Below are 121,896 nucleotides of genomic sequence, written 5' to 3' on the forward strand. Positions count from 1 at the left end.
CATTATGTCATTTGTTTTACATACCAAGTATAGTTTAAAACTAACCTGTAAAGTACTTGTCCCTTTGGGAAAAAAAAAAAAAAATCTCTTTCAAAAATTCATTAACATTTATAGTTCTTCTCTATTTCAACTCCAAATCTCATAATGAAAGAAGCTAATCCTGTCTCACATTATCTCCGTGTGATACAGCACATTCCTCAGTTTAATAAAATAATATTGTTAAGTACTGAGATGGTATGCCTAAGGCTTTGTTCCATTTTAGTCAGATAAACTGTGTTATACTAACATGCTTAAACCAATAGAGCCTGTTTACATTTTCAAGCTGTAGAGGAGAAAAAAAAATTAAAACTTTAGTAGTGCAGAGCACTTTTTTATAATGGCAGTCATACTACACCTGAAGACACACACAGCACGCTCGAACTAACGCAGAAACCTGTGTAGAGGTGACCCAAGTAATCTCCACTGCACAAATTTTTACACCCACGTTGCTTTATGTGATAGGAATGACAGGTCCCTCTCTTTGATCATCGTGTAGTCCACAATGAGAAAAGAAGATGCACTCATCAACCCATTATATCGCAAAAGCTACACAGGAAAATAAAAATTGGAATTCCAACATTTGGAGTAACTCTAAATGCTGCTCTGAGTTAGTAACATGATGTGCATATTTTTATTTCTCTCTCTTCATCTTATTGCCTCTTTCCCTATCATGTGCTTAACATCAGGCCTTCTTCTATAGGAGCTTTATTTATCATATTACCCAAGAGGTAATAAGAGAGGAAAAGAGAAATAAAAGAAAAAAAAAAGTTGCCCATATAGTCTATAGCTTACCTTTACAAAGAGGAATGGTATATAATTGTACGCTATATCCTTCCCAGGAGATAATCCCATGCCAAGGGCAAAGCTAAAGGCTGCAGAACACCACACCCACCTCTATTTCCCTGCAGAACAACCACATGTACTAGCACTGTTCAAAAGGGGGATTCCTGATAAATGCGTTTCTGACCAATGCACCACTTCTACTTCTTTATAGTAGAATTTCCAAATACCAATTTCTGCTAAAGACTCTGTCAGTAGCTACTTCACCTGGATGTAGGCATTCATTTAGAAGGTGCTTAGCACACTTTTGGGTCACAGTGTCCTTCTGACAATGGATTTTATTCAATTTTTTCACAGGCTGCCTCATCAAAACCAATGGAAGAAAAAAAAATATCGTCCACAAAAGACAATGGGTCAGGTCAACACCCCAGAAGAAAATTCAGCTTTCTTTTTCTGGGAGCACTCAGCTCAAAGAGGTGAAATGTACTGCAGGGGCAATTGTGAAGGAAGAATAAATCTGGCAGCCACTGCTTGCAGTCCTTCTCCACAGGCAAAGAGATGTCTGCCCTTCAAAGGAGGGAGTTGTTTGTAAGGAACCCTGCTAGTGACACCTAAGATAATGGAGCAGTGCAAACAGGTCTTTCTGCTTCTGGGCTCGATGCCATCCGCTCTTTCAGAGGTCTGGTAGCTGAAGGCAACAGCACTCGAGGGTTCTGCTGCTGCAGGAGGTTCAGGTGGGAATACACCTCAGGGGTGGGAGGGTTTATGCTTAGGGAGAGTGCGTGGAGCTCTCCTTTGAAAAGCGTGAATTCAGCAAACCTGGACTCTTTGTGGTACTGTGCTTCAGTTAATGACTGGCTCCAACCCCAGATTTCTCAGGAAATTTCCACTTGGACCTGGCTCAATGAGATCTTGCCTGCGTGATAATGAAGTGACAACCAGCTGATGCTTCCCTTCTGCTGAGTTTGTAAAGGCACAGCCATCGACCTGCTGGATTGCCATTTCCACAATATATGTCCCTAAAAGCAGAGCTAGGTGTTACACAGATGAGCCACCATGCTCTCAGCAGTACATCTGTGTCTCCTCGGGCAGTGTGGCAAACCCACGTCCAGAGCCACGGGCTGCTGGCTCCAGTCACTTCACTGCCACTCACCAGGATTCCTGCTACATGGGGTATCTGTGCTCCAGAGTTCGAGCACGACTGCCTGCCTCACGTCAAAAAACTGCTTTGGGGCACCTACAAAAAAAAAAAGACAGACTAGGGACACTGGTTGTGAGATACCCGAGATACCCGAGCCATTGATTTCAGGCTCTGAAGGTTGAGGAACTTTGTTTTCAGAGTCAGGAAAGCATCTTGGAGCACACTGGGCATGTAGCAAATTCCCCATAACAGAGTATAAAGCATCCAAGAAACAGTGATACCAAGAAAGACAAAAGAATATCTCTTAGGATCTGTTTTTTTAGGACTGAATACCAAAATCCTTAAGGAAAAAAAAAAAAAAAAAAAAAAAAAGCAGCTCTTTGGAACTTCTGGAAGTGTTTTACTGGCGAGAGCAATTCCAGACTCTGGGCTACATCAGAAAATCCTGGCCCTTTAACTCAGCTAATTGACTTAGTATTTTGGCAACGTGTTTACTCCCCCCTTCCCCTCTTTTATGGCCTTTTCTATTTTAATGGTGTAAAACTCAACAAACTTCTAAAAAAAAAAAAAAAATCACCTTTTTTTTTTTCCAGTGTTTGTTAGACCTTCTCCACCTAGTTAATGACTGGCTGGAGCGAGGTAAGGCCAGAAACGCTTCACGCTCTGGGCACTGGCTAATTAGGTTGTTAGTGGGCTAGAGAGACCAGGACGAGATGGGGAAACACGCTGCTGTTATAAGCCAGGGAGTGTAAAGGAAAAGAAAGCAAAATAAATATAGAACTGTTATGTTAGGGAAATTACGGTTCTTAACGCTCTATTTTTCTTTAAAAAAACAGCTCCCTCGGGACTTCTTGCAAGCGCTAAAAACAAAATAGACCAGAAATATAGCTGGCTTGTTTTTTATATAACAAACTCAGGGAGAAGATACGTTTCCTCTTATAACACAAATCATTGGCCCCGACCCTCTGTCCGCTTCTTGCTGGCTGAAGCTTTGAGGAGACACTCCGGGCTTGGCTTGGGTGAATGGGGAGCGCTGATCATGGACAGAGAGCAACGCTGGGCTGTCTGCACACTTGCAGTTTTGGAGGCTGAGCCACAAGATGCTCCATTGCTGCTCCTGCGCTCCTAAGGGTCAGCATCCCTCGCAGGTGGCGCAGGGACCCGGCGTGATGGGCATTGCTCTGAGTGAAGGCTGAAAGCCCAGGAAGTGGTGGTGAAGGCACACCAGCCCCAAGCAGGTGCCGTGGGCTGGCCGCTGGCACGGGGACGCTGGGGGCCAGGAGGGCAGCGGAGGTCGGGACTCCGCGGGCCCCAGCCTCCCCGCGGGAGGCTGTGCCTCCATGCGCCCGCATTTATTGGCAGCCCTCCCCGGCCCCCTCTACGAGGTGTGAATTTCACCTCAGGTGAATTATTTCTCTGGGGATTACATAACAAAGTGATTGTGAAAATACCATAGTCTGTGTTATAGAAACTTAACAGAGCCCCTGGAGTCTTTAAATTAAAACGCTGCACTAAAGTGCTTTTTGCCGTGTATCTCCTCCTACACACAGCTCGTTCTAGTCTGAAAAATAAAAAGGCAGGACAGCTTCCTACAGGCTTTCAAAGAGAAGATCCTACCCTAATTAACTATAATCTTGTTCAGACGGCGTTTTCCTTCATGATTCAAAGACTAGCAGGGGGCTGGGGCTAGGCAGAAAAGGAGATTATTAAAACTTTAATAACATGAGCCTTTGAACCTTCCCAAATTCTTTACAATTTTCTCACATCTCTAACCCAGATGTCTGCATTTAAAAACTGTGCCAACAAACATGAACTTTTTGTTTACACTTTTATATCTTTCAATGTACAGTCTTTTTTAAAATGATACGAAACATCACACTTACAGCTCGCAAAGCAGGATGACAAGGCTAAAGATTAAAAAAAAAAAAAAAAAGGAGAAAAAAAGAAAAGAAAAAAAAAAGAAGAAGACAAAGAGGGTTTTGCAGGCACGCTCTCCAGAAGGTGAGGCCGTTCCAAGAGGCACAGGCAATGCCTCCGCAGCGCTCCAGGCGGAGTTGGAACTGGGTAAGAAATGGTTTTCCTGTTCGGTAAACAATTTCAGGAGTTCAGAAATGTTCTCATGCAGCATCAGAGCATAGCTGAGACTTTGGGATTTTTATTTTTTTTGTTGTTGTTATGATTACTCTTATTTGAAAGAAAATAAAAAAAAACTCTACGCATGCCTGTAAAAAAGTATTGGTAGAAGTTAGCACAGTGCAATGAGTGTTCATGTGACTGAGACGTTCCAGCAGTCATGGTAAGCCCTGAGATGTGATACAGGCAGGCTTCCTTCTCTGTGAAATTTTTACTGCTTATTGAGGAACAGCTTCAACAGCAGCACTGGAGGGAGACACCTCCGGCAGCCTCGGCACGAAGACACAGCCCATCCCACCAGGGAGCATTGCTGCAGAATGACTTCTGTCCGGGCCTGATCTGAGATATTTCCCTGAGCACAGTTCAGTCAAAACTGGCACATTGCCATCGAAAAGCTTCTGATACAACACATAAAAAAGCCCTTCTTTCCAAATGTGCCCCAGCAGCTCAGGTTGCAGCTCAATGCAAGGATGAGGCTCTCACTCCAAGGTCCCAAACCTGAAACAACACAGCAAGATCTCTGCCAAGCCTTGTAGTAGAAGAATAGCAGTGGCAGCTCTCTTGGCAGACGTTGTACATCCAGTGTTTCCAGAAGCCTAGGAGGGGAAAAAACTTTCCTTTCTGCAAGGATTGCCCTGGGATCCACTAGCCAACAAGACAAGTTCAAGTCATCATAATCACTTTAGCTTTTGAAAACAAGTAGTTGTTCAAACACAAGTATTTGTTATGACTTGCTTCCCGATCCCACAGTAAGAGCAAGGGAATGGAGCTATTCAACAGCCAAAAATTCAAGGAAGTCTCTCGGCAGCGTTAGGGCTGTGCTGTTGGTGCTACCTGCTGATCCGGCTCCAGGGGGCCAGGGTCTGCAGGGCTTTGCTGAGAACATAGCCAACGCTGTCAGACCTGGAAAGTGCCTTCTTTTAAGGCCAGAGGTAGAAAGTTGGAGAGACGAGCCTGAGAAAGGCTCTAAGAACATATCAGGCTGTAAATCCTGTTTCCCCATGACCGCAGTGGGGTGAGCACTGGCAGGCATTGTCCAAACCAGTTGCCATGCTGCTTCTGGCAAAACCATTTATTGCTTCACCTTTGCCTCTTGATTCTTTTTTTTTTTTTGCAGTGACAATGCTTTTAAAGCCCAAAGGTCCCCAAAGAAAGGGTTCCTTGGCAGAACAAATAGCCTGCAGTCACAGCTTGCCACCCTTTTTGGCAGAGAGCTGGAATTGTCAGAACTCACTGATGTTCCTGAGAACACGGACTTCAAATGGGCTTTGAAAGGACTTTCCCAAACCCAGATAAGCTATATCTTCAAATATCTCCAGTTTGATGGAATTTAGTCCTTCCTCCCTAACGATCATTTCTGAGTTTTCTCTAAAATTAAACAAAAAATTGAACTTTTGTTTCCTTCAGGATACAATCGGTACAGTATATCCCCCAGTAACCTGGAAAAAGACACTTTTGTGGTTTTTAGTGCCAGATAAACCAAACACACTCTGGCAAATCAATGCTTTTGAGCAGGATCAAGGTGGGGGAAAAAGGCCACAGGAGTTAATGGTGTCCTTTCTGTACAAGCATTTATTACTGAATCGCACATATACCAGCAACTACCACTGCGGCAGCAGGGTCTGAAAAAAAAAAGGTCTTGTGACTCACGTCTCTTCTATGTTTGGACCATGCCGGGTTCAAATCCCAACGTGCAATGCAATAACTCATGGGTGCCAGCCCTAATGTGGAAACACATTTACTAAAACAGCGTCAGCTACGCTCAGGATCCCCAAACCTGCAGCTCGGCTCCGTGTGACTTGGCTTTGCGGTCCCCAAACTCTCTTCCTCAAAGGAGGGATAATTGTACTTCTCTCCTTAGGACAGGTCTACAGGGATAAGCAAGTTCAAGATCCTGGTGAAACGCTATGTTGCCATGGTGATGGGGGCTGTGTACGTCCCCAGGAGATCAGTCTTTCTTTGATGTTCAAGACAAAATATGTGAAGAACCGCAGAGCTGCCCAGGAGGCCACAGTTGATGCAATGATGCTCTGCTGTCCTCTCACCGCGGGGCTGCCTGCGGCCAGGTAGCTGCTGCCCACAGGGTCCTCACAGCTCATGGGGGCTGCTGAGGTCCGTGGTGGGGGCAGCACGAAGGGGACCCAGATGATGGCGGAGCTGGAGCCAGCCTGTGAGTCAGAGTGCCTGTGAGCGCAGCGGGGACGTCAGCTTTTGCTCCTGCCTCAGCTCCCTTCCCTTTTCAGTCCCTGAAGCATCTCTGAGTCAGAAGGAGGGAGAAAATGTCTGCGTCCATCACAGGGATGCCAGGCAGGAGCAGGAGCACAGCACTGCAGCAGCCCCTTGAGAAGCCCCTCTGGAGGCATGTGGCTGCCCCAGCACCCTGGAGCCTAGCAGCACCCTGGGACCCTCGCCCCACAGGGCAGGAAAGGAGCAGTGTGACCTACAGCACACTTCCATGCACACCACCAGTAGCACCGACAGGCTTGATGGCATGTGGATTTTGTTTCAGGCTGTCTGAAGGTAAGCGACTGCCCAAGCAGCATCACTGGAAAGATGTCACTTGGCTCCCATGGCTCTGAGGACATTGTGTCTGCTTAAACAGAGTTGTGGCTGGCAGAGAAAGTTTTTTTTTCTTTCTTTCTTTTTTTTTTTTTTTTCATGTTGCTACTGGATATTACACAACTCGGTGCTAAATTCCTTACCTCTGGCTTTCACTTCAAGTGACTCTTCCAGGCAACCTCCCAGAAAAAGGAAAGCTCATTTCTCAGATAAAATGCATGACCTGCTCAAGCCAGCCTGCCCCATTTCATACCGTATCCCCCTTAGTGCGAGACCTTAAGGCAGGGACAGGCAATCCAGTCCAAGATTTATTCTGCTTTAATCAGCCCAGGCTTTGAGAATCTCCTTGTGGATTTGAGTCTCTGTTCAGTAGCTCATTGACTGCTGTTTTAATACCGAATCCTTTCCAACCCAGCTGCAGTAATTACCCCCACGGAGCATGAGGAATCTCAGTTATAAACTAGCTGGCAATCTTGCAAGAATATGTCTCCTAGAGGACTTTAGGATATTTCTTTCTGCAGTTAACCTTGTTAAATCATTTCTAAGCTGTCTTCAAATAAAGAATGGACCGTCAGCGTAACCCTTGCTTTGGTTTTAAATACTCTCTTTTCCATGTAAAAGTCTGCTGATCTTTGAAACCTCCAAATCTCTCAAAGCTGTCCCGGTTAAGTAATCTCCAATGTTCTCCTGAAATGATGCAAACATTCAACAGTAAAGCTTAGGAGAGACATTAAAAGCTATGTTGGACTGTAAGCCAAAGCTTAACACAGCTTGAGCAGAGAATATCTCTCATTATACTCAGCCAGGCAGGACACGCTCACTCAGTTTATATCAGAGAAGCATTATTGTACAGTAAACATTACCTCAAAACCTTGGCCAGCAGATCCTAACTCGGCTCTCAGAATTCTTGTTAGGCCAAAACTGGTGCAGGTCTACCCCTGGGCAGAAATGGTAATGAGCTGTGGAGCCTCTGTGTCAGCTGCATAAGTCCAGCCTGGCTCAGATGTGACCATGACCTATTCGATGACAACTCAGAAGTAGCTGTGGAAAGGCATGATGCCTGAAGGGCAAGCAGCCAAGCAACAAAAGCCATGGCATAGCTGATACCCTTGTCACTCAAAGGGGACAAGGGATGGGTGGGGAACGCGAACTTCCACATGGCCCTGGAGGCAATTCCCTCCAGCTATGCACTGAAACCCCCCTGGCAAGCAAGATGCCACCCAAACCTGTGTTGATCCTTCCCTGCAGAAACAGAGAGCTCCTGGGGGCAAACACTACTTATAAACATGCATCAAAGGCCAGCCGCTGAGAAGCTTCAGGATGTAAAGGTAACTAGCAGAGGGATTCATACCCTACGTGCTCAGCTATTGGGACGCCAGCTGAATGTGCATTATCTGGCTCACCAACAAAATTTTTCTCCGCTATGGAGTAGTTTCAACGGGACAGGAGAAATGTGTCCCTTCCTCAAAATCGCCGTGTGAGGGCCCCCTTGGAGAAGACAGTCATGGTGGGTTTAAAATTCCCTGAGAAGAGGAAAATCAATTGTCATGCCCTGTAAAAGTGCTCTAACCATTAGGCCAATGTAAAACAGAGGTACTAATAAAGGCTTCTTTTAAGCCCTTTCCATTCTGAACAAGTAACTAAAAGCTAACGGGACACCACCTACGCCCGCTGCTGAGTCTGGTCCCTGCAAGTATAAATTCGGCTAGAGTAGGAGAGACTCCAGGTGCTCTGGGCAGACAGGCAGGTGCCTTCAAGCAGCTGGCAGGGGACAGTGGGGGCTCCAGGGATGTCCATGGAGGGAGAAGCTGCACAGCAGAGGCCTTCAATAGCACTCATGCTCTTAGAAATGAGCTAGAGAGAAAATGGCTTTCTTCCTAGTCAGGTTGCTTTTATTCCAGTTGTATTGAGTTTATCCATTTGTGTTTTCAGATTATCATAAACAGAAATGGAAGCAATTTAAAATTGCTGTTTTCATATTTCTCCAAGTGAAAAAAAAAATCAATATTTCTCAAAATATAGCAGTTATTGACCATTAGATTAAGTTCACCCTTATCAATGCTAGCATATTTACATGGGGAGTCTTTCCCAGCACACTTTCTTAAGCTGAGTCCTGCAGCATCCTCCATGAGCAGTTGCCCTCCCTGAGTATAAGCATACTCTACACAGATCTGTGCATCTTTCCCATCAGTAGACTTTGCAAAAAACACAAATTCCTGTGCTTCTCCAAGGGCAGAATCAGACCCGTTAAGAACAAGTTGTAGATTTTTTTCCAAAGCAACACCACCTGTCAAACAACAGATAAAAAGGATGTAACACTGCAGTCTGAGCAGTTTCATATCAGCTTCCTTCCAGAGGATGGTTGTACTTTGGGCCCATGCAGCTCTCATCTGTTTACTGCAGGCTAACAATACTGAAAGACTAAGAACAATGTGCAAAACCTGCACATTGACTGTAGATGCCATTTCTTTTCCTACCACATTTAAAAACAAGCGGTAGCTTACTCAGAAAATTGAATCAAAATAAGATAAAAACCAGTAGTAAACTGACAAAATCTAGACAGAGGACTGCAAAATTCATACTCCATCCTAAATTACTTACCTTGTGTTCAGAGCCTGTTTCTGTCACATCTGTAAGTGGCATTAAGCCTAATAAACCCACACTAGAAATAGCATAATTGCATTTATCCTAAATCAGCTGGGCTGGCCAAATCAGGGTCTGTCCTGCCACTGCCAGAAGGTCCCAGCCTTCGCTCTGTACCAAGCATGTGAGGCCAGAGGAGCTTTTGTCCACCCTGGAGGACTCCAGCTAGAGGAGGACAAGCCAAGGCGGCCTTGAGGGTTCTCACCCCTTGGCTGCCCCACCAGAGGTGCTGGTGCTCATGTTGCTGGGCCAGCCTGTCCTTGGCTCTCAGCAGGGAGAAATGAGCCCTTCTGCTCAGTGAGAGACCCATGGCCACCACGAGATGGGGATTGGAGGGGGTGCAGGGATGGTAGGAGCACCCAGAGCTCCTGCTCCAGGACACCCTCCCAGGCCCCAGCAATCTGCCACAGCTGGAAGCAATGCCCTTTTATGCCCAGGGATTTCTCTCCCACAGGCATGTTTAGTCACCACGTGAGCTCATGCAATCATTACTGTCCCTGTGGCCAGGAGCTCCACAGCTCATCTATGTACCTCATGGAGAACCAGCTCCTTGGCCTACCTTGCGCCTGCAGTTCGCTAACACCGGTGCTAGGAGAGACAGGCAGCGCTTAGCCCCTATGGTTTCTCTCACGAAAATAAGAGAAACCTATGCAAGCCAAAACTTGGGTGCATTGAAGAACCTGAGTGTCAGATGAAGAATGCCAAGAGGAACACAAGTCAAAACGCAGAATTCAGGCTGCTGCTCATGCTGACCTTCTTAGACTGTCAGTCCAGGTTCCACCGATGATCATCTCCACTGGCAGAGGAAAAATACAAAGCTGTTGCTAGAAGGAAAGAAAAAAAAAAAGTATGCTTGATAGAAAATGTCCTGAAAGGTGACTAAACTCTTTTTTTATGGGGCATTCAGCAGTCGGTATCAAAGCTCTGTAGCAGGCATTGCTGCTGAGGCTGAACAAGGAGGTAAGTCACCAGATCAGCCCAGTTAATTATCTTGGCCCTACAGCGTCTTTTAGTCAAAGTCAGGAACATTTAATTCAACATGCCAAAAAAACTTTTTAATGTCAAAGAACTTCTATCCTGACCTGGAGGGATGATAAAAAGGGGAAAGATATTTTTAAATTTAAAATATATATATATATCATATATACAATTTAATATACCTTCTGTGTGAATTGAGCAGTTCCTAAGAGACATCTTGGAGCTGCAAGAGAGCTTGGTAATCTTTAATAAGGGAATTCTTCAGAGGCTGGAGCTTTGCTTTGGTTGCTGGCTGCCTCCTGGGGAGAGAAAACACTACGGAAATGAAATATGACCTTGCACTGTTGTGGCTGAGTATTTCCAGTCCTTTCCCTTGCCTGTGTGTGTAACCCTTCCTTGTGTAAGGAGCCCCATTTAAAGGTGACCTGCAGATTGCATGACCTGCTTGGTCACTTCCCAGTGCTTGGTCACAGGTTTGCAGGTGACATTGCTGCACTCTTTTACCTAACATACACAGGCCTGTAAGCTCTACGAAAACTATTCTTTTTTTCCCCAGTATCTGAAGGGTGTAACTGACCCATAACATTTGCATATGGCATCAGGAATCTCTGCGAGCCAGACATCTCGCCTCATTATATTTCATCTGGGCCTGTAGGTTGTGTGATGGTGTGATGGCTAACACACTGTCCTGCCGTGACTGAGCTCATCAGGGGCAGCTGCTGGAACAGCAACGTTGTGGGAATGATGAAAGGGTTTTGCTGGGAATGAAGGGGATGACTGTGAAGAGACTGGGGGGAATTACGGTACCGAGCCCCAAAACCCACCTGTGCCTGAACAGAAAGCCCCCACCAGCACACCTCCCCTTCCCTCCAGGCACAGCCATTCCCAGCAATCCCATTCCTTTCTTTTTATATTATTTTTTTTCTTAATCATCTTGTCTGAAATAATTAAAGGGGAAAAGCATTGCCCAAATAAAAATATCAACAACATCTGAGCTTCCCCACTTTAATCTGCACCCCTCCGTCAGCCGAGACCCTCCCATCAGCACTGTGCCGGTGTGTGATTTCGTTAAATGAATAGCCGATTGTACAGTAATTACAACCTTCCCCAGGCTGCTGCTTTTTTTTTTTTTTTTTTTTTTTTTCCCCCTGTTGGCTTTAATTTCAATCTCCACAGATGGCGGGAAGTCATCCCCCCCCCCCCCCTTTTTTTTCCTGTCTTGCTCAGCCACAGCCTGCTTGCTCCGCATCAGACTTCGCCCTGGTGAAAGCAGGGCTGGATGGTGCTTGAGTGCAACTCCTGCCCCAGCCACATGCAATTTGGTACCGGACGAGCAATTGAGCCTGTAATTCAGTCTTCCCTGCCGTGCAGCCTGTTGTCTGGTCGGCGACACGGTGGCCCCATTACCAGTTGCTCTCCCGGAGGTACCAGCACTGCTGGCAAACCCCCGCCGACCGCTGTTGATGAGCAAGGAGTTAACATCACAGCAGCGCGGTGCCCCTTGGTAAAATGATAATTAGGCAACGGTTTTATTTCACAGTTCACGAGCACTCCCTGACAGCACAGCCACTGGGTGCTTTCCAAACAGCTGTCGTTTCAGGCCCCAACCTGAAATCCTCGTTCAGAGGAGGACGTTTACTGCTCCAAACCCACAAGTCCACTTTCAAAGCCCTGGCTTGCACCAGGCAAAGGCAGGGGATGCAGCCGGGCTGTGATGGGGCTGGCGAAGGCTCTGGGGAGTTGTTTGAAACCACATTATTTGTGGGCAGCCCTTCTGGCTCCCAGCTCCGTCTGAGGTGAAGAAAATGCTGGAGGGCAGCACACGAGGGCTATCCTGGAGGAGGGCAAGGGCAGTCGGTCTGTGCACAGGACCAAAAATCACACTTACATTTGCTCATTTGAGAATAAGGGAATGAACATCTCCAGGACTTCTCTAGCTACCCTGGAGCTCCTGTTATTTAGGCATTTATTTGGGATGCTATGGCCACACCAGGCATCATGGGACATGCATGTTGTAGTCCGACCTCGCAGCAAATTAATTCCCAGCTTTAAAGAGCCTGACAGATTTCATTCTCTTTGAGCCTTCACTCATAGTAGTGACTTACAACTCTGGCATATGGGCAACATGCCTGACTCCTGATAAAATGTGCCTGTCCCTTCCCATCTTCAGCGGAGACCAAAGGCATTTGCAGTGTAAGGCAGAGCTGCAGCAACTTCTGCCTAAACTAACATTTCATTTCCTTGCTACAGCTCACTTCTATTGTCATCACTTTCATGCCTCTAATTAACTTGCATCTGTTTTGTGTTTGAAGTTTATAACACTTGCCCACTTTGGCTACAGTAGTTTATAACCCAACACTAAACATATGTTTATGTTTACTGCACACTAGCTCTGAGTCCTGTGACTTAAGAGTTGTATCAGTTCATTATGCCATTAATGGAGAACCTCTGAGACAGAGCTGAATCCTTTAGTGGCAATAAATTGGGGAATCATTTGGAGGTGGTTGAAGAGAGGCAACCAGCAAGGACATGACTGGCCTGACCTTCAGAGGTGCTGAGAACCTGCCACCCACCCTGCAACCACCAGGATTTTCAGCACCTCCAAACATCACACCACAAAAGCTTTCAGCACAACTGTCACGTGGATCTCAAAGAAGAGGCTTAAAGCCTGTGCCATCTTAGCTCAGGAGACCCTCAGTGCATCCTACCTACCTTTAAACTAAGTGCCCCTTCCCTTTGCATTAGGGCTAATGAGATCTTCAAAAGAGTTATAGATGGCCGGGAGGGAGGGGGGTTGTATAACAGATCGTATTACATACTGAATGCATAGCATATTGCTCAGTAATACTGAGCACCTTCCACAGCTGTTAGGTAGCAGGCTGGCATCCCGGCACCAGACGAGGTGCCTGTGAGGGTCTGCTTGGCCACTCAGACCAGTTTTACATTCATTAGTATCAGTGGAGCTACCTCTGGTTTCCACCAGACAGGATACATCAGGCCAGCATCTGGGTGAAGTCAGCACACCGCCTCTTCATATCCTGAGCCATTAAGGTGATGCCTAGATAAATGTGTTTATTTTTCATACAGATAACAGGATGCTCCTTAGAGCTAATAAGTATTTACTTTCTCTTGCATTGCTATTATCTCCCTCGTTGAGAACTGTAATTAGCATCATTAATGGTTTGTGTAGCTTGCCTTCTAATTTTTTTGTCCTATGGTTGGCTGAAACTGCAATGTGCATTATGTCCCTACAGGAAAAGTTATGTTTGATCTCTGCCTTGACGCTGTTTGGACTGATCTACCTGGGAGCTGTGCTTAAGCAGTTGTCTGTGACGCACCACAATAATTTACACTTTATATCCAATTTAAAAGGGACAATCATCTGTTTTCCATCCGACAAAAATAACCCTCTTTCTAATATCATCACCAACCACTTGAATTAGCTGCTCCCACTTCTCTCATGGTTTCTCGATGGGAGTAGACAACCAAATCCTGAGGCTGTTGCTGGGGCAAGTTTCTATCACCACAGCAAAGTCTGGGTGCATGCAGATCCCACCTGGGCACCCAGAGACGAAGGAACCTTCCCCTCGCTCTCCCTCCACACAGGCACTGCTCTCAAGAAGTGGTTTCACACAGAGTATTTTCTGCAAGCATGTGAGCTCTTGTTGCCAATTAAAAATGTCACAAGAGTTTACCTGTTATTGACTATGTACACGGAGGATTAAATAAAACCGCAGCCATGATGCGTAAGGAAATGCCCACTTGTAGAGTATCAGAGATGAGATCAGTGCTGTCTTGCTGAAGTCAGTGCCACAAAGTTGTTTTGCAGCAACAGATATCTGATCGAGCATCCCCAGGACAGCTGTTCTTCCTGTTCTGGAGAAAGCAGCATTCTGCATCCATCTACAGTCGATCAGACTTTTTTATTATTTTTTTTTTCAGATAGCAAGAGCTATACAAATAATAGATTTACAATAATAAAATCACTACAAGACTCTGCCTGGAAAGTAAAAATCCTTCATACAGTTTTTGTTTGTTTTCTTTTTCTGGCTTCCATAGACCCACACAGGCATGAGCACACATGGACAGAGGCTCTGCTTTCCAAAGGACCGTGATGGGACACTCCTTCCCCAGCACAAGAGCCTTTGCAGAAGGACCTCAGCACCTTCAGGGTGTAACTGGGAGGGTTGTCAGCTCGTTCAGCTTCCCATGCAGAAAGGGCCACCACTAACAACGAGCCAGGTCAGGCACAGCATCAGCTCCCCAAGGGCAATCCAGCCCCACACAATGATGCATTGCTTCCTTTCTGCAGCAGGCTCTTGGTGCCTTACACCCAGGCTGCTTTGTAGTAAGCGGCAAGCGAGAAGAGTCACCCCAATTTTTGCCACTTCTGCCTGAATTGCTACTTACCCAATTAGGAAGCTGGAATAGGCAAAGTCTCCTTATTTCTTTTGTTTGGTTTTCTCTCAGCTTTTGGATAGGAAATGCCCATACTTTTCCCTAATTTGGCAGGAATTCAGTTCGCCCAATCCGAAACATTTGGAGCAGAGAAGAATCCATTAAGCTCATTTCCATCTGTCTGTCCAAGCAGCAAATGAGTACATGGAGAGATGAACAAAATCATCTTGAATTATTTTTTCCATTATCTAGTTCTCACTTGCTGCTACTTCCCTCTTGCCTTGCCTCACCTCTTTATTCTCCTTGTGTCCGGCCCAGAGCAATTATCTAGATATCTAGGATAAAGCATTAGATTTCAAGATTTCAGGCTCCATTTTGACAAAGGCTTTGCAATGCAGAGATGCTGAGGGTAGAGGATTAAGCTTCCATCTGTTTGCCTTGAGGGGTGCAAGCAGAGAAAAAAAATCAGAGAGGTGATTCAAAAAATACCCGCTTGGTAATGTCAGTAATATAAAGGCAGCAAAGCCTCAGACAGGGTGTATCTGCTTGGGAGTCATGACAGTCCACAGCCTAAATGTGTTCTTAAAAATTCACTTTATTCAAAGCTGGAAAGACTCCTTCAAATCCATCCCTCGGCAAGGTGAGGGGTGCCGGTTTGGGACCCTGTGTCCCAAAGGTGGCTGCGTTTTCAAGGGAAGTGACTCCTCCTTTATTGCTACTCCTTGCACTCAGGTGTGGATCCACACAGCACACACCCTGGTGGTGGGGCCACCATCCGGCCCCCCTCCTGTGGCCACTCTCCGTCCCCAAGCAGAGGGACAAGGAGCCGCCATGGCCTAGGCTCCGCGCCGGGCCGGGCAGGCCTTCCCGGGGCAGAGCTGAGCAGGCCGTGACTCAGCGGCCTCCTCGCTGCCACCAGCCGCTGGTGACTAATTGTATTTACTCACAGGGTTTTTAAAGTCTTCGTGTTTTGGGGAGAACAAACATAAACAGGCTTAGCAGTAGTTGTTGCTATGTCTCTACTGTTTCCTCTTCTGACCAAGCAGGGGGTTTCCCCCCACACGCATAGTTTTAGAGCAGAACTTTAAGTTTTTTTTCCTTATTTTTAAGATATAGAGTTAACATTTTATTGGCCAGAGGGAGAGAAGGAAGAAAACTCCAAGGAGACATTCCTGATGTGCTGTAGGCTTTGGGGAAATGTTTCTGTAGCTTGTCTGTAGAAAGGGGCTGGTTTGCTCCGGGCAGCAGGCACAGCCACAGCCCGCAGGAGATTGCTTCCCGCTGCCCTGGAGAAGTCCCTGCCAGCTACAGGCACGTCAGCAGTGAGGACGGTGTCTAAGAGCATGGCCCAGAAACACAGCACCCTTGGAAGCACATCTCCTGGCAGGACCATCAAGCATCTCAAAGGCTTTTCTGGAAAATCACCTGCCTTTCCATGGGAAACACTTATATATGTGTGTACACAGACACACGCAAGGATATTGTCACTTGCACACACTTGTACATCTGCAGGTATCGTCGCACATATCTGGTGGGAATCTGCAGCTCATGTCTGCAAAATCCTTGGGAGGTGAACTCTTTGCCTGGAGGACATGAAAATCAGCCAGAGGAAACAGAGCGAGGGAGGAGCATTCAGTTTTCTGGACAGGACACTTGATTACTCAGGATCTACTGAATGTGTTGTTACTTAAATAAAAACATCACGCAAGTATAAAATGAATTATATATTACCTACATATAAATAAATCACATAATTATGGCCTCAGCCAGAAGGTTCAGGCTCAGAAGATTTAAAATATATTTATAAATTTTATAAATGTATATTTTTATATCTCTTAGAATACACACAATCCAAAGCCCAGCAGGTAACACCTGCCTAAGAGACAGGAGACCTTTGGTCAAGCTTTCACTTACACAAAATCCTGAGGACTGTTTGGGAACAGTGACAGCAGGGACAGTGCCACTGCCCTAGCAAGGCAACCTGACCCAGGCTGGCCCGGAGCAAAGGCTGCCAGCCTCTGCAGCTGCAGTTAAATATGCAATCCCACGTTTAATCTCACCTCCGTGCTTTCTGCAAGGTTAGCAGCTGGTCGGTTTGGAGAGCTGAAATCTTGCTGCTTGATTTTCCCCATGCATTACTCACAGGACCTTTGCATCTGTTGGTAAATGTTAAACAGCACATTGCAGCGAGGCGACAGGCACGAAACCATCGAGCCTTGCTCCACCCAGCAAACCTGGCCTTCAACTCCTCACCATGGCCAGCTCAGAGCCTGCTGGCAGTGCTGCTACCTGCGAGCCAGAGGCACTTGTCCCTGCATGGAAACCCAGCATCTCCCACTGCCCACTCAGCGAAGGGTGGCCCAGCCAAAGAGGACTTTCCACCGAAAAAGCTGCACATCCACTGTGAGCTTGGGGGACAATGCCTGTTCCGTGCCCATAAAGCACCAAGTGCAGTGAGGACCAAACTTGGTCAGTTAGCAGACATTGCATGTCACACAGCCATCACCGAAGAGCTGTGATTGAGTCAAACCAAGTGCATGTCCTAATGCTCGCTGCAGCCAGCTCATCTTGCCCAGCTGTGATCGAAGCTGGTCCTTCATCCTCCATGCAGGAGGTAAAGGCTGGAAGCCAACTCATCCATGCAGTAATTCAGTGCTGGCATGGCTTCATTTGTTGTTTTTTTTCCATTAAATTTGTAGAGCATCCTGCTAATCCTGACAATTGTATCACCCTCTTTACACGTTACATCTTAAGGGGGCTCATTTACGACTACAACTGCAGTTGCTATTTTTGGGGAAGAAATTAGATTTCATATACTCTGATCTTCCTTTTGTGCCAAACCCTTCCACTTTGGCTCAGGCGAAAGCACCCTGTGACTTTCTCTGGCAGGCCTCCACTGTCCTGGTCTGAAATCTTGTGTTTCATGGCAATTACTGTGCAATTTCTGCTATTTAATGGTTCCAGCTTTTTAGAAAAATGTTGAGAAAAATTAAGAAAAACAGAGTTTTAGCATTTCTGGACCTAGGTGGGTAACTTTTACTGAAAGGAGGAAAACGGCTTGTTGTGGAAGAAATCAGCACATCAGGTAGTTGCATAAAGACTAGAAAAATATAGCAGTATGTTGCATTTCTGATCCATTTTCACCGAGTCATACAGGTAGCAGATCCCCTCCTATCTTGCTGTGGTGGAGGTTTCTATCAAATGGTGCTGGCACAGAAACATCCCCAGCTGTGATCATGCGGACACCAGTAGCCTGCCCCGCATCTGTGCTTTCCTGAAGTGTAGACGACTCGGGAATGCCAATACTGGCAAGGACTTGCTTACAAATACGTAATATGTAATGAAATACTCTGGAAAGTATTTGCGAGCAAGCAGTTCCCAGGGTATTTCTTTCCTCATTACAAATTTGCAAATTGTCCACGAACTATCAAATATTAATATGCAGATACAGTGCGCTATCAGAAGAGATCCACTGCTTTGATAAGAGCTTCGCTGTGTTTGGTGGGCAATTACCTGCTGCTGCACTCAGGACTGCTACGTCACGCCCACTGATTGCCATTTAAAAACAGGAAATGTCATTGAGGATTTGGCCACATGTTGCCGATGACTGGGCCATTATAACTTGCTTGCTAAGGCAGGAGAAAGTCTGGTGCCTGCCGCATGCGAGGAGACGCTCTGCGAGTACAAAGAGCTGCTGAGCGCCTCGGGGCGATGCCCGGCGCGCTGGCTCCAGCGAGCTTGCAGCCCTGAGGTGGAGCAGACCACTTCTGTGATAGCATACACACCGCTCCACCCAGGCCTCCCTGTGCAAATAGAAAATATAGTCAAATTATGGCAGTAAAGAGTGGATTACACTGGTCACTGGGAGTGCTTCTGTGTGTTTGGTCATAATCTGCGATAAGGTGCTTGCCACGAAATGCCTCCCTTTGGGGAGCTGCAGGATGCCAGCAGGACGTGGGGGAGCTCATTTGGCTGCATGGGTACAGCAAGGAGGGGACTGGGGACAGGAACCGAGCTGCTCGGGAGTGTGGGGGGCCCCAGGGGCTGCAGGGAGCCTCTCGCTCTTGCTGGAGACAGAAAGGAGTGTCGATGGCTGCCAGCAGATATGAGGGGACGAAGTTCATTTCAAAGAGGTAAAGGGTAGCAACCTTTCTACAGACAAGGCTGTCCTGCCATCAGAACAGCACAGCGGTAATCAGACCACAGATAACAGCGTATAATGAAGACAGAGATTACAGAACCTCCCAACCAATCCATCCTGCAGCAAGAAGCTGTTGCAGACCGGTTTTAATGCTAGCCTCTGAACACAAATAGAAATGCAACCCTTTGGTATACGATGTTTTTGAGAAAAAAGCTTTCAACAAATATCATCGGAGTTATTGTAAATGAAAACAGCATGGATGTCTGAACAGGTCCCAGATTTGATGAGTTTCTAACAAACAAAAAGAAGAATTTATTTCTATTGTCTATTAATGCAGAAAAAAGTGTTGTCAGCTTCCACTATAGAAGCTACGGGAACATGAAAAGTCACTTCCAAGAGAGCTGGAATTCCACTCCTTATTTATGAAGTCCCCGGCGTTTAGACCATGCCATGCCATGGCGATGCTGCAAGAGGGAAGAGCAGGCTGGCAGAGTGGGCTGGCATAGCCCCAGGGAGGGAACTATGCACTCTCCTTCCCACCCACGGATGGAATTTGAAGAAACACCATTGCACGCTGGTCAAACCTATGGTTCCACTGGGGGAAAAAAAATACCAAGGGAAAGGTTATTGCAGACTGATAACAGCCAAGGAGGCTGGGAGCGGTACCTGTTGCCTGGGTGAGTTTGCTCCAGCCCCCCCAAAGGGGGCTTTGGAAACAGCCCAGGGTGGCTGTAGGGACGGACGTGCATTATCATTAGCCCACCAGCTGGAAATCAGTCACCAAAAGGCACTGCTTGGACGGGGCTCACATGCCAAGGAGGTGCCGTAGGCAGAGGACAGGGTTGGTGTGGGTTTTGCCAGGGAAAGGTCCTGCTGCAGCTGCAGGTGCTCAGCAAAAGCCCTGGCAGCCTCCATGGCGAAACACCACCCCTGGGACCCGGAGGGAGTTATGCACCTCCTTAAGCATGTGTAGGATAGAGGCCTTAGTTCATTGGGTTAAAATACCAGAACAATATAAAACACCTCTGCCTCTGTAACCCACGGCACTCCATAAAAATGCTAGGGACCCTGCTGGAGCTAAGCCATTGTTGATAGCCATAAAAAATTGGTTAATAAATCTTCTTCCACTGATGAAATAGCTACTTCACAGCCAGAACTAAACAAATTGAGCATTTCAAAGCAACCTGTTTGACACCAGCCCCGATTTGCACACAAACACAAGCATCCCAGCGCCTGGGCAGCAGCGCTGAGCCGCCTGGCCTGTCCTGTTCCCCCCTCCCCGGTGTCACAACCAAGTGCCAGCAGGAGATTTACTGCACAAATATTTTCCTTCCAAGTGACAGGAAGGGGATTTGCCTCTGCAATCTGCAGGCCGCTCCTGCGAAACGATCCCAAAAGCTAACAGCGGGGACCAGCCTCACGCGCCGCGTCTGCCGGCACTGCCCTGCTAATGGTCCCCCAGGGCCCGGGGCCTCGGTCGCACAGAGATGCTAGAAACTCGTGATTGGGCCGATTTTACCTTTTTTGGTTGCCCTCGTTTTAAAAATGGAAGTGTCACTGAAAGAAAGGCAGCAGCTCGTCCTCCTGCTGCTTCGCTGAAACTGTCCTGAAAGACTGCTTAATCTGAGAGAAAGCAATTAAAGCAGCGGCCCCATTTTTAAAAGCTGTCTCAAGTCACTGTTTTTTAAAGCAGCCGATAGTCAAGGTGAGGGAAATAACACACATCGCTAGCTTTGCTCAACTGCATGACCACCGATGTGTTATAATAAAAAGTGCGAAACTACAGGGAAAAATGCTCTAGCATTCCTGTTTTAGTGACAGTTTCTTAAAAATGAAACTCTCGCCCTAAATTCGTGCCAGTATCTCTGCTTACCAGGTCGGTACTGACTTGTTCACTTCTTTCCTGCTGACAGGGAGGGAGGCAGGGGCTGGGCTGTGGGATAGGGCCTGATCCAGGCAGAAACATGCAGTGAAAAGTTGCATCCAAACACTGCTACTTCAGCAGAACTCACTGTTAGCTGGATGGTATAAATATGCTGAGAGAGCCACACTGGAAAAAAAAAAAAAAAAAAAGGAAAAAAAAAGTTGTTTTTTTTAAGGCCCTTTTAAAAATAATGAATGACACGGAAATAGTGCTGAGCGAAGCCTAGATTTTACAAAGCCGTTTGAATTTGGGCTCAGACTTCCCGATAATTTGTTAGGATTTGGGTTTCCGAGACAGGTGTTTGGCGTTTCTTGCTCCCTGCTCCCTTTAGGAGACATCAAACTGAGCATTAAACTCTTACAGCCTTGAAAGTTCAAGTCAAGGTGGTTTTTGTTTTGTTTTTCCCCTTGAAGGTCAGCGCAGGATTGAATCCTTTTGTCAAGGTTGTCTGGAGAGCACAAAGCTTTGTTAATTTGCAGGCGCTGCAGCTCCCTCCTGGCTTCCTTCCCTTGCAGTTTGTTTTAGTTCAGGATTCACCCACTGGGATTATAAAGGCTGCAGACAAGGGTTAGAGGTGAAACAAAGAAAACAAGGATGTTTGTTTATTTAGAGGGAGCCAGAATTCATAACGCTGGAGACACTGGGCTCCTCCCAAAAGATAACCATAATTTTACAGCACCCCTCTACAAGCCTTTCTCCAGAAATAAACCCGTGACAGATCCAAAATACCATTTCCCTGAGTAGCTCCAAGAACCAAAACAAGAACGAGCATTTTCCCTGCAAAGTGACCAGCCACTGGAACAAAACAAACACGCTTCTATTGATCTTCACGTGGGAAAACAGCAAAAAAAAAAAAAAAAAAAAAAAAAGACTTAAAGACAACTTTGCCTACTTCAGAGGCCTTTTTTATTCACTCATCTTGTGCCTTATTACAGAGGGGTTTTTTTGGTCATGGATCTTTTTTTTTTTTTTTTTTTCCCCCTCAGGAGATAATCTTCTTATTTCCCCCTCCACAGCCCTCTCCTTCAATAGGACGGCCAAAATTTGCTTCATTTACTGGCTGCGGACCCCCGCTGGTCAGTGGCTAGCGGGCACATCCCATCCTGCACACCGCCAGGCAGCCTGGCAATACATTTTCCCTTCTTTTAGCAATTACGACAGCTGCAGAGGAAGGTGAAGCTGTATCCATTGCTCCTAAGGAAAACCCTGCTCTTTCCCCAGGCACTCCAAGCCCTCCAGGGCAGCACCCACTTGTAGTAAGACCGCTGGATTTATAACGCAGCTAGGGGTTGTACAGCAACAGAAAAAAAAAAAATGATCCCAAGGTCCTGATAAGCAAAGGTGAGCTGTCCTGGGACCAGAGGCTGGTCGGTCACCCCACTGCTAATCCGGGGGGGATCTGTTGGCGTCAGTGGCTTTGCTCGGAGCACACACAGGGGTAACCCCGAGGACAGCCCGGCCCCAGCACCGCTACCAGCAGCGGCTGCTTACTTTCAAGCTCTCCGCGCAGCCTGTAATCACCCAATATTGGAACCAGATTTACAAGCTCTTTAGAGGAGGAGAAGTTTGTGATTTCCAAAGCAGACACATTTGGTATTTCAGAAAAAGGTCAAGCCCCCTGTGGAGTAAGGGGATTTTAATAGGAGCAGTTCAGCAGGAGTTAAGAGGAGAAATACCAGCCCAATGGCTCCCAACGCCAGGAGAAGCAGAGACATAAGACAAGCCACAATCATTATTGTTTTGAGGGAAAAAAAGTCAGGGAAATAGAGAAGCACGGGGGGAAGCTAAATTGCATCTGGAATGTTTGATTTCATTTATCCCTATCCGAGAGACTTTGCAGTTAGAAACAGAGAGGGCTGTCCTGCCTCTGCTCCGGGGCTTGCAGCAGCTTCACAGAAAGGCGTGTTTGTTATTGTCTGCAGGGGAAATCTGAGAGCGCAGCACCACGACAAACCCAGGCTCCCAAGTCAAATGCATTTTAAAGGATAGCCATCAGTTACTGTCTCACCTCTCTGGCCTCCAGCCTCTGGCCAGGATCTGCGGCTGTTGACGTTGTTTGTCCCCTGCACGCAGCCGGTGGCCGATGCTGCTTTCGGGAAGCCCGTGCAATATCACAAAAAGCTCTCCTTATTACAGAAATAGTGGGTTTGGTTTGTTTGCTTTTTCAGAGCAATGAAAAACGTGCATTGGTGAGGCCTGCAGAGAGGAGGAGCAGGCACTAAAACACCTCGCAGCGATGCCGACAGCTCCCGCCTGCTCCGACACCCGGGGATGCTGCAGTCAGTGATTTCAGCACAAAGATCTGGGGCTCGTCCCATAACCCACGTAGCTGCTGCCAGACGCACACCAGAGCTCATAACGCAGCTTCCTGAATATACGGGCTCTAAAATAAATGGAAAATCCAGATTTCATCTTTAGAGGACTCCGGGCCTAGAAACTTCCAGGCCACATCAGCTACGCCAGGTCAACTGCGCGGAGGGGATCAGGCAGCTGGTGCCCCTGTGCTGTCACGAGCCTCCCGAGGCTGCAGGGGAAGGCAAGCAATCTCTGTTCCTCTTTAAAACATCTCCACAGCGAGGGGCCAATTAGAGGCTCCCGGTCTTATTAGCCTTTCAATGGCAAGCATAACTAGGCCCTTCTGTATTCAAATCAGCAGCAAATGAGAGCTGAAGGTCAGAGGATGCTTAAATGACCGCACAACTTGCTCCTCAGGGCCCCGGGAGAAAGTACTCGAAAGATCGAGCCATCAGGTCTGATAACTCACCTAGCCATCGAAACTACTGCTGCAGCTGCGCTCGGCAGGCACTATTTCAGGTTCATCTCTTTCAGCTCCAAGTTCCCAGCCAATCATTCCCAAAAATATGCGGCAGAGCAGACAGCTGCCCTAGAGCCTGGTATCAGTGCAAAGAAAGAGCTCTTACGGGAAAGCAGCGCTTTGAAAGGTCAGACAGACGACCACAGGCCAGACTCCTACAGCAGATGCAGCCACATGACTTACATTTTTGCAGCTGAAAAAGGCAAAAAATCAGATAACTTAATGCACGGCGTTAAAAGCAATTTTTCAGGCACTTCGAGGAAATAAGGCAGCAACTTGACATACGCAGATGAAGCCAGCTCTCCCAAGTTATATTTTAATATTGTAAACATGGGCATGGTGGGACCTTGGCAGGCCCAAGGCTCTCGTTGCACTTGGCTGATAGAAGTGTTTAACTCTGGGCAAATTTGCAATATCAATACCTCTGTTTGCACAGCCAAGTGACCAACTTATCTCCAACAAGGCTACCGCATAGTTTAAGTGTACTTTCAGGAACACAAACTTGTGACACAGAGGGGCAGGTTTCCCTGGCTTATATCCTTTTGTATTTCAGGCCACATATCCCCAAGCAGTTTATCATAGTAACCAGAATACAAGATCCAAGCATTGCTGCAAAGTTTTTGTAACCTTGTTTGTGCCACCTCCTTCTCAGCAGCGATAACAATATGGGCCTGACCGTACAGCCAGAACAGGAGGCGGCAGAAGCATTCCTAAAGTGATTTAAACATAGATAAAAACGAGGCTTCCCAAATTCTGTCTCCAGCAGCATTTACTTTTCTTTCACCATGATGCAGTAGCTCCTTTTAAGCAAGTCTACTTTGGCTTAATCAAACAAGAAAAATACTGTAAGGTCCAGAAGACTTGTCTGATTGTACCAACTATGCCCTGAATAAATGAAATAATCCAAGTGAATCCAACTTGTTGAAGGAGGAAGAAAAAAAAAAAAAAATCAATTGCATAAACACAGGCTGGGAAGAAGAGCTACCTATGCAAGAATAGCATAGAGAGCCAGTGATTAAAGCAAGCACACGATTTTTCAGTCCCACACAGGAGTTAGCAGCATGTGACAGTAAATTACACTATAAAAGAGAGGCAGATGTTGTTTTCCACAGAGCCCAGAGGGATTATCAGCAGGAGAAAAAAAAAAAAAAATACACTGAGTAGGCTTCAGGGGTTTTGGGTTCCTTCCTACCTCCTCCTCACCCCCAAGTACAAGGCAAGAGTAGAAGGCACAAAAAAAAATGTTACAGAAAACAAGAATTGTGAAAAAAGGCAAAAAAAAAAATCAGCTACAAAGAATTAGGAGATATTTTCTGACATTTTGTATGGAGAGAGGAAGAAAAAGCAATCATGTAGCTGCAGAAGAATTAACTTGATTATGAGTAAAGTGCAATAGCCAAGAATTGAGGACACGGGTTGAATAGTATTGAATAAGAAGAGCTGCCATTCTTGTTCAGTAACAATTACCCAGTTTCCCTCAGCAAGTAAGAAAATAGATGACTTTTTCAGGATCTGTTAATGCACAGCATTACCACACATAGCACCCTGATTTATTCCCACAACACACTCCCCCACCCAAAATCCATCCCAACTGCTTCCCAAAACAAGAAGTCACAAGCAAGTTTCAGACAAAATATATATATTTAAAAAAATCTTTACAATAAGTCAGGAAACATAGGAGCTTGCATACAGTTTATTATAACTCAATTCTCAGCTCCCTACAGTTCAGATAACCCTGGTGACAGTGTTTACAACTTCTAATTTTTGCTTTCATAACGTTAAAGCAAACAATACATTTGAGTGTATTTTACTCTGTGCAAATAAGACAACTTTTGGAATCCTTCAGAAGAAATATCCAAGATTCTGTTTGCAGAGGTCCTTTGTTTCTCAGATGATCTGTGAGTTTTTGTTTCAAGATAAAGTGCTCCTGTCCAGCAGAACCCAAAGGCCTTCAAGAGTTCAGAGAGTAAGTTTAGCTCAGATTAAAAAATAATTGGTCATACAAATTCCAGCTTCCCATGTCCGCTGTACATTCCCCAGTGGACTAGCGAAAGAATCTTATCATTGCTGAGGTCTGAATGTCTCATTTTATCACAGGTCATGCAGCAGTTCTCATGACCAGTTACAGGCACCATGCATTCCAAGTCCAATTTTGCCACCTGCCCTTTTTTCGAATGATGTCCATGAAAACTATAGTGCAAACGGGAGAGCATTTGCTGCCGTTGGTCCTGCAGTCTCTTATTTTCACTCCTGAGCATCCGCAAGGCCAGCATGATAAGGAGCACCAAGATCAGCCCACCGGCTATAGGAACAGCAATCACAGCTGCCCTGAACCATAATTCTTTTGAAGAGGTCAGTTCCTGCACCTTGGTGATGAGATTCTTGCTGTCATGTTGATATCTGCTCCCTTGTCCTGCAAAGGGAGAAAGAAGTGAGGTTTATTTCAGTATCAACAGTTAGCTTATGCATCAACAACTCCCCCCCGGAAGTCCACGTTGACAAGCAGACACATTCACAGCTACACACTTAAGCATGTACTGAAAATACTCCTATAAATTGAAAGAAGTTTCCAAGGGTGTTTATGGCATGGAATTTCTTACCCTGAGAGCTGATTTAAGAAGGAATGACGCAGACAGGCAAGACAGCCCTCTAATATTAATGCAGGCATAAGAGCTACTCAGCTGAGATGCTCCCCTGCACCCAGCCACCCGCTTCTCCCTCTGCTGGCTCTACTTACATTAACAACAAAATCAATAGCAGACCTTGAAGGTCTCAACCAGCACCAGCCTGAAGGGCACAAGAGAGATTTCACTGTAGCTTCTTCGCCCTACCTGAAGTCTCACCCCTGGGAGGAGACAAAACATCATGTAGTCCTCTGTAATTGCACATATCTTCATGGCAGCATTCCAATGTGGACATGGTGGTGCCAGAGTGGTTTTGTGCCTGTTTAGCTTGGCAGATATCAGCTGTGCTTGCAATAGAGTCCAAGCAGCCGTGAGTAAGTGGGGAATGTGTATTCTGAGGATCAAGCAGTCTGGAAAAGCAGGCGCTAAGCTCAGATTTGCACATATAGCCAGTTGCAACACAGTGTGCAGCATCACAGTAGCATCTGATTTCACCTAAAAAATAAAAATTGTGCAAGATAAAGGTAAGAACTTGGTCCTTTAGGAACACCTCGCCAGGCACTCTATCAGCCACAAGCAGAACACAGCCAATCAAACTCAGTGCCAGTTTGGGGGTACTCCTCTAGACTGTAAATCCAGAGGAGCAGGGGGTTGTTTCCTTTCCACCACTGTACAGTGCCTACCTCCTTGTAACCTTAATCCCAGCAAAAGCCTTGGGGCACTTGTTTTAATTACTACTGCTATAGTCCTTTGAATTAAAGCAAGTACATTTCACTGAGCCAGGGGCCGGGGGAGGGGGGTCGGGAAGGTCAAAGTGGCATTTTTTCCCGAGGTAAATAACTAACAAGACCGTTTTATAGCTACTTCCACTCACTGTCACCAATTGCATTAAGCTACATTTAAAGTAAAATCCCAGTTTTAAAAGAAAGCACACCTACAGTCCTCCAAGAAAGTCACATCTATCTTTTAAACTGTTACTACAGGAACAGCATTCTATTTTTATAAAGGGAATGCTTCTTCTAATCGGCCATAAACACACAACAAAAACTCTAGGTTTAAATATTTGTGTGACAAAAAAAAAAAAATCGGAACTGCTGAATTGTTTATTACCTCTCAGTACTGTGCCAAAATTTAAAAGGTTTAACTAACACCTTATAAAGCTATTAGCTAGAAACCATTACCATCTAAAATCTCTCAGTCAGGAAGGTTTTTACTGTGTGAAACTGGGCAACTATTTGTAACTTCTCCAGAAAGAGAGAAATTCTTTTTTTTTTTTAAAAAGTAATCATTCATGCAAAACTGCACTTTTTTTTTAAAATCAGTATTAAAAAATGGAGACAGTGCAGCTTACAATTAATTAGTTTGCCAGAGTCTGTGTCTTTCAACCCTGATCGTGAAGTTACTAAATGGAGTGAAATTACGAGGCAAGAAGTCGGACACCCTCCGCAGCCCCCCTCTGCAATTTCGCATGAAATCCAACATGCGGTCAAAAAGGGAAACACTTAGACTGAAAATCCTCTACTGGCTCTATGAAAAATCTCTCAGGAAACCTCAAAAATTTCTGAAGGAAGCGATAAAAAGTTCCCTTCATAAAACTCTTCATTTTGTGCTCTCCAAACCGCTCTGGTACGAATTATGCACGTCCCGTGCTGTAGGGAAAACTTACTCTTTCTAGGCAAATTGCAACTCAAACCTACTTGAGTGTGCCGTCAACCCAAGGTCTAGGAGGAAGGCGGATTTTTGGAGTTATCCTTAAAAAGACGGGACTCAAACTACTGATGTGCTGGCGTACTTGCCATCAGAATGGCACTAAGGCTTTAAAAGTCAACTGGATTGTCAAAGCTTTCTTCTACAAGACAGAGCGTCTTCTACGTTGATTTTTTTTTGGGGGGGGATTGCAAAAATAAATCTACAGGCTTTCCCCGTGCCACCCCTTCTTGCGACGCCCTCCAAGAGGCACCCTGCAGGACGCTAGGAAGCCCCCAGCCAGGTTGGGGTGCCCTCCTGGGCCACCCCAACACCTCCCCCAAACGCCACCGCAGGCTCCAGGCCTTGAAGTTCCCGCTGCTCTTTAATAACTGCGCTTAATAGAAGCCAAATGATGGAGTGGCTCACTGTCTCCAGTCTGCGCTAATTCCCTCGGGCTTTTGCAGAGCAAGTAACCTAATTTTTCTCGAATTCACACACATTCCCCATCCAGCGCGCTATGGAAAAGCCTCTTTGTGTTTGTGGTTGGCAACAGCCATTCTCGGAGCATTTCATGCGCGGCTCCACACGCCCCCCGCGCTCTCTGAAAAAGCGATTTTTTTGGGTCATTTTTCTCACTGTGAGGGAGTTAAAAATAAGATGCAGACGAGGAACCCCGCCAGAGCTGACAGCCTGGGCACAGCACGGGAGGGAAGGGAAACAATACGCGCACTTCCACGCTCGCTGTTTAAACAGCCCTGCTCAAAATCCTGCGCTTTATGGACCCAAGACAGTCTTACAAACAAAATCTGACAGGCTCGTCATCAGGTTATTGCAACCGCTTTTTAATTAAAGCCACGTTTTCGGCCAAACAGAACGGACTCTGTACGACTGTATTGCTGTCAATTCATAAAGTTTCTGCCTGCGCTACGCGAAAAGGCCAGGAAGGGTATTTAGGATTTTGAAACCGCGAACAATGCCCTTCTGTTCCCTCCTCTTTCTTGTTACTGTATGTAGCTATTAAAGAAAAATGTCTGCTTTTAGTCAAGATGGCTACAGGAGAGACTGCAGGCTTCTCTCGGAGCCTTTTGAAGTCGACGGCAGCCAGAAGCCTGTGATCCCCTAATTATATCATTATCAGGCGCATAGTTTCAGTATCTCCGACTTCCCATCACTCAGTCGCTCCCTGCTCTGCCCGCTTTGATGGGGCCAGGCGGCTCCCCCCGGCACGCTGCAATTTCGCCTTAATTACAGCCTCCCCTTCCCCGGCCGCCCGAGCCTCCGGCTCCCCCCCGGCAGGGACAGGGAGCCGGCAGCCGGCGGGGGGACGACCCCTGGGCAGGACCGAGCCCCCCCCGAGGGTCTCTCCCCTCAGCCGCCCGCCTCACCTCTGGTGAGCAGCACGGCCATGGCGCACAGCTCCAGTTGCAGCCAGACGAAGATGTAGCTGGAATGGCGATCCATTTACCCGCCCCGCCGCGCCGCCACAGCCTCCCCTCCGCCGAGGAGCCGCTCGCTCGCCCGAGGGGCGGCCCCGTTCCCCGGCTGCGGGCACTGCAGCGGCGGCGGCAGCTGCTCACTGACACGGCGGCGCCTCCCGGCCCCGTAAATACCGGCGGCGCCGGGCCGGGCCGGGCCGCCCCCCGCACCGCCCCCTTGGCGGCGCCGCTGCGAGGCGGGCGGGGAGCGCCGCGGGGCCGCCCCGGCTTCGGGAGCCCGCCCGCGGCGCCCCCGGGCGGCGGAGGCCGGGCATGGAGCCCTCAGCCCTCAGTCAGCCGGCAGCCCTCAGTCAGCCGGCAGCCCTCAGTCAGCCGCCAGCCCGCAGCGCCGGGCCCTCAGCCCCCAAACCCCAAACCCCAAGACCCCGGCCCCAGGTCCCCGCTGAGGTGACACGGGCAGGTTGCTCACGGTGGTCCCGCTCCGAAGGCAGCGAGGAGCCCTGAGCTCCCCCCAGCCGACCCCATGGCTCCCCTGGCAGGTCTGGCGGAGTTGTGCTCGATGAATAAACAACGAGGCCGAAGGGTTTCCTGGCGATGAAAGGCTGGGGTGAAATGGAAGCGGGGTGAAGCCCGCGTCTGCGCTCGCTGCCCCGCGCTGATGGCGCTGCCACGGGGCCTGCAGCAGGTGATTGCTGCTCGCCCTTCCCCTGCCTTTCTGCTCCGACACTCAAGGCTACGCAAGGATGCAGAAGTGTTGCAACACCATGGATGCCAGAAGCTTCGTTACAGCCTTTTTTCCACGGTTATGAATTTAAAAAAACAAACAACACCCACACTCGTGCCCGACTCCCACGGCCTGGGATGCTCTGTGGGGCTCCTGGTGTCACCCCACTGCTGTCACCTCCACGCCACGACCACAGGCCCGTGGGACAGCCACGGGCAGATACCCCCTGAAAGTACACCCTCTTTTTTCCTTCCAGCGCTCCCTTTTGGGAAGCTGCTGTTGGGAATGGGAGCAGGAGGCGATGCTCCATCACCAGACACTGCCACAGCCAGAAGGAGCTCCTCGAGGTCTCGTCGAGCCTGGAGAGCTTTCCTTCACACACTAATCCTGAAAACAATGTGCCCCATAGTTAACATTTCTTTGCTAATTTAGTTTTCTACTTTCTCTTCTCATTATGTTTTATAAGCCTTGATTTCTACAGTATTTGCACACCAACTGTTTCCCATTTATGGGCAAAATGCTTTAAATATTTGGGTCCGCAGCTAATATTAATGCTGTGGGATGGCGTGTAGATAATAAATTAATAGCAAAAATTGCTTTACAATCTTAATTTGAAATGTTTTGTGAGTCTTTCAAGATGTTTTCTATCTGGGATATAATACCTTGTGACAGAGACATTCCTCCCCTGAAAGAGAAAGGAGGAAATATGAGTCTGAGATTGAGATAACTCCAGTTTACTTTGGCAGAGAGGAACAGACTGGATCTCAGGCTAATTAGTGCTGATGCCATCACACATTATAATGGTTTTACTGCGAGTCTTGCAATTTGCATATGTATAAGATAGACACACGTGTGCTGCACCGCAGTCTTTACACTTACGTTATACATATTTGCACTCCACCACAAAGTAATTTTCTAATTCTTGTTTCTGTTTAGAAATTACAAAAACAGCAAGATCAGCCAAGCCATATCTCCCACTCTGGCACTGGCTATCAGACACTCATTTGCAAACATACGAAAATATCATTCATTATAATTTATAATCATTACAGCAACATGTGCAAGTCTGCAGTCATCGTTCCTTCTATTCCTACCACTAGTGACAAGTGCATTTAGCAGATCTCATTTGTTACATGTGATACCAACAGACTGGAAATGGCTTTTATTCGTGGAGCCACATTACTGCACTAAGTAACATGAGAGACTCCCTGAATATTATAAACATCCTGTCCAAGGGAACGCGGGCAGACTAACTAGAAGGCAATGTGCTTGAAATCAGTTTTCAGCAGCAAATTTCATTGACAGCTGTCAAGCCTGAATTGTGATCTACAATTTACTGTAAAAAATGGGTAAATTCTGCATGCTACAGGCTGACTCGAAGCACCACGGGGAACAGGGGGCCCGTAGGGATCACTCCCCAACCTTGTGCCTGACAAAGCCACAAATTTAAATACCCTTTGGGGGTAATCTGTTGATCAAACTGGGGTTTCAGGGGGTCTGACTGCCTTCCCACATCCCCTTACCCACAAGAACTGCCGTTGCTCTGCGTAGGAGCTGCGCGAGGATCGCGTGGGGTCCTCTGGCAGACCACAACGCAAACAAAATAATTCAGCTTTTGCGGCGCTAATTTGCTTTTGTTTCAGAGGCAAGAGCAAACAGGGCCAGATTGGCCTGTAAGAAAAGGACAGGAGACAGCCCCAGCACAAAGCAATAACAGCATGTTCTGCAACCAGAAGGAATGCGGGATAATAAAGACAGGGAACCAGCAAGGAAAGTCTCGGGAGCCTGAGGCTGCAGGATACGTCTCTGGCAGCCATGGGACAGCAGACCAGGGACTCCACTTGTAGGGACTGTGTGGCCCAAGGGGCATGGGGCTGTGCTCTCCCACCCACTCCCCCAGGTACAGCGAAGCCCTTTGAAACCATCACAAACAAAGGACCCAGTTGCAAAACCGGCCTCTGGACACCTCAGAGAAAGGCACTGCCTAGGGAATCATCTCAAATGAGTGCATTCCCTTCTGCCTCAGCTCAAGACTGTGTCACTGATTCTAAGAAGATGAAATTCCTGACCAAAAAGAAGAGCTCCATCCAAAGACATGACTTGAATGCTGTTTTGGTTCTCTTACTTCATTTCATAGGCCATCAGTTGCCAGCTTTCTGCCAAGAGGACTGCTGAGAGGGCTCTGATAAGTCCTTGAAGACCAGTTTGAGTGAGCCCTGAACTGCTCCAAACCCAGACCTCTCCCAGCAGGCAGGCAGCTGTTCAGCTAGGGCATGCTGTCCCCTACTTGGGCAAACACGTTCAGGAGAAGGCCAACCATTTTTCACCAGGAGTATGTGAGCAGCACAGCCATGCAAGCGTCTCCCTCCCATCGCCAGCTGGTGAAAACCCCCCGCTGAAATCCCAAGCCTCTGGAAGCTCCACGTGCTTGACAGACCCACTACAGGCACCAGAGCACGACTGGCGTGAGGGATTAGGTCTTTCCTAGATCTAGGAGGAAAACAAAGACAAGCCAAGACAGAGGCTGAGCTGGCAGCACTTTCTGAGCACATTTGAACAAGAGCAAAACTCCTCTCTGGCTCTGGGAAACCGGCTCCAGAAAAATCAACCTCCTCCCTTTGTATCGCTTCTCTCACACGTTTCCTCTCTTTTTGTACATGAATCAGCATCAACTCCTGTCCCAGCTGATGCTGCATACCATGCAGTTATCGACAGCAGCAACACACCTGCAAAACTGACTGAAATGGGTTGAAACCTCAGCTTGCAGGTGCTCCTGGTTTAAGCAACCACCCCTAGAAACATGGCTTGCAGTGAGTGAGAAGCAATTCCTTCATCTGGCAGCTTTGAACGTAATCACAAATTCCTCGCTCTTCTATAAACTTGCCTGGCATGCTGGCAACTTGCCACCATTTCCCCCAAATGTTTGGATGTAACCACTCAGCCTGCCTCTATCAAACAAAACCCGCATTAACATAATAGTATCTGCTTGTTCGAACGCTTCCAGCAACCCACTCCTCCCTTAAAAAAAAAAAAAAAAAAAAAAAGGGGGGGAACAAAGAAATGGATAACAAGTGCAGTTTGGAAATCTATCCTACTTGCGTCTCCAGTCAGGGCATTATCACAGCAGCCCTGTCCTGGGGAAACTCGTGCTCCTTGGGGAGCTCAGCATTTGCACCCTGGGATGTTTGCACATGCATGCTGACTTTTGCTAACACTGCTCACGTAACACAATGCTTTCACCAGCATGGAAAGACCACTACTGCATGTCGCCCCTTTCAACTTGGTGTCAAAAGCAATGTTCACATACCATACCCATTCTTTTTTTGCACCTTGAAATTACGACAGGGAATTTCTCGTTTGCAAATGACACGAAGGAAAAAAGCACTGGGACTCTTTAAAGCATTTTTGGAGCAACATGAATCAGAGTGGTGTTTTTTGTTAACCACTTAGCACTAGCCAACCAACACCTTTCTTTTCCCACTTATTTCGCTAGCATTTGGGACATGATACACACAAGCTAATTCTACTGAATTGCCTTTACTTATGCTGATTATTGCCTTTAAAAAATAATTAAGGCTTAAGCTAGCGTAGCTATGCTCAATGTAAAGCCCAGGGGGCAGGGAACATAATATGATTCCTTGGCTTTGGCTTCCCACTTCTGGGGCTGGCCATGGGTTTAGTGAATCAAGTAGCCGTGTCAGGAGCTGAGACTACGCAGAGCCCAAAGCTTGGCTCCTTCCCCAGCCGCTCCCCGGTGACAGACAGGCTGCCGAGCAGGTTCCCGCAGGTGGAAAACTCCCAGGCAGCTTTATCCCCCATAACTGGGGCAGTTCAAAGGGGCGGACGGAGGCCTGCTCACTTTCAGCAGCAATTAGCATGTCCCCAGTGAAACCTGGTGACCTGCGAACTGCAGGAGGGGAGCTGCTTTCCAGAGATGCTCGGTGATACCTAGTCACGTAGAATAGATGCAAAACAAGGCCAGTGTGTGCTTCACAGGATCCTCTTCTCCGTGCCCGTGTCACCCATCTGCATCCCCCAGATATATGGCATGAGAAAGAGACGCTGTTTAGGGGCCCCAGAATATGAAGCGTTTGCTGAGATGCTCATCAGTTTACTTTTTTCATTTAAAACCAATCCTTCCCCCTCCTCCCCAGACGAGCTGCACTCCTCCTGCTCCTCCCAATCAATAGGACGATTTGCATTTATCCTCCTGGAGGCATCGCTGCTAGGAGCGGGGGGGCCAGAGCGATTCAATCGATAGGGGGAAGCTGGAGCGAGGCTGGAAAAGAAGCAGCAGAGAGATTCCCCCCAGGGAGAAATGCAAAACACTGGAGAGAGGCAACAATTATTGTAATTGAAGGTAATGAGGCCGAGGCGCCAGCTCCAGCCCTGCTTAGCATCATTCAATACAAACCGAGACACGCAGGGAGGAGACAGCCCGAGCCCAGCTGCCCGGTGCCGACAGCCCGCACGCAGCCCTGCCCTGTGCCGCAGCCCAGCCCCAGCCTGGCTGCTCCTGGGGGGGTCCCTCCCGTGCTGGCAGCTCCCGAGCTTTGGAGAAGATCGGAGCTTGGACCGAGCTGGGGGTCACAGCCTCCTCTTTTCCCTTCCCATTAGAGAAATTTCCATTAGGGGTTTCCTACAGATTGGGGGGGGGGGGGGGGGGGAGAAAGTGCACCTTCCCCCGGAGCGCAGGGATGCTCTCCCAGCTCGGGTGGAAAGGAGGCTCTGCAAGGCTCCGGCACCGGGTTTGTGAACCCTCCTTTGGACTCCTAACGCTGCCGGGGCTCAAACGGTGGCTCCGGGCAGGAGGCAGCGCCCCGGCCCCGTTCCTGGCCCTGAACCCGGCCCCGTCCCCACAGCGGGTGCCTCTTGCCCCCTGCTGGCCGAGCGGGTCCCGGCAGGCACGGAACCGGGCAGGGAGAGGGGAAACGGCGCTGCTGCTGCCGCTGCTGCTGCTGCTGGGATGCTTGGGATGCTTGGGATGCAGGGCCAGCCCCGGCTGGCAGCAGCTCCTGCACCGGCCCGAGAGCTGCAGGCAGGAGTAAACGGGCAGGGTTCAGCCACCACCTTGGGAAACATCCGCGTGAAGGTGTTACCTGTCAGGATCCATAAACTGTACCCCAAAAGCCAGGCACCACCCAGCAGATCTGAGTTATCGGGTGCCTAGTGATAAGGCACGGCAAATATTAGGAATTCTCTTTAGATCTCGAGTGGGAAAAACTATTAGTTATGTCCTGGCACAGGATAGCATGCGCTCAGGAGAGGGGAGTTAGCTCTGGAGTCATGACATGGCCAAAAAAAAAGAAAAAAAAAATGAAAATTGAGCATCATTGTAACTGGACAGAAAGTACGGTGTAAGTAACATAGCTTATAGAAAGGTACAGTTTGGAGACAGGACATCTGGAGAAATAGGCATGGAGGACAGTCAAACAACAGCCTCTCACAAAAAAATAAATAAAAATTGGCAACTGCCTTTTAAAGGAGGCCTCTCAGGCTCGTATTTACACACACGAGAGAGAGCTCACGAAGTCTGAGCGGAGTCAGAGTCAGTCCCTTGGAAGACTTACACCGAGTAGCCAAAACCAGGGATGCTCTGCAGAGTGCAGGGACAAGGGGCTGTGCAAGGGTCTTCTCTGGTCTTGCAAGTAAATATCGTCAGCAGCCCCTCCACAACCGCAGGTCTAAAAGCTTTTGATCCAGATAAAGACTCTCTCTGGTTATACGTTATTCGGTATTAGTCAATATTTATTACTCAACCTCTTATTTTCTGAGCCGCATATTTCAGAGCCAAACGCCAGAGACAAGGCAGTCAATGGCAGTCGGGAAAGCCTCCATACATTATAATAGATCAGAGTCCCAGCTGCTCGAGGAGACAGTGCTTTACCAGCTTACACCAAACTCCAGTTCTGACAGGCATGTGCAATTGCTGTAAAAAAGGCCGAAGGCAGAGCTAGATCTCAGAGCAAGGAACATACTTATACATATCCTGTGAAGGCCTTAATAATTCTGCCTGAGCTGCTTGCAAAAGAAGTCATCTTGTCATCTAAACGCAGACACACAGTAAGAATAAAACCTCAATGCTCACTTTAATAAGACACGCAGAAGGGACGAGCTTTGTGAGCAAGGGGACCCGAGGAGCTGCGTGCTGATGGAGACTGTGGGCCAGCACCAGTGGAGCACCAGTGGAGGTGTGCTCCGTGCGAGCGTGGAGCCTTCCCTGCTCTGACACTGGGGCAGGGGCAGTAGCTACATCAGGGGCAGCGGGTATTTCTGTCAGCTGGGAGTTAGAAAACTGTAAAGAGGGGAATTAATAGGATAAATGGAGCTGCAGTGAGCTCTGGCAGATGCACGGCAGGTTGGTGGCATTGAACGCCCCAGCTGCCAGGTAGGGCAGTGTCTGAAGGCCCAAACTCACCATCTCCGGTGGGCTTAACCAGGGAGGGTGGAGGTGGTCACATCCTTGGCTTTCTGCCAGCCCTGCCGAGGGACACCCACTCTTGTGGCAGGGGCTGCAGGAGGGATCACCCTTCCCTGCCACCCACAGCCTGGCACTGAGCACCCAAGGAGAAGGTTTGGCACAGTCCCCACCACCCTCTGATGGCGAGGATAATCCCAGGTGGACGGGAGGGATGCAGAGCTCTTGCCAGAGACATCTCAAGATGCCTGCAGGAGCAATGTGAGACCAAAGGCAGCCCAGGCAGAGGAAAGGGTCAGCAGAGGGCTGCAGAGCCTTGGCTGAAAGTGACACCAAGTGGAACAGAAACTCAGATTCCTCACAGACCGGGGCTACGAGGCAGCGAGGGGGCAGGAGAGGCGAGTTCAGAGAGCTGGTTGTCCTGCAATGGGAAGAAGCTGGGCCCTGGCATTTTCATAACCACTGAAGAGAAGACTGCAAGCCACACCAGAGTTACACAGGACTAAAAGTGAAGCCAAGAAGCCATGGAGTAGGAGAATGGCCCTGGTCTATAACGCAGAGGAGGACATTAAGCCGAGGGCCTCCCCGTAGGCCTGCTGCCACTCCAGCCTGCCCCCAGCGCTGTGCTGCCGCTCCGTGCCTGCTGCTGCCATGCGTCTGGGAGGGGCCAGTTTGCCTTCACATATTACTTCTCCTTTTTGTTTACACACACAACGAACTTATAAAAGGCAGGTCGTGAGAGCGGCCTGGTCGCAGTCTGGGAGCTCCCATCTCCCACGAGCACTGGTGGGGCTGAAACGTGGCCCTCAGCAGACACACAGCAGGCTGCGTGTAGGCTGGCTCGCCGCCCTGCCGTGCCTTCCTCGCCTCCGGCAGAGAGGAGCAGGCACAGAGGGGCAGAGCTGTGGCTGCCTCCTCTTTCAATCAATCCTGCCGTCACCTGGTTCTCTTGTCTTCACTATCAGAGCCCTAGTGAAACGAAACTAGGCAAGTCTCTGTAAAGTCACTCTGTAAATGTCAGTCCGAGCCTGACATTAAGTTAGGTGTGCAGCATCTTCAGCTCTGCTCAGGGAGCCTGGCAGGAGGACTGATAACATACCAAAGAATGTGTTTTTCCCTCCCAGGCACAGATTTTAAACTCATCCTTTCCTAGCAATGTAAGTAACAGAAGGGCTGGCATTAGAAGCCAAACAAACAAAACTGCTGCCGGACATTTAGCGACCAGCTATTATCGTGACAGAAATCAGACACAACAATCTGCCTTAGTTAGTATTCCCATCGTTAGCCCCAGATACTTGCATTTCTAAACAAACCGTTTACATTCATCTGAACTGCATTCCCATAAACAAAGCCCTCTGCGTGAGGAGGGGAGGAGGTCGGGGCTCTGCTGCTGCCCGAGGCCATGCTTCGAGCTGCTCCTTCCCAGGCGAGGGGAGCACTGGCATCAGCTCTGCCTCCCCTGTCACCGCCAGCCAGGACCGTTTTGTTTGGCTGGATCCCTTTGCCCTTCCTGAAGCCCTCGAATTAAGACATCAGCTCGTTTTTGATGCAAACGACAACTGAAGTGCCTCTATTCCCAGAAGCAGGAGGCATGGCTTGAGCCCGCTGGAGGTGTGGATGTGCACATTCTGCCTGCTGAGCCTGCCTTCTCCTCTTCCCCTTCCTCCTCCTTCTCCTCCTCCTCCTCTCCCTCCCTGGCCCCTCTCCACTCAGCTCCAGGCTCCTGCTCAGGGCCAGGCTTGGCTGTGCTCCCACTCTGGGCATAGGGACCAGGAAAAGGGATGAAAGTATTGCAGCAGTGGCAAACGGTGAGGAGCTGAGAATGAAAGCAGGTATTTGCACCACAAACATCACCCGTGGCAGGAAAGCTTTCCAAGGACGTCACGGAGGAGCATTTCCTATGAACGGTCACACTGATCTCATCGGTGTGCTTTTGTTGCACAGCCAAGATGGCCTTTTCCCTTTCTCATCAGCTCCAGCCTGGAGTTCATGAAGACTTTGTGCCACATGCATGACCAAGCAGCCACCGAGGACAGAGGACAGTTCACAAGCTCACCTGTGCCTCTCCTCTCCCTCACACTATTTCCCCCTGTATTTACACCTGAGGCAAGGAAGGAGCAAAGGGAAGATGTACCAAGCTGCTGACTGAGGCGAAGCAGAGTGAGGACAGCCCAAATGGAGAGGAGCCTGAGAAGGCAGTGGGAGGAAGCCCAAGAAACAGGCCACCGGAGTGGAAAGCAGCAAGTGGATCTGAACGCAAGCCCCGTGGTGAGTGAAGCTGGCCCCAGCACTGTGCTGGTGGACACGGTGTGATGTGCCAGGAAAAAGAGATGCGGTAATGAAGGCCAAGCAGATGCTGGCTGACAGACACTGGCATCGCCAAACATCCACACATGAAAAATTGTCCTCGCGATCCTCTCCTGGCGAGTCCAGCTGGGACTGCAGAGGTTCTGGGAGGAGCTGGGAGTGAGGGGCAGCTGCAGGGAGCACGGAGAGAGAGGCCAAGATGCACCTGAAGTCTGAGGAGCAGGAGGCAGCAGCTCTGTGGGGGCAAGACCCCTGTGCAGGAAGGGGTTGTCAGGACCCCTCTCTGCAGAAAGGGACCCTCCACATCCTTGTACTTTCCTTCCCCAAACCTGGTACCTCACTCCAGAAATGGATCATTGTTTCCACGATGCCAAGGTCAGGAGTTTTCACTCTGCCCCAAAAACAAGTCTCCCCATGGTGTGCTCCATTCCTGACCATCCTGCAGCAACACTTGGACGAGGAGTATCTATCTCACCATGGCTGACCGAGGTTTTTCCTTTCTGATTTCACTGACATAATTAATAAAGCACAAATGACGCGGCTCTCTCAGGAAGAACGTTCCTTCCCCTCTCTGCTGGCACATCTGGAGCAGCCCTCCACACTACATTTGTGTCAGGGATTTACTTCATTTGTGTTGAAAGAAGGGGTTGTCAGAAATCTGGAGATGGATACAGTGCCAGGGTCCTACCTTAATCCTTAAAATTGCACAGCTGCCTCAGACTCCCTCAGCACAGATTCCTTAAAAACGCCATGGTATGCAATGACTTCCCACCAACATCCAAAGGGGACTAGCAAATAATGTGTCAGGAGATACCCTCTGCTTATAAAGCATGTTTCTTCCAGAAGATCCCCCAAAGCGCAGTACAAAAAACAGCCAAAATGATCAATTTGCATGATATTTGTTTAAAAGACCTGCGCCTTCTCAGCTGTGGTGTGGGTGACAATCCTGAATAGAAATATGCCAGCTCTGAAGCAAGTGAAATAAATGGCAATTGATTCTCTATAAATTGCGAAACACGTAGTTCTGTCACCAGTCCTCATGGCTCTTATATTAAACTTCACTGGACCGTTACCAACAACAATCCTACAGCCGATGCAGAAAGCACAAAAACCCCTTCACGAGCTTTCTCATTTCTTCCAACCTTAACAATTAAGACTAGGATTCATCGAGGGAATTTAGTGGTGCTAAGCTCCCGTTGGCCACAGAAGCGGTCCTATGCGTTACCAAAGAGTGGCAGCTCCAAACCAGGTCTGAACATGGCAGACGTGGGAAGCTGAGCGAGTCCCCGGTAGAAGCCGTGCAGCACCTGCAGCCAGAATGGTTCAGTGCATTTCCACGCCCAGCAGTAACACTCATGAAATTATCCCTGCTAGAAAAGTCACACTGAATTCAACAGATTGTTTTCCCCCAGCAGAAAGCAGTATATTGCGAGCAGTGTTGTACTACAGAAACTACAGGAACCCGGCAGAGCTCAATACACAAGACCTTCTCTTCTGACTTTTTCTTGAACAGTGCCCTTACCAGAAAAGTGTTGGGAAATATTAAACATATCCCTGTGGAAGTCATCAAATACCATCTTATTCGACCCCTTAAGCACAAGAGGAAAGGAATGAACTCTATTTCCCAAGCCAACTTCAGAAAGCATTCAATTATACAAAGTGCTGCCCTGCCCCACATTGGATTCCTGCTCCAGTACATAAAATAATGTGTGAGACTTGTTCAGCATCCAAAATTGAAGCTATCAAATTGTACAGATGTTGGAAGTTCATTTATAATCATCTGGAAACGACAAGAAAAGAGCTGCAGGCAGCAATAAAGTATCCTGACATCCATTATCACTTCAGAAACAAGGAAAAATAAAAGTAATGGTTGATACAAAAAAAAAAAAAAACAAACATGGCAAAATAGGGCTAGGGAAGACCTTAGAAGGTCACTATGTCCAACCTCCTTGCCTGATTTTGCGTGTCTTGCAACCCAGAACTTGGTTTATACGCCTGAGCTTGCTGCTGTTCCGCAATACACTGAAATATACCCTGAAAAGCTCTCCCTAATGAAGGAGCTAATCTCCCCGTTGCAAAGACAGAGGCTCCTCTAGAGGACGTTTCAGAGCAGCTGTCTAATTAAGGCAGTCCAAACGTCTTCACAGGAGGAGACTGCTGGCTGGAGAGGCAGTCTGGGAAGAGCAGTGGCACAAGGCATCAGCCGCGTTTGATGGAAACCCCACCGGTGACCGGTGACTACTTTTCACTTCCCCTGCACTCCCACCTTATGAAAGAAGAGATCATGCATTATTCAGTATCCTGCCTTACTGCTTTTTCTGTTCATCCATGCTGAAACCACTTTCATTGGTACTCTTGGCACTTTTTTTTTTTAAAGTAAAGGAATTACTGCTTCTGCTTAACTTTTTTTTTTCCTTTTTGTTTTCCACCCTAAAATTACCTCCTAATTCTGATTTTATACCAGCCTTCTGTCTTTAGTTCGCCCTTCTTTCACTTTTTGTTTCTGAGCAGTGCAAACATTACATTTTATCTTTGCAGTCAACTTGTTTTGCTCTACTGGTTAGACTCAAACCTTTCTTTTTTAATTACTTTATACATACATAAAGAAGGTGAAAAAATAATTTTCCATCTGATTCATACAGTTATAAATATGCAAAGATATGCATGAAACTCATGGCAACAAAAGCTGGAGTTTCTCGCCACTCCGCATCCAGCTCATCCTTTCCCAGCAGACGTGTAGATGATTATAGCCCTCCATGACCATCATGCTCTGTGCTTTGGATGCTGCTGCTGGTTGCTGAAAGGCAATCTGGTCCACCCATTTTCCTGGCTTGGCAGTCTGCAGAAACACATGCAGTCACAGCAGTCCTCCTTCCTCCTTCTCCCTTTTGTCATCATTGGCAGAGCCAGTAATCGCCGTGAAAGCAGCGGTAGGACTCCAAACCCCGTCCTTTGCTTCTTCAGTGTAACAGCCATAAATCACACAGAAGTTAAGGTGCATGGATTTTCCTTCTATATCAACGACGTTTGGTCTTTGCTTTGCATTCATGCAACGATCTGTTTAATCTTCCCTGCTAAGCAACAGGTACTATCACCAAACCAGCAACTGCTCTCCCTTTGCAGTGCAGCCATTTCCTCTCTCATTAGTGATGTTGGTGCAAAACTTCAGTGTCCTGGCTTTTGCTTTTGGAGGCTTTCACATCCACCCCGTCAGGGTCTGTAGAAGATGGACCTGTCTACATCTGACCTTTGCTCACAGCTCTTGCAGGCTGCTTTTAAAGAAATTTGCCCATCACTACTCTTCACGCTGGATGATGATGTTCTCCCTACCCTCAGCAGAATGCGTGTTTGTGGTGACAACGTGGACCTGGCCTCATGGCTGCAGGTCAAGGAAGGTCTCACTTCTTGCAGCATTGTGTTTCACCATTTCTGCCTTGCAGACTGTGATCCAGCCAGCTCCCCAGGCTTTATCCCTGTGAAACTCCCCTTCATTGCCCCCTATTCACTCACAGTTGCTGGTGATGAGGGTTCACACACCCTCCCCCAGCACCCTGCTCTCTTATTAAATTGCAGAAAGAGGGCAGAGATGCTACCTCTAATTAAACTGACATGTTTAGAGAAACAGCAGCAGATGGCTCTGGCTGGAAGGATTATGTGGCTGTGCTAGGATTCCTTAAAAACTCAGGTCAGTCAGACCAGTTTTCTCAGAGTCTGGAAAGACTAAATAAGAAAGTCTCAAAGCAGGTGAAGAGGAGGAGCAACAGAGCTGCAACCCTCCGTCTGTTTCTGAGCAAGTGTATAGTTTCTAGCTGCCAGAGCAGCTTGTCTCACAACAGAAATTGGACTAACTACACCAATTCTATAGATAGATTCTTGGCAAGCATACCATCAGTTTTTTAGTATATATATTAGACAATAAAAACACTAACATTCAAAAAGAAGCTGGTAAAAGGCTTTGTCTGAGTCAACAAGTTACTCTGCTTCAGCTATTCAGTTGAACACATATTGTCTATCTTCAATATCCCTGAAGAGACAATGCGGTTGGTTCTTCCTGGGTCAGACATCACAAAAGAAATAGTAGTTATGCTCCCCTTTTTCTTTTCAGTCAGTTCTTCAGACAGTTCCTGTTTTGCTCTACTTGAGGCCACCAGATTTTTCCAGTTCCAGGAGGACTGGGTTAAGATTAAGGTTATACCTTAAAACCTGTCCAACGGTAGAGAGGTGGCCAAGTGTCAAGCTTACCAAAAAGGGTCATTCCCAATCAGTGTTGGGAATGTAAAGCTGATGCTTTAAAATTATTGAAAAGAAAAAAAAAAAAAAGTCATTTATTCCTTTTTTTTATCTCAATGTCACCTCAACATTGAAATAAATGATTGTACATATTTAAGTAAGGAGGCTCTGTCAAGTCTCCACTTTTTTTTCTACATCACCAGAATCAGTATTATTGTTTTTTTTTGGCTTGAACATACCACTGAAAGTACTTTGTAATCACAGAATCATTTAGGTTGGAAAAGACCTCTAAGATCATCAAGTCTCAAAGTAATGGGCATCTGCACTCCTCCATGGTTCCCAGTGGTGCTGGTCAGTCACCTCTGCTGCAGGACCTGGGACACGTTGAGCTCTGTCTGTGGGTTGAGGCAGACTGCTGGGGGGAAGGGGACAGAAAAGCAAAGGGAGCTTGCAGAGATGTCACCTAGGGGTAACTTAGGTAAAGTCAAATGGGTATGAGGGGTCAGCATGCTTAAATTAGAAAATCTACCCCAAAATTCATGACTCAATGCATGCTTCTGATGTTCCCTTAGAAGAGCAAATGAGAGAGGGAATTTCAGAAAAGTTAATTCATCTCATATGTTATGCTGCTGCAGGGACAGGCTCAAATGGAATAATCAAGCTAAGATACCTACTTACCACAGCAGCTTCTTCCTTCCTTTTGCAGTGCATCTGTTGGTGTGTGTGCGACTTGTTTTATACCATACTGGGCTGTGCAGAGTGAAGGCCATTTCCTACTGTCTGAAACTCCCCAGATCCCAGAAACAACTTTCTCCTATTCTCAGCTAAAATTATGAGATCCATTTCCATGATTCCTCAGAAATTTGGGTGCGGTTTTACTCAACCTGAGCATCGACCAGCTGTTGGCATAGCCCAAAGCCATAGAAGACCCTTGTGCCCTTTCCAACTGCTATAGTATGACTGCATTTGACCCATAAATGAACAGGTAACAGATAGATCCCACTCATGGCTCTCCCACAAAAATGTTTTCTTAATGCTAGGCATGGGCTTGTGGTACAGAGGAAATATTTTGACGGAGACCAGCTTGTGTCCAAGCAGATTTGGGAAGTCAAACATACAGGAGCCAAGTCTTGGTTCTTGTACTGAAATCAATCAATCAAACTTCTTAATCATCTCATTGCAACATTCCGGCTGTGCTGCCAAGCTGGGCTGGTCAATGCATTTTGGTTTTCTTCCAATATACATGGGGACTAGCAAAACAGTCTACAACATCCCGCCTCTTCTGGGAGCTGCCAGGGCCTCTTCCTTTGTGAAGACAGATGGATGCAAAACCAGGCCAGAGAGCAGAGTGAAGGGAACAGGCAGCCTCAGCATTCCCATCCTCTCATCCAAATTTTCTGCCTCCCAAATTGCCAAGGCCTGAAATAAAACGATATTATGACGCGTGATGAGAAGCTAGGGATGTTTAGACAGAAATACGTTGTACAACTGATGCCAGGGAGCAACAAGCAGCACCAAACAAGAAGAAACTCCCAAGAAAACAGAGCTATGTGGCAAGGCCTAAGGGGACGATCCTACATTCTACCCAGTGTGGCTATTAAAGCAAAACAAAACAAACAAACAAACAAAAACCTACAAACTTTCAAAAGCATATATTAGCTTTTCTTCAAAAAATGAGGAATCCTCACTGTATTGCTCTCCTGCTTGAACTGTAGCAACTTGTGAGAACATTTTACTGGAGCCACACAGCCGGCACGTCCCATTTCTCGGTACCTTTGCACTACAGGAGTGCCTCCAGCAGGTGGGAGCAGGACCCAGGGCCTCACCCTGGCAGGAGCTGAGCACCTCCGTGCTCTGCCACCAAGACTTCAGACGCTTACTCCACAGAATGCCTTTGGCAAGGGCGTTCTACTGCTGTTTAAGGTATTATTGTGTGAATTATCACTGCAAGCATCAATTTAAAAAATAATTAAATAAATGAAGGAAAGAAATAGATTGCAAAATGATGCCTGCAGAAGAAAAGTAAAGGAGAAGTTTTCTTTCTACGGCAGTGCTGCTCTGAGTAGAGCTCTTGTTTGGAAAACGTTTGGGAGAAAGCAGCTTTGGAGCTGGACCCCGCAAGGTCCTGAGCAGCAGCGCGTTTCCCAAAGCTGAGCAATGGCATTAGTATATGGTGCTCTGATCCAGAAGGATCGCTCTGTACCCAGATCCCCCCCAGCCCCACAGTGTGCTCTCTCTTAAGAGAAGCTACCATCCTCGCATCACCATCCTCCAGCATGGCACCTCTCTAACGAAACAGGTTGCAGCTGTGCAGAGCATTTGGCTTCGCTTAGCACAGCAGGAAGCCCTGGCACCAGGGGGTTAACGCCTGCAGAGCCGCAGCCTCCAGCTTCACTCACAGCCAGATGCAGAAACTGCCAAGCCCGCGTTCCAATAAAATGCAGCTCACACGATCTGTAAGTGTAATAAAATAGCTGTTAACAATTCTGTAACTCTCTCTCTCTAAGCTTGTAAAAGCCCGAAGGTCAGCTGGAAGGCAAGCTGCATTTCTTCCCGTTGACCGAGTCCCGTCCTTTTACCTCACCCGCTGGGGTTTTGGAAGGGCAAGCACTACACCTTGTGGGGTTTCTCTGCCTTGCTCCCACCACCAGAGTGCAGCCAGACAAAGGAGGGGCTGGGCTTGCTGCTGGAGGCTTTTGACAACCCAGAGGGGAAAGAGCAGTGAGTTCAAACCCTCTCTCCACGTAGATGTCTTAAAAATCTCTCTGTAAACCCACTGGGGTGTGGGGCTGGGTGTGCAAACCCAAGTACTGTGCTTATGCAGCTGCCGGTAAGCTGACACAAAAGGACACAAACCAAGGGAACAAAGCAGCTCTGCCATGGAGCAAAGCAGGGAGCAGGACAAGCATGGGGAGAGAGAGGACAGGAGCAGGGGGAGCTGAAAAAGTTCATCAGCACCCTCTCGTCACAAGACACTCCATTGCTAGTTTGGCAAACCAAGCGAATTTATTTGTCATCTCCAGGGTCAAAACCCTCCTCGTTTAATCACCAAGATTTGGAGAGACAGAATGTGTCAACACTTCGAGCAAAAACAACTGGAATGAAAACAATGCTTTCCCCAGTAATTTCCCTAGTGTGTCCCCAAACACGTCAAATTCTTGAAAGAAAAAGCATCTAGACTGAGGGCCGGGCAACATCACCAGAGCCGCCCGCTGAAGTCGCCGGTCATGGCAAAATGCTGCGATCTGCTCCTGGCCATTAACGGCAGCAAGAACAAAGCCTACGTGGCTGGCTCCTTTAATTGTTTTAGAAAAAGCTGTGTTATTATATTTCTATTATATTTCACATTAAAATTCTGTTCATTTCAACTGAGAAAGGAGGAAATCAAAGGAAAACAGAAGCAGTGCACAAACCTGCAAAACCAGTTCAAGGGCAGGCTTCAAGACTCAGCACCTTTCCCAAGACGATTCAGAAGGATCCAAAGCCCCGTTCCCTCCTGGCAGGCTTTTGCTTGGCGATATTTCACAGCATTGAGGCCAGGGTCTTGAGGGACAGACTGAGATGAGCACCGTGAGGAGGAAACATGAGGCAGCAGCGGCAGGCACCTTCCTGCCAGGTGCTGCGGCCCACACACACGGCACCTAAGGCCTAGACATACCCGCAACACTCACGTGCATGAAGTACTGCTGATTTTTTTATTATTATTATTAATTTTTGAAGAAGCACCCTTTAAAAATCTACATTCCCCAGAAGATCTTTTGCAGAAAGCGTACTGTGGTAGCTCAGATGACAACAGTCAGAAGCATAAGTAGCATTAAAAAAAACAAAACAAAAAACAGAGTGTGTTCAGTCTTTCACCCAGCCTTAACTCTTCACTTGAGCTTTAATCAGGAAAAAGCCTGGACTCCCTTGGGCTTTGGTTATGAGAAACCGGAGGAGTTATGTTCCTGAGTTATGAGCGCTGGAGGAAGATGGCGCTTTGCCAGAGGGAGCTGGTGGGGTTTGCTCCTGGTGAAGAGTTCTAGAAGTTCAGATGGCCTCAGAACGAAGGCACAGGGTGGCACTGTCGGCTCTGTGGCGGAACAAGGCCTTCTGCTGCTGCTTTGGAGGAAAATGCTAGAAGGAAGGAAACTTGGCCCCGACGAGCTCCACCCATGGGTAAGCAGAGCAGCAGGCCCAGGCCCTGACCTCGCACATCCCGATCCTTCCTGCCACGGCCTGTCCTCCAGCAGGGGGTGAAGGGAAAGGGGGGGCTGCAGGCGCAGAGCAGGCTGATGGGGGCCACGAGGACACGAGGGACAGGGCATGGGCCCCCTGCCAGGGCTCGGCTCGGCTGCGGAAGCACCAACAGCTCCCCACAGAGGCCTGACACCCGGCAGCCACCGCCATGGCCGTGCCACATGGTAGGACGGTCGTGCGGTGGTGGTGGTGCCTAATCGATGAGCACATGCAACTCAGGAGGGTTATTCTGTTTTCTTACACACGTGTCCAGTGGCAAAACCAGAATAGATGATGGGTGAGAGTGTTGGTAATAGAAGACGAAATATACAATATTGCTTAGTATGTGTTACATTTGCAATGTACTGTTCCGGGGCTGCGCTTGGAAGATATAAAAGATATGTGCAAGGACAGCATGAGAGAATGCACCGATTCATGATGAGGAGTAAGGAGGACTAAAAGAATGCCAAATTTGCAAGACATCTAGATAACTGGGGCCTCTTGGACCCCGACAACTGGATCAAACCAACCTTGTGGTTTGGACTGAGACCAAGGGCTCAGAGAGCATGCATAAGAAGAAAAGGTTAAAAAGTTCAACTCTGATGAAGACATCTTACTTCATCCCAACGACCACCCAGACGACCACCAGAGAGTGATACGCAAGCGCAGAAGGACTGATAAGATAATTAGCATACGAAGCAGGGCTAGGCAGAGCTAGGAAATGAATATGCATAGATGTGTTGTGAAACCTAATGCATATGTGATATTTTAGGAGATAAAAGAGAACTGAGTGAACAAATCGGACGAAGTTAGATTTGGGCAGGCATGCCCCTAACGTCCGGCGCCTAATAAAAGCACCTTCATATAATCACTTTGTGGATTATGTGTCTTTATGAACGCTAACAAGAGAACTTAGATGGTGGTTTCTAGCACATGCAAGCCCAGAGATCAAGGCTGGTTTTTACCTAAGGAGTATTTCTAGGGCTGCTCAAAATGTTTCAGATGCAGAGCACTGAGAACTGCTTTCTTCCCATGTGAGGTCATGGTTTAAGGGCTGTCAGTCATTAACGAGAGAAGTTTTTCCTAAAGACGAACATATATGCTGTCCACTGAGCATTCAACAGGAGACTTCACCATAGAGTAGAATAATGGAATTGCATCAAAAACAGCAGGAGGAGCTTGTTTTTTACCAAGCTCCTGATCAAAGCAGGTAAATGGCAGTAGGCAGAGAAGCAAAATTAGTCGTGAGACCACAAGAGCCAACAACTTATACACGAAGATAGATATCACCCACTCCAATGGGTGATAAAAGCCTATCTGGAAAAAGAGAAATTGCACGTCTGAAATATCACTGAGACACTGCTGGTGCTGACTACTACCCATCTGAAAAGGCACACAGTTCCTAACCAGAGATGGAGATGTTTTCTCAGTTCAGGGAAGACTCTGTGAAGCCACTGCAGACTTCTGCACTGATTCAAATGCACTCATAATCTGAGTTTTAGATTAATACTGCAAGGTGGATTCAGTTTTTTTTTTTTCCCCATTATTCAGAAGTGTCCTGTCACTCATTCCAGGAAATTCCACAAAATGGAAAAGCACACAGAAAATATGGTGTTGTCTTGAAATTTAATCCACCTTCACTGAAAATGTCAAGCCTGTGCACAATTTGAGCGTGCAACAAAACAAACAAGCAACTCTGATTTCATTTTTAGACTTTTTCCTCCCCTCAGGAAAGTTATAGATTCTCATGGCTTTTTCTGAATTTAAGGTTTTTAGGATCACAGTATTAAGACTTTTCTCGTGTATGTATGCTTTGCTTACTGCATACAAACGATTGAGGCATAACAAAAATAATTTACAACTACATTAGATTCACTGATAGAAACTCTCTCTTGAATAAATCTGTGTTAGTGAGTGAATCCCTCCTGCTCCAAAGAGAAAATCCCATAACCCTTATTATGAAGAGGCTGAAGATATGATATTATATTAACATTTCTACTTGTCAACTAGGGAAGCCATCGATGAAAAATGCATATAATTACATTTCCCTCATGAGAACTCCTCTAATAATCAAAATCTCACCCAAGTTCAACAACATGAAAGAGTAAAGTGCCATTAAAAATACAGAATACCGTAAATGCCTCTTTGATAAAACGTTCATGGCAGGTTTCTTTTAGGTGGTCCCCATCTAGATTTAACTGTGCAGTCTTGAAGTTTTAAGGTTTAAGTCTCTCTACATCTTGATGCTTTCACACCAGATCATCCAAAATCTAGCGCCCATGGCTGAGAGTATTGAATGTAAGCCCGCGCTATTCTTGTGAGTAGCTTACCTAAAAATAGTGACAGATATTTGCATCAGTGCTCGATAATGGAAAACTCTTTTCAGACTACAAAATAGCGAGTAATTTATATATAGCATGCACAAAGTGAAGTCCTTTATTAACTACTACCCAGGGATGATGTTCATCATCCTATTATCCACTTGTTTTGTCAGATCACAGCTATGCTTTACCAGCGCCATGAAGATCAGCCATGTGCATCTGCAAAAGCACATCATAGCAAGCCCTGTGAACCAGCTACCAGTTGTCTCCTGTTCTCCGAATTATACTTGTAAGCCTAAGTGTCTTGGAAAAATTGCTGCCATTTCAGATAAAAAAACAGAAAGGCGTAGTCAGAAATCTACACCTAACACATTAACTCTACTTAATTTTATATTGGTCATGGATCCTGTAACTGAGCAGTAGAGGATGAAACAGCCTGAGCTGGCGTGGGAGCTGTGGGAGCCCCCCGGCCTGGCAGCCCACCCCTGGACCAGCAGTGGGACATGTGCGTGCTCACGGGGCTTGCAAACACCTTCCCAGAGCAGCTCAGGTGTTCGGGAAATGCTCCAGACTCCTCAGGTGGCAGACATGGATAGTGGAGATGATTTTTCTTGTTGTTGAGAGACGGTATCTAAAGAAACCATCAAGGCATGATCAGCAGCTCTGTGTCAGTCTAACAGGGAGCAACAATTTCATATCTTATAGACACTCTTCCATTCACATTCCAAACCTGCCAAGATGCACTGTTTGCCCTGGGATGGGTGCTTTGTTTTAAACATGTTATTGAGAGCACGGTTGATAATTCCGCCTTTACTTGTGCTTACTTGAAAATTCATTGTACAGTTAATGCAGCAGTTTGGCTGCTGGGTCAGGACTTTTTTCTGCTTGCACACACGGATGTGATATTTTCAGTGACGTTTTCAGGTGAATGCATACCTGCATTCAAACCTCAGAAAACTATATAGCCATCTTCATGCCTCAAGCTCCCCTCTTTCCACACATACCTCCGAGTTTTAAGAGATGCTAGACTTTACCATTTGAGCTTACTGCCGCCCAAAGGGTTATTCTGACCTCTCCTTCAACAGTGGAAGGGCAAGGGCCCTTGCTCAGCCCTTGGTGAGCCTTTCCAGCCTGTGAAATCAGCAGATACACGTACCACAGGTGTCTGCTGGGGTTTGTTCCCTGATCAGCTTCAGAGCTGGCAACAGGGACGCAACAGGAGCAAATCATGGGGAGGAGGGAAGCGATAAGGAAGAGTCTGCTCTCATTGCAGGGAACAGGATGTTAGGTAAGCTCTCCTGTTGTGTGAAACCTCACCTCAACAGGCAATTCTTTTTGATGAAACCACCCATGAAGAAAAACAGGAGTACTTATGTCCTATTGCAGTTACATACAGACTCCACACTCACCTACACAGCCTACATCTCTAATTGCTCTGGCGAAGAGATGCCAAGGGATGTGACATTAAAATATAGAATAAAATTATTACAATTTTTTTTTTATAATTAAGTGAAATTTGGAAAACACCCTAGGTCAAAGTGAACTTTGAGGATTTTTATTCTAGAAGAAAGAATAGTATCACGAGGTTCACCTAGCCATGTTTCTACTGGCAATGCTACTGCAAGCAGAAAGGCAGTTCTGTTCAGCAAGTGAAGACAGGGACACAGTGCCAGTGGTTTAACAGCTTTCCCATTTTAAAAAAGAAGAGAATGCTAAGGAATTAAATCCTGACAGGCAGAAAAATAATTAAACTTTTCAATTAAACCCTTCAAAACGTGGAAGAGAGAAAAAGCCTTTATTCCGAGCATGCATAGCAGCAGCTCTGTGAACCTGGATCAAAGTGGGGGACGTCAACCCCTTGGCACCACCACGCAGTCCAGAATTACTGACAGCATGGTCACCTTCTGCAGCACCGTCTGCCACAGGCTTCAGTCCCTTTGCCAAATAACTCTTCCCAGTGCACAAGCTCTCTGCTGTTAATGAGGACGCATCTAGCAGAACAGGAACCCCAAGCAAACTCTGACAGCATCCCAATTACACTGAAAAAAAAGATCCAATCATTGATTTTTGGACAAAGAACCGTGTAAGATCTGGACAACAGATCTGCCAGGGCAGGCAGAAGGAAGCTGTTAGGAGGTCTGAAAGGCAACACGCTGACAGACAGCTACATGTCAACTTTTAAAATTTAGTAGGAAAAGGGGAGGAGAATTAAACATAAGAGACTTTGCACCATTCTAGCTACTTCTACAGATGGTGGTGACAGTATTACCTGTAATTAATTGAACTTGTAATATACAGTAAAAATGGAAAATGAACATCACGGACCATTCTGACCACTCAGTCCAAATCCTGAGATTTCAGCACAGTGCTGCACACAGAAGTAAACTGTGTCCCTCTGAAAGTGCTCTCTGGTACATGTGACTAACAGCAGGTGACAAAATACTGTCACACGTATTGAATAACCATCTGGAAAGATAAGGTTGTTCAAGCCGCGTTTGCAAACCGGTTACGCAGATATAAGGAGCCATATAGTACCTGCTGCCCTGCGCCCTAGGGGAGCCAGGCAGGGCCTGCCTGCAATGAGATGACAAGACCTGCTGGGATGTTCCCCTGGGAGACAAGACCCAGCAGCTCATTCTCTAGGAAGCGCTAGAACAGATAGGTAGGAAATCTAAGTCAGTCCTTTCTCCCACACGGGATTGTCAACCAAAAAGCCACAGCTGAGAAACAGAGAAAAAGGTAGCAAGGAGCATCTTCCAGGAACCATCCCTGCCGAATTAGTAAAGCAACACAGGAATTCAGGAAGGTTAGAAGAGCAGGGCTAGGTGCCTACAGCTGTGAAAGATGCAATCTTTCTAAAAGCCTGTTGTAAGAGACCAAAGAGATGCAAGAACTTAAAAGATACCTTACAAGAGTGATGTGTAGCAGGAATTCAAAACTATCAAAGCTGAAAATTTTCTCTGCGAAGTAAGTCGACACGCATGTGGATCTTGGTTGGAAATGAAAGCTTTTTGCCTGACTATTTCAACTGCAAAAGCAAACAACTGCCAAAAAAGTTGAACTGGGCAAAAGAAACAAATTCCTCCTAGATCAAAAGCTCCAATTCGTAAAAACATGTCACACGACATATCATTCCTAAGTAATTATCAGCTGAAGGGCAGTGCTAGGATCAATGAGATGGCACCTTGGCCCAGAATATTCCTCCGTAACTTTCAAAAGTCAAGGCACTATTTTTATAACACCCAGAATTACCTGATTATCTTATGCTTGTACAGGAGAGAGTGCGTTGGTGAGGACAGATTATTGGTTCAGAAACAGCAACAGGGATGAAATATTCACAAAAATTTCCAGCTCCTAGCTCTAATAATGGACTGGAAATTTTGCCACATATTCAGTACCAAATATTAATTTAGGGTTGAAGTGAATGCCCCTTATGTACAGATGACGTGTAAATATCCCCAAAGCACAGTGACATTAGGACACTCAGGGCACACCACTCCTTTCATTCAGCAGAATACGCAACATTGACCACCGTGGCCGACCTCATAGCAGCAAAGGACTCAGCAGAGCATCACCAGCAAGGTGAGACTGCAACGAAAGGGGAGACTGTAAGATACAGTCTTCTTTGATCCACGGACTTAGTAAACATGACATAAATACCCACTTTGTTCTCAACTGTCTTTGGAGGCTGCAGGTATAACATCTCCTTCCCAAAAAAAAAAAAAAAGGCAAAATGCTTTTAATTCTTTGGCCTCAATTTGAAGGCCAAGCAAATAAAACATACTACTTCTGGATGTGTTTTTAACTGCAATAGTGAAGACAACATTGACGTCCACCAAAAGAAAAGGCCCTCCTACCAAAGGAAATACAGTTAATAAAACAAGTCCTAAAGGAGACTACATTGCTGTAAAAGAACATCCATCTAAGCAGCGGAAGCTAACATCTCACCATGTCATCTTAATATCCAGGCCAGTGAGGAAGATAAACAGATCTTCAAAGACATCGGAAGGCCTGTAGAGTAGCAAAAACAATAAATAAATAGTGGTGTTACAAAGCAACAACATGGTAGTCCCTGGGACCAGTTGCGGTTTCACAGAAGGGCGGGCTTCACTACCAGGGCCCCTTGAGCACACCACCAGATGGTTAAGCACTGTCCCAGCAGCACTGCTTGCAGCTGTACAGTCAAACTCTTGAACTAACTCTTAACACCTCCTCTTTATTATATTAAATAGTTGCTTAGCGAATACCTAAGAGGAAAACCAAACGCAACATATTCAACAACTGCTCTTTTTATCACATCTTCAACACTATTCCTTGACCAGCCATATCAAGTAATTAACGTACGAAACACATCCCCCAACTCCAGTAAATGCTTTCTGAACATCTGCCTAGGAAGAAAACAAGCCTTGCCCCAGAGGAAATTCACTCAATATGACTTGCAGGTGTAACATGAGCCAATAAAGAAAGCCCCTTCCAGTTAAAAATGTCAATTACATCGGAAAGGATAGCATCATTTTGGGGACAGATAATAAATGATAAGCTGGTAATCAGTTCTCAGTGCACCTGCCCATTCCTTTGTTGTCCAGCTTCAGAAAGATGTGTTAGGAAAAAGCAAAATCCCGCTTCCCCCCAGCCCTGCCAAGCACTATATGGACGGCTGCTTTCTGTGTGTCACTTGAGACCACGCAGAAAAGCCCAAATTGCATTTGTGTGTTTGTGAAGCTGTTTTGAAGGGCATTAACTCGGTCCCTGCCATTTGGTTGGCATCTATTTTAAAGCAGCGCCTGCAATCCTCTTCCCCAAATTGCCTGATGAGTTTGGCAAGCTGTCGCTGTTCAGCTAACAACAGCTCCAGGTTTTGGAAGGGGGAAAACAAGCTATTGCGTGGTGAGCAGAGCCAGGAGCCAACAAGCTTTCTGTATGTCATCTGAGGCTGACAGAGTAGTCCTTGCTGCATTAGTTCAGAGGACATCACCTGAAGAGCGTGTCTGTGTGATGTATGTGCATGCATCTTAAACAGTTGATTAGCAAATTAATCCTCATCCCTTCCAAATTATCTGTGACCACTCACGCATGATGAAATCCTGTAGTGTGAACTGTGTTGAAAACATGCAGCAGATCGACTAAGGCTACACAGGGGCTCAGAATGATCAGAGGTATGTTCATTGTGAAAAAAATGACTCAAACGTTTTAGGCTGGAAGAGACTTTTCTGTAAAATGGTGAATGATCAAAGACCTATAGGCAGCAGCTAAGCATATAAGAAAAGTCACTTAAAACAGAGGGTTATTAAAAAAAAAAACACTGACTCAAAGGAATTTTCAAGTAATAGAAAATTAGCCTGCGAAGTTCATTGGCAGAGGATGTTATAGCGCATAATCTATGAATCAAAAGGGAATGAAGTGAGCTCATGAAAAATAGGCCGCCCTTATCTATTAAGAGAAGCCATCTGCCTTAGCTAATAAGCAATGTGCAAAATACCAGCACTAAGGACTACCACTGGTGAAACACCACCTATACTTCCAACTGTTTCAAGTGCCAGTTCCCTATCCTGGGCAACCCCAAGACCACATGCACCACAAGAAATAGGATGTTGGGCAAATATAAGAGTCTCAGGAAGCCTAGAGTCACTTTGCCTTGGCTGTCGGAAAAGGCAGAATGATGTATATTAAAAATAATGCATTCAAGATTGTTCTGTTCCCAGTTTCTGAGCAAAACCAAACATTCGCATGATACAAAACACAAGAGCAGAGACTAAATTAAAAAGTGAGCAACAAGTTAATCTGTCCTGATGTCTGATTTTTTTTGCCGTTATTTCAATTTACTCCATTTAGAATGTCTTCTTAGGACAGAGCATTCAACTTCCATGGATTAAAAACTACTTAAATAAATAAATTCAGACTGAGCTCAGGAAGAGACAAGGCAAAAGAAAATCAAGTAGTATTTCTGGTGCTGAAAGATAGGATTTTCTAGGAACACAACATGTAGCATCACATGTCAATACCTTTATCATTAAGGTTATGGATTAAAAAAATGAACTATGAACTTACTCAAACTACTGTAACATACAAACCTCTGCAAATAAACTGGCAGTGCCATCACTATTTTTGTTGTTTTTAAGCAAAGAAAAAGTCACGTTATTTTGTAGTAGCAATAGTTTCTTTTTTATTTTTAATATACTTTAGGAAACAATATACAAAGCTGAGCTTTGCCACCATTTTCAAACGGTGGGTTGCTCCAATTACACAAATTCAGCGTTTTGTGATGGTTAAGAACAGCAGTCAGCACCAGACTTAAACAGTTAGCTACAACACAAACATCCTTCGAAATGAAATGTCATAATATCAAGACAAGTAAACCAGGAGTTAACATATGACAACTGTTGGGGAGGTGTCTTAAATCATTCTTGTTGAATTTTATATTTCGTTAAATATTTTATACACAATTTCCTGTTTACAAGTTTTAAACAAAACCTCCCTTGAGGAATTATTTAAGTACAAAAACGTTCAACAAGAACAGTTCTAATAAAGAGTCCCCAAACAGACCAAAATTTAATGTGTTGACCAAAGGAAATGAAAACCAGTGTTTCTTTGTTTTAACATGTTTATTACAACAGATACAATTCACATCTGACTAGCTTTTTTTTTTTCCTCTTTCCCCTCCCACAACCATGTTAACATGTTCATTGGGCTATTTCTTTATATTTGAGCAAGTAATGTACTTTCAGCACACATGCCCAGCAGTACTATAAGTCCATTCTTACAGGGTGCAAATGGAAATACGTTTCAATAATTTATACAAACAAGTGGGTTATGCTCAATCACTGCAATTTTAAGCTACTGTACACAGGAATGAAAAGATTATAGAAAAAGTGCCATAGCAACAGTGCCTTAAGAAAAAGAGAAAATTAGAAGCATTAAAAAACTGATAAAATCAGATTTAGGATTTCACGGGGAAATGGAACACAGAAAATGAAAAACATTTCTCTGTAAAACAGAAATGGAGAAGCACTGCTCTTGATTCGGTGCAAGTGTGGAAACAGTTGTTTCATGATATTTTTGTACATTACCCAAATTGTTGCAGCCTTAGACACAGATCGCCTGGCGCTTGCATTGAATTTTAGGAAATGCAAGATTTCTGAATGATAAATTAACTAAAAAAAAAAAAAAGAAAGCTAATTTTTGCAGACAGGTTTACATGTAAAAGGCTAGGTATTTAGCCACCTCAGCATTGATTAGTTTTGGATGTCTAAGCTCTGATACACATGGCTTCCCATGGCTTCACTCTACAAAACATATTTACAACGTGAAGAATACATCTACAAGAAATCTACATTTCAAGGGTTTTACAAATCATTCTTGTATCTTTCCCCTGAATTTGACTCCCTCCTGTCCCCTTCCCCATGTCATCTTTTTTTCTGCCCAGCTCAACGGTCCAAAGTCTACTCAAATGCAGCTCAAAAGTGTTAAGACTGGGCATCAGTTTAATAGTTCCTGTACTCAAAACCATGTGCAATTGTTTACAACTTTTCACACCATGAAGGAATTCTGATTCTTTAGCTTTTCAAGTTCTTTGATTTGTTGTCTCAAAAATAGTATCCTGCAAGAGAAAAAAAAAAGATTAGTGTAAATATTTTCATCACACAGAGATATTAAGTACCTACACAAATACTTTACAATTTCCTGGATGCCAAGCTTCTTAGCTCCATTAATAAACTTGAAGTATTTTAAAATGAATTCCTAATCTATTTAATCACCTACAGACTCCACGTGCAGGTGCAGAAACTGCAGTACTGGATTCCGTTATTAAAAAAACTAAGCTGCTGAGTTTCATTATGACTGAAACACAGTGACGTTTAAGCCTACTATTCAGCTGAATTTAACTTCAAGAAGAAGTGGAACACAGCAGAAGAGTACGCTAGCTCAATATTCTAAAAAATGCTGTTATGCCTGGGATGCAGTTTTCCAAACTGTGCAACAACCCAAAGCACTCAAGTTTTCAGCAAATACAATGCTCCTCTGTCCCCACCCTAACCTCAGTACCTCCAGTGGTACAAAGGTTAGTTTTTTTTTTTCTTTCCCCATAGCCTTGTTTTCTATCTAAACTTGCCTGTTCTTGGAGACACAGTGCCACTAGGGAGACAAGCCATTGCCCTCACATCTTTCAACTTATTTCCTCCCATTGTTCTAGAGGATTTTATACTGCACTAGATTTAGGTAACAGTGCAGGCAGAAGAGTTACACATGCTCTTGCTTCCCTGAAACAATTATCTCCTTAACACAGCCCGATGTATTTTAGTTTGATTCAGCCATATACAGAGTAATTTAGTGAAGAAGTTTTAAAGAAGGAAATTTTCTTCTAGGCAAAACACTTTTTTTTTTTTTTTTTTTTAGTATTTAGCTCTGTGACTGGTAGAGGAAAAAATATTCTGAAGTTTGCCTCTAGTTATGGAAAATTCCTATATTAAAAGATCCAAGAAAAAGCTGCAACTACACTTGACTTAGAAATCAATTACGTTGCTAGCACTTCCCATATGAACTTTTCTTCTACTACTGCACTGGCCTAAACGATTATTTCAGTTAACAAACATGTGGTTCAGATACCATTTCCTACAGTTTTTAATGAGTATTTTGTAACAACTTTTCATAATGCTGAAATGTAACGCAAGCATGTGAATGAAGAAAAAATTAAGAAAGAGTTGAAACATGACATAAATATTCTGCAAGTCCAAAGCAACTTTAATAAGATGGAGAAAGTTCATCCACTTTAGCGGACGTTTGTAGAACCCTTTTCAAATACATCCCCAGTTCTGTAAAAATCAATTTTCTACTGAAAAGTAGATAAACAATCAGGATACACACACTGAAAAACACATTAAGCTCAGGTATAAAAGGTATAGGCGTATGAAATGTATCAGTGAGTGAAGAGTGTCATTTCACAAACTGTCAGTTCTGGTTCAAACAACACACTTGCTTTGAACAAAGATCAAGTTCCTTCTCACAACAAACTTAAATAGTTCTATTCTGTACAAAAATACAGAAATTATATCATTATTCAGGTTGATAGGCTTTGATAATCCCATACTTTGTGAAGGCCTCCCCCCTACCCACCCACCCAAATTAGTACTTATGCCACATATTCATTGTCTTTGGGATGGCAGCGAAAACAAAAGAAACGTATTATCAGAGATTCAAAGTCGTAATCATCGCTATCCATTCATGGCTTAAGGATTCATGGTGTACAAGAAACAAGGTGCCATATAGGGAGCTCAACAATGACATTTGACATGTTATGTCAGATAAAATGTGCCTCCAGATACAGAAATGAAAGCTTAAGAGGTTTTTACTTCATCTGTAAGGAACCAAGCAGTTCCTACAGAAACTGTAATTTATGTAATGACACTATGAAGCTATGAAAGAATGAACATTTTATATTTTTTTATTAAGGAAAATGTAAAAATATTTTACAGCCTACTTCTGACTACAATGATTGTTTTACCAACTACCAAAAAGCAAGAGCTTCTGGGATAGAACTAGCTGTTTAAAAGGCATACAACACTATTAAGGCTGCATGACATAGGAAATAAGAATCACTGTAGTCAAACTATAGTGTGACTTAGTATACAGGATAACATCATTCAGAAAGGAAACTTAGTATGAAAGTTAACTCAGGATCATGACTACCAGTGAAAAATGTTTCAGCACATGTTGTAAGACTAAACTTCTCTATGTTGCACAACAGTCTCTGAAACAATATACAACCATGCTGTTAATAACAAAGACATCCTCTATTACTGATTTACGAAGCAGAGTCTACTTTGCCATAATCACCTCTTTCTCACTAAAGAACCCCAAGACCTTCTCAAATACCTCCTACCCAAATAAAAAAAACTAGTTTTTCCTTAGCTTGTGATATCAACAAGAACTTGTCAGACTTGTTTGACTCAATAAATGTTTCATGAGCATTGTAGTGGTTAAGGCCAGTATAAACCACGTAGATGTGTATCTATGTAATCTATGCATCAAGTATGGACAGGTATTTTAGAATTATTCTGAACTACTATGGGAATCTTAATCCACTAATATATCTGGAAAGATCTGCCTTTTCCATCTGTATAAGCAAAAATATATACAGATGTTGAATATCTGCCTCTATTCACTTGACACTATCAGGAGTTATCTGTGTGGGAAACAGGTAGAATGTACAGAGGGAAGACAGCTCTCAAACCTGGTAAAGATGAGCATACTTACGAAGTCATCAGTAAATACAGCTCATGCAAAACAATATTCAAATGGGAATTCTAATGCCACCTTGAAAATTACCTTTCTGAAAACAAACACACTTACCTTTGCTCACGCAAAGTTGCTTGAATTTCACATACTCGAACTAAAGATCTTAAATTCTTTAATTCAGTACAAATTTCTGACATATGAACACTTCCCATGTTGTGGGCTTCCTCACGTAATCTTGACGCCTACAACAGATATAAAGGTTAGGATTTTGACTCAAGCACTGGAAACAATTGGCTGTAGCCAAAGGACCGTTGGATGAATGCGTCTTGAAACAGCAAAGCACTGCAACTCTGAAGCGCTATGACTTCTAAACACACTGTAAATTAAATCAGAGGCGCATTGAGTTCTCCACAAAAGCCCATTTAGAATCAGAAATTAATTATATCGGATGTCAGTAGATTCTGTAACTCAGGCTCATGCAGGAATGTTTTACATTTCCTTGATCCTAACAAATGTTTGTTCGATCATCTTGAAGTTAGCACATGACAGAGTTCTGAGTTTCCCAATTAATTTGTTCAAGTAGTTAAAACCCTCCAGCCACTTTCTCAATGGCCAGCTTCAATTTCTCATCTAAATTAAGCCTCAGTGACAAAAACAGCTGAATGCCATCTTTTCACCTACTTCATTTAGAAAACAAAACTTAACCCTCTTCATGAGTTCTCTTCTAGACAACCTCCATTATTTCAGTATTTCCACTTAGCCATGTGGAGATGAGCACGTGTATACTCAGAAGGCACGACCCATCTTCCCAGTTTGAACATTTCTTAACCTCTTGTCACTGAACTAGATATACGACTCCAGCTAACTAACTCAACAGCAAAAGAATAGTAGCGTCATTTCTCAGATTGCAATATAGAAAGAGGACTTCTTGCAAGCAGCACAATGAAAAAGTTTATTTCTCAACTAGATCCTGTTCCTGCAGTGTTACTGTTTAGCATTGTTCTCTGCTGCACTGGGCCTGGGATGGAGTTAATTTTCTTCACAGCAGCCTGCGTGATGCTGTGTTTTGGCTTTGTACCTGAAGCAGTACTGATAACACAGCCGTGACGTAACTACTGCTGAGCACTGCTTACACGCTGTCAAGGCCTTCTGTTTCGCATGCTGCCTACCCAGCAAGCAGGCTGGGGGGTGCGTACAAGGCTGGGGGAGAATACAGCTGAGAAACCTGACCCAAAACCACCGAAGAGATATTCCAGATCACATAACATCATGCTCAGCAAGAAAACTATGGGGGCAGTGGGAGGGTGGGTGCAATCTTCCAGGGGTTGCTGTTGCTTCAGGACTGGTTGGGCATCGGTCAGTCAGCTGGTGGTGAGCGATTGCTTTTGCATTGCCTTTGTTGTTTGTTTCCCCTCCCTTTTCTTTATTAAGCTATCTTCATCTCAGTCCAGGAGTTCTCTCACTTTCGTTCTTCCACTTCTCTCCTCTACCTCAGTGGGGGCAGTGAGCAAGTAGCTGTGTGGTGCCTAACTGCCTACCGGGGTTAATCCACAACATCTGCTGAAGTACTTGTACATCTCATTTTTCCCTTCCTGAACAGAACTGTATTTAGCACAGGTCTTCATCAACTTCTGGAATTTATCCAGTTCAAAGAACTTTGTGATTTAATTCCCTCCATTAAGTTTTCTTTTCTGGATTGTGTTGACAGCCAGGAGTACACCTGGTCTCCAGTAGGACATCATCATCTCATGGCCTACATACACAGCTCCAAAGCCTTTTAGAGCGATAGTGAACTAGCAGTAACCAACTCTGAGTAGTTTTTTAAGCTGTCCAGCTATGCATCTTAAAGCAACTTCACCCAGAAGGTCTTAGAATCATTTCTGCATATAAGATTCTTGTTAACAGCCTTGCTGCAAATCAAGATATAACATTTGTTATTTTCTAGTATTACCAATGCCTGATCATCAAAAGAGAAAAATTTGACATAATTTTAATAAAATATCCATGCTGACTACCATCAGAATTTTCTTTTTAGGTATTTGTAAATCATTTTTCTTACTGGAATATTGTTCAATACTTGTATTACCTCTATGTTTACTGAGTTGAGATTGTCTACAATTCCCTTTCTCGTATTACTTAAGGACGAGGTAATTATGCCAACTATTTTCTGATTAGACACATTACTGGATTATTTACCAGTTTTCTACATTAATCTCTCCTAACTTTTAGCTACGTTCAGGATTAGTTTCAGCCGCTAATTACTGCACTGTACAGTTCTTGAAGTCTGACTGCTTTAACACATAATTTTGGTGAGCAAGACCAGATATTTATTTTGATGTTTACTCTGGCACGTGGTCTTAGGCCCTAATTTCAATGTCAGCTAAGCATCTGGTTAGAAATCTAAAGAAAAAAAAGGCACTGTATATTGCAGCCTCTACACTTTCACCTAACTTACCTTCTTCGCTATGTATTGCACCTACACTTTCCTTCATTTTTCTTTTATATCAAATATGTGACTTAAGTCCCTCAAGTACAACTATTCAAAACTGGTCTGTTAACACTGTCATGTGAAGTCATTGGAAACAGCAGACAGGACAACACAGTATTTAACAACTGGTACAAAGGTAAGAGCATCCAACAGGGTTCACGACTCCACAGCATTAGCTGGTTTTCTTTATCTCTATTATTGACACTGGAGGGAAAAAATGAGCTATAAACTGTATAAATCTACATCTTCTATGTTACAATAACTCTCAGTTCAGTACACAGCAAAAATAACCACTCTGAACTCTCCAAGCACTGGGCCAAGACCACGGGGAGAAGTGCCTGTGCTGCATCATGTCCTTCCGTACGCGCACATTCCACAGCAATGGTGGTTTGACTCAGCACAGCTTTTCAGTATCTTAAAATTGTATTTAAAACTTAATGGGGAAAAAAACGAGGCAACAACCAAGAACCCAAAGCACAATCCACACAGAGAATGAGTCTAGACTGTGCTTCTAGGAGTCACCCTGCAAGTTACTTGCCAAAAACTTCCCGTGTAGGCTTGAGCCAGCAGGCAGCCATTCTTCAAAAGGCCAAAGTAAGCTGGGCTAACTAAGGTTAATACCGGACACAGACTTTGTCAGACAGGTTTGCCTGTGACAGAAAGGACTTGAACTGGACTCAGTATCAATACCATTTCTTTGAGTAACACATTTCAAGTAGCTGACATGCATCCAGTTTCCCTATATTACCACCAAAAGGGTATGTTTCGTGCACTTCCTTTTAACAATGACAACTCTATGGATTTCCATTTAGGGAAACAAAACAAACAAACCAAAAACAAGGTCCAAATTTAGTCTGAGACCCCTACATCGCCTTAAAAACCAGGTACCACAAACAAGGCACAGTTCTTTTTTCACTGCAAAGAGTTAATAACTCAGTGGCTCAAACTGTGGATTGGTTTCACATAGTTTTAAGTATATCACCTAATTAATGACATCTTCCACATCGCAAAAATATCGTTATTGAAAAACTATGTTGAAATTTATGTTCTTTGTAAATTTCAACAGAACTTTGGCAGTAAGAGAAAATAGCTATGATGATTATTATTCCATTGGAGAGAATTTCAAAAGCACTGGTACATTAAGCAAGAAAATACCCAACTGCTGAACAGTAATCACATGTAAAGCCTGCAAGGTCTGGCCTAACCTCCCACCTCCTTCTGGCTGAGGACAAGCATGGGGTTTTGTTTCTTTTTTAAAGATGCTTCCAATTTCTAGAAAAAGCAACCTGGGTAACAAAAATAGTTTTTTTAAGCTACCCGTTTAGCACCCTCAGAAGGAACAGAGTAGAAGTGTACTCACCTGCTTTTCCGCGTGGTCTGCAGGCCAGCCTTGAACATGCTTTATAAGGTTTTCATTGAAGTGTGCTGCTAGCGTAGGTGTTAATGAACAAGTGGGTCGTACAGATGTATTCTGCGGTGCAGATGTTGAATTCGATGCACTAGTGCTAGAGGTATGATTTGGACCTGGTGATGGGCTTCTTTGACTACTAGAAGAAAGAATTTTTTAAAAAATAAGCATCTAAAAACATACGTAAACATGTAGAGAAACAAACAAAATTCACTGCTTCCAGCCACAAAATACATGAAGCATTTAAACTGTAAATATTTCTGGTAGATCAACCCTGTGGCACTTTTCCACAAACCTTGTGGTTGCATGGGAACCATCTGAGTGCTACAGCATGGCACTTTTTTTTCTTTAAAGACTCTGATAGCTGGTCAAGAAATGTAAGCTGTGCCTGTATTTTAGTGTTACACAGAGAACATATACACGCATATTCCACCTTCTTGTTACATATGCTAATAGCTGCAAACATAAGATTTTCAGTAACTACGTATCAGAGTCAGGCAGGCTTATTCAAGAGATTAACAGCAAGTGCCACAATAGCTATTAAGCACAAAGCCTGATCTCCTGATCTAAAAATACACCCATACGGGCTTTGAGGAGTTTAGCCATTTACCAGTGCCAAAACACCAATGCCTAGGGGACTGTTAACACAGTACATCCTCGCTTCAGGTGCTCAGGAAACCAGAAGCATCACAGCAAAGCATCACAGAAGCAGCAGCACATTTGTAGCTACCAACTTGACTGCTTTACTTGAACATATTCACATTAGTGCACAAACCAGAAAAATGGCAATCGGTTACTGGAGAATTTGTTCACAGAAGCAAAAAAAAAAATAGTGGGAACAAAAGACGTGTTCAGTTAATAACTCTATACTGTAAGCCAAATCAAAGACACTGTATCCTGAACAAAGCCTTTCACTGTCCTCTTTCGATCTCCACATGCAAGCAAAACTGACTTCCACATTTTCTGAACACGACTGCCATACACAGCTTTTCCAATTCTATTTTTGCAACTGTATTTCTTGGTCAAAAACTCTGCTAGTTTTTACTAAACAAACCCTCTCATGCTGATCTTTGAGAACAGTCTTTTGCCATCCACTGAGTTCAGTATTACATTATCTATAAAGTGTTCTAGCTATTGCTTTAAGCAACATTTATTTTTTTTTTTTAAATCACATTCCTCTAATGGTTGCCCTCTCGCTCCACTTTACAAGACACTTTTCCTCTCTACCTCATGATGCTCCACGTGTACGGGAGAATCATACAAGTTCCTTTCGAAGAATCCCATCTCATTAAAGGCCTATTCCTGCTGCAGTGTCTAAAAGAGGTGGGTACTGCTCAGCTAAACCTTTGGTAAACTGATATAGCTGGCTAATAGCCCTCGTACTCCCAATTTCCAAGTACCCACCCTTCACCTTACACTTAGCCTGTAAGCTCTCAAGTTAAAGTAGTCTTTTATTGTTCCGTTTGTACCACTTCCCTCAACAAAGCTGTGGTATACAAGCTGAACACCTAACATTAAGCCCAACAAGCTACAGAAGCTCCCCCCAAATAAATGAAAATCACTGACACTTAATTTCCAAGTGTCTAGAAGCCTAGGCATCAACATCAGCACAAACATCATGCTCACACTGTACGGATCCAACCACATCTGACAACTGCCAGAGCTGCAGCTACACAACTCTGCTATGTATGGAGGTGAAGTTTCAGCACATATCCTTTTTCACTCCCTTGGCCCTTGCCAAAACAAGGCTTTTATATTCTTACATCCCTTCCCAGTGCTCTCAATCGCTTCCACGGCCCCTCCACTCCCAGAGGGAGGCTCTGCTCTTGCACTTAACTAAGAGGCAGGAGTAGCACTGGTTGAAGCACGCCGTGCGGGCACAGACAGGTCAGGATGAGTTCAGTCTGCCTCTGTCCTCACCATCCTTGCAAGGGAAGACAAAGGGAGCGGCAATTTTAAGCAGGAAAAATATCACTTTATATATAGTATCACAAGAGTGATGGTACCTCACAGTTATGATTTTCTTTGGCACTAAATATGCTGAGAAATGGTAGCACTAATTACTTAGCCATTTCACAAGATGCACTTGCTCACAACCAATTTCCTCTAGCGCTGGTAGTAGCTTTCAGTGCAGCCCATAATTTCAGTCTATTTCTTAAAATTTTCTTGCTACTTATCTGCAAGTAACGTAAAGAAAAAACAAGTCTGAGAAGAGCTATCATAATTCATTGCCTAACCACCCCCTTGAGGACTGCCACAACATCCCAGCACAATGCAACTATCTTCACAGCCCAGTGCCCAGCCATTTACCCTAATCGCTCACACTTGCAAAGTACAACAGCTTTCCAAACAAACAGCCTACTAATTAGGTATGGCACACTGCTATGCAGCAACAAAGACTTGTGTTCCACTCCAGAACTTTGTTCAGCCTCATTCCTTTCAGTGCCCCCTAACTTGGGTAAAAGCTTATATTAAAAACACTTATGCAGAAAGACTTTGTCAGGCAGCTTCCTTAGAGTTGTATACATAAATCTCCCCTGATTTCAGACAGTAGAAGTTGTAAAAAGGAATGTAAAACATAATGGGGGAAAAAAAATATTACTTTATGCTATATGCTCTCTTCAGTATTTGGCTTAACCACTTTAAAACCACTTACAAGTAAAAATGACTAACAGTAGAAATAGGAAATGTTCAGTTGATAAGGAAAAAATGGATTTAGATTTTGAAGCTGGAGCTCAAACTATCCAAGAATGTGAGGGCAGCAAGGGCTGCACATCAGCAGCAAAAGAAAGGCTAAGGAACAGGTGGGGCTGTCCCTCGGTAAGGCAAGGGAACCTGCTGACAGAAGTCATGGATAAGACCAGAACAGTCAGTGACTTTTTTTGTCTGGGTTTTTACTGTTAAGGTCTGCTCTCAGGCCTCCCACATGTCCGAGCACATCCGCAGAGCCAGTTCAAGTGAAGCACTACACTGCAACAGAGAAACACATTAAGAAGCAGTTAAACCAACTGCAAGTTAAGTGTATGCAACCAGACTCTATGCACCTGAGGGCAAAGAGGGAGCTGGCCAGCGTAACTGAGGTGCTGCGTCACGTCAAAGCATCGAGGTGAGCAGGAACGCTGCCTGATGATGTGGGAAAGAGGCAGATGCTACATCACAGCCATCTTCAGGAAGCTCCCAAGGAGGACGACCTGGGGAACTAGAGGCCTGTAGACCTAATCTCAGTCTGTGAAGATTATGTAGCAGGTCTGCCTGGAAGCCATTTCCAAGTACATGAAACACTAAGAGGCAAAATACAGAGAGCCAGCACAGATCTGTCAAGGACAAATTCTGCCTGACCAACCTCATGTACTTCCATGATGAGATGATCGGCTTAGAGGAAAGGAGAAAGCAGTGATGTTGTTTATCAGCCTTCAGCAAGGCCTTTGACATGGTCTCCTGTAGTTTTCTTACAGCTTAACTCCTCACTTACTGACATCCGTATTTCATGTGCAAGGTGAACAGAAAACTGACTGGATTGTCAGGCTGAAAGGGCTGAGTCAGCAGGACAAAGTCCAACTGAAAGCCAGTGACTAATGCTGTCCTTCACTGATCCATATTGGGGCCAACACTGTATTATGTCTTTATTAGCAACACAGACGATGCCACAGAGAGCTCCTCTGGTGAGTCTGCAGCTGGGAGGAACAGTCAGTATGTTGTAGGGTGGGTTGTTATCCAGAGGGACCAGAATGAACAGACAGGAATCAATTTCAAAAATAAAAGGCAAATGCAAAGTCCTGCAGCTGGGCTGGAATTCCCCTTTGCAACAATACTGGAACCACCCCACAGAACAGCACAGGCTGGCTGCTAAGGGGGTAGAAACGTGCTTTGCAGAAAAGGACCTGAGCATCCTGGCAGACAAGTTAAATGCGAGTCAGCAGTGGATCCCCGTGGCAAAGCAGGCCAAGCACATGCCGGGATTTATCAGAAAGAGCATGGCTGAAGAAAGGAATTCCTCCTCTCCCTAAGGGCTTGTGAGAGCCACAGTACCTGGAGTACTGCGCAGTGTGGAGCCCAAAACCGGGCAAGAAAGAAGCTGTCATACCAGAGGAATCCAGCAGAGGACCACAGAGCTGTTTGGGGGCTGAAGCACACACCAGGAGAAGCTCTAAGAACTGGATTTGTTCAGTCTGGAAAACAGAGGACTGGGGGAAGGGGGATGAAGGATCTTCTTACTGTCTTCAACTACATATGGGGAGAGCAGACAGGGCCAGACTCTTCTCAGAGATGCACAGTTGTAGGCCAAGAGGCAGAGGTACAAGTTGAAACAAATGAAATTCTAATTAGACGTAAGGAAAAAAAAATCACTGTGAGGGTAGTCAAACATTCAAAGAAGATGCAAAGAGAGGCTGCAAAACCCCCATCCTTAGAGACATTCAAAGATCACCAAAACAACGTCATCTTCGGTCCTATTTTGAGTTGGGACTTGGACTAGATCACAACCAGAAGTCTTTTCCAACCTAAATTATTCTGCATATTCACACAGCATCAGCATACTGATGGTTTAGAGAAAGGCTGAATTTATTTACTAAGCAGAACTGAGGCATGACCTTCAATGCTTATTTACACCTTAGCTGCAATAGGATCAAAGTCCCCCTGTGAATTGTTTCCCTCATTTATCATCCTGACTTCCCTAACTCCTACCTAACCAGCAGGAATCTCAAGACATCAAACATTTCAGGGAAATAACTATAGTCTGTAGGTTTCTCAAAAATACAGTTTTATCTTAATTATAAGTAGAACACACTGTCATAAAATATCCTTGCATTGCTACATTAGCAGCAGGGGGAGCTACTGATGCAGCAATGATACGAAACTACTGGTATGTTTTTTAATGCTTCGCTAATGCCAAATACCAGCCTTAGCTGCTAAATGAATTACAGACTGTCTGTGCCACAAGTAATGAAATGTTTCCAGACAGGCAAAAGCATCTGTACAAGAACATGAAAACAGGATGGTTGTGAAACACACTACTACAAAATACAGAAATCTTACAACACGTAAAAAACTGGGGGAAAGACCTCCCGGCAGCAGTTTTGCATTTTCTAAAGAAAGGGAAAAATATTCCTGGCCCTTTACAGAAATAAAGGGAAAACAGTAACCTGATGAAACTAATTACAGAGGCACACTCATTTATTTTTGTTTTTAAAATGGTGATAATTCATGGCATGTCTTTGGAATCAACTCTTAGAAAAAGGCTCACTGTATGCCTACGTTGCATTAATTTCCTAACTAACAGCAATGAAACATTCAAAACTTCTGCAAAACGGATCTGTGTTGAAACTAGCACCATGCAGAGAAGCAGATCCTTAACTGTTACAGCCTCTTTTAGGACCACCCAGTCACAGTCCAGGTTGTGAAGCTGTTGTTCGTTCGTATAAAAAGACAAAAGGGAGTCAGACCTAAGAGCAGTCCAAAATCCAAGCGATTGCTTTCTCCTACAAAGGAAAAGCATGTTCTTAATCAGTTCAGAAGTACTGCTCAGATGTAGGAAATCTGCAGATGAGTAAATCTGCATCTCGGCTGGTCCATTTTTGTTCAATTCCACAGCACTGACCAGAACAAAATACCCATCACACAGATGTTTCCAAATCACCTGTTCTTTTTTTTTTTTTTTGAACAGAGACACTTCTAAAAGCAGCAGAAACGCATGACCTTGCGATGCACAACATACCACTATCACATATATGCAACATTTTGAGAGATACAGGACACTAAACAACAGGAAAACCTTTAGGTAAAGATACTGTCACAGTATCTCTGATTCTAGACTGCATAACTCTCCTCTACTTGTGAGCTGTCTCCTTTGTCTCCTCCTTGCACACAGGAGTCTGCTGCCCCCATGACCCTTCTAATTCGGCTGTTCAGTTCTGGGTCAAACCCAGCTCCCCTTCCCCAGCACAATGCCGACGCCACGTGGAACACTGGTTTGTAGAGGGGCAGTAGATACCTGAAGGCAACTGCATGTGGGTAGTGGTTATGCCAGCACAGGAAGTCCTAAAACTCAAAAGGGTGAGGGAATGGGACAGCAGGCCAAATGCTAACCAGCATCACCTCACACAGACTCCAACCCATCGTGAGCGTGCCCAAGAAAATGTATGCCTTCTTTACCAAGATTTCCTATGGGGAAAAGGTGATCAAAGGACAAAAGGGTCTCCCAACCCCTAACCGCTACTTATAAAAATATCAATTTATTTTTAGTACTACTACTCAGAAAGATTTAAACAGCACCATCCATAATTACTAGACACTGCAGCTAGTACACTGATAACATGCACTGATAACACGCGATCAAAGTCCTGCTTAATTAGTCCCAGAAGGACCTCACTATATTATGATATGGAAAGCACCGCTGCTTTCGAGGATGTTGCCATGGGAAGAGGTGGGGTTTTTTTATTTGGTTGGCTGATTTTTAAATATCACATTGCACTTAAAAACTAGATTTTACAGTAGTTGAATAAGGTGTGCAACACAGCTTGCAGGTTTTCAGGAATCCACTGCGATGCTGCACTTTTTAAAGACAAGTATCCCTCCTGCCACAGTTCTAGATCATGACTGCCCCACATCAGTATCTTACAGCCCCTGGAGCCAACATGGTTAACTGCTCAACATCCTACATACACAATGGAAAGAACATTTCCTCAAAGAAAAAAATCAGACAAGACACAGATTCTAATCACACCTCGTAAATCAAAGGCTAAATGTTGGTAAAATGCAACATCTGAATGGGCTGCAATGTTGACAAAAAAAAAAAAAGGCTAGCCAAGGAAAAGCATTCATGAAACTTATTTTTTTCATTAAAGCAGCAAAATCGTATGTTAGAGAAAAGCTCTAATTTAAAAATCAAGTTACACTACAGCAAGACAGCACCAACATCTAACAATAAGTCTGCCACACAGTTAAAGCACTGAATCCCAGAACTGCACAGAAAATAAAAAATCCCAAACTCAGAATCAGAATACAAGGAATCACTTATATAATTGACCCCAGAGAGACAGGGCAGAAACAAGAATTTTGTTTTGCTTCTGTGAACAGAACTCTTAGAAACGGTCCTCAAGTGGAGGAATGGACCACATTAGATCTGTAATGAAGATCTGTAGCTGCATCGCCTCCGCAGCAGCAGAGCTAAATCATACGTTCAATAGATAGCCAAGAGGAATCCACAAATTGCAACACATACCACATAGCCTGGACTCAGAAGAAAAGCAAAAAGACAGTACAGAGATGTATTTCAACATACCTTGAGCGCTGAAGACTTCGAGGAGAGGCAGGTTCATGGCCTGCCTGCTTGTCAGCTATTACCGGCTGCTGCGGTGCTGACTGCGAAGCTGGTCCTTGTTTAACTCCTGGAGTAGCAACCTGAAAAGTTGAAAAAATTTCATTAGGTTTCCTCCGCAGTGAGTATCAGAGCAAAACATGGATATTACAAGGTACAAGACCATTTTTTTGGTACATCTTACGTTGATGGAATTTTTGTATTTTTCAAGAGGGTTTTTTTTTGTTTGTTTATTGTAAATCATCTCTTCTGAGCATCAAGCACATTTTAAGCCTCAGAAGAGCTGATCATTATTTTAAGCGCTACTGCCTTTTTTCCTCTCCTTTTTTTCCTGTGAATTCCTGAACTACAACAGGATGAAAAAAACAAGTGGGAACATACTAATGTATGCTCAAGTTACTCAAGTTACAGCATCTGGAGTTCAAGATTTTTCTCCCCCATACATACACCCCTGTCCTTTTTAAACAAAGTGCAAGAGAGGCAGCAGCTCCAGAAGTTTTATCAACCTCTGCCCCCTGCAAAAAAAAAACAAAAAACAACAACAACAAGGTAACAATTTTAAGCAATAGTGAAGGAGGCCAAACAGATTCTAGAGATCCATATAGACAAAAACATAAATCAGGGTGCCTGTCTAGAGTTTGCTGACATCAAGCTGGTGTAAATTAGCAGCTAGTCATTATCAGAACCTCAAAAATATCGCTCTATTTCAGAAACAGATGCCAACGAAACAAGCCGCAGACAGTCTCTGCTGAAATAAATGAACTTAGATCCGAGTCTATTTAAATACACAGGAAATATTAATGTAATATTAAACCTACTTATTTGTCTAAGAGGAAAATCTACCTATTATCGCAAAAAGCCAAAAAAAGTCTGACTAGTACATGAAAAGGTCTTGGTTCTAGACAGATAAAGCAACATTACTGTAAGATTACTCAGTGATCGTTTCAGTTGAAATCAACAGAACCATACAGTTCGGGAGGATGAAATACTAGTAATTCATAAATTGATTTATGAAGACTACCGAAGTATCTTTATGAAATGTGTGACATGAAAAACTTTGCTGTCAATGCCTGAATTTTGCTCACCCTGTGAGCAGACATGACAACTACTGAGGCTGTTCTAACAGAAGGAATCATTTCAAAAGGAAGGTCCGTCACAGATAATACTATACATATAGCACACCTCCAGGCAGCCGTACCAGCTCAAGTTTAAAAGCAGTTTAAAAAGGCACCCATGTGCAGCCCCTAAGAAACAAGCCCTGTTGTGCAAATAGCACTGTGTTGTTTCCAGAGCCAGCCTGGAAGTAACTGCTTACCTGGCGCTGGGCTCTGCTTGCATGGTGCCAGTTCCTTTGCCTACACCTGCTGTAGAGAAGCCCCCTAAGCCAGGCAGCTTGTGTTCTGAAACAGTGTCCTGGCATCACACCACATCTGGATTATGCTTAATTTACCTCAAATTCTTAGTGCTGGACAAACTGACCTGACTGAAATATCCAAACAAGTACTAGAACAGACATGCTTACATTGGAGCTACAACCACCAAGGTTCCCATCTTGATACTGTGCTCAGGAATTTAATTTTGTGAATACAAGAAACATCAAGAAAGTTCTTTCCTTACTGAACTGGAAAACTATCTGCTGCTGAATCGGAATTTGTTATTTCTGGGACTAACAATTCATGTTAATATTCCGACAGCTCTGTTGTTAGCATGAGAATTGAGGCACACCAAAACTAAAAAAGGCTCCAGCTGTCAAGCGCTGCTACTAGTTCTGTTTAGAAGATCTGTTAGGTTACTCACGGTATCCAGAAAAAAGAGAAACTTCTACTGCTTATATCCTAGTGTAGTAAGAGCTATAACTTCTTCACTGAGGGATGAGAAGATCAATACCCCCCCCCCCCCCCCCCCCCAAAAAAAAATCCAGGCAAAATTTTTGAAGGAAAGGTGGATTAAAATATAGCAATTTCTAATATATGCCACGGTATGGGGTATGGTCATCAAAATACAGGTAACAGTTTTGGAAGATCTTCTACGTATAGACCAATAAAGCACACGATATCCCTACCTTGAAAATACCAGAGGTGAAAACGTGCAAGCCAAGCCAGTGACTACAGGTAATCACATAACCCCACAGAAGTGGGGATTCTCAGTGTAACAAAAACATGAAATGACCACCACTCTCCCACCAAGAGTGGTACCATTACTGTAGTTATGACTCGTGCTACGCTTAACTCTCCTCAAACCTGCATTTAGCTTTTAAGCTTTTTGCTTCCCCTGGAAACCTGAGGGAAGGCTTGTGCGCCCAAAGGCATATTCAATTATGCAGTTGGTCTACCAAGACACACTGGCCTTACTTATGACACTTGGCTTGCCTTCACTTTCTCTTAACACATGCTTAAATACTGTGCCACCTATTTCATAGGTATAATGCTGGCCTTTGTACTGGTTGAAAGGCAGTGGGTACACAGTCCTAGGAAAACACCTGTACAAAGCGTGAGTACTAAACAAGCTGTAAGACAGGGATACATGCCTTGCAAATAAAAATAGAAAAAAATATCCTGCTGAGCTGTCATTTCTTCATGATTTCTTTCACAAAGTACTGTAGGTAGAGACGATCCCACAGAATACAACTTTTGAAAGCTTTACAGTGTAGCTGATGACCAGAACTTTTATAAAGTTGATCCAGATCTCTAGGCTGTAGAGACCAGAGCAGTTCAACTTTAGATTACTGAAGCTAAACAGCTTAAGAGAAAAAATATGTATATTTTCATATCCCAGCATTTGAAAATGCCGGGCATCATCTTTCTTAGTTTTGAGCCTACTATTTGATAATTTAAATACTCATCACCTAGATATAGGACGTGACCACATAGATTCATGATGCTCTCCAAGGACAGAAACAAAGACAACAAATTGAAGGATTAGTACACACTTCAGGCTTTCAGATCATTATACCATTGTGAATCACAAAAAAAACCTCTGGGAATTACTTGGTTTTCTCTACGACCAAGAAAGAATTCAAGAGTAAGAAAATTAGGTGTTTAGGAGAAAATGAGGAATGTAATCTGTCCTCCTGGAGATAAAAGTATTCTGTTAAGGCCATCAAACTACAAGAGGTTCTCCTCCTAGCAGAAAATTGAAATAAAGACATCTTAGCTAAGCACAAGAGTCAAGAGGGGAGGAAAACAGATTTTAGGAGGGGGAAAAAAAAAAGAATCCCCATGTCTACATTAATGCTTCTTACACTGATGAAATACTACATACACCGAGCAACACACTGACAGACTGGGTTAGAATTTGAGGGTCTCCATCTTTAAGATCTATGTGTACAACGAAGAGACGGGACGACAAGTCCCCACTGCATGAAAAACAAACCTCTAAGGAAGCGTCAAACTTCTCTTTAACTTTCTTCCATTATTCACAGCCAAAATTACATCAATTTGTTTCGTTATTTTTAAAATTTGTCTGAAAGGCGTAGGAGCAACCTATCTTGCATTTAAAAATGTTACTTTCCACCATGAGGTAGAAATCAATAGCTCTGCCTTATACTAAGAATATCCTCCTTAATAGAAGGTCCTATAGCCCAAGGTCTCTTCCCACCTTTGATCTATAATATGACTTTCAAGTTTTAAAAAGCAGGAAGAAAAACTCCTGAGAAAAGGGAAAGAAGTTCATCTTCATTACCTAATTGCATCTATGTTCCCGATCTGCTGGACAGAGAAATTCTATAAATGAAATAAATAAATCTATCTTCGCTTCAAAATTATTTATTCCTCAATATTGCCTCTTGTAGGATATGGAACACTGAGCTCAGATTCTGCAAAAGACTTTTTTTTCCTCTGAACAGGGACCCATTAGAGGGTCGAACAAAAAGAAAAAAAATAAGTCACAACTCTGTTTTCTTCTGCATATCCATCCACTTCTAGGAAGAGAAGCTTATTTTTAGCTTCAATTAATATTTCCTTGTCACTGATCTGATTAAGAAATTCTGAATGAATAGGGGGTTGGAAGGGAAAGGAACATGATGTTATTGGCCTTGTAAACACCCAGAACCAAATCTGAGACTACATCAAAGAAAAAGTCAACTTTCCTAAGAATCTCTCTCTCATCCTAACAACCTTTTTTCAGCTGAAAGCCGAAGAGCTGTTACCTTCATAGCAAGTTTTTCTCCTCATATAAATATGCTACAATATTGATCTCTTACTACTATCTATGGACACTACTATTGCATAAGATAGCATCTGAAGTGAGCACAATATTTACTTCAAGAACAAAAAAAGTGTACTGTAAGACCATGCTAGAGCTGTACTGAGAAAACACAGCTGAGTAGTTGCTTCCCATTGCTTCTGTTTCATTTGGTAAAGATAACATACTTATTTTATCATCCTGTTTGTAACAGTTAGTACCTGGAAATGTAAAGCAGCAATACTTACTATTACCCTTAATGGTTTCTTACTGCAATATGCCATAAATCAAGAGGAGCTTACCACCTTCTGCTGCGATGATACCGGTGGCGTAGTCATCAAAGGTTTAAGTGGAACGGTGTTAGTCTGAGGCGTGCTTATTCTTGGAGATACATATGATCTTGGTGATGAGGCATCAGATGTTAAAGACATTGGAGACTGATTAGATGGCTGAGCTGTAAATAAGAAGATTGTTTCTTATAAAACCATACCAATCTTAATCTGAAATAGACCTTGTATTTCACAGTATTTTATATTAGATAATATACAAATATACAAAAAGATTCGACTTGAAAGGATGGGGGTGAGGGTGTGAACAACTGGAACAATCTAATGTTCAACAACAACCCAAACTAAATAATTGTATTTTCCCCAAAATGTTCATTTCCAAAACTTGGCAGAATGGAAGAGGCCTTTGCTCAATGCTTTTTACACATGACGAGATTACATTAGTTTCACTTATGATTTCTATTTTCGAGTGCTCAGCTCAATGTAACAGAGAACGCATGAACACTGTACCTAGAAACCTATTCACTCTTCCTAAAACAAACAACCGAAGTCACATTTCCATCATTAGTTATGTTAGTGTAACTGTAATACAGCTTATCTACTCAGTATGATGACAATATTTATGATTTCGATTTCAGTTTCTAGCTTTAAGTTACAAACCACGATGTACTACAGATACCTGAAGCAATACTATGCCTGGAAGCTGAAAATTGTCTACAGAAGACTACAAAAAACACCAGGTAAAATAAACTCCTTTTAAGAATTTAAGATCTCCCTCAAGAGTCACAGCTGCACAGCACTACAAGAGGGTTGTTCCACCACAGAAGAGTTACATTTTCTATTAAATATTAAGTAAGTCTCATTAAGGTTCAGAACAAACTTGCAAGTTTCACATTACTCATATAAAGTTAACAAACAAAGAAAATCCCAAAAGGTGAGACACAAAAGCACATTTACTTGGTTGTTTGCCAGCTTCTTGATCCCCAAGTAAAGACTTCTTATCCTATCTTTGGGAAAGGAGTTGTTCAAGATCCTCCACACCATGTGGCCAAAGATATGACAAGAAACAGCTTCTACAAGTTTCAGTTGTATCAACTTCTATAAAATACCACCTCACCATTTTACACGAGTGAGAAGATAACTTTAAATACCTTGCGTAGACAGTTGTGCGGCTTGAGAAATAAGGGAAGTGATATTGAAAGCAGATGGTCCAGCCGTAAGAATTTTATGGAGTATAGACTGCAGAGAGGCTTGTGTCACAGCTGCTGTTAGAACTAAGAACATACAACATTTTACTGAGAATTCTAAACATCAGTTTAAACTGTTCAAACTGGCTAAACATATATAAGCTGTTCTTTTATCAACTTTTTCCCCATGTCCACAATAAATCAGAGCACCACCTGATCTATTTTTCAATGACATGAATTCAATACATGGATGCTTTGCATGTCTAACCAAGTCCTTTTTATTTAGCAGCTTATGTTGAAGACATACATTTTTAGAAGTCTTTTAGAAACTGTTTAACTCTTCAACTTGATCTTACAGATCAATTATAATTCTTGCAAACAAAGAAAACATTTGTTCTATTTGTTATTGTTAGAATAAGCATTTTTTTAAAGTTACCATAATTATTAAATACTAATAATAAAAAAATAAAAGCTGTATCACTTAGCACCCTAAAAAGAGATTTGAGGGGATGGGGGAAAGACCATTCCCAATTCAATAAATAACAATACCTTAAAATAACAATTGTGGTAAAATCAAAATGCTCTAGTTTTTCTTTAAAAATAATTATTTGTTCTGACTTTCAGTCCCATTTGCTCCCACCTCATTAAGAAATTATTAATTTTCAACCAAGCTGCACTACACAGTTAAAGCATCTTCCAGTCTGAGCCAAGGAGATCCAGCCTCTGAACTATCTTTTCAAAAAAGGTCTAGAGTCTTTGCAGAATACTTACATACACTACCCGTGAATAAGTCTGAAAGAAAAAAGACCCACCAGCACAAACACAAAGTAACCCTACACTATGTGCACAGTGAGGGCAGCCCTGCTGTGCAGCCTGAAGTCACACTGCCCATTTGTATCTGTCAGCCATGCCCTCATGCTATCAAGGCAATACTAAGCACTTCTATCCCAAGACAGACAGGGTTGCTGCTTAGAAATGTACAAAGAAAAAGACAGGGAACTTAAGTTAGCAACTTTCCAATAAAATACAACCGGAGTCTTAACAAGACCTGTCATTTTTCAACACAAACTATGACACTCCTACTTTTTCAATCCAACCTGGTATAATACAGTTTTAAAGATTTCTCCCAACACAGGCAAAAAAAAAAAAAAAAAAAAGGAATAACCTACTTGCCTACTAGCACTGAACAAAGCCGTAAGATTTGCTGATTAAAATGAAGCCAACTGAGAGTTTTTCCTCAGGAATGATTGTAATGTACAAAATTCTAAATTTTAAGTAAAATTCTACTATTTTGATTTTCCTGGTGTGCACTTTCAAAAAGTTCATTATCACCAGGCACTACATGTAAACGTTTTTCTTCCAACTTAAATTGATGATCAGTGCAGAACACGTTCGAACAACAAAACCAACAACAAAACCACAACCCAACATCTTCCCCTCCGATAACTTGACACATGCAGACATCACGAGATAAAATTACAGCCAAAACACACTAACTCTACCTGTTTTTGTATTGAAAGGCACTACAGCTAGTTCTAAACCTTCTAATAAAGTCTATGTGACAAAATAGCTGAGGGACACAGAATAGATGCGTAAAATTTAGCTGGTTGGAAAATTATTAATATGCTATCTTTATTCAGAGCAGCTAACATGTTACGTTAAAGAAAAAAGTTGCCAGGCAACAAAATTTAATAATCCCTGGAAGTTTTGGTATTTGAAAACATTATTAGAATAGGAGCTCAAACTATGGAAAACAACGAATATCACATGAAACAAACAAATAAAAAAACTAAGTAAATTCTGGGCAACAGAATGCTGATACAGTGTCTAAGTCACCAACCTCAATGAAACTGCTCACGTACATCAGAATTTATTAGCTTAGTAACCTTAAACATTCCTTGGCTTGGCTAAATTAAGAACACTTAACAGATAAACAAGCTAACAAAAATAACTCCCACTTTACCTAGGGATGTGTTTACTTTTTACTGAAAGTAATACTAACATTTACTACTACTTAGCATCCTATCATACAGTAATGTGCATAAATAAAAGATTACATCAGCTTTAAAGAATCCTTACCTTCATTGATTTTGGATATATCTACGCTAGAATTATTAAGCTGCAATGTGGCTTGCAGAGCAGGCAGCAACTGTCGAAGGAGATTTGGGTCCTGAAGTAACGGAGGAATTGGTGATTGTGGGACAGGTGAGACAGGAACTGTAGGAGCAGATGAAGCAGGTGCAGAAGCTGGATTCAGTCCAGAAGCAGAAGATGTAGAAGGAGTTGTGCAAGAATGGGATACAGACTTGTCCACGGATGTAGACTCTGAACAGAAGACAAAAAGTAATTTTCAGTTTCTTCAATACAACCTCACAACTTCTCACTACTATAATATTCATATTCAATTCAGAAGATCAAAGTCTTAACTGTAAGAAAAAAAAGCTACATATTCATATAAAAACTGGAGATATTTGATAACTAGTGTAATTTAGGCAACTGAACCTAGTATTTATTAGGAACACACAAAAAATACTTTTACTTCAAAGATTTGGACTGAAATTTGCCAATATGACAAATGCGATTTTTTTCTAACATTAATGTACTCCTAATTATTAAGACAAACTTTAAAAGAAAAAATCACTGAAGAATTTTTGTCTGCTGTGCATACACTCATTTTGTATGTTTTTACCCATTGTTCCTATCTTTCTTTGGAAAACATAATGAAGAAAAACTTTTTGTAAAATGAATGGACTTTACAAACAGACTAGTATGTCAAATGTGAGGGAGAACAGAAGCCATACTTCCTTTATTCAGAGACCAGACTCTAAGAAGCTACAAAATAAAGGCCAAGTCCATCATATACAATTCACCTACATTGCTCAGGATTACAATATAAGATGGTAAGCTGTTCTGAAAATTTAAAACCAGAGCTCCTCACATCCTGTGGCATCCTCACAGCAGAAGGGAAAAGCCACCTAAAAATGGAATACCATTTCCACACACTATGGGTATACAGTCACTTCAAGTATCCTTTCTTTAAGAAGCCTGGATCTCTGTACTTTAATTTTAGCTTCCCTTTCTCTTGCCCCCATTAAACCGCACCAGAAGGCTTGATCCACAAATTCCATCAAAATGAGCACCCCTATAGCACCAACGGGTTGAATGAAGAATGAAAAGATGAATGTGGATCCAAGATCTCAACCAGGATGCTTGCACATTATACTGAAGACCTGATTTTAAACCAACCTCAAATTGGACAGAAAACATCAACCTGGATATTCCACATTTCAGGTAAAATCCAAATGAAAGCTAAAATAACTGGTTGAGAAACTCTGTCACTTTTTTATTATTTTTTCCTTTGGAGAGAAAGTAAAGGTAATAAGAGGTTGACTTTTAGTACAGAAGAAAAATCAAAAGGCCTTGTTTTATTTTACTACTTGAAAATAACACGTCGCACAATTTCTAAAAGCTGTTGTTGTCTGACAGCCTTAACTGAAATTTTTTAGTTTGACACTTCGTGGGAGAATGTTAAAAAAAAAAAAAAAGTGACTGAGATCATATATCTTTAAGAGAAACAAAACACAGAAGGGACACATGGTTTCTGCAGTAAGACCTTAACAGGTCACAAATACTGCCAAAAAAAAAATAAAAACAAACAACAGAAAAAATAACTTTTGCTGTCAATTAGTTGAGAAATCTAAACCAGAAAAAAATGCTGAAGAACCCTATTTTGACTGCTTATAAGGATGCAACAGCTAGGGCACACAGACATTTTCTGACGTTTCATGCATTCTTCTAAAAAAGGAGGTGACCTTATCTGGTTACAAAAGCCTTGGGATAACAGATTTTGTTTGGTTCGGTTTTTACTGTATTTGTAAAGGGACCTGGTTATTTGGCAGGAGTGTTCATAAGAACGCAGCACTTCCAGTAACACAAAAGGGACAAGAAGCATTACAAACTGGAAAGAAAAATGATGATGTTACCAAATTTTTTACATTTTTCAGTAACACGACTAGGACAACTGATTACGTATTAGCCCTCACCCTTACCACAGTTAAGACACTGATAAGTCTCTGTTATAGAAGTATTACATACAAAATCTTACAATGCTATGGTGTTCTAAGTAAACATATCAAAACTACTGCAAGTCAAGATACATCAAGTAAACAAGAACCTTATCATACTAAAAAACACAAAGTTTGAACTAAACCTGTATCTGCCATAGTGCACATAAGGAAAACAAGATATATTGGCAGACGAAAGCAAGGGGATAAAGCAGAGTGGGGCATGCTAGTACTTTTAAGTTTTTTACCGCAGTTTTGAGACCCGTGCAGGGGGGACCATCCTAATTTAAAAAAAATAAAAAAAAAAATGAACAGAACAAAAATAAATAAATGAAAAAAAACACCTAAGCAACTGCTAGGACTAGTTTTAAGACATATTTAGTGTAGCTAGGCATGTCTTCACAGTTAGATTGCATTATTTTACTGGTGTTAGATCAGTCCAATCATGTTCCTATGACCGGTGATAAAAAGAAGAAATTAACTACTCCAAGTCAAGAAACCACTCACTACTGTATTAAGAATTCACATAGACAATACCTGAGCTTCAAACCACACCACTACACCAAACAGCTTAGAGTATTTTTCGCCCATGCTGCAGCTTTGTACACAAAAAAAGAAACTGAATCAAAGGCAAACTTGTGTGAGCGACACATTGAAGGCAAACCTCAAGATCAGTTCTGGGTATTTCTCATTTCTTGTACAGAAGGATTCAAAGTCTGTCCTACAAAACCACTGAATGCCAGGAGGTCTTTACAAGTACTTAAGTTTGGGTGAGCTTCTCTGCTACAAGAATACAAACCAAATTGTATCAACACAATCCAATTAATTCTTTTAGAGAATATGAAAACGCTACTCACTATTCTGTAACTGCACTATTACAGACATTTTAAGTACATGTTAAAATACACCTATGAAAGGTATGTTTTGTTTATTTCTACCCAAATTAAACACCTAGAGAAAATGATGTGAAAACATTCACGGCTAACACTAACGTTCCCACCTTTTGAGACTGCTAACATTACGAAAACCACAGTCCAGATATAACAGATGAATGTATCTCTATGATCATGACTATCTACAGGTACTTAGTGATATAAAGGGTACAGAACTGTTTCTGCCCAATCAAAAGTCTGAAAAGTATTTTTGTGAAAGTATTTGTCATTTTTAAGTAGCCTGAACAGCCATTTTCTTATCAATAATGGGAAACTCCTTTGTGATGAAAGCAAACATGCTAAAAATACAGAATACAGACTATTTCTGTAAAATCACATTTTTCATTACTTATTTTAAACCAAACTACTTCACTCCGTCGCTTCCAGACTAGACACACTATTTCACAGAAAGAAATAAATATTAAGAAATTAAGAAAAATTAAGAATTAAGAATTAAGAAAATTAAGAAAAAAGCTTCTAAATAATTATATAACTGTTTTTGTATAATTACAAAGATTTAAAATGTTTCATTTATGATACCATAAGTTGCAAGTTCCACCTCTTGAGTTAACATAACCAGTCAAAACTCCTCAAGATGGAGTGTCAGTTCTACAAAAATTGCTCACTGCAGTATTTCTCCTGCTTTTCCTATAAGTAGAAGCAGAAACTTCTCACCCTTCTCCTCCTCCCTAATAGCCCTTCTCTGATCTACTTTAAGTTCAGACTGTTTCACTGTACAAGTTGCCACACAGTTAAAGTTTGTTTTTTCAATATTTAAATGATTATTTCCTAGTTCCTAAAACATTTAATCAATTTAAATAAAGCATTAAGAGTTACAGGACCGTATAATTCTAAACCTGAAATCACAACCATCATGGAACACGTTAAGAGAAGACTGCATACTGAGAAAAGTTGGATTTCTTTACAAATCCAAGTCTCTCAGTAATACAGCTCTGACAAGCTGTTCTGTACTCCTGAATCAATACAATTTCATGTTCATACACTATGTACAGTATTATTGCAAAATAAGGCTTTTGATTGGCAGTCATAAATCTGATTTTAAGCATTAATACATCTATCATGGTTTAATTCTGAAACTATGAAATTTTACAAAAAGAAAATGCAAGTTTTGTGTGTGCTATAGAATAAACATTCTTAAAGAGAAGAAAACATATCGCAAGGCTTGTAAAAAACAGTCTTAGAAGATGATGAGTTAAAATTGCCTTCTGTTGGACAAGGCTATTCTCAAGTCCCTTCACATCAGCACCAACTTCTACACAAACTAAGCAAATGACTCTAATCTCACATAAAATTTCAGCTACTACCATGAAAGCCCCAAATAAAACTTTTTTTAAAAAACAAAACAAAACAATTAAAACCAAGAGCAGAACATAATCCACTGTGATCTTTTGACCTGTTGGAAACCTCATTAGCTGGTATTTATGTTTTAGCTCTTAAGATCACTGTCCCAAATCAAAACAAGCAAGCAAAAAAAAAAACCCAAACAGATAAACAAGCTAATTAGATGCAGGCTATATATATTTTAAGACCAAAACAAGTTTCTGGACCAATATCTGTTGTCATGGGGGAGAGGGGGAGAAGCAAGAACTGAAGCCATCCAAAAAAATAGTAAAACAAAGTAACCAGATGGTAAACACAAAACAGGCATGGAGATTAATTTACAGTAGTACAAAGGGCTAGTAAGCGGTTTTACATTAAAATGAAGCATTTTTGAAGACCATAATGATTAGAGGAGGGCTTTCTATTTATAATCATTCTGCTGGACTATGAGAAATCCACGATGTACAAAGGTGCGTCTTGGTTGCAGGTTCCACAAAGGGGAAGCTGAAAGGAAATGAACTGGAGGCTCCTGCTTGCCCTGAAACATCATTTCAAGGCAGAACTGAAATACTACGCTGAACATTCCCAAGCACTATGGATTTTTTAACAAAAAGGACAAGTAATCCTTTCAGAAAAATTTACCACAGATTATTTTTGGCAGTTGTGCCACAATGTTCTTCAATTACAGCCTAGATACAAGAAGGCAAAAGCTTAGATTCTCAAAGTTTGAGGCAGTAAATTAAGACTGCTGAATCTTTCTGTCACCAATTGCTGCCTCTCGTGACAAGACCACTTTGCTCCTAAGCAAACCAGGATCTACAGGTGAAATGCAGTTCTTGGCCTAGTATGTTGCCGCTGAAATAAAGTTATTCTGACTAGATTTAATGCAGGGAAGTGAAAAACTAAGTCCACCCAGGTGTCCTGTTCCAGCAGAGCCCTGTTAGCACCACACTGTGCCAGCTGGAAACCTCCACCCCCTCAGGGCACCTGTAGCACAGGGCCTGATCTCGCCCCTGCGCTGCGCAGGCGTGACGGTGGGACACAGAACTGAGGGGGAACGAGGAATTTGTGTGTGTGGGACACAGAACTGAGGGGGGACGAGGAATTTGTGTGTGTGGGACACAGAACTGAAGGGGGACGAGGAATTCATGTGTGCGCACGCAGCAGCTTCCTTCACAGGCCTTCTCCTGACAGGCAGCATGCTGAGGTACTCCTTGCACATTGTGGCTAAAGACTGCTGTAGATGGCTCGGCTCTTATTCTGTCACGTATGTGGACAGGTGATTTATTCCAACAAAGATTATATATATATATATGTATATAATAATGATATGCAAATTACAGTTGACTGGGTAATTCCCAAGTTATCAATATGACCCCCTTGAGCATTCCAATAGCTCTAACTACTCAAGTTTTTCTGTTTTGCTTCTTTTAATGATGTCAGAAAAAACAATGCACTCCAAGTCTCCTAAATTCATATATTTTGAGCTTGGGTTTTATCTCTGCCACTGACAACAGTCACACACGTGCTCTCACGCTGTGCTCTCCATGGGGGGAAAACTGCCCAACAAAACGTTCAGAAAGCCAATGGCTTCCTGCCGCCTAAACCTCACTTCTGCTGTATTAATTGAACAACTACCACCCAGAACAGCTCACCAAACTACTCTGATTCACTACTAATGGCTAAAAATCAAAACACATTCACTTGTGCTGAAGCACCTGAGTGCAGAGCCCACTAAACATTCTCCACCATGTTCCGAGCAGTAAGAGTGATGTTTAGCTTTTTCACACAGCTCAATTACATCTGTAAGGACCTTAAGCCCCACCAAGATATGTAAATATTTAGAAGCAAAGCATTTTGTAAATACTTTAGGACAAATGCAACTAAGGCAACAACAGTAACTGGGTTCTCAAACGTGCTCAAGATCTCCAAAATAATAAAAAAAAAATCTGTATTATATTCATGTTGGATTACTTCAGTCTCAGAACATAATTTTTATAATTTTTCTCTATTGCCAAAATAAATGTAAAAGCTATGCTCAGCAAACAAGTATGAAATAGTGGAATAAACCTCTAACAACCTCACTAATGTCATTTTTGTAACCACTGTATGAATGGAGTGAGGTACTTAGAACTGCAAAACTCAGCCAAAGAAGATGCAACAAAACCAGGAGCAAGGTTAACAACTGACTGCTGAAGACTAGCAAGTGTTACAAATATGAAAACCAAGAGGGTGAGAAAAAGATAAGGAAGAAGCTCAGCTGTCAATGACCAAACACTTCGATCTGTCAGCATCAACATCGCCACCTACACAACATTGCAGTGGCCATCCTGCTGAAGTCTGCCAGACATTTTTCAGAGTATTGCTGCACTGGAAAGAGAAGTGGACTTGGACTAGAAACAGGACGGGACTTGGAAAGGTGTGAGAATTATCCTATAAACACACACACTGTTAAGATACAGACAGTAAAATATTTCATACAGTAACTGAATTAGAAATAGGAAAATATGTGATGTGCCCTACAGATAAAGCAGCCAAAAAGTAGGAAAAGCAACCCCACACTTTACCTGCATAAAGCACTCACAGTGAGCACAAACAGAAGCAGCAGATTCTGACTGGAACATTCAAATCAAAGGGTAGAGGTCAAATAGTTCCCCAGGAACTCTCCACCACTGCCAGCCATTGAGGGCAGAGGACTACTGCTAAGAGCTGAGCTATAGTTCAGCCAGGGATTTTATTCAATCTCCTTGTGGGACTACAACATACCCCTGCAGCAAAAGAGATTGAGCTGAAAAAAGTGTTCTTGTGTTTTTTTTTTTTTTTTCCTTCATAGCTATTACTGCATCAAAAAAAGATACACACAACAGAACTATTAAAACAGTGGTAAACATATGCTGGCATATGGCCACCAGCAACACACTGACAGGAACGAAGAATTCATTTAGGCAAGATAATTCACATGTTATTCAGTCATTTGGACCAAGCTACTTTTACAAGCAATGCTAAAAGACAGCTTTACCTCTTTTTAGAAAGAGAGAGTGATGGCATAGCTATTGACCAGAAAAAAAAAGGAAAATAAAAATAAAAATAAAAGGCTGTTTGCTCTACTACCATAAAAATGAACCTCTCAAACCATTTTCCTATTCTACAAAGACACTTTTAAAAGATTGTTTGAACTGACTGTCTCAGGACAATAACCATGAAAAAATACTTGAAAAATGACATACCTATCATTCTACAGGTTCGCAACCACATCTGGGAGAATGGGTAACAAAAGAAAGCTAGACAAAAACATTGCAATGTACAACACTGCTTACTTCCTTTGTTCAAACACACACGGTGCTACAAATATTATATTGGTCAAATTTCTTACCCAAAAACCAAATGAAAGTCTTAACAATCACAAAAAAAAAAATGAAAGACTACTGAGAACACCTTTTAACGATCTTTTATCATATTACAAACTGCACTGAATTTTTCTGTTTCTGAATGAAGAGAGAATTCAAGCAATACGTCGAAACTCATGAAGAAGTGTGTCAAGCCTAATATTCACCTATTCTAACTCTTCAATTACTTACTAACTTTAAAACTGCAATCCACCCTGTCTGAAGCTCAGGAAGTGTTATATTTGCTCATAATTGTCATGAAACATTTACATCAACTAAGCATCATTATGGCAGAATCTATCCATTTCACTCACATAACCTTAAAAAAAAATCACTATGTAGGAATACAGGAATTATGTGATTATTAAGACAGAAGCATCCAAGGGAACACAGACTGACAGGTAAGATTTATAGTGTTAAGACTGCCCCATATGGTCATCTTCGCTGTACGTACCCAATTGTATATGCTCAGTTCTCAAACAAATGTCGCATGTAAGAAGCACTATAATTATCTGCCAACATTTCTAGCAGTTGTCACAGTGGGAAATTCCTTCAGCTGCAGTAAGATTCACTTGCTCAGTTTAACTGGAAGCAAGTAATAAAGGTATGTGGTAAACAGGTAAAGAACAGCCTGTTTGAAGTCCAATCACACACCAAAAAGGAATCAAACATCCAAAATGGAGTAAAAAGAGTTTTCTTTCAGTGTATTTTAAAGATAGCAATGAAAAAAGAAAGAACATGCTTAAGAATAGAACATTTCACATGGACATTTTGCACTGTCACATTTAAAAGAGTGCAAACTGCACTCAAAGCACAGAGGTTGAGCTGAAGCAGGTAACTTCATGGCGTTCCGTACAAGAACCACACATAGACACCTTGCTTCCTGCTTTACAGTGTTGAATAGGAAAGGGCTTGCCTCTGTTCCTCTGCATTTATAGTCAATCATTTTTCAGGTCCTGTGAAAACTGCACAAAATCTAATGAAAAATAGAAAAATTCTTCACGTGTGATTTCCTTACATTGCAGTATTTGCCCATGAACAATACTGTTTAGATTATCTGGATTACTTATATCTGCACTAAAATCTGCATTTTTTTAATTAAAAGAAAAAAAACAACTGGAAGGCAGGAAAGCAAATGCAGAGCCTAAGACCAACATCAGACCTGAGTCTTCTTGGTGTGCTTTTTAGGACTCATCATTCTTCCTAGGACAGACTCACAAATTTCAACAGGGCTACAAGCTGTCGTTCAAAAATGAATCTAGTGTCATCCTAATTAGGTAACACTTTATATTAAAAACGGATTATAGTTTTTTTTTCCTCTCCCAATTCCCCAAAAACATCGTCCTCTGACAAAATGTTATTCTCTAGGAACTCAACTATACCCAAACATCACTAATAATACACTTCTCCAGTTCCACAATCTTCTTTAGCTCTTCTTCCCTAATAATGAAGTCAATCCAATTAATTTGTAGACTTTTGAAAGTTCACAACACACAGACAAGTCATGATTTTTGTTTGATTATTCTAAATGTTTAAGATATATTATAGAGAAATACAAACTTCAGCAACCTTGGAACTGAAGATCCAGTATATCATGAAACACAGATCATAACAGAAGAGCAGCCGTTTAACATATGTAGAAAATTTTGTTGCTTTCTGTAAGAATGGCACTTGCAGTTTGACACTAGCATTCCAAACAGTAACAGCAGTTCAGAAAATGTAATGGTCCAAAATGACTTTCAAACAGTGTAGTTACATCTATGTTAAGAACTCAAAAAATGGCAAAGATCCAAAACAACATGAGGGAGGAAAAAAACTAAAATGTATTACTAAGAGATCATCTGAAATGATAATTTGCAGAAGAAGCCAGTAAACACTACAGTGTCAATTTAAAATTGTGTAAGATAGAACCAATGTGGTTTAAGTAAGCACATCAAAATACTAATTAGGTTACAAACAAACAACACAAGAAGTATCTCAGTTCCAGAAGTAACATATTTGAACCAACAAGGCAAAGCAAAGGCATTGCATCATTTTAAATACTACAAGGAATTGCATTAGACGTACCTTTTCTCTCTGTTTTCTGTGAAGGGATGGAAGATGTGGATGTAGGCAGTTTTGATAAAGTAGATGCTCCATTAGCATCAAAGGATTTCTTTGGCTGGTGATCAGATTGTAGAGAAAATGGACTAGGAGGAACAGTGCTTGGGGTAGCAGTTGGATGAACCACTGGTTTGATGGGATGCTGTACTGGAGTAGAACTACTGTGAGTCTCTGCTCTTGGCAGTCTGTAGTCTCTGTCATTGTGCCTGCTTGTTTGAGATAAAATATTCTGTGGGAGCATACTACTGGCGTCACTGGAATGCTTGTCTTCCACTTTTTTCAGGATTCCCCAAGTAACGTTGCAAAAAGGAAAAAAAAATAGATTAGAAACTTGTCTAAAATTACACTGCGATTAATACAGTTGCACATCAATAACTAGGACTGATTGAACTTGTTATGATTAAAAAAAACTCAAGCAGATTAGCATCAAAAAAGGCGAAATTCATTTTACTCACTGACAAATTGCATTTTCTCTGACCTGTCCTTGATTTAGAGTTCCGGTTAGGCACTGTGTTTTGATGAAAGGCTGCTTATAATGAGCGTTACAGTCAAAGTTAACTTTTGAAGTCTCCTAAAATAAATCTAAATCAAAATCTATTATATCCATCTTATATTATTACATCCATCTTAGTGTTAAAAGGTAATTTGCACCATTTTTCTTTTGTTCATTAAAAATACTGAGCACCAAGTATGATTTAATAGTTTCAAATCATAGCCTTCAAAGGATTCCACTTCAAGTTACTTCAGTACTACCACAAAGAATTACTTCTTAGTTTAATTAGTTCAAGACCACCACACACGAAGTGAGCAACTAATCTGCATCTGTCACATGCTAATGCAAGTCCTGAACATTTTTTTTTCTCAATTCCTAGATTTTCACGTGTCACAAACCAAGTAGTTACTGAAATATGCAATTACACTTTTTGGTTTAGCACACAGTTTGTTTTAGCACTGCAATACGTTTCAGTATACAAAGAAAAACAGTCCTTTATACACCTCTGCTTTGTCAAGTCCCTTGCAATGCAAAGAAAAGAGGAAAGATACTTTAGGAAAATAAAGTTTGGTTTCTACTTTTAAACCATCTTGAGACGTATGCTACAAAAGTTAACAAAACTAAATCTGCATATAGAAGAACTCTCACCCGTTTCTAGGAAACGGTCATGCATTTCCTAGAAAAACTTGGCAAAGATTAAAGCTAGGTATGAGGAAAAAGAACATTCCAAACAGAAATTCACGGTCTGAGAAAGGCTTTGCTAATAGTACTGGCTCAGTACAAATATCCTTTCAATAATGTATACAAGCTTCTGAAAACCCCGATATCATAATCCATCAAGTTATTTTACTATTTTCAGATGTGAAACCAAGGTTTTAGAAGAGACTTCTTTATTTCTAATTTCATGCTCAGAATTGACAAGTCTCAATAATCGCAACACTTCATCTATGCCATAAACCATGCAAGCTTCTATAACTACATGGAGAGATTAAGTTACGCAGTGAAAGCTGCAAAAGGAGTACCATGAAAAGCATTAAGCAACTGTTGTACTAATAAATGCTCAGGGTTATTTTAAGGAACATTTGGTAGAGCTGTCCGCACCATCAGCTTTGGCTTTTTTATATAAAGAGGGGAGAAAAACAGTTAAGGAAAAGGAATTATTTTATAAGTTTGGAAAAAAAAACAGTAAGGCAAGCAAGACAAGAATATATTACTGTAAAAAAAAAACCAACAAAAAAACACATACTTCCACTGGCAAACCCACTGGCAGCTGTCGCCTGCATCACCTCTCTTCTGTAATCCCTATCTTTTGGAAAACTGTTAACTGACATTTTGCTTGCTTCTTTTTGCCTCTGCTCTCTGAAGAAAAGAAAACACAAGTTAAGTGAAAATTTACATCACCTAGTGATACTTTCTACCAGTTAAGTTATGTAAGATGAATTAAATCATGCAAATAGGTCACTGCTGCAGATGGGGTTGGCAAACTCCATCTATTGCTTCCTGACACCAGCACTTGTGCTGAAGCCCTGTTTTGGCTTGCTAAGATAGCAAAGAAAATGTGCATTTCCCCTCCCCTGCCTCTGGGATCATCGAGGGATAAAACAGGTGCAAGAGGCCACGTAAGGGTGCAGAAAGACTAGACTTGGACCGCAATCTTTTATAGCAGTAAACTACTAGATAAACTCAACCACTCCCTACATGATCGTAAGAGTATCTGTTCTTTATACATTGATAGTAGACACACACAAATACCTTTCCAGCCATTCTTTTGGTTTTTCCCACTGTGAAACTTCTGTTCGGCAGTTGTAATAGTACTTTTTGCCTGAAGAGCTGATGTGTTCAGACCAATCATCCGCAGAATCGTAAGCCTTTAAAATACAAACAGAGTTGAACAAAAGACTACCCCAGAGTTTTAACATACACATTTAAAACTATGTGGTGTCCTCATAGGCACCCATATCACTGTTTTCCATTTAGACCATCTCTAAATGCCTGTTTCACTTTGGATAGTTTAAAGATATGACCACTATACTCCTGTTGCGTTCTATAGTAGTTTCTTATGTTTTGTTCCCACTAGCATCACCCCCCCCCCCAAAATATAATAGTATGTTTATTGGGATACAGCAATATCAAGATCGTTAACATTAGTTTTTGCACCTTAGAATTCCTCCATAAACTTTGCAATTACATTATCAGTTTTTTCTGTGCTTTGCAAATTCATCTATTCTGTTTTCAATGCAATTTTTAAGCAAACACCACCCTAACTAGAAAGGCTTAGACAATAAAGTGACTAAAATTCACATGTAGTACATCTTATAAATAATTAAACCTAGACAAGACAATACGATTTTACCAACAAAGTTCATGGAAATATTTTCTTTCTGTATCTACTTCATTTAATCATGTCATATTTTAAATTCAAGACATATACCTCAAACGATTATCAATTAGAACTGCTTTACAACACATAACAACTGCAGCTTGCGCATGCAGAGTGTTTATAAAATAAAGCCCAATGTTGGATACTTCAATAAAACAGGTAATGTACATCCCCCTCCCCCATTTTAGACAAAGCACTATTTAAAAGCCTGTTTGACTGGGATGATCGATGCAAGGACAAATACCAATCAAAAATACTCACTGCATCAGAAGTTTTGCTTGGATTATTGCTGGGATTAGAAGAATGTGAATTTGAACTATGAAGAGCACTGTGGTTATGTGAATTTTCTTGTGGAGAGTAACTGGTCCCTAAAAGAAAAAAGAACGACAGTTACCATGCTTGTTTTCAAAGAAATTGAGCATCTGCACTCTAAGGAGGTGGGAAGGGGGCACATCATCCACAGCCTGGACCACGACATAGGTCAGATGCAGAAGTATTTTCAGGAGACATACACATATTTCTTCTGTTGCATAAAGGGTAAAGCTCACTTTGTTTTTCCAGTTACAATAATGTAGGTTGTCCTTGCGCTATTCTTACTCTCAAATCTCACTCCACTACAAAATATGTAAAAAAAATATGTAGTACATATTATATGTAAATATGTAGCTACAAAATATGTAGCTTGTTTATTTGCTTTTATTTTTCTTTTTAGTAGGCTGAAAGAATGCTAACGTCTCAACTCAGAAATTAAGAAATATTTTCTCCTCAACATTCAGTTAGAAAGTTCAAACGGGTTTATCATTAGCCCACCGTGTCACATACACAAGGTGTTACATACACAAAAACAGTTTTTATGTACGCTGTTTTCTTAACCCTTTTGAGACTCCCTGTAACTATTCCTATTTATGCATATAGATTAATTTTCCTGCAATATAGGTGCCAACACCTAGATCACTAAAAACGGCCTTTCCCAGAGGGCCACACGCTTCTGGCCTTCGAACAACTGCTTCTCGAGATAACCTAGTTTTCTTCCTTGCCATGATAGCACTCGAGCACAAAGGAATAGCTGGGATATGAGAAGGGAGACAGTTCTAAGCACTTTTTACAACCACATTTGTGCCTCTGCTCAAGTCACCCATTCAACCTGAATGGTTCTAATTTCCAGTTAAACAATCCCATCCATTTACCCTTTGTGATCTTACTATAAACATCCTGCTCTTTCAGGGAATAGAAGGCTGTAGTAAAATTCTAAGTAAGTAAAAACTGTTCAATTTTTCTATTTTTCCTTATTTTTAAATGTTCACATAAATCACACCAAACTAAGAAAAACCTTTTATATTCTTTTTGTCTTTTCCTCTACCGAGTTTTTAAATACCCAAGGATACTACACTAGGAACTACTAGCTTCACATACCGTAAAGCAAACTAAATACGAAGTCAAAGAGCTTTGTAAATAGCAAAGACTAAATCTTATGAGCAACTACAATAAACATCAGGAGCCCCACCAATACCGGAGTAATAGGTAGGAATGAATGAAGCCATTACGAGAAGTTGTTAGGAGACTTCTGAAAGCTACACACACAGATGATGACCGGTAATATACCACGTACAGCAGAGGAGAGATTACAATACAAATTCTGATCTCTGACCCTTCTGACTATGCAAGCACTGACAGAATTACTATTTCAAACCTGTGCCCCCATACGCAGGTTAGAAAAACAAGCACGAAAGAAGTATACCGTGACTAACATGTTTAGTCCCCGACAAAGGATAAAGACTGAGTTGCACATACACGTTACTGGCAACCTGAAGCATCAGTAATTCTAAACCTTTTCCCGCACTATTTTGGCTAACAAATATATGTCATTCACTTTAAAGACTGGGGGGAGAGAGAAGAAAAAGGAAGTCTTCTAAAATGTCTCCTAGCTAAAGCAAGACAATTAGGCCTACACCAACACTACCTGGTGTGCTCAGAGCCAGGTGGAATGACATTTATGACTGGGGGGGGTGTCAATCTTGTCAGAGCCATACTCATATCATGGGCATTGCAAACATATGAATAACAAAAAATTGAACTTGCATAACATATAAAGTCACATCGTTCACTGTAAGTTAGAATATTCCAGAATTTAGACTTTAATATGCAAAAAGACTAACTCTCTTAAATGCATGAAAGAACGTTGTAATTACAAGGCTGTGCTCCACCATCAGCCATATCAACAGAGGCTTGATCTTTTTCATAGACTGATTACAGAATGAGATAGATGTTTATTATTTTTATATTAATCATTCTGTTAATAGTCTTTATTTATTTACTGTACCCTTTCCAGACTCTACTGAGATACAGTTACTAAATATCTTCATGTATTTCTGTAGGTTGTTTACCACAGACACATTAATTTCTAGTATGCAGTAAAATCATCCCTGTTTTCAAAGGAAAAAAAAGATGGAAATTTATCAGATGGCTTGTCTAAACAAATTGTTGCTATCAGCCCCTTTAAAATTTCGGAAAACATGAATATAGTTAATCTACTGTGATCCTCTGCTATGGATGCAGTTCCATTACACTATATTCAGCATACTCAAGATGTGTTTGGTGAGTTTTAAATACTATCGTGGTCTAAATAAACAGCCACACTGAATAATCTAATATGCGCTTTCCAAACAAGAGTATGAGCCAACAACGTATGTATTAAATCAATACAATCCTTTAATGCCAATTCTATCCATCCTGTAAACAAATCCCTCGAACTCACAGAACAGCCTTTCAGCCCCCACTTGGTGTAAGAGCTCAGCAGCATTCCCCCCCCCACTTCGCACTGTTCCCTCGAGGGCTTTTTTCCAGCCACGGCCGTGAGTCACAAAGCACCTCTGAGCGAGTATGGGAGCCGCTGCAGCAGTCACACCCACCTACAGCTGGCCCTGATAATGGCAACGCCTGCTCTGCCGCAGTTCCTGCCCGAGGAGCCCCCGGGCCTCCCGGCCCAGCTGCAGCGCTCCTTTTGCAGGACCGCCAGGCTGCACGCACTTGGACTTGCCCTAAATCAGTGATCTGAGCTGGCCCCAGCCGCACGAAAACCCGTTGTGGCCTCTCTGCAATGCCTCGGGTTACCAGGACAAGCTCCTTGGGCTTTTAGAGAGGCCACTCGTAATTACATACCTGGTGGTGTCTGGGGCAATTACAGAGTGCAATTAGCGGTGCAGCTTTTCCCCACAAACCTCTGTTTAGTTTTATGGTTAATGCCGCTCTACGTTTGGATCAGGCCCAGAACTTCAAGGGAACGAGCACACAGGGGGCTGCCGACACGGTGCTTGCTGCTAGGAAGCTTCTAACACAGAAGCAGCCGAGGCTCTGAAGAACAAGGGCTTTAGGCACTTCATACACGGTAACGGCTTACAGACCGTATGTAAACAGCAAAAAAAAACACATCGCCAAATTAACCACACACTAAAGCTCTGTGATCTCAGTATAAAAAGGCATGCAGCAATACTGTAGTCACCTCTTAGTTCTGACAACTCAGCCCAGCAAGCACTGCCAGCTCAGGTTCCCAGGGACAACTCAGGATCTTCAGAAGCCCACCAAGTTAAAATGGTACTCAAAGAGCGACCCACCTGTGCAAGTCTGCCTCTACCCAGAAGGAGAGATCCCCTCATATGCTGCCTTTCACAATGCCTAACCCCAAATCATTTTACACGGCTGTGACTGTTGCAATCAGCTCTGCATTTCCAAGCTGCACGCACACCAAGTTGCTGACGAGAAGCAGATCACAAAGACAAGATTGCTGAGATTACTTGATGGCCCAGAAACAGGCCTGGTAAGGCAGGCAGCGCTCACTGCCCCTGGAGATGTGCTCTCGTAGCACTTCCCACTGTTTCTTCCTAACAGTTAGAACCCCCTAGTTAAAGCTAGCAAGGCTTTAACTTTCTTAAAAGAGAGGGATAAGGAGTCTTCTGGTTTTTAAAACACTTGTTAGCTCATCTTAGGATGGAGCAATTACAGAACTCCCTATGGAAATCTCTACAGCACTGTCACCGTGACTTTGCTCAGCTCAATCATTTTTTGGGAAGGGGTAAGCCTGGAAAGAGCTATTTCTAACTGCAGATGGCCAAGAAGGGCACAGCACTAGGGTTGTACAGAACTGCAACGGTGCAACTGTGACAGCAAGACATCACTCACACTATCGTTAGTTATGAACAGGTCACAGGACAGGTTAAGGTTAAATTATCATAATTATCTTCAAGTCTTTCAAACAACAACGAAAAAAACCCACCCTCCTCACTCATGCATGAAAATCAGCAGGAAGTACAAAAAGCATGGTTCTGGGAACCAATTCAAAAAACAGGCTGTGACTTTATGCCTACTACACATTGGAGGTTCTGCCATGCCAAGTCTCACTTTCTCTTTTTTTTTTTAAAAAAGTACTCTCCAGATCCAAACTGCTGAATCAATGACATTTTGATCTGCAATGAGGCTTCAGCACTATGCTGGACTTGGAAACAGACATAATATAGGGTGAACAAAATATCACATCCTGCAGTATAGTCAACTTTTTCAGTATTCACATTTAAGAAAAGTTGAAATTCTGAGTTAGGTACGGATCAGATACTAATAAAACACCTAATTTCTTTCCCTCCTTCCCATCTTTCATGAACAAGCTGAAATACTTTCCCAAACCTCTACTAGCAACTACAGCATCGATTTGTAACCACCTTAAACCAATTTTCTCACTGCCTGATTACAGGACTCAAACATACCACCATGCAGTCAACGCTTTCCTCTGGCATCCAGGTGTCTTAGCCTAATTGAAACTACTTCTGTCTCATATCATGCAGTATCAACAAACCTCTAACTGAAACAGCAATATCAGAACGCTCAGACACATTAAAGTTATCTTCAAAAGATAATCTATAATCCACACCAACAAACGATAGGAAAATGCTGGCTTACATCCTTTCCAAACAAACACTGAGAAATTAGGCAGTGAACACGATCACTCACCTCCACTGACATCCAAGATTTTGGCCAAGCGTAAGTTTACACTAATTGCAGCAGTATACCACTGAACAGTATGTACTATATGTTAGTTAATTTTATACTAACGTACACAGAGCACTTATGATCCCTTTTTAAGGGGAAGAGATACCCCTTTTAAGATAAATACCTTGTTAATATCCTCACTTTTGTCCATAATAAAAAGTATCAGTGCAGATAATACAAACAAAGTTTACAAATGCCCAGCAGCCAGGCAGAGAGCACAAAAACTGCTCCCCAGCAATAATCAGTGCTGTAACTCCAACTCAAAGCCAGTCCTTGCCCTTCACTCCCTCCAGCGTGGAAAAGGATTTAGGAAGGGCTTTAGGATAGCCTTCTGTGCTCAGAAACCAGGCACAGGGCAAGAAAACACTGGGCAGCAGAAAAGCAAGGAAAGGAAGTTTATTCAACTTATTTATACTCCACAGATAGTGTTCTGTGACTCCCCTTTCCATCTCTTTGCTAATAATACAATCCAATTTGTTCAACCAGAGTACACTACTAGAATGTGAACCTTCTCAACAGCACAGACATTATTTGTTAACAGAAGATTTAACAGCACGAAAGTTTATGGTAGTGACGCTTGATGGAGATAACTAATTAAGACTTGTTTAAAGAGTGCAAATGGTACAGCCTTGGTACGCCTAAATTAAGACGTATGAAGTGTATTTCAGCTAACATCGTTGTTAATTCCACGTAAATCTTTGTGCAGAACACTTTCTAAAGTTCTGCATATGGGAGGGAATAAAATAACTTAATGGGAACACAATACCCAAGTCTCAGCAGTAACTGAACAGCTTATCACAGCCATTTTTATTTGCTACATGTAAAAATAAGAAGACAAAACACAATTTTTCTTCAGTGCATTTTTATATGGCCTGCTGTATTGAAATAAAATATGGCTGTCTTCCATACGCAACTAAAATCATAAAAAACTGCATTTTTCTAGCAGAGCAATGGCCTCAGAGAATATACCAACTGTGCGGTAACATTTTCCAGAAATTCATAACATACTAAGTTGAATGCACAGTGCTCTGCCAAAGAAAGAAAACACTAGCCTGATCACTCTACTACCCGATTAAATACTCATTATGCCCCCAGAAGTAAATGTGTTACACTGTGAGCAAAATAACTTACAAAGCCTCACTTCCTCTCATGCCCTATCCCTTATCTGGAACAGAGAAGTCTGTGCTGTTCTCTAACAGTTGGTTTTCAGGACAACCCTCCCATTGGAAAAAAGTTTTCATCTTTTTCTCCAAGTTACCATTTGCACAAGCTTTAGCAGAAATCAGTCCAAGACCTTAACATGAACAGTCATACATATATGGAGTGGGACGCATTACTAATAAGGGATGAAAAGGATACTACATGCATATAGTTTTCTTCAGAAAAACAACATAAAAGTAGGTCTTTCTTTCTAAAATGAAAAGGAACACCTCCAGAAGGAAAAGGCAGGAGCAATAAACCACTGAAAGCCAAGGACTTGCAATGTTTAAGTAATGAAACAGCCAACGAACTCCAAGATACTACTGATCATTAAAATGGAAGATTAGCTTCTAATTTTATCTTACACATTACATAATACAGGTTTGCTATCTTCTGTGTAAATTTCTATTTTTAATCAGTTATGTCCAATTTTATTTCAGAAACTGAAGTTTAATTTTTGGCCAAACACTACAAACCACTCTAGAAAGAAAACCAGTTATCTGCCCATCAAAAACAAAAGCAAAGGCAATAATAAAATGGCTCAAATTAAATTCAGACTGAACTCTCACATATCGATATTCAGGGACTTAATACTCCAGCAGCTAACCAGCAGGCTGCTTTCCTAGAGCTGCACTTTGGTCTGAATGGACCTAACAGCTCAGGTGCTGTGTATCACTGTATCACTGGCAGAAGAGATATAAACCTCTTTTTGTCCAATCATCCCCTTCTAATCTGTTTCCTTCCTTGCTATAGCTACAGCAAAATAATTACAGATTGTTGGGGCTGTTTTCTTCCTCCCCTCAAACCCCAGCCCATCCCCAGTTAACAGTGAGAAATCATTTTTCACCCTGTACACAACATTGAAAACAATCAGGTTCAACGAACAAAGTTCACTGAATCCAGTGAGCTGCTGAAACACTTCACGTCCCAAGGCATTCCTTGTAAAAGGGCTAGGGGATGAAACACGCGTTTCCACTGCACTCCAAAAAATATATATATAGGTGCCCGAAAAGTGGAAGATTTGTAGCATTACTATGACTACAAACAAGTTGGCAGCCAAGCCATCTCACTATAGCTTTTTTTTTTTTCCTTTTCTATTTTTATCTCTTGAAATACACAGCAGTTCACACGCAGAACAGTTTTATTCAGGTGCTTTACCAAAAAAAACAGTGATTTCCTCTCTACCTTGGCACAGAGAAAAAGAGGATAAACAAGTGCAGGTTGCCTTCCACGGGTCCTTTCACAACAATTAAGAGGCTATCCAGGAATTCATAGTTCAGAGCAAAGAAACAGAAGTAAGATGCATGAATAAGAAGGGAAAGTGAGTAGCTGGCAAAGACAAATGTGTATCATTTCCATTTTCCAAAGGTGATTTGTTTAATCTCCTTGACATCACTACACTCCGAGTACTGCAAACAACATTTCCAAGTTTCCTCACAAATAGGTTACGTATTTCAAAGATTTTTCTCTTTAACCGAGTTAATATATATGTTAACTCAAGGTAAGTAGTTGGTTAGACAACAGAAACTTCGACCAAGCTACACAAAACGACTTTCTACCAACTCAAAAATTCAAACTGCTTTGCATAAAGGTTTACCTTCCTAAAAAAAAAAATATATATATATATATATATATAAATATACCATATTTCCACAGGTGGTGCTTCCTTGGCTAAGACTGTGATCCCCCTAGATCACAAGTGAATTCACCACTGTAATGTAGGTAAGTCTACGTAAATACAGGCACATAAATGTAAAACACTTCTAACATAGTATGTGAAGCTACCACAGAAGTCTCTCTCCCCTCACAAATCCCTACCAGCTTTTTTTTTTTTTAAACAGAAAACATGTATTGGCAGCTTTCTTGATATCTCAACTATCAAAATAAAAACAGGCAAAAAAGATTAAAGATTTTTAAATCACCTGTAAAAATTTACATTGGTATTATTTCATTTCTGAAAATCAGTAAGGAGTATTATTTGAATTAATTCCCTTGTTTCTCCTAAAATAAGGCAACAGCCAATCAGATCCTAAACTTTCCTGGTAAGGACACCTTAGAGAGACCCAAGAGTTTCTAAAGCAGACCCATTTAGACAAGTTGAAAAGTACACGTTGAATTTAAAGGAAATTAAGAACTGTAAGTGGACACTGAATTCCTCATATTTCCATTTGCTATTTCCTCCCCTTGGATTAGGTCAGCTAATAGAAAACATTGCTAGCAACATCCTCAACACTGCTTAGCATGCCTAAAATGCCTGTCCTGGCATACCTAAGCTGCCTGACTCCTATAGGAGCTGGACTCGATGATCCTTGTGGGTCCCCTTCCAACTCGGGATATTCTACGATTCTATGATCTTACTTGAGATCAATCTGCTTGAAAAAACAGCTTAAGCAATTTTACCCACGTAAAGTGTGAAAAGGTACTGTGAACTTCAGCAACTCAGAGTCATATTCCTGACCCTCTAAGAAAAAAAAGAAAAAAAGCGCCAACCTCCCTGCTATTAGGTCTTTTTAATCTTGCACCACTTGTTAACATTATCACATTTGCGTTAGAGTGGAACATTACCCTAAGAAGTAATTAGATGTAGTTGAGCATAAAGGAAAACCATGCTTTAATTCTGGACTATAGCTCAGAAAACATCTCTCTGATACAGCATAGGAGAGTATAGAAGAGAGGTTTCTGTCCTCAAGCAAGTGCTTTTTCACTATTTTTGTTTTCAATTATGACACGCAAAACAAGAGTGTTAAAATGACAGCCAGAACTCTTACGACAAACTAAAAATGATGTTATCTCAACTCCAACGTGGATCTGCACAGCATAAGGGCAATAGGCTGAATTTCCCCCTTCTGAGGCCTTGCCATGACACCCAAGTGAACAGCCCTCCCACGAAAATGCTGTAATACAGCACAAAGAGATGCAAGTTCTGTGACAGAAGTCTAACAGCACCTCTACCATGAGCTTCCCATGTCAGGCAACGGTATTTTCACGGTCCTGATCAACTCAAAGCAAAGAGAAGACAGCCTGCCACCTCCTCATGCTTTTACTAAAGCGGGGGGGGGAAGCTGACATAACCAAGGAAGAGTTGGACTCCACATCAAATGCGACAATCTTGTTGAAAACATTAATTTGTTAGAGGTTTCAAGGGTGTGGACACATGACCCATGAATACCAAGAAGACTGAGCAGCAAACAAACACCACTCTTTTCATACTGGTAAGAGAGATCAAAACAGCAAAGAGAGGAAAAAAACATTTAAAGGAAGCTGGTGCACAAAAATTGTGTACTTAAACCCTCAACACACAAAGGCAAAAATTCTGTTTGATCAATAGTGTTTTAGAACTAACAACCTTGCCTCTATACTGAGTGCAGTTATCGTGTTTAAGCTATAAAGCATCTTCGCTCAGAAAAAAGACCACGTACTGAACTACTGGTGACATTTTAATGTTTAACTTCTTTAAAAAAAATACACACTTCCATGTCACAATTTGCCTAAAGGGCACTTTCTTTAAAGTTTAAGCAATAGTCATTAGTGAAAAGTTTAAAAAAAAAAAAAGATTTTTTTTTTTTAAAAAAGAAAGAAGCATTTGTTCACCTTCATTTCTTCTGTTTAACATGTTGCTAACATTCTCCTCAAAGAAGGAAGCAAAGAAAGCTAACTTTTATAAAAATCAGCAAGGATATAGCTTCTTTTATTTTACCCTATCATAAAAATGCATTATCCATCCCTACAGTCACGCACAGATTCTGGCCACATGTCTCTTGCAAGGCTTACATTCTTCTTTGTGTCAAGCTTTAGATTTTAATTTCAGAGATGACCAGACCATTTAAATGGTCAAAGTACTCTCTTGAAACAAAAAATGCATGAAGAAAGTTGCCTCCAAAGAAATGCAAGTACACAGAAATAGTAACTACATAGAAATGGATCTCCTTGTGCCATTCAAGTAAAATCTAGTTGAATATATACTACATTAGGTCTTTTTCATATGCATGCAGTACAGTTACAGAAAAATACTCAATTATAGCAAGGATCCACCTACAGAGATTGGATTCCCAGCCAGTGTCAGGCTGGATGTTTAGCGTAGCTTAACGAAGGTGCTGTGCAATACAATTCTCTAACATGTAAAACACACTAGATGACAATTCTTCCCTCCTCCAATTGAATACTTCTTAAATATATATATATAAAAATCAACTGATCTTTCCTGGAATTTCCTTACTGGATGAAGTCCCATGAAATCCTTAGTCTCCACAAAAGCTAAAGGTATGTTTACAAACTGAAGATACATTTTACGATTCCCTGGTTGCTGAAGTGTCTCATTTATTTCCCTAGCTAAGTAAACACTCTCAAAGGACTAGAGAGAGATTGCAATCATTAGTACAGACAGTGTTTTGCCAGTAAGAAAGGTGAACTTGACATCACTTGAACTGGAAAACGATCATATTATTTCTCATATTATATCAGGTAAATATGGTATTCTTTCAGAAGAAGTGAGAAGATTGTGTTAACCTGTCAGCTGCAGGTGCCTGGATAAGCAAAGTACTTAACCAGGAGGTGTGTGAATGCCTGCTGATGTCAAGTGTGACAGCTGACATGAAATCACCATCAGCCAGAAGAATGTAATTACGTGAAATTACCTCATTTGTTCCTACTGTGTTTAAGTGCATTACCTAATTTGTATAGAACCTACGCATAAACGTGCGTTACATGGCAAAGAGCAAAGTCAGGACCCTGAACTTCAGAAGAACGAACTTGCAGCTCTTTGAAGAATTAGTGGATGGGATCCCCTAGGAAGCTGTCCTTAGGGACAGAATCAGAGCTGGCAAATCTTTAAGGACACTTTTCTTACAGAACAAGAACTCTTCATCCCCCTGTGTAAGAAATCAAGCAGGCAAGGCAGGAAAACAGTACAGCTAAGCAAGGACCTACACGTCAAACTGAGGTGCGAGAAGGAAATGCAAAGGCGGTGGAAGCAGGGATATGTGGCCTGGGAAGAGCACAGGGATGCCATCCAGATGTGTAGGGACGGGACCAGAAAAGCCAAAGCACAGGTGGAACTGAACTTGGCAAGGGCTGCAAAGAGTAACAAGAAAGGGTTCTAGAGGTACACTGCTCAGAAAAGGAAGGCCAAGGAGAGTGCACCCCCTCCGATAAATGAAAAGGGAGAAATGCTAACAACAGACACTGGGAAGGCTGAGGCACTCAACAACTTCAGAAGAGATGGATTTGAACGGTAGAATATTCAGTGCATAAAGAATTGGCTGCTTGGCCACAGCCAGAGCTGCAGTCAAAGGCTCTGTGTCCAGGTGAAGGCTGGTGATGAGTGGTGTCCCTCAGGGATCTGTCTTGGGACCGGTGCTGTTTAGTATCCTTATCAATGCCATAGAGAGATGGAGGGCACCCTCAGCAAGTCTGAAGATGACACCAAGCTGAGCGGTGCAGTCAATACAATAGAAGGAAGGGATGCCATCCAAAGGGACCTGGACAAGCTTGAGAAGTGGGTCCACGTGAACCACATGAGGTTCAACAAGGCCAAGTGCAAGGTGCTGTACCAGGATAATCCCAGACATGAGCACAGACTGGGAGAAGAGCTCATTGAGAGCAGCCCTGCAGAGAAGGACTTGGGGGTTCTGGTGGATGAAAAGCTCAATATGAGCCAGCAGCGTGCTTGCAGCCCAGAAGAGCAACTGTGTCCTGGGCTGCATCAACAGATGGTGGCCAGCAGGGGAGGGAGGTGGTTGTGCCCCTCTGCTCTGCCCTTGTGTCCAGGCGTGGGGCCCCCAGCACAAGAAGGATGTGGAGCTGTTAGAGAGGGTCCAGAAAAGGGCCATGAGGATAATCAGAGGGCTGGAGCACCTCTCCTTTGAAGAAAGGCTGAGAGAGCTGGAGATGTTCAGCCTGGAGAAGAGAAGGCTCCAGGGAGACCTCATCACAGCCTTTCAGTACTTAAAGAAGGCTACTAGAAAAGATAGAGAGCAACTTTTTACATGGGCAGATAGTGACAGGACAAAGGGGAATGGTTTTAAACTAAAAGAGGGGAGATTTAGATTAGAAGGAAATTCTCCACTCAGAGGGTGGTGAGGTCCTGGCCCAGGCTGCCCAGAGAAGCTGTGGATGCCCCATCCCTGGAGGTGTTCAAGGCCAGGCTGGATGGGGCTTTGGACAGCCTGATGGTGGCATCCCTGCTCATGGCAGAGGGGCTGGCACTAGATGATCTTCAAGGTCCCTTCCAACACAAGCCATTCTATGACTCCGAGATTCTCTGATAATTATTTGCCTTGACTAAAAAACAAACAAACAAAACACAATACGTTTCTGCCCCCATATTCGTAAGTGAACAGATATTTCTGAAACGCAAGAGTAGGGCAGATCATAGATTTCCTTTCCTGTTTTTGCTACTGATAGGTATGAATAATTTACAACTCAGCTACTCTGACAAGCTCAGTAACAAACGTACCCAGGTAAGTGCTGAAGAGGACTGTCACTTTTGGAGGACATAAAACAGCAGGGTATTTAAGAAATACAGGAAACCAAGGGAAAGCAACTAATCTGTGTAACTGGGACAGAGCTGTAAATACTGCTTCTTAAAAATGTTTCAGAAGACTGTCATGCCATATATTTTCTGAAATAGATCAGATTTCTACAGTAATAATCTCTTCCACAAAAATAAGTTTAAAGAAAAAAAAAATCTTACCAGGGATGCTGAAATTTACTTCTAGTAACAGACGTAACAGGTTTGAAAAAGAGATGGGGGAGATTTTTTTATTGGAAGGTTTAACTGGGTTGAGATCTTTTTTTCTGGTAAAGCTCCAAAAATGGCAATTTAACACACTAACTTAGTTTGAAACCAGTAAAATCTAATGCTAACACACCCATTACTATGGTTATTTTTCCAAATGATGTTTTTTTCCTTTAACAAAAAGGCTGATCCTCAGATTACTGCAATAAGCGGATGTAAGATAACTAGTGGCAAAAGCAGAATCACTGAAACCTCAAATCCTAAGGTACAGTTACAGGAAAAAATGTAAAGCTCTCACTTCACTAAAAGCAGACCAAAAATGGTTTATATTTTTACCTTAAGATTGTTTTTTAAACAAAAATTTCGAAGTATTTATTATCTCACTGCATTTTGCTTAGGCCAAAATTCGTCAGCATATTCACAGCTTTCCTTTTCACAAGCTTTTCTTTGGTAGGCTGCTTCTCTGACACAACAACTGCATGGAGTAATGACAGCACCAGTTTTGAAGTACACGACTCTTCCCGGGAAAACAGCATATTAAAGATGCTACTTGACCACAGTAATGACCAAACTTTTTGGTTTTAAAATAAGCAAATTGCTCATACTGGGGATTAAAACGCACATACAAACACATCACAGATAAACACACCTCCTTCCTCCAAAGTGATGCTACGTCATTCCCTGTTCAGGATCCACCACATGAGAACTTCCATTCTATTAACTCAACTCTACACACATGCAAGAAGAGACGAATCTCTATTCTTCCACTCCTAAACATGGCAGCATTTTGGGTTTTAGTCACCTGCCCATGAGGAGGCACAGACGAGCCAGTGTTGTTTACACTTCAGGTAGGTATCTCAACTCTCTGAAGTTAGGAAGATGTTAAGAAGGAACTTCACTTTATCAAATGAATTGGACTCACAAGAACACCTAGGCAGATTTTACTCCAAGAATTTCCTGAGCCACAAAATCATGTGCCTTCAGCCACTACCCCCTTAAAACCTGAGAAGGTATGAACTGATCAAACACACACAGCTACAATCTTCTAACCAAAGATCAAAATAATGTCACTTTGTATTGCTGTGTAACACACTTTTTTCACATGTTTTTTAAAGAAATATCACAAATAGCTTCAAAAAAAAAGAGAAAAATGTAATTTTACAGAAAATTTCTTTAAAATTACTTCTTCTTGCAATAAGAAGTTGTACTGACTTAACCACAGGCTTTTATTATTATTATTATTTAAAATGTTAGTGAAATTACTGCAAAAGAGGATGTGTGAGCAATTTCCATTCAATATTGCCTTATTTAATACTTAAATAAAACAGATTTGATCTTAATGTAAACAGAAGTAACCTAGTTTATCCTGCTTCTTGTCTCATCCTGTAGCTATCTCTGTCTCCACGCCCAGATCCGTTTCTCACATTCAGTCAAAGCTAAAGCTGAGGAAGGGAATCAGAAACATAGGTAGCAAGGAGCCAGATGTCACTATCAAGCTGTCACCCTCCTATGTCCAATTACTTTGCCTTCTTCCTTTATGGTCACAATGAATTACAAGAAAAGTATCCAAATAGATAATTCAGCAATCCTGGCATGGAGAGGAGAAAAACTGACAGCAGTTTCATTTGGATAACTGATCGTGTATCTTGACTCCATTGTCTTACACATAAGAAAAGTGTTGATCGTTTAAAGGAAAAATTTCACAAGTTCTTACAAGTTACGAGTTCTTTCTGCCTATACCATGCCTCTTCAAGGAATTCTGCAAGACACACTAATCGTTTCTATTGAGCGAAAACATCTGTATCACAATTCAGAAAAAAATGATTCTACATCATTTGAATTCTCATTATACTTAAACCAAAGTTAACTATAACAAACAAGAAAACAAGATTGGAAACACCAGGAAAAAAAAAAAACAAAAAAAACACCAGAGTCTGATAAACCTAAAAACAGCTTTTAAATGAAGGGAGGGAGGATTATTTAATTCAAATTCCCTAAATTCACATTATTCTGCAGAGACACAACATACACTTGACGAGTTTAACGAATACAACACTTCTCTAACCCAAACAGAAATCTTTACCTATGGAGTGTATCAATTACTCTCTTTCATATCAATAAATTTAATTTTGAAATCATATGTATGCTGGGGGGAGGGGAAGTAAAAGGGCCTTATAAATAATTCTTTAAAAAGCAACCCAGGCAAGCATGTCAACCTTTCTGTAACAAGTTCTGGCAAAGAAAACAAGAAACTTAAGAACTTTACATTTGTTTTGGCATATGCAAATTCTGCAAACCTGAAACAGTAAAGCAATTTCAGGATACTCAGATACTGTCCAAATAGATGAAGCTGTGTAGTTACGGCCAACTCATACTAAAATCCAATCTGGCAAATATAGCAACCAGTCAAGCAAATCAAAGCGTATACGCTGCCAGTAGATCTGTCATAGTTTCACTTGACCTCAAAACAGCACTCAGAAGAACATACTCTCAGTGACCAAAAATCCTACAGTGCAATACAAAGTACATTCACAGGTTTGTAACTGTTGGACTTGATGATCTTAAGAGGTCTTTTCCAACCGATATGATTCTATGATTCTATTCTATGATAGCCTTCATGTGCCATGAGCTAAGTTCAACCACTCGGAAAAAAAAAAAAGTTATCACAGGAGTGCTACTTACAAAGTTAACTAACAATTTTTAATCTGTTCCATTTTGAAGAGGCCACTAATCTAGATCATTTGAATAACAAATATTCATGCTACTGTTTTATCTGCAACGGATCTCTGAACAGCTAGTTCAACTTTCTGCACTGAAGATGCCTCTGAGAACTGTCTTTAAGTAATTCTGTTTTAAAACATCTAGCCCTGCAAAAATTGTCACAGTAAGCTTCCCCAATTGTTACTGGCAACATCGAAAATTGTGCCAAATTTCTATTTTCTGAATACTTCAGTTATGCTAACTGGATCTTGCTGCATCTTTGTTTGCTAAAGAACTCATTACAGTTCTTTAATTTGAATATTAAAGCATGCCGTTTCTTTTTCCCTGTAATTATTAGTTGAATTAAACCCTTAATGCTTCCATTGTAACTAAACCAAGAGTTCATCAAGTCTCTCCTACTAAGGCCCAAGTATCAGTTACAGCCTCTTTTTTTTTTTTTTGCCTCTTCTCTGAAAATCTCCATGTGTGCATCCTTTCTGAACTGTGAAAATCAAAGCAGAGATTGTATTCCAATAGCTGTCACATTAGCTGTAAGAGGTAACCTCTCTCTGGTCCTACTCGATATTCCTCTGATTACATAGCCTTTCTGGCTAACACTGTACTCAGTATTTATGCTCTTAATTGCGTCAGGAGTTTCGTATCTGTTTTAAAAGTCATCGCTATCTGCAGTCATCTTCCTTCTCTTAATGCTTCCACTCCTTCCTGTACATTTCACACAGCAGACCACTTTTTACCTGCAGAGAAGTTAGCATTTTCACTTTCGCATAACTTTGCTAGCTCTGTACATTTGAACAGTTTTTATTATTTGTCATTCGGTCACAAATTATAGACAATTCGTGAGGAATCCTAAGATTTCTAACTCATAGATAAAAATGCTACTACTTCGGTACAAGACCAAACCCATACACATACGAAAAAAAGTTCATTGAATGATCACAAGTTTTGTACTTGCACGTTTTCATCTATAAAACACACAATGTCGGCAATATTTTTAGTTAAAAAACTCGAAGTATTTAAATTCAGTTGGTAAGAATCACCAATTTCACATGTACCTGAGATAGCAGGTCAGAGAAGTTAGTTTACAGGTATCAGACTATTAATGACAAACGATTAAAGAAAAACCACCTGCGAAGACTCCTGCTGTACCTCAGATGTCATGAGTGGAGGAATTTAGCTCTGGAAACTAGTTGTTCATATTTTTGACTACCTTGCCTTTACTACTTGGAGCAATACTGCATTACATGCCTTTTTTGAGTGATGACAAAAGCAGGAAATTATCATTTTATCATATTACTGTTGTAGAAACAAAATTAGGTATGTCTTAAAAGCAAAAACAGAAAAATTACAGCATCAAACTTTGACACACTGCTCCTTTTCAACTCTTCTCGTTATAACAGACACAGTCAGAAACAAATTATTCTGAAGTAGCATGGGGCCTAATCAAGAAAGGTATTGAGGTATCTTGTTTTCCATTCACTTCAAACACACTGTAATGCCGCTGCATGCATGGAGTCACAAGTCAAGACCACAAACATTTAGAAGATTTCTCATAAAGAGAAAGAGTGAATAATGAGGTCTCTTGTAAGTCATCCACTCAAAAATGCATCTCCCTTTCCAATAACTTGGAAGTCAGAGTGTCCAACTGGGTGTTATTTTTGAATACTGCTCCGACAGTCTACTCTTCATCAGTTTCTAGCCAGAACCAAGTATAATTTGTCTTAAAACATGCATCTCAACCTCACAAGCTTGAAAGCAATAAGAAGAATCAAGTGCTGTCCAAGAGAAAGAAGATGGATACATAAGCATCTCTTCTTTCAGACCTATTAACCTGTGGCAAGATGATGGGAGTCTGCCAGTATTCATCCACCAAACTCTGATTTGCAGGAGATCCTCCCTCAACAGAATTTCTCATGAGACACTCGTATTTCTCCGAGCTATGCAGGAGAACTCCAGGCTGTTTCACTGATAGCCAAGTTTTCTGAAGAGCTGAACTGAAAATCAACAGTCAAGGGTTTTATTTTTGTTTTCATTGAAGGCCTGAGAAAAGCTTTCTGCAGCAGGAAAATATTTGAAGTGAATTTCAGGTTCAAGAGATGTCTTTGGAATAATTTAAAACGCTGTTAAAATTTACAAGATCAACTATTTATTTTACAAGCTTACACCTCAGAAATTGATGCAATTTTGTCCCTTATGTATTACCATAGATTTGCCAGTTACTGCAGATGAATGAACTTTAAAGTATTGTTCCACAAAGCAACACTCGGACAAAAATTTCAATAAATAAGTTATAGCATATGGTAAAATTCTTCCCTGTGCATTGAATTGCAGACAGAAATGCAATATTCAGCAAAATTCTGGTAAGCCACAAATATTATTATTGGTTAATATTTTTAGTAGCACTGAAGGAATACAGGTTTCAAAATCTAGACAACGATTCCCTGCATCATTACGCTAGTCCTTTCAAAGAGAAAAAAAGCACTACTACACTTAAAGAAAAAAAATGAAATCTGTGCAAAACAAGTAAGGAAAATAAGCCTGGTAGTAGATAAACAGCGTTCTTTTATGAATACTCTCTAACAAAGTAACATTGGAATAAAGGAACAGCTAGTGAGCTAGTGAACTTAAGCACTTTTTCTAGGGTAGTTTTATTGTGAAAAGCCAAGAAATCTTTTAAAGGTCTTGAAGAATGGAAACAGAACCATCTAATGCTGAAGTTACAGCAGAAACACCTACAGTCAAATAAAACAACGTTTTGAGACCCTTCAGAATTCAAGAGAAAACACTAACAGGAGATCAATCATGCTCAACATGTATAAATGCTTCTCTCTTCAGATGTTGAAGTCCAAATACTCATTTTTGCATTACAACCATGTACTGGCAATGCAAGGGCCTAAAAGCATCACTGTCAAGAACTGTTTTTCACTGCCAGAACACTTTTTTCCCCTTACTGAAGAACTTACATAAAGAACAATTTCTCTGTACACCAAGAATAAAGATTTTCCTAGGAAGTGCCTATGAAACTTGTCTAAGAGCCTGCCTTCATAAATAAATGTTGTAAATGTAAATAAATGTTTTAAATAAATAAATAAATAAATGTCACTGCAAGTTTGGTGCCATTAAACTACTGTTTTCCACCAGAAAGTTACTACAGCACATTGAACTAGAAGACTCCTTGTAGAGGGCTAACGATATTTCAACGAAAGCACCTCTTCTCTCAGCCAAACCAGACAGGCCTTTCCCTGCAAGTTCTGCATCATTTAATGATACTTGGCTCACTTGATAGTCTGTATGGATTAGGTAAAACAGCATGAAAAACAAATGTAAATTGTGAATAAACATTATTTCCTCTCACAGAAAACAGCACTGTCACAACCAGCAGTTATGGAACTAACTTTAAGCATGGGCTGTTGGTCAGTACAGAGCGATTCCAGCAAAAAAACCTACATAATTTACAAATTGCTATCTTTCCTATTGCCTGGCAGCAGGCAACTCATCAGAAACTACCAGTTTTCATTGTTGCTTCTCATTTCCAGAAGAGCAAGCCAAAAGCACAAGTTCAAAAGCCCAGGCAATAGTTTGCAGAAGCAGAATACACAGGCTCAGTCTAGAAGCATACCTTCAGAAAGCAGGATGGTAAGCAAACTCATCACAAGGGAATGCTTTTTATGTACCAATGATAGGAATTAAAAACTAAGAGCAATTTTTCATTAACATTCTGCACTTCAAAACTAAAGAAAGTGCATACAGAAGTTACATCACTCACTGTGATTCTATTATCACACTTTCCAATTTTTTTTCTATTAGAGATTCTCACAGCAGAAGAAAAAAAAAAAAAAAACCTAACCAATCCAGCAAAAACTCATTTCAGAAATGTTGCCAAACATACGGAGTAAAGTTATCATCTACAATTTCCAAATTTTTGAAACAAACTCTTAAAATTAAGTGCGACCGATTGAAGGTACTAGTATTTGTGAAACAAGAAAGCAAGCTTTTATTCAAAATTAGAAAGCCACAGAAATTGATTTTTTCCATCTTTTTTGTGTGTGTATGTGTCTGTAATCCAGAGAAAAGCTGCTAAAGAAATGAAGGCTTCTGGAAACAAATTTTTAAATTAAAAATAATAATAAAAGGAAAAAAAATCCCACCTCCATCAGAGCCATCCAAACTACTACCAGTAACTAGCAGAGATTCTTTTTATTTAGTTATTTATTTAAAAAAATACTTGGATGTTGGGGGAGGGATGCAGCTTTCAAAGTACTTTTCAGGGATGATCCACTCTCATTTGGATCCCAGACTTCTCTCATCCCAGCTATCTCACGGTTACTGTGAGAAAACTGTTTTCATAGTACTGAATAATTACTTTAACAGCAGTTAACAGTGACTCAACCCTTCACTATGATTCACTATTCTCAGACTTCCCTCTTTCCAGCAGTCCTGTAATTTCCTCTCTGCAGTGAGTGCTGCACAGGCAGCTTCCACTCTTGCACCTGCTCTAATGCCCTGTTCGTTTCTGACTGGTGGTCAATGATCGTGCGAATTTATCAATTTATTTATCATTTGTTTTTCAAATGTCAGCTTCTTGTCCTCCTCTAATGTGAGGGTTGCTCACACAGGAAAGAAAAGCTAGCTTCCTGCTTCCAGCTGTTCCGTGTTCCTTTTGCAACGAGCATTCTGAACTCCTTCAGGAACCACTGGAAACAAAACACGAAAACAATTCATGACAGAAGCTCCCAGCAGCAATTCCATAAAACTAGGGACTCATAAAATATTCCATTCAGGCCCTGCTAGCAGTAGGATTTTGAATATTAGAACTGTATCACAGAGCAGAGGGAGTTGTTATCGAGAGTGTTCTTGCCAGTTAAAAAGCATGCAAAAGAAATATTCACTAAAGTTCAGTGATATTTTGGAATTTCAGTGTCACAAGTTACAATCAAATTTCATGAAAATAGCAAACACAGCATACAATCCAGCTTAAAAATTCATGCTGTGCATACTAATGTTCTCCACTGATTTTAAACAATGTATTATGATCATAACATGAAGTAAACATACATTTCCAAAGTCTCAAATATAAACGTAGCAAAATATTCAGTGTTTTCTTCACTATAATAAACAACTGAGTATATGTGGTTAAACTGAACTCTTTTTTTTTTTTTTGCAAAAAGTTTTGCTGAGTATCTTTTCTATCATTAGTTGGTCTTTCTGGCACATATATTGAAGTAGGAAGAAACTTTAAAAGGAAAAAAAAACAAACAGCAACAACCTGAAGGCCACATCTTGCAATTTTTACTCCTAAATACTGTGTATACACACACACACCCCCTTCCCCCTCCCAGCATTCCCAAAGCTACCCTCCATATCTGACCTCTTTGCCTTCTTTCCTGTACTTTTACACCGATATTATCACCTCATTTATAGCTTTGAAAAGACCTACAAGGATCATCCACCATCCTTGGGCACGGGAATGCCAAAATCTTTGTACTTCCCTTTTCTCTTTAATGGAAACACTCTTCCCCTTCTACAAGGCCCTTCATACTTCTATTCCCCGTAAACAATGCTAGCTGTAATTCCCTATTTGTTACTGTTAAGGAACTTCACACTTGAGTTGGTCTCACAGGACTCCTAATCTCTTCACACTCCGCACTTGCCTACAGCAGCTGACCTAGAAATAAGCGATACAGAGAAGGGGGTAGCTGTTCATTATGTTTCAAACCCCTGCACACAGGGACAATATCCCCATGCACAGGGACCTGAAGGCAAGCCCAAAGTTAATCCAGCACTTTTATATGCTAGACTTACAAGTACCCTTTGGAAACCAGGGATGTGGCAAAAACTTGCAAGTTTTAAGATTAGTACAAGGTACAACTTCGAAGTCCCTCTCCAGAGAAACTCCTGTCTCCGTACGCAGTCTCTTTCCACAGAAACCACGCGGTAAGCGACTCTGAGAAATGCTTTGTTTGCACTGTATCAGTATGGAGGGCCTACCCCAACCCAAGTTTTAAAGCCTTAATTGTAAGCAGTGAAATTTCTCACCATGGATACAGTTCCACAAACACAAAAGATTCTGCTACAAACACCACAAAAATAAGGGATGATGACAAATACCTTTATACAGGTACCAAAGTTGTTCGCACTGGGAGGTTCTACCATTTTTGAGGTATTCATTTGAAATCAATTTAATTATAGCTCTTACGTTTTACATGCATCCACTCAAATCTTTAAATTACACTTAGCCAGTTCTGTATTTACCACAAAAAAGTGAACCAGTCATGACTAAATGAGTCCGAAGTACCAATGAGCATGCCGTACTGGTGTATCTTTTTTATCACTTCAGAGCAAAACTTAGTAAGAGTTATACAGGAATGACTTCTCAAAGACTAAGTTGACAGGGAGCAGGTTAGGTTAATTCAGCTTTACGTTCAGCACTAATACTCCACATTTTTGTTTTGTTTTGTAAGGGATGAGAGAAAAAGAGATTGTTTGGGGCTTTAATGCGGTTTGGGGAAATAAATACTGGAGATTTTTCAACGTGATTTGTTTTGATAAGTTCAGCTAGATGACAGGAAGGCAGTAATACCTTTGTAGTAGTTACAAACCAAGCACCACTCATTTTAAAATAATGCAGGGCAGCTACAAAAAAAACACAAGCTAACCTATTTTACGCTCATGAAGTTGAAAAGTCACACTAGGACTTTGAAGAAAATTTTTAGCTTTTTAAAAAATTTGTTACCTGCTCATTTAAACAAAGTGAGATTTTTCCTTTTTTCCCTCTTGTATGTCTGCACCTGCAAAACTATGTGAATATTATAACAACAAGCAGTACCTCAGTGCAATTCAGCAGACAGAGGACATGGTAAATTATTAGATTATGTCTTCTGGGTATTAGCAACGTGCAAACGTCCACATTTACCTACATTCTAACACCGACCTTCAATTCATACTGACAGAAAGATTCAGTAAATCATAGTGGGACAGAAAAAAAAAAGATCCAACAAGTTCACACTTGCATGTAGTTACTCTGGAAGACAAAGTTCACATCCTCCTGCTCATACCTGCTCAACTTTGGTTTGCTATATACAATGCACAGTGCTTAACACAACTTTGGTTGTTTTGATTATGTTCTGTAACACTTAAACTGGCACCAAACCACCCTTATTAACAACAAACACACACAAAAATCACTTATCCGTTCCATTACTAATGCTTATGTTTCAAAATTACTAACTTCCCTCAAACCGTTTAAGACTACTTCCTTCTCCTAATCTACTAACATACGATGCAGACAGGACCACTTTCAGATCAGAATAAAGGATTATTTTTTTTTTTACTGTGTTTGCAGCCTGGGTATGGAGAAGGGGCAGTAAGTTTATACGTGTTCCTTACACTTACAGAACTACAAATAATTCATTTTCCTCCAACATTAGTGTAAACACCCACACGTCAGGTCACTTACTAACTATTCAGTCCAGCCAGACTCAGTGAGAACTTCAGAATGTCTTTCCTATCCTTAAAAACAGTTTCAGTACTCAAATGAGCAAATATGCTCCCCATATAGAAACTCATCCTCCAGATGTTTTCATATACGCATAACTCCACTAAACGTAGCTCCACTGAAACAAAAAAAATACTGATTGTAGCAAAACTCAGCAGAATTACAGGAGTGTGTAGGACGAATATCTTTGGACAGGTGAACAGGAAAGAGAAGACTGATTTGTGTCTTGGGAAGTAGCACAGAACAGCAGCCTACCAGTTTTACACATGCATTTGATTGTGAGATTCCTATGCTTTCAAGTATGATCAAATATAATGAAAACCAGTGTACTAACAGAAGATGTATGCTTTTGTAATCCTTCTACAAAACCGTATCACATTATCAGTGGTCTACAGAGCCTCTGTATTAATCCAAAAAAGGAAAAAAATTAGGAACTATAAGAACACTTGAGTACCATAAATATCCTTGTGGTAGTGAACTAATATATTCTAAATGGGACTTCCAGACATTTTATTTTACTTTAGCTATTACAACAAGTAACAATCCTGCAGCAATAAATATATCTGTACATCACAGACTGTTAACTTTATATAGAACTTTAAATCAATGCTTCTTTGTTCCAAGTTCTCTACTGGAATACTTTATAACTTGATATGAAAAACAAATTAATACTTACAAAACTGAAAACAGGCTTCCAAATTCAGTCAGTAACCACGATTTTCTAAACTATACCTGTTGCCATCTTTTATTAAAGAGGAAAACCCTATTCTTCCCTGTTTCTAGGAGGTGGGGATAGAAAACAGTATCAGTTAAAAAATATCTGGGCATGTTATTACCATCTATTACGTCCTGCAAAAACACAGCAGGTTGGCTGATTCTAAGCTTCTGCCAAGAGAGATTCTAAGTGCCATCTTTGATCATTACTTTAAGATTGTTAAGAATTCTACACAGCATCTAAGTATGAAGCTTTTCTTCCTTTTTATGTAGTTATGTGTTTCAGAGGCTAAACGCCATAGTAGAGCATCGCAATACACAAATTTAAAAACAGCAATATCACAGTCTCTAAGACAGCAAATACTAGTAAAAAATCTAGAATACCATTTCACGTGTTGCAGTATGTCTAAAATAAGTCAGACACACTAATTTAAAAAAGGAAAGTTTATATAAGCTTTATGATTTAAACAGAAACTACTATACCTGTAAAAATAAGAAAATTAATCGGTATTATATTGCCAAAATGACTACTTCCAATGAAACGTGCGTTTTGGTTTCTCTGTAGTTTTCCAAGCATCAAGGCATACCATTTAGCGCAACGCTCCCTTCACCTGAGTGATACCTGCTCGATTTTGACACTTATGAGGAATAGTAATTGCTTAAATAAAGGTTAATTAAAGATAACTCACCACCATCCCTCTCTCTAACTCTGTGAGTATGCACACTTTTTGCTTTACTGTGCCCTGTGTTGTCAACGTATTTGTTTTCAGGGCTATCAGAGCGCCGCAACATTTTATTTGGTGGTGAAGGATCTGTGGTGTCTCGCATCTTGTCATGACGGTGATCACCACCACTGGGGTGACTCTTGGATGAGTACTTAAGAGCCTGTAACAGAAGATCGCAAGAGAGCAGGCGTTTACGTTAGATAGTTAGAGAAATAATTTAACATCAGATGTAAATTTTAGACCTCTTTCCAAAATACTTTGAAAGGTAATTAATTTTTCATTTCCCATTTACTAATCAACATTAGCCTTTCTAATTTTAATTACCTACATTAAAGCAACAAGTTCAGTAATTAGAACTCAAACCATTTGCTCCCACCATGATATCCAACGTAACAATTGCCGTTAGGATGAACCTAATTTATCTTTCCAGTGATGGTCTGCATACTTTCAGCAGCACATAGGCCACAGTACTTCTGACGCTTCTGGGAAAAGCACAAGTTCAACTGATATTAAAAAATACACAGAAAGTTGCACTGAATCAGTGTAAACTTTGTATATGTCCTCCAGACTGTAACCGAGGGTGCTCAGTTTCACCTCTACCTTAAATTTTTGTAAGGTAGATTTCAGTACCAGCAACCTGGTAACAGATGAAATAAAAATCCAGAGTTTGGGGAGCACTTAACTTGACAATTCACTTTAGAACGTTTACCAAGAATGACATTTCTGCCTCTCTTTGACGTGCTTGATTTTGCAGCTTGAGCTTCTGAGGGGCAAGTGTTTACATTTACATGAACTGTCACTGACAGCTGCCTTGGACTGTCAGTTTGCGCTTCACAGTGGCACACATACCCAGAAATGTAATAAAACAGTTCAATTATGTGCCCTAAGGAGAGCAATATCACAACACGCAGCATTCCCCACATTCACACCCCGAGAACCAATATTTTTTTTCCGTAGCCAAGGCAGAGGAACACAGCATCTGCCCGACGGAAACTGAGGTTGTTGTCAGCAGCTCAAGGCTCTGATGTTTGGCGAATGTGCCCAGCAGCTGGCAACCGTCGAAATTAAGCCTCAACGGCCCCCCCCAGTTATCCAGGGTCTCAAATCGAGCCCTGCTCAGGTTTCAGCCCACAGCCGCAGTTTTGGGGCGAAGAAAGACCTAAAGTGGAGGGGGGGGGGGGGGGGGGGGCGGGGGTCTGAACAAGCTTCCTTTTGTTTTTGGAAGGCCAACACTCACCTCCCCCCGGGGGGGGCTCCGCTCCTCCGCGGCCGACCCCGAGCCGCTCTCCCGCCCCTCCCCGCCTCTAGGCCCGAGCCCGGCCCGGCCCGCACTAGGCCTCTCCTCCTCGGCCCGGCCCCGGCGGCCTCGCAGGAGCTCCGCAGCCCCGTCTCCTCCTCGGGCCGCCTCCTCCCGGCTCCTCACGAGCCCCGCAGGGCTCCGGGGGGCCGGCCGGGGGCTGCCGGTGGCGGCGCGGCCTGCCGCGGCGGCCGAAGCCTGGGCTGGAGTAGCTCCCCCCCCCCCCCCCTCCTTCCCCTCCCCTGCTCCTCCTCCCGGGCCTAGCGGCCGGCGCTGCAGGTACCTGGTAGGGCTGCGAGTCCCCCCTGCGGTCGTGACAGCTGGAGAGAGAGCGAGAGAAAGAGAGAGGCGTTAGGCGGCGGCCCCGGGGCGGCCGGCGGGGAAGGGGGGCCCCACAACATGGCGGAGGGGCCGGGGGCCGGAGGAGGAGGAGGAGGAGGAGGAAGGGATTTACCCATCACTGAGTCTCTGCTGTTTCCTCGCATACATTACCATCAATGCCCGGCCTGTGTGCGTGAGTGTGAGGGCACCAGGAGGCGACGGCCGCGGCCGGGCCACGGGCGCCGAGGGGGGAGGAGGAGGAGGGGGAGGCAGCGCTCCGCCTCGCCGCCGACCGGGGGCAGGCAGGCAGGCAGGCAGGCAGGGGGGCGGCTCGGGGCGGCTCGGCTGCGAGCAGCGCTCACGGGCCCATCTCCTCCGCTCGCGGCCGGAGGGGGAGACGCCGGCAGCTCGGCCCCGTGCGCGCTGAGACGCCCCCGGAGCGCGGAGGCCGCCGCTGTGGGTGCCGCCGCGGCCGCCTCCTCCCCCCGCTGCGCCCGCCGCCGCCGCCGCCGCCGCTCCTCCAACTACATCCGGGAAACTCGGGCGACGCCGCGCTCGGGTAACGTCGGCTCTTTTCGGCTCTTTCCGACGCGCTCCGTCCCCTCTGTCCCCTTTGCTCTCGGGCGACTCTGCCTTCGGCAAACATCGGCTGCCTTCGCCCAGCCCAACGCCCTCCGCTCCCTCCCTTCGGCAAACATCGGCTCTTTCCGTGACTTCCCCCCCCCGCCCTCCGGCCGGGCCCTCTCCCGAACGCTACCTGTCTTCGGAAAACATCGGTTGTTTCCGGAGCGAGGGCGCTTTTTTTTTTTTTTTTTTTTCACCCTCCCGCCGCTTTCGGAAACGCTCGGCTATTTCCGTCACCCCGCCGCGCTCCCGCTCGGCGCGGCCGTTGGCGGGGCTGACGGGGCGGCGCTGAGGGGAGGGGGGGAGCCCGGCCCTGAGGGGGGGGGACCGCGCCGTGAGGGGGGCGGCCGGGCCCTGAGGGGGGCGGCAGGCGGCTAGGGGCAACGATGGGGAGCCGCTAGAGGACCGGCGCCGGCTGCGAGGTAGGAAAGGGAAGGTCTCGGCTCGCCTCCCCCCCCCTCCTCCCCTTCCGCCCGGGGACTTGATGTATAGGCAGGAGCCATTTTGTGCGCGGCGCGGCCCCGGCGAGGAGGCGCCCGGCGGGGAGGAGGTTGTTGTAAGATGTCCCTGGGGGGCGGCGGGGCTGCGCTGCTTCCCTCGGCTTCCCTCAGGGGGATGGGGGGGGGGTGCTGGAGGCTCGGGAGCGGTGTTTGGGAGGGGGGCGGTGGGTCTGTGAGGCGCTGGGGGTGTCAAATTGGATGGTTTGTGGTAAACGTGGGCTCTGGGTGTGAGGGGAGACCCTTCATTTTGCTTAAGATCGGGTGGGTGCTGCTGGTTGTGCCTGCTCAGCCCCCCTGCTCAGCTATCTCCTTCTTGTTTTGCCCACATTACACCAAGGGACGCGGTGTGGCCCACCTCAGAACCAGCATGTAAACCTTTAACAGCGTATCTTCGCCCTGTCTCACCGTTATCATCGCATTATATACAGTAACTATTACAGAGCTTTCTATTTTCTTCTTTTTTTTCTTTTTGTTAGAGTGCAGGAGGCTGTTGCTGAGAAGGGGACCTCAGGAAGCCGTGGCAGAGCTCGGGGACAGGAGTGGAGGATGACTCAGCCGGGAGCTATTCTTCAGGGTTACAATAACGAGCTAGTAAAATACATTGAAGACTTGTGTCTGCAAAAAGAGGAGCTGAACAAACAAATCCAGCAAGCAGAAGAGGAAAAAAATAAGCTCCAGCATGAAATTCAAGCCCTGAATGAACAATTGGAGCATGTGTGTGAAAACCTGGACCAGAAGATAGCTTTGCGGAATGATCTTAGTAAAATTCTTAATGAAGCTGAAACTGCTTACATGAAGATTTTGGATAGTTCTAGAACTTTGCTTAATGTCCTGAAGAAGGAGGTGGGAGACTTAAAGCATACACCAGAACTGAAAAGTAACGTAACGTGAAACTGTCAAGTGCTTGGACTCCAAAGTACTAAAATTCTGCTAGGTGAGACATGGCTAGCCACAGAACTCTACCTCAGCAGTATAAATAGAGAGGGACTTTTCCTCCAACCTTCCTATACAATTCCCATGATTTTTAAATGCATTAGAAAAAATGTAGATTAAATAGATGAAATAAAGTTGCTGTTTTGTTACTAACAAAATCTATATAGTCACTTAAATCACTACAAAGTTATTGCAAATACGTAGTTGAGGCAGATTTGAGGCTGTCAGTTTTTCACATGGTGATGTTTCAAGGCTATTCTGAAATACAGGAAAAAATGTTTTACTGTTGAGCTTCAGGTGGCTGCTACTGAATGCCTGAATATTACTTTAAATCTGGACAGATCTCTTACCCCCACCTGCCTTACCCTCCCTCTTTTTTCTTTTATCTACTTGCCCAGGTACAGAGAAAACCATTGTAAAACTAATGGATGTAAGTAAATCAGATAATACTTCTTTTCACTTTCTGAACACTTAGGGACCAAATAGGAACCAGCTACTTAGCTTCCTCCTTTTTAAGGAGTTTGGAGTTCTCTCTCTGTTGCATGCACAAAGACAGCCAGCATTTACAATCATCTCCTACCTGGAAATAAGAAGAGATAAGGTAAGAAAACATGCGTAGTGCAGGGTGTGAAAGGTTAAACCATAAGAATACACATGGTTCATGCATTTTCTGAAGCTATACTCAAAAACCTTGTATAGAAAGGAGTCACGCTGGTGAAAGGTTTAGATACAAGTACACATTCCCTGCTTGCAAGGCACAGCACTACCAGCAGCTATATATACATCATGTATACTAACGCCAACTAATACTGTAAAGAGATTGTAAAGGAGAGTGAACAACCTGGAATTTAGAGAAAGAAATAAAAATGGAGCTTAAAAAAAAGATTGGAGGTAGATGCGCAGCTGTTAGGCATTCTTATGGATGAGGTTAAAATAGAACGTAGTTCAGAGCCTTGGGAGGAGTACTCTGAACTGGTAGAGATCTCAGTCCTGTTTCCTATTTCTAGAAGTCACTAAGTCTCTCTTTGTGTGTAAGCACATGCATTTTGTCCTGCTCATTCACGTATAGCAGCAACTTTAATCTGTTTTGTAAGTCAAATCTTCATTCTATAACAATTCACTAAATTGAAAGAAGTGCAATTGCAATCTCCCTACTTGATAACCATGTGTCTCTCAGGTACAAGTATAAAGGGTATGCAGATGTGAATGGTTTCAGTAACAGCTCTGCACCAAAAATTATAGGCAAATTTTATATCCTTCTGATTGCTATGCTACACCTTTTGCAGCAGGGATTAGCGTGAGGGAGCTAATCAACAATTGTATAGCATTTCCATTGGCTTCCCCAGAGTAACGTTGAGGCGATAAAATTAGATAATCTCAGGAGTGCTGTTACTGTTGTAGTACCACCCTATTCATGGCACCTTTGTTTATACTGATTTGAAGCATAAAAGCAAAAATGTTTTTATTTTAGTAGCAGAAAGGTGATTTGACTGGATGTATCTTGGCATTCTCTTTCCCCTTGGTCTGGTCATGGTAGTAATTACATGACAATAGGATGTCTCTGTAGAAGGTACTAGCTAAATAGCAAGGACTTGTGTTTTAAAGTTGCACGCGTAAATGGGTTCATTTTATTACCTGAAAGGGAGCTTTAAATTGTCTACTTTAAAAACAGCTTTAACTGTGGAAAGTTTACAAAGAGCAGTACAGTTAATTTCTTATGTTATCTATCTCAGGCAGTAACTCAATAATTACTGGTTTCTTTCCAAATAATCCTATACTGTAAATAATGTCTCTCATTACTTTATTTAGTATGTTAAAACCTTTTTTTTAAAAAAAAAATAAAAAAGGTGGGGGAAGCATTGTAAGTATTTAAAGATACCTACCTCACAACATTTATTACCACCAAGTGTAGCTCTTGCAGTTTCAACTGCAATTGCAACTTGAGATGTGTTTTTTTTTAAGTTAAAAAAGCAAGGGGGAATGTAACTGTTAGCTAATATTTACTTCCATTGCACCTCCCAAATTTCAGATAAGAAGTTAAGCTGTTGTTAGATCTCTTTCAGTAGTCCCAATCTGTAAATTTTCTGTTTAAATTCAGATTCACGAATGGAGAGCAAAAATAGCGTATCTCCAGGGCTTGTTCATTGTAGAATAACTTCCAAGTGTGGCAGTTGTTGTGAAGTGCACCTGCAGAATGGTGCTTAAGAATGGCTCCTGCCAGAATATTCTGTATTGACCCAAAGGAATTTAGAGTGTCTTTCAATTGAAGTCATAAACCTTTT

General features: G+C 42.8%; 3 protein-coding genes and 1 long non-coding RNA gene across 9 annotated transcripts; 1 reads left to right on the forward strand and 3 right to left on the reverse strand.

Moving 5' to 3' along the window:
- Positions 1 to 25,173: 25,173 nt before the first annotated feature.
- BAMBI (BMP and activin membrane bound inhibitor) lies at positions 25,174 to 29,455 on the reverse strand. Its single transcript, XM_048076628.2, has 3 exons — positions 29,250 to 29,455; positions 26,383 to 26,670; positions 25,174 to 25,964 (listed from the first exon to the last, which is right to left on the reverse strand). The coding sequence occupies exons 1-3, from the start codon at positions 29,323 to 29,325 to the stop codon at positions 25,549 to 25,551; spliced, it is 780 nt and encodes a 259-aa protein (XP_047932585.1). The 5' UTR covers positions 29,326 to 29,455; the 3' UTR covers positions 25,174 to 25,548.
- Positions 29,456 to 42,656: 13,201 nt separating this feature from the next.
- Positions 42,657 to 46,660, reverse strand: LOC125184393 (uncharacterized). The gene is made up of 3 exons (XR_007168334.2): positions 46,393 to 46,660; positions 45,379 to 45,433; positions 42,657 to 44,398 (listed from the first exon to the last, which is right to left on the reverse strand). It is a non-coding gene; the product is annotated as an uncharacterized lncRNA (long non-coding RNA).
- A 10,235-nt stretch (positions 46,661 to 56,895) lies between these two features.
- Positions 56,896 to 118,101, reverse strand: WAC (WW domain containing adaptor with coiled-coil). Of its 4 annotated transcripts, none has more exons than XM_048076579.2 (14): positions 117,691 to 118,101; positions 117,520 to 117,556; positions 115,904 to 116,099; positions 91,576 to 91,682; positions 90,687 to 90,802; positions 90,181 to 90,293; positions 88,406 to 88,714; positions 78,695 to 78,940; positions 76,580 to 76,702; positions 75,447 to 75,595; positions 70,924 to 71,042; positions 63,597 to 63,780; positions 59,863 to 59,990; positions 56,896 to 57,115 (listed from the first exon to the last, which is right to left on the reverse strand). In XM_048076579.2, the coding sequence occupies exons 1-14, from the start codon at positions 117,729 to 117,731 to the stop codon at positions 57,046 to 57,048; spliced, it is 1,938 nt and encodes a 645-aa protein (XP_047932536.2). In that variant the 5' UTR covers positions 117,732 to 118,101; the 3' UTR covers positions 56,896 to 57,045. The 4 variants fall into 4 exon arrangements, with proteins under 4 accessions (XP_047932536.2, XP_047932534.2, XP_047932535.2 ...); XM_048076577.2 differs by having other exon boundaries at positions 63,597 to 63,783; positions 117,691 to 118,098; XM_048076578.2 differs by having other exon boundaries at positions 75,444 to 75,595; positions 117,691 to 118,098.
- Positions 118,102 to 118,432: 331 nt separating this feature from the next.
- On the forward strand, positions 118,433 to 119,772 carry LOC106042683 (microtubule nucleation factor SSNA1-like). 3 transcript variants are annotated; one of them, XM_048076582.2, is made up of 2 exons: positions 118,433 to 118,603; positions 119,158 to 119,772. In XM_048076582.2, exon 2 carries the CDS (start codon positions 119,228 to 119,230, stop codon positions 119,570 to 119,572), a length of 345 nt encoding a protein of 114 aa, XP_047932539.1. In that variant the 5' UTR covers positions 118,433 to 118,603; positions 119,158 to 119,227; the 3' UTR covers positions 119,573 to 119,772. The 3 variants fall into 3 exon arrangements, with proteins under 3 accessions (XP_047932539.1, XP_047932540.1, XP_047932541.1); XM_048076583.2 differs by lacking the exon at positions 118,433 to 118,603 and adding an exon at positions 118,624 to 118,737; XM_048076584.2 differs by lacking the exon at positions 118,433 to 118,603 and adding an exon at positions 118,634 to 118,731.
- The last annotated feature ends 2,124 nt before the right edge of the window (positions 119,773 to 121,896 follow it).

Source organism: Anser cygnoides, chromosome 2 (genome assembly GCF_040182565.1).
Source record: "Anser cygnoides isolate HZ-2024a breed goose chromosome 2, Taihu_goose_T2T_genome, whole genome shotgun sequence".
In the NCBI taxonomy this organism is placed as follows: domain Eukaryota; kingdom Metazoa; phylum Chordata; class Aves; order Anseriformes; family Anatidae; genus Anser; species Anser cygnoides.

Excerpts from the sequence above, each read along its gene's own strand:
- BAMBI (XM_048076628.2), bottom strand. The coding sequence starts at position 29,325 with ATGGATCGCCATTCCAGCTACATCTTCGTCTGGCTGCAACTGGAGCTG. Across the intron at positions 26,671-29,249 it reads GGCCGTGCTGCTCACCAGAG|GTGAAATCAGATGCTACTGT; the intron begins GTGAGGCGGGCG and ends TTTATTTTTTAG. Across the intron at positions 25,965-26,382 it reads TCCCAGGGGTGAGACTTCAG|GACAAGGGAGCAGATATCAA; the intron begins GTAGGGCGAAGA and ends CTCCCTTTGCAG.
- WAC (XM_048076576.2), bottom strand. The coding sequence starts at position 117,731 with ATGGTAATGTATGCGAGGAAACAGCAGAGACTCAGTGATGG. Across the intron at positions 91,683-115,903 it reads AGTTAGAGAGAGGGATGGTG|GGACCAGTTACTCTCCACAA; the intron begins GTGAGTTATCTT and ends TTTTTCTTTTAG. Across the intron at positions 57,116-59,862 it reads GCAACTTTGCGTGAGCAAAG|GATACTATTTTTGAGACAAC; the intron begins GTAAGTGTGTTT and ends TTTCTCTTGCAG.
- LOC106042683 (XM_048076582.2), top strand. The coding sequence starts at position 119,228 with ATGACTCAGCCGGGAGCTATTCTTCAGGGTTACAATAACGAGCTAGTA.